This window comes from Dermacentor albipictus, unplaced genomic scaffold (assembly GCF_038994185.2).
Source record: "Dermacentor albipictus isolate Rhodes 1998 colony unplaced genomic scaffold, USDA_Dalb.pri_finalv2 scaffold_17, whole genome shotgun sequence".
Taxonomy (NCBI): Eukaryota; Metazoa; Arthropoda; class Arachnida; order Ixodida; family Ixodidae; genus Dermacentor; species Dermacentor albipictus.
In genome coordinates this window covers 250,339-394,517 of record NW_027225571.1, presented here as the reverse complement: position 1 = coordinate 394,517, position 144,179 = coordinate 250,339, and the positions used below count along the sequence as shown (strand labels likewise).

Genomic DNA, 144,179 nt, shown 5'->3' with positions numbered 1-144,179 from the left:
GGTGTGTCTCGTAGGTTTGTGGCAAATGTGCAATGATGACTGATCCACCAGGGAAGTTCGCCACGAGGCCCAACTACGGCAGAAACAAGCGATGAGCTTATAATTTCCAAAAGCGTTCCATTGCTTTGGAGAACATTCATAATCGTTCGCATCGTCCGCTGCCAACCGTAACTGATGCCGAAGTAAACCTAGCCAGCTCACCGAGTGTGTGTTCTGGACAGCAACCGCGTTCGGCGTGACACTGCAATGTTGCAGCGTGCGGATTTGCTGGAGAGGGAGATGAATGCTGAAAAGTACTTCCAAGTTCTTACGTCAACCCCAGCGATAAAGCGAAAGTTGGATTTGCTCACTCGCGCCGACGGCGTTGCAGCCGCACTAGTCGATGCTATTGTCAGTAGGACTCCATGAATGCACTGATGTCGTTTGTCAAGTGCAAGGTGTGTGGTGGTAGCGTTGCAGTAGACAAAAGCGAACGGGAATATGGCCTCACCATAAATATCGTTATCACGTGCGTATGCTGCAGTGGTATCGCGTCGGCGTGGAGCTCGACCCACTTGAACGGCAACCTTGATGCGCGCGATGCAAGCCACCAGGAATCGGCAAACGGCGCTAAACGATGTTTTTCACACATTTGGGTGGCCGTGGTCAGAGCGAGTACATTCCTGGTGGCTTTTAGCCATTTTCACGGCAAAATAGTGGAAAATTATTTCTGCGCTTTTGATTAAAAGAATGTATTTCTTGTTTTCTCAAAACACTGATTTTTGACTTGCTGATTTGCAGCAGTGATACAGTCGCCGACCGTTTATTCGGACCTCACGGGGACTCCAGAAATGTCAGAATAAACAGATGTCCGAAAAAGCAGATTAAGAAAAAAAACGAAATCTTTTATTTCCACGCACTTATTCGGGCTCGGCAGTAGGCTTGAAGAAATCGTGAGTGCACGCTGTTCCGTTTACGCGCAATCAGATAAGCGTGAATCTCGGAGAGGGTCGTACTGTCACTATAGGCGGCTGAAAGCACAGTCACTGCTTGTGCACGCTCCGCATGCGACGGCAGCGTAGCACATGGTGCGTAATCATCCGGCGGAGCAGCAGAAACCTGACGAACGATCTCATCATCGTCGAGTTCTGCGCATGTCAGTACAGCAGTGTCAGTACTTGTGAAACTGTCAAATGAGACGGTGTCCGGAATCGCAATGCAACCACTGCGCAGGTCTCGGCAGAATATTTTCCGCGTCAGTAGGGAGCACATCGGAAGGCGACAAATCTTAGGCCTCCCAGCACCCGCTTGCCGGCATTCCCCAGCGCAGTCTGCGCGGGCACTGTCGGCGCCATTAGACACTTGACGTGATGTTTCCGTACGCCGCGTTGGATCACCGAAACCTCGGCACAGCACACAACGCAAACACCACCGTGCCGACACCAGTCGCACAAACGAAAAACGTGCTGCTCGCAGCATCGTGTGCGAAAAAAAGAAATCGGCTGCTGGATTGTCTTGACATGGCTTACTAAGCTGAAACCGGAACTGCTGTACGACCACTCTATTGAACCAGGCAGAAACGATGATGAGCGGGGATTTCCAGTAGCGCCAATTCGTGGGGCAGCAAGGAGGCTCCGTTCAAAACAAAAACGGAGTTCAGCAAATCGAACTATGCACCGGTCAGAGTCGGTGCATGATGCCCTCGATCGAGTTGGCTCAAGGAGTGTCCGAAAAATCAGACGAGTGGTTGCAAGGTGTCCGAACTTTCGGCAGTTGTTATACATTATGGTCTATGGGGAGAATGGCAGTGCCACGAAGCTGACCGTATAATCGGACATGTCCGAATTTTTGCAGTCCGGAAAATCGGTCGGCGACTGTATCTCTGCCTTCAAGACATGTAGAGCCATAATGTTTGTTTTGGCTTACTTGTAGCTGAGTGTGCAAATTACACAATGGTAGGATCAGATGTTGGAACTTATGCTTTAAAATTTTTCAGTTCTGCTTTAGATCAGACAGTAGGGAACTCGCATTTGGAACAGTGAATATTGTGTTCCCTATATTTGTTCCCTACTATGAATTTTTGTAGTGCGGGTATTCTTCTCTTGTTTCTGCAAATGATGAACAATGAATTTCATTTATCTTGAGAAGTAAATGGCCTATTCGAAAACGAGTTACATATTTGAAATCATCACAAGAATCTTAGTGAGGTTGGAAAGTTTAATAATATTGGTGAAGAAAAGAAAAAGGACTGTCGTCGCATTGCTAGTGTGGAGAGAAAGCGAATGTCCTCGGCAGCTGCAAAGCAGCGGCAGCGAGGAAATCCCCATCCAGATTATTCCCCTAGAGCCTTCTGAGCCATTGGCTATGACAATTTCATGCATCCAGGAGAGTAAAATGCTTTTTTTTTTCACATAATGGCAAGTTTTTTGTTTTCACTTTTCTCAACACGTTTTTTTTTGGTAATCAGCAATTTTCTGGGAAGCATAGTTACTTGCCTAATCATCCAATTTGAATAATTTTTACTTTATCTGGCTCTCGGGGAGTGCAGTAAGTCTATAACATATTTCTGCACCTTGACATATTGAAATTTTGAGGAAAGTAAAAATATATATTGCATGTCAAGTTACAAATTCGAACTTCTGCAACTTTGGATAGAACAGAGGTAGAAACACAAGACAATGCTTGCTGCACTCCTTCAGTGTTCAGGAATATTTTCACGTAACTTTTACATTTCTTACTGCAAAACATTTTCTTCCAATCATCCCGAAACATGGGAACAGGAAAAATTGTATAAAATATTTTTTACTTACAAATTTCTTTCCTCTAGCAGCAATATCAATAATGGTATTGCTCGAGGCTCAGGTCCCCCCTTAAATAGTGCGGGATTTCGATTGCCATGGATGGCACCGAGGATGAAATGCCTTGTTCTGTTGATGGCGCTAAGGAGTTGTCTGATAGCGACGTAGAACGATATCTGTTGGCCCACGCGACTCGTACCGGCGCAGTGAAAATCTTTGCGGCAAGGTACGCCGCTTTCATTTGTTTTTATTCATCCCAACTTTAGTGTATTGGGAATAAATCTGTTTTTTCCAAACGAGAGAAAATTCGATTCCTATATGGAAGCAGAAGGTGCGCGGTATTGTACTCTTTTTTGTCATGGAAAACGGGTGCCTGTTACAATCGAGGTTTTCAATTTTCTTATGTTGGTCACGAAAAATCTGTGTGCGTCTGAATCGAGTAAATACGGTATTCCTTCCACAGGGGCCTTGAAACGTAAATAAAATGATCTTTTTTGGTTACATCCGCTTTTTCAGCAAGATATACATTTTTTTCAACAATGTATAGAACAATCTTTGATGTTGCTAACAATAAAACACTACTAAGCCATTACAGTGAAAGCTTCTTTTATTGATCCATTGTAGTGGCTCAATGACTAAGGCAATCTGCTATTGAGCATGAGGTTGCCCTGGCATGGTGGCCACATTTTAATGGGGGTCCATGAGTTATGGAAGTATTTTATTTCTTTATCAACTTTCACAAACTACACAGGCTTCAGTTTCTACTGCTACATTTAAACATCCAATTATATTAAAACTAGTTTCCTAGATGAATAATTGCCCTGTATTCGTTGCTCAATCAGTAACTATTTCTGAGAGAGTTGTGATATCATGAATTGATACTATAATTAATAAGGAGGCCAGTGCTGCTTTTACAGCACAATGAAGGAGCAGCAAAAATGTCGAAATTACACATTTTGACTCTGAGAATTAAATCTGCTTTTGGCACTGCTAACCCAAGTCCAGATATGCCACTGCAGCAAATTATCAACATGGTCGAAAACAATCATTTCAAAAAACTATAAAAAATTTTGATGAGATGTAAAAAATAATTTGCATATTAGAGCTATAGTCTTATTGACTGTCTGAATCCATGTGCTGCTTTTTGAAGGCACGTTGCCTATTCTCGGTGGACACACTGCCGATCCCACAAAATAAACTAGTGGTGGGTTTCACACACCTGCCATGTACGCGTGAAGCCGGGATGCCCGATGCTTGTTAGTCACTTAGCACTGATTCCCAGTCTTGCACTGACATCTCCTCGTAAGCTGCACACACAAGCTGAATGGCAACATCATTCCTCTGTTCACCTTGGTCCTATTTACTTTGTCCTTCTATATCTTTCAGTTTGCAACCACTAGCAATGCTCTCACTGCCTTTAAACGTGCAGTGGTTAACATTGTTGTGTTGCATGGAAGGTACGTGGTGCCTGTGCATTCTATAAGAAAGTTTCGTTCTCGTTCCATTGCCAGAGCATACATATTCTGTGGTCTTGTCTCTCTGTTTTAGCTGATGTGGCTGCAAAACGTGTGCTGTGCGGGGCACAAAGCTGCTGTCCATTGTGCTTAGTGTGGAAGTAGTGGCTGCGCCAAGGTAAAATGGCGTACACCCAACTGTGCAGCAGAGTAACACTGCTCGGCCAATCGTGTGGTACCCTGTCATCATGTGTGCTTAACAAAGTCTATAAGATTGTGTGTTGGTGCGGCTCGGATGGTCTTTCGAGAAAGTCGGTGAGCATGAACAGCCAGTGGCAAAGAAAGGCGATAGTGGCCAAGAAGGCTGCAATGGGAGACTTCAGCACCAGCTGCGCAGCGAGGAGACTATATTTGCAGTTCAGCAAATATTAAGTGAACCAGCCTGACAAAATGCTATTTCAATTCAAATACCCAAGAAGTTCAAAATTTCCAATACAGGGCATTAGTTGCTGTGGAATCCAAAAATAACATTTCTGACATTTTAAAAACCAGGACTTTGCTTAATGGGGCGAAATCTAAGAAACACTTGTGTACTTAGGTTTAAGTGCATGTTCGGTCCAGTTGCTCAGAATAGTAATGTTGCTTATAACTCGCTGTGTAATTTCAGGACTTTAAACCCCGAAATTTAACACACTGATAGTGGTGTCTCATCCCACAGATTGTGGCCAATGCTGGATGCACAAGAGGGCACCAAGGCCAGTGGGGTGGCATTTATTGAGTGTGATGTGCAGCTCAATAATGACGGCAGAATCGTGGTTAGCGGGAAGGATGAGTGTGGCCATTCTTGTTAATGCTTGCGGTATTTCAGGTTTCGGCCACAAACTCAAATTAAGTATACAATTTTTACACAAATTTCTGTCAACTGTCTTAATTTACATTAACACTGACAGCCAAAATCCAGCAGTGGTTCTATATGCAATTCTTTGCGTAGCTGCACAGCCACTGACAGTTCAGTGTTGCTTCCAGATCTTTTCATTTTTGTAATTGGTTATGGTGTGTGCATTTTGTACGGACGGATGTGGTGTTTTGGATGTTACACGCATAGGAGCCTAAATGGGATAACTTGTGCACAATGCAGAGCAGGGTGATTTTGCGCCGGCGGGCATGAGGTCTGGTGTGGTTATCAGTGGGCCCGGCAAATTTCTGGGATGGCTACACGGCTTAACGCCTTTATGACAAAGTGCTTGAGGTCTCCAAAATGGTTCCTTATACAGCTCAGTTGTAGAGGTCATGCACCGCTCACAAGAGAACCAGGGTGCAATTATTTCTTTGTTATGCAGGCCATTTCGTTGTAGAGGTGTCTGTTGCAGTGGTTCTCGACTGTGATCAGTCTGTGTGATGTGCTGAAGCTTTGCCTTGTGTTGCTGTGTGCTAGTGCATGTGTAGCGAGTAGCTTCCACAATTCTGTCGTATGTGGCAGTGTGAGGGGGATGTTGACTGACTAGAGAGAAGCATAGTGCCATTGTAGGGGGCTGCAGTGCGGTGCAAATACGGTGGTGGCACCTTCCTCTAATTGTGTGCCTCTGCCTCTGTGTGTGTTGTTCGTTTCTGTCCGCCACAGAACCGCAGCGGATTCGCTCCGCACAGACAATTTGGATTTCCGCCACCTTTCGTGAGTCGAGCCTTTCGCCGTGGGCATTCTATTTTTCTCTCTCAACGGAGGCCTGTTCTTGGGGGAAGGGAGAGCGCTTGGTGAAGGGTGCACTTTTGTTAAGTACTGAAAGTTGCCTCTGTTTTTGAAACCTCAAAGGCTGTGGCAGCTTCATGAAGACTTTAGGAGGCACCATTGTAAAAAGAAAGTGAAGCACCGACTTGTAGTGCGTAACCCTGGCCACTAGTGTTGGCTGCTGGGCAACTTCAAGCGAGACCCTGCCGTATTTGCACTGCTGCTGTGCAGCAAGTTTTTCTAAACCTGCTACTGGTCCCCAAAGTAAAAACATTTTTAAATAAACATTGGTGTACTTGTTATAGTACCCTTTAATATTGGTTTTTCTTTGTTTAGTTTAACAAGAATTCTTGTAGCACCTCTAGACAGTACACTTCCCCTCATACTGTAGCGGTCGAATGGATTATGGTATGTTAGCTGTTATGCATGCTGTTTAAGGATGCATGACTTTTGCATTGGACTGTACCTTCATTTGGCTTTGTTTGAATGCATGTGTTTGCATGGTGGTCTTATGTTTGCCTGTGGACAGTTCATAATTGTGGTAGAAGAGGGGCAGTGGGGGAGGGCTTTTGAGTGGCTGGTGTTGTGTGCTTTGCTTTGGCATGCGTTGTGTGTACCTTGGCTGTCAGGTGCATGAATTGTCCACTTGTTTTTACCAACTTTTTTGTTCTCTTTGCATGCACTTGTCACATGGACCCGATGCTGGCATATGATGCACAGTGCTTAAGTTTCTAACAAGTGTCAGTAGTACAAATTTGCTTGCAGTGTGTTGGATCATTATACTGGTCATTTGAAGGCAGTGCCAGTGTTTATTTACCTGGACATGGTGCACTTGACTAACACCTCATTCTGGCAGGTTGTCTATTGCTGTGTGAAAGTGGGAGGCCTTGGTAACATATGTGGTTCTTTGCTATGCTAATTCTCTGTGAATGTTTATAGTCAACTTCCATTACTTTTACCCATATGGTATGTTGAGAATTGGTTTCAGATGGTATTGAATTCAGTGAATATATAATTTCAATTTTTGGAATATCTTCAGTAGTTTTTCTGACTCTTGCAATAGAGTGCCTTCTTCGTGTTGTCTTTGTTAGTTATGCAAGACACTTTTTTTTCTTATTATTAATAGGTTGGTTGATTTGGAAAGTTATTGATGTAGGCATCATAGTGAAAACGGAAATAGGTGCCCTTTGTATGACCATTATTGTTAATTAACCAGCTTGCAATATTACCTGGTGTAAATTAACTGGTGCTCATAAAAATTTTGAATAAGTCTTTCTTAGAATATTGTGGCCACGTTTTCTGCTGTAGTCTGTATCACAACTACAATATTCAATGAATGGAAGTTGACTACCTAGCAGTGCAGCATAACTTGTAACGCCTTGCATGTACAATATGTTCACATGCTAAAGCCTCAGCATTTGTTCTCAATATTCTGTGCACTGTCATTGTCATTTCAGAACACTGATCTCATCGATGCATATATGTATGTGCATATATGGTGTCAGTGTTTGTTGGCTTCATATGATATGGTCCATAGTTTTTCATAAGCGCATAGATATGGTTGATTAGGTTTGACAGTGTTGTATTGGCTTCCAAGATGCTGTGGACCATGTATAATGGTCTTAAACTTTAGTAGTGCCATTCAAAACGGGCCCTGTGTGAACAGCTGTTTTGCTGTGCGGAACGTAATTCAGTATTCACAGTTCTGCTCTTGTATCAAGATGTTGCACTTGTACAAGTTACAGAATTCATACAGTGACTTTGCATTTTCCTAGTGCTACATAAGCACTGAGTGGCAAACTGGGTCATAGTTATAATTTGATACTTGGTAGGGTGTGGGAAGGATTTCTTTTGATTGCATGGTGGAAATTGTACACCATTTCGATTGTGGGAATTGATTTGGTCTTTACAAGGCTGAGTTCAATTTCGTTAGTACGTTCATGCACCATGAATCCAAATGTATCTGTTGGAATGTAGGAAAGTTATTGTATAATTTGGAAGGTGCTGTTTTAATTCCTTGGTTCCGCAGCTTATGTGTGCTTTCTGCTCGGCAAGTGGTCGTGTTTTCCACACTCGTTGGGTGTCCAGTGTGTGTGCACAACGGGTTAACTTAATTGGTAAATTAAATGGTAAAGCAATTAATGGTTAAATAATGCTAGAGTGTGACATGAATTTTGTGTTCTCCCCATGTGGCAAGGCATAGAATTTGTGCTGTAGTCTACAGCATCATGGGATTAGACGCTTCACTGGTGCACCCAAATACAGAGAACCCCTCTAATGCGTTTTTCCTGGGACCGTGAGAAGAAAAATATACGTAATACCTGGGAAACATGCTGGTAAAATGTGAACATGCTGTGAAACACAATATACTAAAACGGCTCGGCCTCTGAAGGGTTCATACTTGCCTAAAAGGCGTGGTTTGAAATATTGGAATTTAGCAGAGAAAAGGGACCCATTTCACAAGTGGCCGGAAAAGGTGACATACTTGTGGATAATCTCTTTCCGGGCAACAGACGGACACCGTATGTTGCCCGGCTACGCATTCGGTGCCATCAAAGTGAAAACATCCTTGAATGGAATGGTTTGAGAACGTGGCCAAAGTTTGTGTTTTGCTGTGTGCACGTTTGCTTGCTTGTGACCTGGTCAGTCTGAATCTCAACCATAGTCGTGCTATTGCAACAGACATGAAAATAGCCGATGCATGCACTGAATCTTCATTCCCTGGCATTGTAATAAAAGTTGAGCTGTGATAGCCGAATCATCGTAGGTCACTTGGGAACACTCGTCTGGTGCTTTCTTAATCTGTGCCCTCATAAGTGCAAACATAGCCAACTCCAACTTACCTGAAGAAGTTGCTCTGGAACCTGTAGTTAACACGGGCAAACATTTCAATTTCGAGGAGGTGTCTCTGATTGGCATGCTAAAAGCTGTTTGTAATTTTTAGAAATTTTGGCCAAGACAGGCATGTTCAAAGATGCACGTGGTAGTTGGGAGTGCACAACTAGTGTTTAATACAGCTGTGCAACGGTACTCTTCGATATTTTCTTGAATACGTCAGTCGCAGCATATATGCTGGAACAATATCGAAGTGGTTTCTAATAAATGGGTATTACAAATCGTAAACTAGGGCTTGCTCTGCCACTTGTTAGGGCTTTTTGTTACATTGACAATCATTCGCCATGGTTTCCGCAAAATTTGCCTGTTCCTAATTTGGAATTTTGTGCTTCAAAATGGTGGTTTTTTTCCATAACCTGCTGTCAAAGTTGCTCCAAATCCTGTTTAAGCTGTTACCCCATGCCTCTGGTCTACTATTTACAGCATTGATTCTGCCAGCATGTACAGAAATATTTTTCATGCTTGTGGACTGAACCCACTGTTATAGACCTGTCAAATGGATTCCATTTAGCACCCTGAGTTCTCAACATGCCATTGCACTAATCTTTTATCCGATGCTTTGTATCAGCTTGAGAAGTATTGTGCTTGACCCGTAGGCTCCTATAGCATTTTCTCGGGCATTAAAGCATCTGTTTTACATAACTCAATTGGTCACATGTAAAGTGAGATGGATCTACTGTCTGGAGAAGTATGCTTCATCTGTTCTTGCAAGAACAGTGGTAATTTATGCAGGCCCATTTCTTTCATTGACTGGTGGGCTTTTTCGTTTGTAACCTTGGTAGTGCGGGCTGCATACCTGCACTAGTCCATTTAGCAGTTCTTCCCACAAACTAATTAACTAATAATTATTCCAAATTTAACAGTTCTGCAGCCTGAACTAATGTTTACAAGTGCTACTGTGCTGTGCTACTGTATGCAGTGCCAGACTGTGACTGTGTATATGTGCGCGCTTTCTCTCCTTTCTACCCAAGCATAGGGTAGCAAACGGGATCTTCCCCTTCCGTCTCTCTTGCCGCAAGATGAAACTGTGTGTCTGGTCCTGCAGCATGGTCTTGATTTTCTGCAGTGTTGAGCGACTTCTCTGTGCAAGACCTACACCTGTGCACAAGTGTAATCTTTATTTTATTTTTTTGTTCACCTGCAGGCAAGAGACCAGCAAAACATGGGCCGTGGAAGGGGTCGAGGTAGAGGGGGCTTTGATGGTGGGTTTGGGCCACCAGGAGGCCCTGGCATGGGTCGTGGCGGTCGGGGCCGTGGCCCTGGTGGAGACGACGTTCACGAGGTTCAGTACACTGTGCCTGCCAACAAGTGTGGCTTGGTCATTGGTAAAGGTGAGTAGATGACTAGTGCTCGCTTTGCTTACTATAGGCCTATCATCTTGGCTTGGGGGAGGCTACCCTGGAGACCGAACTTTTTTATTTTTTAGGATATCCCGATGAGACTTTCAGGTTATGTTCACACCACCAAACAATGAGGAACTGCTAAGTTTCATGAAGATGTTTACTAGTTCCAGAGTTATTGAGGTCTAACTAGGTGTTCCTGAGGAAGAGCCTGGAGAAATGCCAGGACATGGTAGGAAGCTGAAATTCACTGTGATCATCCCTTGATAGGTATCCCAGGGGGCTACAGAGCCCTTTACTTTAATTTCCTCTCCAAAAAACTTTAATACAACTTTGAATTTGATGTAGCCAGTAGTGACCACATTTATCAAAAATATTTGCTTATTATAAATTACTGCACCACCTTTCAAAAAAAAAGAAAGCCTGTTACCCCTTGCAAAGTCATTCATGAACAGAATTAAAAAAAAACGGCATACAAAACTAAAGAGTGGTTCTTGAGATATCGTCTTCCCCAGCACCACTGCTAGTGAAAAAATCCATTCCGGGAAAACGGGCCTTAAATTTGAACACGTGTTTTTTTATTAGAAAGCTCCTGCGGAGCTTCGAATTTGCCCTTGTGGCTCCAGGCACACTCAATGTGTCAGATTTTCGATTGGCGACAGCCTACAGCACAGTTACACCGCTGAAAAGTGTCTACGCTGTCGGCATTCGCTGCAGAAGATAAGAAGTTCGATGTCGTACAAGACGCCCATATCGTGCTCCCGCGCACCGAACATCTGCGCTGTCTTGGGCTTTGCCAGCATCGCGTGCAGCAAAGAACTAGCGAAAAAAAAAAGAAGCTAAGAAAATAATTTAAGATACCGCAAGGCAAAACTAAATATATACTTGAAGTCGGCACAAATATCTTCAAAGTTTATTTTAGATGAAAAAGCTGGCAAACATTCTTTCAATAGCAGAGTGCCTCCTTAACTGATCTGTAAGGCAGGTTCGGTTCTACATACAACTCGCGCTATTTAGTGTCGTGCATTTGCAGCTTGCACAGTGTCGTACCCCAGGCCATTTGTTTTTGTTGGCCTTGAGGGCAAGGAATCCTGTGCTACAGCAAAAGTGCAGAGCAATGAGAAGGGTGGCTCCTTCTGTAGGAGTTACCATGGTTGATGCTTTGTACAGTATATGTAAAGTGAGTAGCGAGTTGTATTTAAGTGTATAGAAAAGTATGCTGATGGTTTTGGTGCCAGTAGATTGTACTGAGTAATTCTAAAACAGCGGCATGCGGGGTGTACACTGCTTCAAGGTGAAGCCTAGCGCATATTGACTTGTGTATTGTCCTCAATAATGCATAATGTAAGGCTAATGCCAGAGTCTTAGGCTTGAAGCTGAAGAGTGCAGTTCGATTTTCTGTCCTTCTACTGGTTGGAACAGCATAAGCTTGCCTGTGGGTATAAAGCAGCAAAGTGAATGTGTGCGAAAGAGGGCTGTGTGCTGTCAAGGTGAAATATTCAGAATTGCTACTTCAACCATCATGAATTTCAAGTGGAGATTGTTTCAATTAAGTAACAAAGCAGGCAAACCTTCTGTTTTTGTCCTGCTGCTGTTGCAAAAGACGAGAATTCATTTTACTGCTGAAATTAGTTTTTGGAGGTGCCTGGTGATTTGGGTATTTGTGGCCTTGTCCCTATTTGAAAAATTACTGAATGAGTTTACATTGCTGGCGCTGCTGTCATTGCATTTGTGTACTGTCCTTGCCTGTTAAATGGCCAATGTGCCAACTTGGCTCCGGAGTGGGCATATTGGTTGGTGTCGAAATGCTTGAATAATAGTGGGGTGCAAAAGAATGAAAAGTGTGGGCAGTCCAGTTTGGGAAGTGAGATTTGATGCTATAGAAGCGCAAGTTTGACATACAACTAGCATATGAACTGCACCACAAGGGCTATCACTAGTTGACCTGAATGACTGCACTAGTCCCTCAAAAGAGCAATTTTGGGTTAAAGCAGGAGCGTGCAGTGCTGGGTAACAAAATGCGGGGTGCCATGCATCTGACAGCTACACATCATAATGAGGCATCACGTGAACAATGTGTGTTTTTCCATTGTCCAGGTGGAGAGGCCATCCGTCAGATCAACCAGCAGTCTGGTGCCCATGTGGAACTGTCAAGGGCACCCCCACCAAACCCTGTGGAAAAAGTCTTCATCATTCGGGGAAATCCTCAGCAGATAGAGCACGCTCAACAGCTTATCAATGAGCGGATAGGAGGGGTAAGTGGAGTTTTTTTGCTGTTAGCAGGAAATAGGTTGAGTGCAGTAGCTCTGCAACTTGTGCGCTTTTATTTTAGCTCTGGTTATGAGAATCTGAGTGTAGAATCTTACGTAAAAAAAAGCAGTAGTGGAAATGGCTACAGTATTTACATGATTGTAAGTCGAACTATCTTTAAAATTTTGAAAATCTGAAGTAGGGGGTCGACTTACAATCGAAACCAAAACATGGCACCGCCAAGAAAGTGAGACCAACGGGAGCTACAACGTACAGTTGAACCTCGCCATAACGAAATTGGTGGGGAATGCGAAAACGTTCTCTTTTGCGAGTATTTCGCTGTTGCGAACGCATTGAATGCATTGCAGAACGACACTTTACTGTCCGAACCCCATTAGCCTACTTTGCAAGCTTTGCTCGAGGATATAGAACCGCATTGCCGACAGTACAAAGTGTGCTGCATGCGTCGACCAGCAGTGGCAGTACTGCTGTAGCGCCGTATTCTCAGTCAACTGCTTTCGGAGAAGCGATAGCTTGCGAGATTTTGCGTAACTCGGCACTGGATGCAGAACGCCCGTAGGCGCCGATGCGTCCGGGTGAACGATCGCGACAACGGTTCTTTCACGCAAATCTACGTCCGGCACCGAATCAGCACAATGCCTCTCGGGTGGCACCAAAAAACAGCCTCCTTGAAGCAAGGGATGCGTATTCCCGGATGATCGCTCAATCATGGCCCGATGCGTGACGCTCCATATGCTGCGACCGCCATCTCAAGTGCCATCAACAATTCCATGTAGGTGGGACGTGGATTTTTTTGTTTTTGCTGCATTTTTCTCACCGAGGCTCATTATGCAGTGCACTGCTGCGATTAGGGATTGTTCGAAATGCGCGTTGATTTTGCGTTCAGCTTCGCCTTACACAATTGGCCTAGGACTCGCCGAGTCGTCAGCCATGGTGAATGCAAACTGAACGCGCGTTTCAGACAACGATCTCGCCTGGCAGGCGTGCGTGTAAACACCGTCGTCACATGTCGGCAGCAAAGTGTGTGTCGCTGACGGTGCCGCTTCAAACGTGTGATCAACGAACAAGATGGCGGCCATGACGTGTTTCCAGCAAACCGATCACTTCCGGCGAACAAAATGGTGGCGTCCACACAAGTCTAATGTAGTGGTGCTTCACGCAATTTTAGTGCCAAACAATCGCATTTGACCACATTTTGGAGCCTGCTAGCCTTACGCAATATGCAGAGTTACGTTCCGGCAAATTTCATTGATGCGGGATTGCAGTACAGCGACATTTCGTAGCTGAGAGGTACGAAATGCATTGAATCTTGTTGGCATTGACGGGGATACCAAAATGTTTCATCGCGAGAATTTCGTTGTTGCAGTATTTCGTTATTGCGGATTCCGACTGTAGTTACAATTTTATGTTTGCTCTATGCCCCTACCCGTAGCTTTTCGCCATTCCTTGCGTTTGTTTGCTTTTCAGAAGGGTTTTTTCAACATTTTTGAGTTTTACAGTGTAGACAACACTCATGTGGGGGAGGGGGTGTCAGTAGTTTATTTAAGCGCCGCTGTTCCATTCGCGGTGACACCCTCAGAACGGTGGCACTGCGGGGAGCACCAGTCGAGTTGGTTCTTTATTCTATGTCGGTAGTTCATGGAAGCGCAGGCACCGCGCTTGTGTTTCTCTTTCCCTGTCGCTCGTAGTTTGACCAAAGGTATTGGTTTGACGCGTTCGACTTGACTGCCGGCTACGTGCTACTTCCATGCTTCCTCAGTTGTCATGAGGGCTCCAGGCTCACAAATCATTCAGCATCGTTCACTGTAGCGTTCATGAGGGCTGCCATCCTTTCTTTGTACCGGAGAAACAAATTGCTGCTCAGCGGGCTGCAAGCTAGATATTTTAACGGGTGGTGCGAGAGTGGCGACTGCAGCGAAGCGAAATTTTCACCTGTGACAGCAAGTGAAGAATTTCCCACGGGCCGAAGCCTGGACGCTTTGCAGAGCTGTAGCCAAGCTTGCGGCGCACGTCACTGAAGTGCGTGATGAATCTCTGCCAGTGAGGTGCGACATGGACTGCGAACTTGCCCCAACCAGACCTGTCAAAGGAGCCTCCCTGACGGCTGCGGGTGGTTGGGTGCATTCGGCGTGGGCTGCTGTTCAAGTTTTTGTGGTGCAGTCGTTTTGCGTGCATTGTGTTCCAAATGTGGAATTTCACTGGATGACGATGCGCTATGGGACCGTAGCAGCAATGACGGTGGTAGCACTAGTGAGGATGAGTAGTCCAGTGACCATGTCAGCCACTAATAAATTTTTGTTATCGAATGCGCCCTCGGGTATGCTTTTTTTTCTGTCGCACACGATATGGGGAGGGGGGGTCGACTTTCTTTTCATTCGAGTCCACGTAACAAACGTGTAAATACGGTACACCAAGAGTAGTACTTTGTGTCAAAGAAAACATAATAACCAAGACATGTTTTCATTGATGCTGCATCGCTGGTAAAATTGAAACGAAAACTTAAAGCCTGTTATTGTCATTCAGGAAGTCAATTCTCGGCGCTTCGTTCGCATTGAAGCGAGAGGCCGCAGAAAGGTAGATTTCCTCGCTCCTGCTACCGCACTTCCTCGCTCCAGCGTTCTGATAGTTTCCGTGGTCATTCGTGTTCATGTTTGCATGTGAACGTGTGGCACCATGCTTGTTAATTTAGCTAGTAAGCGAATGTTTAATACTAGTTCATATGGCCGATAAAACTACTATCTTTTCGTATTGCTGTCTACTAATTTGCCATCTGAATCGATGCTTGACTTTGCGGGCGAAACTGCATATTTTTTTTAATTTATCGCAGCTTTAGTGCATTGGGAGTACCTTTGCTTTTTACAAATGAGAGAAAGTTGTATTTCTGTATGAAAAAGTGTGCGGTACTGTGAAGGACTTTTCTTTTTTTAGGTCGTGGCTAACGGGTGCGCGTTACAATCGACGGCGCCTTAGAATCGAATAAATACAGTAAATGGCCAGAATGTTGTTGCTATAGTTGGTGATGCAAATGCTATATTTCTCACTGCACTTGTAATATGGGGAAAAACAACAAAGTGTAAACTTGATTGCAATATTTCAATGTTTAAGAATTCAATGTTCCATGAGAATTTTGCGCTTTGATCACCGCGTCACCCCTTAAATACATTTTGTCCGCATACATTGATATTGCCCTCTTACCCTACTTTTGATCTTTAGACCATTGCTGTACATTTTGGACATAGTATTGTTTGATTTTCTTTTCTGTGTTCTTCCCTTAAGGGAGTTTCTGTGCATAAGTTCTGCGCCTACCAGTTTGGGCAGAATTGGGGATGTGATACACTTCCTTGATTCAATCCTGGTCATGGCAAAAATAAAAACCCTGTGTTAATCCCTGCTCCAGACCATCTGGGGACAGATTCATGTCAGGGTGACATTGGTGCACGTTCCTCATGCTTGGCTTTTGTAGAAGTGTGTATGCAGGGGGGGGGGGCAGTTTCGTTGCATTAGTTGGCACAGAAGCCTACAGTGTGCCTGCCTACCTGCTAACTTTACGAATTCACCACAAAATGTGCTTGACATGACATGAGTATATTGCGTGGTGTCATGTTCAGTGCAGCCATGCGTAGTGATCAGTCGTTTGGTGAGCCTTTCTGCATAAGCCGTGATTGTTGATGACTGACTTTCGTAGTCTGCACAAGCGAACTTCCGGCACATTTTGCCGACGATCTCGTAGTGTTCCTTGACCTAGTTAAACCACTCGGCACTGAAATTGTCACAAATGTCTAAAACGCAGGTGTAATTCAGCACCTTCTGCTGTATCGTACTACCCCTGATAGGAATCTTCTTTCCCCTTGTGTCACAATACCATGCATGAACTGCCTTGTCAAGGTCTTCACGGATGGGCTGGGTCGTTTTCTTACGTGCGCGGACATGCTTGCCACTAGTACGTTTGAGAGGCCCGCTTCAGAGTTGGGTATCATTGACAATCTTCGGCAATGCTTCCTTTTCGTCTTCCTGCTGCTGCCACGGCAATAATTTGAGCCTTCTGCTCCAGTGAAAGAAACTTTTCTTGTTTTGTGGCAGTAGTAGACAAGAAAACACGCAAAAGAAATAAAGATGACAGGTTAGAGCTTGCATGGCGAATCACGAGCGCACCAGTTTTCTAGTGAGGATTGAGCCAGCAGCCATAATGTGTGGATTCGGCTAGGCTTTGGCTTCAGTGAACGTTGTTCATCTCAAGCTCGGAGGCTGTCACAAAATGCTGTGCTGCGTTATCAACAGCTAGCAATGGCACCCCTATGGTTTTGCAACATTCGGCAGGTTATTTGCGATTTTGATGCGTTTGCGACAGTTTGAGTCATTCGGGACCAGAAAATGTTTTCTATAATTGCCAGTACTATCTGAGACGGTTAGAATTAGTTTGCGTGATTTCTTATCTGGTAGATCACATGACTTTTGCCCCGGGAAATTTTTTTTTAACCGGAAGAATGAGTTATTCATTGCGGAGAGAATTGATACATTAGAGCCTATGGAATGTGGTCGGGGAATCACAAACACTTGTTGACTTATTGTGAGAATTGTGAGAATCACTTGTGAGAATTATTGGCAATCTTTTGTTTCAAGCACTGCTTCGTTAAACTGCTGAGTGCTACCAATTACAAGACACTGTATGGCTCTACTAATGTGGAACACTCGTTTTGAATCGGTGTGTGCATGAAAAGGAATGTCAGTTTCCATGGACCATGCACGCAGAAAAAGCTAAATTCACGGCTCCCTTGTAGATTCCTTATTAAGCACAAGACAATTTTCTCTTCGTAGAATCAGAATGGCTTGCTGCTTGATTATTGAAAATTTTAGTTGCAGCTTAAACAGCTTTACCCCTTCATTGGTAATGCATGACTGAGTATAGCCATAAATTGCGAATTTGAAGTAAAAACTCCTGAACTGTTCATCAGAACACAAAAAAGACTTAGGTAAGTGCATTGTAGCGTGGAAAGCCATTAAATATTCTCTGTTGAAAAGGAAGCAAGATGTTCATTCATAAACTTTTGTTTTGTCTTTCTATTTGAGCCTGTATAAATTTCCAATTACTTTGCACACAATAGCTCTTCATAGAAACCTTTTATAACATTTCTTTTAATGAGGGCGCAGGTTCTGGACAAAAAACATCTTTAAAAATCAACATTTTGGAAGAGGTACTTTCAGAATATCCGACTATTCTACCACTTTGCCACATTTTGCACATTCTAAATCAATAATTTAGCCGTAATATAAATTATGGCAACAGTGTCATCTAAATATGAACCAAAGTTTCTGTAAAAAAAGCTTTTTCCACGGCGTGACAGCCCCCGCAGTTGTTTGGTCGCGCCGATTTGTGTATTTCATTTTACCTCCACCGCCGTCATTTGCCCGCCACCGCTGGCTCCGTCCGCATATTGGCAGTGAAGAAATTCCGCCTCAAAAAGACCCAGTGCGTGCTGTAATTGGTTGAGAAAGGCACGTGACCATCAGCTAGCCACGCCATTGGCTAGGCTTGGCATCGTCTGCATCACTCCGCGCATGCCGTGCGTGCCAACGAGGTTTCCCACGCTGACAGCAATGCCGACCTCGACTTCGAAGCTCGTTATGAAGTACAAATTTAGGAAAAAAAGAAAGAGGAAGTCGGCGTACAACTTTGAGAAACAAGGCTCTGCCACGCCGCTTCCAGATGGCATCAATCAGGCGCGTTACCGAATGCTCTTTTCGGATACTCCAAATTCGCACTGTGCCGCCAGGTTGCCGCGAGCTTCCACGTACTCAATCGCCTTTTTCTTGCAGGTGACAGCGAATTGCCGTCGGCTTCCACTCATTTTGAAACAAAATGTGAAAAAGCAGCCTTTAACCAATATAACTTTGTGACAATGGAAACGCAAAATGGCGGTGCCACAATGTCACCACGCTACAGTGTACTAGAATAGGGGCAGTGTGTTCAGGAAGCGCTCACCGCTGAGGCGCTTCATGTAGATAGCACGAGATGGCGCTTTAGGAACATGGGCTGTACGGAACGGACGGCGCAGCGCCAGCGCATGTTGATATTTTGATAATAATTTTCTGTCGCAATCGAATAAAGACGTGCAAATGCTCGGCAGATGTTCAGATGCATCCCCGAAACACACTTCATATAATAGATGAATTATATGTGCACTCCTATCGCATCTCAACACCCATTAGACGGATTTATTAACCTGACAGCAAATGTTTTTCAGACACAGAAGTAGTGGCGTAAAAGCCGTTAAATTTGTTTTGAGCCACGCTGCCACGTAACCAGAAATTATTCGGACGGAAAACTTGGCTGGAAATAACGCCGTAGTAAAGGACATCGAATTCATTATAACCAACCTGGATTCCAGATGCACACATTTTCTTTTGCGTTTAGCATTCATAAAAAAGCGGCCGTGGCATCCGCGACCCAACGTCAAGCGCTTAGTTCCTCAGCCGCTGTTGTAGAAGAGAAGGCAAAACAATATGTATGTACATAGCCCAAAGCCAAGGAGCTTACCTGCTTGGCATTTACCTTTTTTCGTGATAAACATTTGTCCCTCGTTCTTTCAGTCTGTTTGGCGAACCCCCCGCAACTACATATACTTAGTTTATTCAGTTTATTCATTCGTGAATTTTTTTATTTACATGATGAAGTGCTCCCGAACGTCAGACTCATGTGCGAGTATGAGACAGAATGACATCCTACATTTTTATGAAAGAAATAAAAGAGGTAGGAAAGACGGCAAGTAATAGGGATCTCTGCAAAACTACACAGAGTATGTCAAAACACAGGAAAACAGTGGGAGTACATTCCATCCCAAACAATGGAGACCTACAGCGGAATTAATATGCGCAAACGAATTCCTTAATTCATTTCTTAATTATATTCACAAAATTAGCTTTTTGAATGCACCAGAAAAAGTTGTGCATTCAGATAAAAGTAACAGCTAGGCAAGGGTCAGCATATATACGTTTCACAATTGGAGCCAACATTAAAGTGCAATTTCTTTTTTCGTCGTGCTTCTCTTCACTGATTAAGCCCTTTAACATAAAAGTGCAGCCTTGTTAAGACATAAAAACGCACAACTGCTGATGTGAAATTATCAGCATGTATTTTGCAGCCTATGGCATAGCCAATTAAATTTGAAGCTTTCAATAGAATAATATGACATCAACTATGCTGTCGCTCGAAAGCTCCTCTTTGCTGAAGAAGGTTGTGAAGATATTCCCTTAAATTTCTTTAGTACTTCAAAAAGCAACTTGGAGGGATACAGCAATCCTCCCCTGCAACGAATTTGTGAATTTTGAGACTCTGCTACTGACACTAGAGTTCTGCAAAAGAAGAGAGCGGCAGTCCTCACAATTGTTGCGAGTAAAAATGTTTGCGCGACATACCCTGCCATATATGATGGATGAGGCGGTCATCGCTCCTTTTCTCCACATAAGCCCGGTGCTCTGCCCGAGTACTGTTTAGCCCTGCTCTACCAGCGTTAGATTTCCAGCTTCAACTAACTCATCAAGTGACGCAACGTCCCCTACCTTGTCATAATTATCAGGTGAGTGAAGTAGTGATACCAATCTTTACTGACCTATGTGTTCCCTGTTTGCATTGCCTTCGCCAAGTTATAAAAAGGCGGGCAATTCAAAACAATCAAAAATTGAGACGGCGCTGGGTGATCGTTGGATCCTCACGACTACCGCACAAGAAGTTCTGCAACTTATATTGGCTTAGTCTAGATGTCAATAGGTATTTAAAACCCTCTCCTTCCAAGTATTCTAACAGAGCCAAAGTGCTGCACAATGTCACACGAAGCCCATCTGCCGTCGACTGGCTCAAGAAGCCGACAAGTCCTTTTACATTGGAAGGCATATTTAGCGCCAGCGATCAAGAAGAGAAGAGAGACGTCACGGCAATGCGCTAACTTCAACTTGATTTTCAGGAAACACCTATCTATTTAACGCATGCACAGTTAAACAGGCGGGTGTTTCCTGAAAATGAAGTTGTTGAAGTTAGCACATTGTGGTGTCGTCTCCCTTCTGTCCTTATTCGCTGGCGCTAAATATACTTTCGAAGTCAGTTTACAAACACGCCCAACAAATGGTAATCATTTTGCATGTGACTCCCAACGAGACAGAAACTCGAGGAATTCCTTCAGAGTCCTTCAGAGCAGGCACGCTGCAACCGGGCGCAACACACGGTGAACGCGACTGCATGCGTCCGTACAGCCGGTGCGACTGCAGCGCCGCCGCATACCTCCGGGACCTGTCTACGCTCCCGGCTTCAAAGCAGCGCGTGGCGCGCTCCGCCATCTGAACACACTGCCCCTATTCTAGTACACTGTAACCACGCCGCGCTGCTGCTGATGTCGATGGCGGCTGTTTACTTCATCCGCCCATTGTTGCAAGACTTCCCTAGCTTTTCCGCCAATGTCCGGTATGTAAGACGAGGGTCGACTTTTCACAATGGTTTTGTGAAAAAAAGTTCGACATATATTCCGGATTTTACGGTAGGCTCTCCAAAAACTACAGCACGGCCATTCGATCCTGGGGGACTGCACAGTAGCAAAGTTGGGGGTGCATTGATTCCGTGAAGACACAAAAAAATTCAAATGTTTTGCAACTAATCTGGGGGTAGTGCGTTTATTACGCGAGTAAATACGGTGACTGAAAAATCGAAGTGTGCGAAGTCGAATAACGAAAGTCTACTCTATTCTTATTTGCATTCCTAGCATCCGATTGGTGCTTGTTGAAAACACTAATTTGCAATACAATTGGATTCTTCCCACTCTATCAATTGGAATTTATATAGGTCATTGCTGTTGGGCATTTTTCTTATTGGGAAATATGATGGCAAGATTCTGTGCTTGACTTTGTGGAATTTTGTGCAATCCTTTTCAATGTGATCCCAGTGTGCATAAATTTGCGTAATGTTTCCCTCTGCAGCCTCCTCCAGGAGCGGCCAATGGGCAGGGTCCCCCTAATTACCCGACACAGTACCCACAGCCTTAGTAAGTACTCTGCACACATACTTTGGTTGGAAGTGTTGGAAGACTGCATGTACTTAGATTGTGTTCCCATTGTTATTTCTCTTTCAGCCAACAGCCTCCGCCTCCCAACCAGCCATACGCACCACAGGGCTGGGGAAATGCTTATCAGCACTGGCGGAACCAGAGTGCGCCACCAAATGACCCATGTGAGTACTTGCCACCTCTTAAGAAGCACATTTAGGCCTGTCTCAGGGTTGCATGCCACGGGCATTCTTTTGCTTTGAGTTCATTGCAACACACATGCCTGGTACCTGTGCCTCGCTCGATACTGTTGTTTAGGAATTTTATGTTGCTTGATAAATGTCTCTTCATGCCTTGCAAAAGTAGTGAAATTTTGTTAAATGGAAGCTGCCTTTCGCTTGTGTGGAAAGGTGGTGCTCATCATGGCACTGTTTCTCGGCTCAGAAAACACAACACAAAAATATGACTAGATACAGCTACAGTACTTTGCAATTGATATGTTGCCAGGGAAACACGTCTTTCCGCACTAACATTATTAGTACATTGCCAAACTGCGGTCGTATGATATGCGTTCCATGCAAAGGGGTGAGGCACATGCTACGGAGAACAGTAGCCACCTGCCGCAGCAGCTTATCCGCAGTGCGTGCCCGCCCATTTCTCGTCAGAACATCTGCAGTTTCCGCTGGCACAGGTTCTATTGTACATTCGGTTAAATTGGTCATTTTTTTAAGTCTCGTGAAATCCGAATGAAAGGAGATGGTCCTAGAATAGTGTTGCAAGATTTCTCATCTTTCAGTTGATATCCTTGGTCATTTACTCTTACTTTCCTAAAAAATGGAGGCTGAATTCAAACAAGAAATTGGTGAAAAATAAATCTGAATCGGTTGCGGTGGCTATTGAAACTACAAATTTATGTGCATGTCGGCTATCTTTGAATGCCCGCCTCTTGGAACCTCAGCGCTGTCGATCATTGCAGCTTGGAGAGGTTGAGAACGCCTTATTCTTGTAGATGAGGCGCCTTCAACTTTCGTATTTCTGCTGAATAGAGAAGTAGGAAAATTTAAATTGTTATGCTGATATCAGAACTGAAAATTACCGTATTTACTCGCATATTGATCGCACTCGCGTAATGATTGCACCCCTCAATTTTGTCATCAAAAATCAATTAAAAAAAATTTCCCGTGTAATGATCGCACCCTGAACTTGCCGCAGCGATATGTCGTGTGCAAAGTGTGACTAATGATGATCGCACTTATCATCTGTCGAAATCTACACCGACTCTTAGACATACCAAACGGTCTGCATGCACCGAACAGATTCTTAAGCAGATGCCCCATTTCATTCGTTTCACCACTTTCTGTACTACCATAAAAAAAGCTGCAACCGAAATTGCCTTGGCTTTATTATTTGTAGGCTTTGTAGTGGTTGTGGTCAACAACAAAAAAAGCCACCTTCCGATTCCTCTCGTCTGCATTCGTGGACACGCAACAAATTGGAAGCCACGTTTACACTGATATGTTAGAAGTGTACCCTATTCATACGCCGTCGTTTGTAACACAGCTAAGATATTCACTCACCCTTAGCAGAAACATGCCGTATTAGGATAGTAGTGAAGACACATGCTGCAGTTTCCGCAGCGTGGCCGCCATGTGTTTATCACTGGCAACTAAGTGCGCCCATCTGTTTCTGTGCCCTCAAAGTGGACATGGCTTTGTTATTGCCGCAAACTTGCCAATATTAACTATATCATTCATTACCGGCACGGATGAAACTGTTTCAATGCACGTAATGTACTCTCGAAGAAAAAAGATCGTGTTCGTCGCATTTGGCTTGCTCCGCCGGCTGCCATTTTTGTTTGTGTGTCTTGCACTACATATAGCGGCAGCTGCCTATTTGTTGACCTGTTGTCATCCCGCAGCAAACACGGGATGAAAATTGTTTGTTCTTTTAGCACCCCTGAATTTGCGTCAATTTTTTTACAAGAACGTGTGGTCATTTGTGGGTAAATACGGTAGTTATGTGCTATTATAGTTTTCGAGTTACAATTGACAGCCTCTAATGTTCATCCTCAAATTAATTACACCTAAGTTCGCCAAGATTTTCACATCCGCATGCTCACAAAGGCCCATTCTCTGCCATTAAGCTATTGGTTTATTTTTTAAATGCCAAAATGAGCATAAAATATTTTTTTAGCTTTCCTATGCATATTGTCTTACTAACGACTTTTGCAAAAACCCAGAAATTTTTGAGCTGTTATAAATAGACAGCTTTATTGCACTCATCAGTGCTTCAAGATCGAAGTGCAAAAGACAGAATCATTTTGTCTTCATTCGCTGCGAAATGGCACTGGGATGACTGAAAGCAACTGCAAAAAAAAAAATGAAAGCTGAGAAACCGGAGCTCAGTTTCATTTGTTTCCTTCTTTCCTACTGATGTTTACTACTTTCAAATGTATTCATCTCAATTTGCATTTAGAGGCAGTTTTGACAAGTAGCATGGAAACTTTCATGCACTTAAAGTTGTGAGATCTTAACGTAATTTTAGTTTGTGTCGAGACAATGTAGAGTGCAAGTATCTAAAATATTGATACCCATTACAAATGCTGATATTGGAACATAAACTATGCATCTGGTACCGTTGATTTTTTGCTGAAAATGTGGCGTAATTTGCACATTTTCGATAGCTTTTTCTTCATACATTTCTACACACAAGACTTTACAGCAAAATGAGTTTGGGCATGATGCTCTGTGAAAAGTTCTAAGCTAATATGTGTCCATAAAAAACCCTATATTTTGTTCCAGCAGATGTTGCAATTTGGGAACTATTACAGATACAATCAAACTAATTAGCTTTGAAATCAACATCACAATTTCTACTAGTGACCAAAATTTCAAAGTATCCTAGGTGAGGAATAGCTGTTTTCGATGAGCATCTTCTCCACTTAACAAGGTGGTTCTCTATTTCTCTACATAGCCACTCATGAATGTTTTTAGTATCTTTTATGGGCTACGGTATGTGCACATTCATGCCTACCAGTTTGGGCAGAATGGGGGATGTCACTAATTCCTCACATTCAATCCTGGTTCAGGCTACAGAAAAAACCCTGTTTTAATCCCTGCTCCAGCCAATCTGGTGACAGATTCATGGCAGGGTGACAGTAGTTTTTTGCCTTAGTGCATGTGGTTGTGCTGGTGTCATTATGGTGTCAAGGATTTTTGACACAAAATTTAGTGAAATATATGAACTCAGTTTGGATTCGTTACCTAAAAATTGGTATGAGGTTGTGATCTAAAAATTGGTATAAGCTTGTGGTGTGAAAAAAACGAATAGCAGGGTGTTCTGGAAGAGTCCACTTAGTGGGCTGTCCATTTCGGCTACTGCTGAGTAGATGCAGCTGTATGAGAGAGGAGACTACGACAGGCCCTAGCCAATCAGCAGCGGCCGAAATGGACAGTCCACTAAGCGGACTCTTAGAGTCACCCCCCTATTTAAAATTGAATACAATAGAACTTCGATATGTTCCCATTAAGTGTTTAGCCGAGCATCATAAACAACTTCGCGTGTTGAATTCAGATATTTCTTATGCAAAATTTATGTACAGGCACAGCCCATAGGTGCATTGCAAAACCAGTAGACCTCTTCAGTGCTACATAGCTTCCAATACTTAAGCCGCAGATTTTCTCAATTTGCGCGGTTTTGAACAAGAAACTGCGGTTCAGGCACTGCAGCGGGGGAAAAAAGCCGGCATATCCTTCAATAAGTAGGCTCGAGCCACCGATCCTCCAAAGCATGCATGAAAGAAACGATCTTACGTGGCAGCCAAGCAAATGGCGTCCTGTCCATCGCGTCACTTGCGAGAGGGGGCACTCCAAGTTCTCTCCGCTAATTGTGATAAGCATCTTCACCGATCTGCTCTGCAATATGTGGTCCTTAGTGCCATTGGTAGCATACTGCACGCTTTTTGTTGGTGATAATCCAAGTGCGCCGCCGTTCCCTGTTGCAGGCAACACCATGTAGGCATCACATTTCGCTTCGGCTATTTGCGCGATGCTTTGCATTACGTAGGTGCCAACAATAGTTCAGGGTGTCTACAAACCGGGCAAACGGGGAATTCTCAGCGTTCTTGAATAGTCTAGGAATATTCTGGAAAAACTGGGAATTTGTGCTTCTATCGGAAAATTTTGTGCAAGCCAAACCAGGCACTGCAATTTGTTAGACTACTCGTAAAGATTGTTCCCATGAGGAACTTGATGTCGCTAACCTCCAACATTCACAATGGTCCGAAAATAAGTGCACCCATTTTTCATTTCAGCCAAAGCAGCCGCTGATGCCAATGAAGCGGCCTGGGCTGCATATTATGCACAATACTATGGGCAGCAGGGTGGCCAGCCTCCGCAGACACCCCAGCCTCCGCAAGGAGGCACTGCTCCAGCAATGCCGAATCAAGCAGCCCCCCAACAGCAGCCGCAGCAGCAGCCTCCACAAGCAGGGGCACCTGCAGGTTGGTCCTTTTTTTGTGTGTGCATGCACATACATACCTGCCAACTTTCCCAATTTATTTGGGATACTCCCAAATTATGGCTGATTCTCCAGATTCTGTGGAGCGGGCAAAAATTTCTTGAAAAACTGCCCCAAACCTACCAACACATCCATACACCTGTTGCCAGATTAAGGGGGGACATGGCTTTGAAAAGCCATGCTTAGGCAATGGTGTTTCATTATAGCAAGATGACAAAAGCTGTTACATTTCCTTGGAATGCCTGTTTTGGGCCTGCATTGTTGTAATAGTCTTGCTTTCAGTGCTTGCTGACTTGTGGCTGGTGCCTTCTGTTTGGTGAACAGGTGCACAACCTGACTACAGCCAAGCCTGGATAGAGTACTACCGGTCCTTGGGGATGTTCCGAGAAGCAGAGATGATTGAGCAGCAAACTCGGGGTAATCAAACCCAGCAGGTGAGGATGACAGCTCTAGTGGTGATGCCGTTTGCTGCTGTTGCCTTGGCTGCATTGAGAGCTCCCATATCGTCTGCTGCCCCTAGTTTGTGCACATGCATTATTCGGATGTGTTGCACCTTTATTCAGCCATACTTATACTCTAGTTTGGTGAGAGTGCACTTATAATGCATGGGCTTTGGTGTAATCTTGCTATGCATGCTGTCACGTGGTAGTGTCGTTCACGGATGCTGCTGCTTTTCTTTTCATTCTTGTGGCCTCCTCTGCCCTGAATTTAAGACTCTGCATATATGTCCTTTGTTTTCCCCCTCTCTAGAAGTCTACTGAACCGTTGAATAAGGCAAGTATTTCTTTCTGCTGCATGCAATTTTGTGTGATGTAGGAAACGAGGGTAACATTCCGTTAAAAGTAGTTTATTGCCAAACCAATAACGAGTCCAGCAGTTGCAAAGCACTGCTGCAAATCAAGCTTGACAACATATGGTTTGCTCAAACAAACATTGAACTTAAAGGGCCCCTGCAGCAGTGCACCTGCCCTCTATTGACACCGTAATGTCTGAAAGTGACTTGTATTCCTGTAGTTTAAGCAGGGAGCATATATTTGTGCGTGATCACCCGCTCTCTCCTGCAAAGCGGCTGCAGTTTCGACCCTCGTTTTGTGTGCACTAGCGGTACCCCATTTACAGGCAGGAGTACGATTAGGTGCCACCATACCACTCAAATTGCTGTGCACCCTGTGCTGTCTTCACGCCATAACTGCATAGTGTACTAAAAACATAATCTCCTCTCTGTCTCATCTGAAGTTGGTGGCTTTCCATGAAGTGCTTCCTCTTGTGTGCATGTGTATGTAGCATGTTTACAAAGGGCTCCCGTGTTCTCTGCACAGTTGCTGCCTCTGCATGCGCTGAACAGCATATGCTTCTCTCTTGCACTGCTAAACATGTATCATGGGCACCCCTTGTTCTGATGCTTTGCTGCTAGTGTGCAGGAGGGCTTCGCTACAGCAATCTATGCTTCGCCGACTGCTTGCACGTGTTATTGCGGTGAGCTGTCTCCAATGCCCATGCTGCCTGAAGCGTATGCAGCCATCGCCTGTATTTTTTTGGCCTCAGCTTGCCTTGTCTTACTTGTGCGTTTTTGTTTACGATGTGGAACATTTTTGACCTGGCTTTGTATTGCTTCACTATATTAAGTGAAAGATATTTTGAGTACCTCTTTAGTACAACAGTATAAACAGTTTACAATTCGTAAATTGCAATATGTGCCATACTGAGTTAATTATTCATTCTGCATCTCAAATTATAGTGCATCTTCATTGCTTTAAGGGGGGAGGCTATCCTGGAGACCTAATATTTTTATTTTTTAGGATATCCTGATGAAACTTTCTGGGTACGTTCACACCACCGACCTATGAGTAACTGCAAAGTTTCATGAAGATGTTTACTAGTTCCAGAGTTAATGAGGTCTAACTAGGTGGTCCTGAGGAAGAGCCTGCAGAAACGCCAGGACATCGTAGGAAGCTGAAATTCACTTTAATTTCCCCTCCAAAAAACTTTAAGACATCTTTGAATTTGATGTAGCTAGTAGTGACCACATTTATAAAATATTTGCTTATTATAAATAAACTGCATCAGCATTAAAAAATAGCCTGTTACCCCTTGGCAAAGTCATTCATGAACAGAATAAAAAAAATGGCATACAAAACTGAAGAGCGGTTCTGAGATATTGCTTTCCCCAGCACCACTACTAGCGAAAAAATCCATTCCGAGAAAACGGGCCTTAAAGTTGAACACATGTTTTTTATTGGAAATCTCGTGCGGAGCTTCTAATTAGCACTTGCGGCTCCAGACACACTCAATGTGTCGGATTTTCGACTGGCGACAGCTGACAGCACAGCTCCGCCTCCGTAAAGAGTACTCAGTCGGCACTCGCTGCGGAAGATCAGAAGTTCGATGCTGAACAAGACGTCCATATCACGCTCCCGTGCACCGAACATCTGCACTGTCTTGGGCTTTGCTGGCATCGCGTGCAGCAAAGAACTAGCTAAAAAATAAAGAGAAGCTGAGAAAATAATCCAAAAGATAGCGCGAGGTGATGAGCAGTTCGCACGCAAGCGTCTGTTGAGGCGGTCGGAGCAAGGGCCAAGGACGCGAGCGCAGCGGGCCAGTCTAGAGGGTGTTGGGTGGGCGTGGCATCAAAGGAGCAGCCGCCGCCGCAGGCGCGCTTTAGCCCGCGGGGTTTGAATGCGCTGCTCCGGCCAATCGGCGCTCCGCATCGCAGGGAACCTCCACTAGCGCTGTCAGGATTGGGGACTCAATCCCATCGTTCGTGATCCGTTAAGATTGGAGTGGGGCATGAATTAGAAGGTAGCTGGCCCATGCCGTCGTCCAACTTATCCACGCTGAGGACGTTGATGAAGGGAAGGACTGCTTCACATCGAGAACGAGGAATATGGGTTTATTAACAATATTTATATCAGTCTAACATGACTGTTTGAGAAAGTACATCAGTCTAACATGACTGCTTGAAAGAGAGTGTCGGTCTAACATGACTGCTCAAGAGAAGTGTCTCGAGAATCCGCACAACACCAGTTTTTAAACACTCGGTCCTCCCGCGATACAAGGCGGCGCGAACGTTCGTTTGGTGATCGCAAACTCACCGCCTCTCTGCAGGACGGTCTACACGCACAAAAGCACACACGTTCGAAGGTCTGGAACCGATGTCAGAGGGGCCCCGTAGAACTCGGAGCAGTTCCGGGTAGCGCGTTGTGGAGTTTGGGAACAATAGTTGGCCCGCCGAACTCATTTCGTCACAGTCGATTTAGTCACGCTGTGGCTAGAAGTTGGCAGCAAAGCTCCCGGTATGTTGCCGTCATAGTCGTAAGCGGGTGGCAATCTTGCACTGCAGCTAGCCATTCTTAACAGCGCCTCAACGGCGCCGACGATGCCATTTTGCAAAGCGGCAGAACAGAAACAAAGAATTCGCGGTCAAAACGAGATCAAGATGGTGCGAGCAGGCTGCATGGGCTGGGAATGGCGCGCGAAGTTTGATGCCTTCAAAGTCATTTCAGTATTTGCGCGTGTTTTCTGGGCCGCGGTGGCCTCTAAAGTAGTACTTTATTAGGTCAGAGCAGCTACCAAAATGATTGCATTTATGACAACACGTTCAAGTTGCACGAACACATTTTCAAAATCCTGTCAAGAAGGAAACAAAAATTATTGCTCCCCTTAAAGGCCCCTCAAAGCCCCATAACAAATTTTGGTTATACTCTGGAAGTTGCTACGTGTCCTCTAGGGAGCGTTGTGCCCCTAAAATTTTTCAAATTGGCCCATTAATTCCTCTCGGCTTGCAGCGCGACGGCTGTGAGGACAAACAGCATCAGGTTTGAAATTTAAATGCTCTGTGCTCCTCTGCTCAATATGGCCAGACCTGGTGAGGGACCCATTAAATGCCAGACCCATGGTGTGTGCATCGGTTCTGATAGATGTTGCAAGGCCCTTGCAATGTAACAGCATTGCTGTATACTTTACCCTATGCATATGTTATGCGAGGGAGTATGTTGAGTGATGTTTTGTCTGCCTGCAGGGATAGACCGGTGCATTCCCTCCGGGTAGCAGTGGTCCTGGGGCCCAGGAGCAGCCAGGCCAAGGTGCTGGTGCAGCACCACGCCAGCCAGGGGCGGCAGGTGTCCCTCCACCGGCGCAGGGCTACCCCTACTCTGGGCAGCAGGGGCCCCCTGCAGGGGCTCCCCCTGCTGGTCAGCCCTCATACGGGGCTCCCCCTGGTGGAGCTGCAGCTGCCACAGCACAATACCCGGGTTACAGCTATCCAGGCTATGGGGGTGCTCCCCAGTAGTGGCCTTTCTGCCGGATGATTGGTGAGCTCCCCTTGTGTTCGTGTATACGTGCGCTCACGCATGTTCTGTAGTTATACTGCCATTAGCACTCAGTCTTGGCAGCTCTGTCAGATTTCTATCAGTGTTGTGCTGTTTTTTTTTATTTTCCTTTGCCTATAGAAACTTTGTTCTGTAGAATGCAAGTGCTGAACAAGGTCTTGAGACTGAAACACTTGGACATGAGAAACTGGAAACTACACTGGAGAGAACTGTGCAGGCTTACTCGGCATACTCTCAATGTAAAATGGGCACTTTGGCTTTCTCGCGTCTGCTCATGCATACCTGTGGGCACATGGCTAATCGTAGCAAATGGTTTGCAAAGTATTTTGCTGGCGAGTGTGCTCGTCGCGATATCTGTTGTGCAGCATGCTGATGCAATCTGGGCATGCACACAGCTATGCGCAACTGTCGTGTGTAGACTGGAAGTGGAAAGATCGTATACTTTTGTCTTCTTGTAATTGGCGATGTGTATTTTGCATTCATTTAAAGGGACAGACAACCGCTCGGAACACCAATCGAGATATACCTGCTGATTGAAAGAGGACCTATCGTAGAGGTTAAAATAAGCCATGTTTTTCTCATTAAACGTAGATTTATATTTTTTATTCTTCTAAAAGTTGCAAAAGATGACCTTTTTCGCTCTATGGGGCAATAACATGATCTATAAGAGCCCTATCACAGAGCTTCTACACTCAAACCTCGTTATGTTGAACACGGATTTATCTCATTATTGCGTATATACAATAGAGTCTTGTTACAACGAACTTTGCGGGACCGCTGAATTTGATTAGTTAATTTGAATTTTCGGAGTACTGAAAAATCAATATTTCCATCTCGGTAATGTAACGCAACAACGAAAATTGCATATCTTTGCAGCAAATGCGTGTCTTCGAACGTAAATAATAAACGAGAACGCTGTGCACAGTTTAACTACAATTTATTGTTTGAATAAGTCTCTAATCTTCTGGCGAGTAGACAGCAAGCGCTGCAGGACGAATGCCTCCACATCCTAGACCTTCCTCTGAATGTCATCGGGGACATCAATGATCGCGTCTTTTCTAGAAAAACTATCGGAGCTGGAAACAGTCTGTTGAAAACGGTGTGTTACTGGTACAGTGAAGCCTCGTTAAACCACAGTTGGTCGGAGCTCGGAAAAAGTATGTTCTAAACGGTAGTACTGCTTAACCGAAATAGCATGAGATTTCCCACTTACCTGTCAAAAATAGAACTTGGAGAGAGTGTGGTACAAGGGGAGAAAACATGCAGTATTTATTTACTTCGCGCAACAAACATGTTATTGTCGGTTGATGTCGCCAGGGCCTAGCAGCAGCAACAGTGGCCTCAAACTTGCTGAAGCTGTTAGCCAGCTTTTCAGCCAGCGCTCTTTTCTCGGCATTCCTCATTGGCGCTGCATGTTCTCCATGCACAGACGCGGTAGCGCTGCAGAAGTCTCGGGGCACGTTTTCATTGTGGGGTGCTGTTCCGTCGCAACGATTGCATTCATGAGGCTGAAGTAGTGGACAGCTTCTGCCACTGCTGGGCCTGAATCACCCGTGCTGTCGCTTTCTGTGCCGTCCATCTGACTTGCTAGGCGACACTTCGGCAACAACAGAGGCAACGATGATGAAAAGTCGAACCTCGTAGTTAACATCTCTTCGCGGTCGCAGCAGCACTGCCGATAAACTTTGCATTCCAAACGCCACGCACCGTAGTCACCAGTAGACCCATGTTGCATGCTAGCGCCGACTTCTTCGCGTCACGTTTGGTAGCACGAATGATGTCTAATTTTTGTTCTATGCTGAGCTCCCGGCGTATTTTTTATTGCGAGTTTCGGCATGATGCGAGTTCTCGCTTGCACGACGCCAGAACGCTCTCTGGCATGGCACCAAAATGATGTTGATGTATCATGCAAATGCACAAGGCGCTTGGAGGCCGTTGTGCTGAGTTCTGAGGCTTGTTGTTCTGCCCGAGGGAGACGACGCACCACCATGTTTGCGCAACGTAAAGTAGAAACGCTACGTATTAACTGATACGTACGCAATAAGTTGGTACGGTTTATGCGGATACAACAAGCATTATGTTCAATGGCCACTGAGTCGGGGATTTACTACTTTTAAAACGAAACTACTGTTTAAGCAGGTATGGTTTAACGAGGTTTTATTGTAGTTGCTAAGCCACATGCGTTTTCTTGAGGGAGCCAGCTGTGACTCTATGCAATTTCATGACCTTTTCTCGGTCTTTGATCATCGTTGCCATTGTTGACAGAGGGTGTATTTACAGCACCGCGATTGTTTCATTGGTTGATTCGTACAAATTTCTGATGCATTTTTTTACGTGATTTTATAAATTGAATTCTGTCTATATTGAACTGTTACGCGTTTACTGCGCTGTTTGATGTATCGAGGTTATGTTGTATTAGTCTACGCAGTTTCTGGTCTTTGTATTAATATTGAAATGCAGCACACTTTTTTTCTGTTGTGCGTTTTTTTTCCTAATTTATAATGTACAGATAGGCCTTTGTTTGTAGCGAGTAGAAAAGTGGCAGTGCTAACTAGTTGGCTTGTCTATCGACAAAATAATGGCTATCGGCAAAATACAAGAACGGTCTGTACAACAACGTGAACTTATTGCACGAGCTTTTTATTTTTAAATGTAGTTGAAAAGGCCATAATTTAGGTGGTTAGCCGTAGTTATACTCCTGTGAAAGCAGAACAATGGATGGCTTTCACAATTTACGAGGTTGGCTATCGACATTGCTCTCACTTCGCAGCGTTGCTCGAAGGGGGTCTCTTACTTAGAGGCTGCTCAGATAAAAAACTTCTGCTTGCAAAACATCCACACGCCTTTAGGAGTAACTGCTGCAGGTGTAAACACTACTGAGGCGTTGCGGCTTAAAAAACTAGGACATTAAAAATCGGTTGTCAGTCCCTTTAACCAAAAATTAGTGATAGCATACTGAAAATGTTCTCATGATCATGAAATCCCACATTACCTTTTAGGCCCACTTGCTACGTAGCATTGGTGACATTGTAGGGGAAAGAGAAATTTTCAACGTTTTTGACACGGGATTGACACTTTTCTGCTGCATGCAGAGCAAAAATATTTGGCTCATGTGTATATGGATCTTCGCGTACAGATCAGCAACGCTTTCGTATTGTGGTTAAGTGTTTTAAGGCTCCTTTCCCATACTCAAACAGGCACTTCTTGCCAGAATTCGTGCATTTCCTAGCTCACAACTACAAAAGCGAAGAGTGCTCTCTTAACGCACAAGGGACAGAGTTGTGATGACTGAGTGTGGGCTATTGTGTCGCTGCACGCAACAGATATCTTCGCAGCATTAGCCTTGACAATTGCAAGGGATTGTGAACAATGTTTCTGCTTGCTTAAGTGTCTCGCTACGCTGGAGCATTTGAAGGGGGAGCTCTGTGCTCTTGCAACTGCTCTATGTATGGTTCTTTGTACCATTCGTTACCTACAGTACCTCATTTTTTTAGGCATGACCTGTACATGCGCAAGGTCACTTATGTGGCAGGTTCACAAAACGTAGTTTAACTTTGAGTGCATTCAGATGAAAAAAATGTTGAGCCGTCACTTGCACCCTTAAAAGCACGTACCAGGGACATACAAAAAAAATGTACTTGTTTTCAGTGTTGTGGAAACAAAAGTAAAGCTATTAAACGTGACAATGTATGCTGCTGCAGTGCACTTGCTTTCGTGATTGAATTGGTCATTAAAAATATCGTCTTGCTTTGTGAAATTTGAATTGACGAAGTTGTACTGTGCTTAGGGGCACATTGAATTCATATAAATTACAGTATAATCTCTAAATGGGTCTGTGATTATGAATTGGCTGGCTTTGCATTTTTGTTATGCAAAAAATAACAAAGTGAATTGTTGTAGGTGTGAACTGTAGCACAAAAGCAGGGTTAAGTCATTTTTTTCAAAAAGCTGCAATTGGCATATTAATACTATCCTTGCAACCCCTGTTTTTATGCAAACATCCATGTTTAAAACGCAGATGCCACGGTGGTGTGTTGTTGCTTTGGTGCTGCACTGATAAGCCTTAGGTTGCAGGATCAAATTCTGGCGGATAGGGCCGCATTCGATCAGGGTGGAACGGAAAAAAAAAGGCAAGTGTGCCGTGCATCAAGTGGATGGTTATCTGCAGTTGCACGCTACAGCGTGCCTCATAATGATATTGTGGTTTTGGCTTGTTAAAACTCCAAAATGTAATTATTTATTCAAAAAGCAGGGACAAAAAGTTAAGTGAGTAAACACTTCAGATATTTAATGCATCGCATGTGCGGTCGGGGGCGCCTCTATGGCACTGTCACTCCCCCCATAGATGTCCAGAAGAACCAGAATTTCCATCCGTAAAAAAAATTTCACACCGTTTGATAATCACGACCACCAGCACAACCTTGTGCTAATTCAGCCACTAACTCGAGAACTGGGCAGTGTTTTTGCGTTTACCAAAACTGGCACACTCTAGTCGATCCAGAAATTGCCGACTACCCAATCCACCGGACGAATTAGCTGCTACATTTATTTATTGATGCCTTGCTATTTTAAAGATTGGCATACAGTGCTGCGCCCTGCACATCTTCTACAGTAAATGGAACATATTTCTCGGTTGCTCGAGGTTTCATCAAATGAAATTCTACTGTAATTAAACAAAGACCAAAAAGTAGTTTTTTTCTAATACAATTTTTTCTCTTGTACGCTACAGCGCCAGCAGATGCATGCACAGTTTTGAGAACATAGCATTTCCCTTTAAGTGAAATGCAATCACTTTGAGCTGCCTGGGCATTGATGTGTATTTATGTATAAATCCAGCGTTAAGAGAATCTGGGCTTTGGCTTGAAGTTGCGAGCTCTGCATGCTAGATAGCAGTTTACACTTTTGGGGGCAGGTTGGCGGGGAGGGTATGTTTATGTAAAAGACTGAAGTACGAAGGGGTGGTGTACTCAAGGTGAGTTCAGGTGAGTCATTGCCCTACTTTCTGTTGCTCCATAACTGTCGTGTAAAGGTCCATTCACTCAGGTTACCTTGTGTGTTGTGTTGTCTTTTTTTTCTCCCCCCTTGTATCTCTTGCAGATTTTGAGCTGTCTGCCCTAGAAGTGTGCTACTACTACCCTCTTGCCTACTTGCCCTTGGTCCTCTTGATGATGATGATCTTGATGGTCGGGATGATGCTTTGGGAATGTTCACGCTCCGGGGCGGTGTGGCACAATGCATAGCAGGCCCCTGAGAGAGAAAAATAACATAAGGGAAATCATTGCTATCAAGAAATTGGCATTGTGAAGCCCTCCTCTGCTGCTGGATTGCGTTATTGTGCTCTTCACCACACCCTTAGTGCACAGCTCCAATGGCCTCGCTTGTTTTTAGTTCTCGCCGTCGTGGAAAAAAAAACCAAAAGGAATCGTAAGGTTTTGGTGTAAGAGAGCAGGCAGGCACGTAGCGGGCAACACAGCGGCAGACACATTCCGACATGTTGCTCTTGAAGGGCAAATGATTGTGGCTTCCTTCGACGGTGTCTAGGTGCGGACAAAGTATGATTGTGTAACACTGCATGTGCGCATTAAATTCAACACATCTGGCATGTCATTTTTTTTAATGCTCACACAATTCTCCAAAACCTTCAGTAACACTGCTTCTTCAGGCAACACAATAGCTAAGCCATCTTTTTTCTTTGTTCATTACCTGTTCACACACTTTTATTGTACAGTTCATAGACTCTCTGCGCCATCTCATATAATTTTGCCACACAACTAGAATGGCCATTGGGGTTTTCTGTTTCTCCCCTTCCGTATGCTCCTGTTCCCATTTTGTACTCTGTGGAATAAACTTGTATGTGAGAAGTGTTTTTTTTCTCTGTGCAGCAGTGTGTGTGCATGTGTGTGATGTTGGGGCATGGGCACAGAAGTGGAAATAAGGCAATCACCTGACTGCTGAAATGACTCTCTGTAGTACCTTGAGCACTGAATAGGCAGGATGTGTGAGCTGTGCAGCTTGATTTCTGCCAGACATTATGAAATACGAGGCACTTGTAGTTGAAGTAGATGAGGAGTGATAAGGCATCCTGTAGTTAGTGGCGGTATTCAAGTAGATACCCTAGTAGCACAGTATGTTACTGCAACGTTGCAACAACATTGCCAATGTTGTATTATGTTGCGCTAACATTCTTCAACATTAGATAATGTTGCTGCAATGTTACCAAGCAACATGCTGATAACGTTGCTCTAAAGTGGTCTTTTTCACATTGCAGCAATATTGTCAAATGATGAATAAATGTTGAACCACCTACGATGACATTGCTATAACATTCATGCTATAGGCTATAATTGTCTGCCCTCTCGGGCTATTTCTGAAGCCCAAATAGAAAAGCCGGTACCAGCTAGATCACTTCTCCTCACCATTACTACATTAATTTTTTTTATTTTTTGCTTCGAGCGCAAGCTTGCATGTGGTGTGCATACAGCTGGCGAGCAGTGCAAGTGTACTTAACTATGTCACACTGATGTAAAAATATATACCTGTATCGAAAATATTTCTAAACAGCTGAAATATCTGTTTTTTTATTAAGCAGGCGGTCTAAATAAAAACTGCCGAAAAAATTGAGTTCTGGTTTCACTGACGCTCCGCAGTCTAATGGCCATGGAGATCATCACAAATCCAAATCGCGGTACAGCCGAGAGCCCATTTCCTTCTTCCATGCCTTCTTCCATGCGACAGCCAGCCCTGCGACGCGCGCTCATCTAAAAACGTGCCACTCAGCGGCAGTCGTGTCAAAGTCCGCGTTTTTTGTTGTTCTAGCATAGTTTTTTTTTGCAGTCGCCGTGCCTGTGCTTTTTTTCTTGTAGCTTCTCTGCAATTCAACTGAAATGGCGCAGGCTTGCTCCGAGGATGACCTCAGTGGTAAGTGATTTCTACTCATTGTTGTGCTGTAACACGTGTTGGTTGGCACAAAGCCATGCCCTTCGTGATGGTTTTAAGTGCTACATTCGTTGCATCATGAAGAGAGTGAAGCGTTCACTAAGTGAAGTGTCCATTCGGCAACGACGCCGAAGAATAGCAGAGGCTGTTCACGGCGAACTAGAAAATTGTTTGGCCGTTGTTGATAATGGTCGTGACAGCAGATTGTGCGCATCAGGAGCAGAGCAGGATCAATACGCCTTTTTGTCGCATAATGTCGTTTTATCCTCTTTATCAGTGCCAGGCGAGGACGCAGATGAAAGCCGCAGTTCCAACTTGTCAGATTTTGGCACCTCTAGCGGCATCTCTGACATAGGAAGTGCAACGTCAGACTTGTCGCGGATTTCTGACGATGACGAGTTGGTGGAGTGTGAAGATAGGATGACACCTGAGTCTGGTGCCGCTACTCAGTGTCTAGAGTACGACTTGCGTGTATGGGCTATTAATAGTAAATTGCCTGCTTCACACCTGAATTCCCTGCTTAAAGTGCTCAAGCCATACCATCCAGAGTTACCCTCGGATGCTAGAACATTGCTAAAGACGCAGAGGCATACTGATCTGGCAGTGATGACCGGTGGTCGTTACCACTATTTTGGAATTTCTCGTTCTTTGGAAGAACATGTTGCACATGTTCCTGCAGATTGTCGGACATTGTCACTCATTGTGAACGTAGACGGCCTTCCGCTCTCCCGCAGCTCGAGAAAGCAATTCTGGCCGATTCTCGTGCTTGTAAAGGAAAGTTCACACTCCTCTCCATTTGTTGCTGCTCTCTATGAGGGTGACAGCAAGCCTGGAGATGTGACCTTGTACTTAAGTGATTTTGTCTCCGAAATAAGGAAGCTGCTTGAGGAGAGCCTTATGTACAATGGCAAGGTCTATGCTGTGAAAATCCATGCATTTGTGTGTGATGCCCCAGCAAGGGCTTACATCAAATGCATTAAGGGCCATACAGCCTATTTTGGATGTGAAAGGTGCACTCAAAAGGGTGCATACTCTGCACTTGACAGGAAAATCATTTTTGATTCCCATGACAGTCCCTTGCGCACTGATGAAGATTTCAGGAGCTTTGCCCAAGAACATCACCACCATAGCGAGTCTCCGCTGCAGTGTTTTGGTGTTGGGATGGTCACACAGTTCCCACTAGACTATATGCACCTGGTTTGTTTGGGAGTAATGAAGAAACTACTCATTTGTTATTGGGCTTCTAAAAAGCCATCAGCTTCAAAAATGTCATCACAGTCAAAGCTTCATGTATCCACGATGCTTGCTAGTTTTAACTTGTATGTTCCAAGTGACATGAAGCGCAGGCCACGATCACTGCAATTTTTGGAGCAGTGGAAAGCGGTTGAGTTTAGGAACTTTCTACTGTACTATGGACCACTTGTCCTCCAAGGAAATTTGGAAAGAAAGTTTTACGACCATTTTATGAAGCTTAGTGCTGCTATTGCTATCCTTGCATGCCCAGATTACGCAGTGCACAACGTGGACTTGGCGGAGCACCTTCTTCAAGAGTTTGTAGCTGAGGCTGGCTCCCTATATGGAAAGGGGATCTATGTCTATAACGTGCACTCATTGTTGCATCTAGCTGACGATGCCAGAAGATTTGGCCCTCTTGATGACTTTTCAGCCTTCGTTTTTGAAAACTTCCTTTATAAACTTAAGACCCTAGTAAGGACGAAGGCTCGAGCTCTTCAGCAGGTTATCAAGCGCCTCAGTGAGAAACGCTTTCTTAGTAATGTTTCCACAGGTTCTCTCAATTCATACCCAAGACTGTCAGGAGAGCACTCTAATGGACCTGTGCCACCAGGGTTTCAAGGCAGACAGTACTCTTTGCTAGAGTTTGAAGGAACTGTGCTAAAGCTTGGCAGGCTGGATAATTGTGTCCAGCTTAAAGAAGGTCACATTGTATTAGTAACTAATATGTTGCAATCGGTGTCGGGGGCCAGCATCTGTGGGCACTATTTCACAACTTTGGCTGACTTGTATTCGCAACCATTGCCGTCTTCAGAGCTCCTGGTTTTTGCTGCTAAAGACCTTTCACAAGATCTTTCTGTGTGGCCTGTTGATGAAATTAGAAATAAATGCATGTGCTTGCCAAGCGGAGGAGATAATTATGCAGTATTTCCTCTATTGCACACATGCCATGGTTTGGTCCACTGAAATGAATGGACTAAATGAGACAAGTATAGCCTGTGCTGGTATACTTGCTAATTTAAACTGTTCATTTCATTGGACCTGCTCTTCTCAAGGTCATGAGATTGAATCCTTGCCACAGTGGCTACATTTTGATGGAGTGAAAATGTGTGTGATGTCAGTGCATGTTATAAAGAACACTGAGTGGTCAAAAATTAATTGGCAGCCTTCCGCTTTTGTGTTCTAAAAAATGCATGTGCAGCTTCGAAATGTGAAACCTCTCATTCCACCATATCATTACCTGCAGTACAAGTGTAGCAGTTGCATTGCTGAATAATAGGAAAGGCAATATTTTCGGGGATCACTGGTTGATTTCGTAAAATATAAAACTTGCCTATCAGGGTAGATAAGGCACATGAATTGATTCACAATGACGTGAGTTTAAAGGCGGGCGAGAGGCATATAGTGGAGGGCTGCTGATAAATTTTAACCACCAGTGGTTCTTTAATCTGCACTGACATCACTCGCCACATACATGTTTTTCACATTTCACCTTCATCAAACTGCACCCACCGTGGCTAGGATTCCATCGCATTAATTCAGTTTTCTTTGTTTTATAATTTCAGGGGGGAAGACATACAGCATCGTTCTTTTTGAAGATGAAGATGAAGTTTCCGTCGTGCCCACTTCGTGGATTTCAGAAAACACAGTTAGGTGGCCACCATTTAAGAGCACCGCAAAGATAACTACTGCCATCAAAGAGCAACAACCACCATCAAGCGACTGGACTAGCTACAGATGTCGAGTGTTGTGGACATGTGGTAAGCTTCTTGCCCAAGTTTCTAAAAACATGTTCAAGTTGGTAGCTTAAGTTCGTGTACTATCAGTAAGATCGGTATATTTTTGGCAGTATTGTTAGCTAAACTTTGAGCTTGAAAGTTATCTTCGTTGAACCTTATAATTAAGGTATCTACAATTTGTTTACTCTTAGTACCAGAACTGGTTGCTTTTGTATTGAAACTAGTGAAGGTGGCAAATTTTGAGTAGATGAATATACTAAACATATTAATTTGGACATGTCATTTTTATATTATGCTGTTATTTCTTTCACCACTCAGTGTTCAACAGTTCTATAAATTTTTTTGTTTGTCTTTTTAAAACTAGTGCTTTGCATTTCATTTCTTTTTGGGCAATAAATATTACATTCATTCTTTTTAGGCAGCTATGAAAGTGCTAGACAAAAAGAGCAGCAAGCAGAATTCACATCAGATTTGGCCTCAGATGTTGAAACAATTCAGCAAAGGCGGAAGAGGCGGCCACCAGCGCGCCTGGAGTCTTCAGATGAAGAGAGCATCGACTTTCCTGTTCCTCTACGAGGACAGTGCTTTAATTCTTCGCAACAAACTGCGAAGTTTGTTTCACGACCACCACCGCCAAAAATTGTGAAATTGTCACGGTTCAAGCCCCAGTCACTTGCTTCACAGGATCCCCAGATACAAAAGGCCCCACCTAGCCGGGAAGTGGCTTTAGATGATGGCGATTCTTTTGCTGAAAAAAGGAAGCTTGACCAAAATGGTAGGGGCTGCTGTCAGCCTTTGGAATCATTTATTATGCTTGCGACATGAGTTGCAGGTCGCAAGAATTTGTCCAACTTTATGTACAGTCTGGTCAGGTGCTTTTTAATTCTGTAAAGGTTATAGAAGGGCTATAGTTGATTATTTCATAAGTGGAGCGTATAGATAGACGACAGCAAACCTTTATTTCTGGCCGCCATACAGGGAAGGTGCAGGTTGCATGATCATGCGAATGTTTCTACATTAGGCACTTTATAGACAGTGTTGCTCTAACATTGCCTTACTGAATGTGTTTAATTTTGGTGATGCATCTGTTGGTGTCATATGCAGGTGCCTGCCGCATTTGTGAGCTTTACCGTAGTAGGATACAATTTTAAAAAGAAGTTGGTAACACTGGGCCATGGTTCACATTCTCTATATTACTCTGCTGGCCAATCAGTACAGTAAATGAGAGCAGCTTTTAGTGTTTTAATTTATCAAGCAAGCATGAGCATCAAAATTCTTGGTCTTATCATTTCGTCTGGTGATTAGCTTCTTGTTTAGGTCACAAAAGCTTTAACAGTTGACTACATTTTTTTGCAGTGGAATTCGGTGTGGGGGTCCCAAATGTGGGCGGAGCTTCACTGCACTTAGGTTGCATCCAACCATGGTGTTACAATTTAGCATGGAAAAGTTGGTCTGTTCAGTTGTAGCAGCCACATGATCACATATTGGTCATTGCCATAAGTTAATCTTATTTAATTTTATTCATTTACTTAAATATTCTACAGCTCCATGTGGAGCTATAGCAAAAGTGGGAGTGGAATGTAAATAGTAAGTCTTCAAAGTGCAATAGGTCTTTAATTTATTTCAGTGCGTTTACAAGCAAATATGTTCACTGTTATTGTAGATCCCCTAAATTTAGTCAATACTTTTTGGGAAAACGCACTTATGTTAACAGTAGAATATTTGCATATGTTTAATTCACCATTTTTAAGTCTGACTGTTGAATAATTTGTTTTATATCTGCATTTCTTATACCTTTCATTGCAGCACGAGTACTCTGGCTGTGTTAAGGATCCTGTGAAGTTACGTGTGCATGTTTCTGCATGGTGTTCTTGTATTGGAAATGCAAAGTGTTATTCATGCAACTTAAGTTAGGCCCTTTGCAGATTATTGGTTAAAGAAAGAAATGGCAGGAATCCTTTATTTAACTGTTACTACTATTTCTTAGGTGGATTGCTTTGCTTGTAGAAAGAATGAAGACATACTTAGGTTACTGCTTACATAAGATTAAAACCATTACAGTGAAATGTTTTAGCTTGGTCAAGTTACTTTTCTCTTCTTTGTTTTAGCCATGCTTGGAAAGTTGCTCAAGGAGGTGAAGGGAATAAGAGCTCAGGTAGATGGCCTGGAAAAATCCATCCAAAGGATAGAGCAAGCCATCACAGAAAATAAACAACCGTGTGCACAACCTGTCAGCAGTGCCATTCTTGAACTGCTTCCCCTGGCAACTCATCAGAGGCTGGAAGAATTGCAGTGGCAGCTTCATGATGAAAAAAACAGGACAGACCTCGTAAGTTAAATTTTTGCTCTGCAAGTACACATGCATGAAATTTTATGTGGATGTCTTTTTTTTTCTAGATGGCCCATTTATCGCGAATCGGTGGCACATCAGTGCAAGATTCTGTACGCAAAATTATGCGGAGATGCATGTGTGACACGTTGGCCCAGGACTTTTCTCTGACTGGGAGAAAAGGAAAAAGGCCATTTATTGGGCTATACCTGCTCCAAGTCCTCACAGGTGCTATATTTATATATCTCTCATGTGTAGCATGCATACGCACATTCGCATTTCAGCATGCCATGATTTTTAGCTGTCAGTTAACAATGCATAGGCTTGAAGCACTGAATGCATTTCCTGTGTAAGGAACATAAGCAGTATATTTTTTTATACTGATAGCATGGGCTTTTCCTGGCATGCCATCACCCTGCTGGTTTTCTGCTTTGCCTATTATAGCGAAGGGTGATGAGGCCGTTGTTCAGCACAAGCCATGAGGCTTTCTCTTATCTTACTTTAACCCTCTTCTCCAAGCCAACCAATGTAGCCTTGTCTTTGATGATTCATTCTCTTTTTTTTTTTCATTTGTTTTTCAGAAACGCTGAAAAGCAATTTCGCACAGGCCACGGAGTCACAAATACATCTTTCGATTGCCGAATGGCTCCGTTATGCACCATCAAGACAGAAGAAACGGTAAGAGACAGTTCAGTACTTTAATGATTGGCAGTTATAGATCAGCAATTTAGAGGCGCCAACACTAAATATTTCCTAATAAATATGTGCATTTTATTGCATGCATTACTGGAGTTTAAATAACCTCTGGTTTTAAGTTGGGGGCAGACAAAATAGGAAGTGTTTTGTTAATTTGGAAGATATCTTAGTGCAAGTATATATGTTATTTTACTTTTCCTCATCCTTGATCCATATTTTTGAGCAGTGTCAGCAACCTGCACTTAATGTTGCACTTTTTGTTGTTAGAGGTTTTGCTATTGGAAGTGTGTCCACCAAGATGCTTATGATAGAAAATTTTTGGTTCTTTACATATTTATTTATTTTTTTGCAGGGATGCAGCTTCGCCTTTGATGTCATGAATCAGACCATCATCATGAGCAGCTGGAGGCCACCAGGGGACAAGGGGACAAGAAGTTTCTAGATGTGCTGAATTTTTGAGGCAAATGTTGACAGTACTTTAAATTTGTAGTTTTCCAGTGCAACGGCACATGGCCAAACAAGGGATGAAGGAGACTTGGAAGAAAACAGTGCAGCAACAGGGACAAGACAGAAGACTGTACAGGTGCTGACTAGCAACTGAAGGTTTATTGAAAAGGAAAACATAAAATATACTCCCTTTACAACCTAGAGCACGCATGGTCTACACCAACAACTCTGATAAGCTGTCAGCTTCAGTTTTGGTGGTCAGCTACAACAGTTCGCAGTGATGAACGAGGACGGATGGGGTCCGCAACACATGCAACACATGCTATTCTTGTTGTGTAAATAGTTTACTGAAGTGTTTGATATTTGTAACATGCAAGTTCAGAGGTGTGTGTGTTTTCATGCTATGATAATGCGCCTAGTAACTGTTCAAAACATTAGCTATGGTTTTTGTTCCTGAGTAGCCAAAATAGGCTGCATGTGTGCTGTTTTGTAGATTGTTGCAAGTTTCTTTGTAAAGTAATTAAATAATATAATCATATTTATAAAGTAATTAAATAATATAAATCATATTAGTGAAATGTAAGCTCACATGGCACATTTTTCAAGCTGTGCTAATGTGTTCATGTAATATTAAGTGTATTATATGTCTGCTTCCTTTTTCTAAGTTATATTTGTGAAACTAGCTGTATGCCAAGCTAAAGTGCAGTTATACAGCAGTCTGAAGCTTGATGCTAGTGTAGTTGATTCAGTTCTTGACAAATAAAATAGCGTTATCAGAAACAAATGATGGCTACTTGTGATGTGCACCCATATATATAAATCATTCTAATTGTCAGAATAACCACGTGCAGTGGTATCTTCAGGTTACGGCAGCTTGTAGCATCTAGATGATCAAGAGCACTAGTAGAGAGCTGATGAATATTACATAAAGAACTTGTTTAGAGTAAGCGGTCTGAAAAGTATGGAAAAACAATGTGTTGTGCTGTGCAGCCTTGTAAGTATTTGTATTCTATAGCACAGCACCGCATCACTGTGTAGCAAGGAGTAATGGTCAGTTGCTCATTCTTGCGACCTTAAACTGCCGTAACCGTTGTGGTATGAGGATACCATTGCAGACTGTTTAGCCTTTCACGAGATTATTTTATTGACCAGCAACCATTGATAGCTGAAATATTTCAGTGATTTAGAATGCGGTCTCAAAGTTTCTGAAATGTTATGACAGCATTGCGGCAATATTGCAGTGACATTGTCAACGTTGCATGTGTGCAAATAAAAAGGTGTAGCAATGTTGCATTTATATTGTCTCCAGAAGTTGCTTTAACATTGACTGAAAGTTGATGTAACATTGGAGCAATATTGTCTCAACGTTGTCTTATGTATGTTGCGTTAACGTTGCAAAAAGAGGACGCTAGCCACGTTAAGGCAATGTTAGAAGCTAACGTTGTGGCCACACTGAGGCAACAAAGCGTGCTACTAGGGTATGGGTGTGGGTTCGTCTTTCCTGCTAACGTCTAGGGTAATGCTGCGTTGAAAACAGTTGGGGAGATATTGGTGAATGAACTCCATTGGATGCGCATTCTTCATGGCAAGCACTTTGCTCTTCTCATTCTGATGCGGCTTGCATTCACGTTTTCCCGTCTTTATGTTCTAGGGGGTGCCATTCACTCTTCTCCTTCGCAAGGAACCCGCGCAAAATAGCACAATCAGGTGATACGTCCCCCTCCTGGGCCACTGCTCTGCCGTCTGTGACCATATTTTTTTTTCACTTGCATACCATTGCTGCTAACGTGATTGATGCTCTTTGATGCAACTGACTACCTTTTTGAAGTGCTCTTTATATTTTTATCATTCAATGCAGCAAATTCTTAAATAGTGCACTTATAATCATGACCTTCATGAACATGAAATTGCGTTGAGAGCTCTGACATGAATTCTTGGCCCTGTTATGAATGACGTGCAGTGCTTTATTTGTTTTTGCCCATTACAATGCAGTGCTAGTTAGGGTACTGTGCTTAAGAGACAGTTGCAATTTTTGCGTGGGTTCAGTGGAATTCTTTGCCCCTTTTTCTTCGTGCTTTGCTACGTTGACGTCCTCTCTCTTAAAGGCGACCTTTTTTACAATTTGTCTGCAGCTTCCACCATCTTTCAAAAACTGATGTTATTGGTATATATGTTCTTGCAAAGGGTATTTGTTTTGTGGATGGCAGTCCCAAAGTTAGCATGTGTGTGCGAAACATTGAAGGAATAATTAGGACCCAACTACTTTGGAGTATGAGATAGCATAGTGAATGCAATGATTTTAAAGGCTGCAGTACTTCAAGTGCATGTTATGACCCTGGTCAATACCTTTATGCTATGCACTTCTAGTGACTTCTTGAACTAGGCTGGATGTTTACGCAGTTATCATATTTAAACAAACAATTCCATTGTACGAAGTACTGTGCACACCAACGCTGAGCAGTTTCTCTTATTTTGATCGATAATTGCGTGCACAGTGAAGTTGATAGCTGTTTTGAGTCATTTATACTCCGTTTCATAAGTTGTAGGCAACGCTATGGAAGCTATGCGAGTGGTGTCTTTGCCTTGCGCACTTTACCAGACAGTTTCCTGATCGGCAACATTTTGTACACAAGGTCTACTTCATATATCAGAGCTACAATTTGTGGGCGCAAGTTTACATAAAAATTTGTGCTTCCAGTATAGATGACACTGTGTTGTGGACGTCTGTGGGTGATGCAGTGGCTGCTGGCTGCAAAAATGAGACACCAATGGATTAACGTCCGATACCTTTCATTTATTAATTGCTGTATGTTTTGACATTAAAGTCTCGTACTTTGCATCTACCGATCGCAAGAGGTCTTGCTAGCCTTCATAGCGGTGCCTGATATCTAAGTGAAACGGAGTATTTGTCACTTGCTCTCAAGTTGAATAATTACTCCATTTCAGAAAGTTGTTCTTCAGGTTACGTATTTCAATATTGCAGATCAGTGAACACCTTTTTTGTAAGTTTTTGTGTAATTTATGGCAGTTTGTGGCAATAATTGACCGAAGTGACCACCCTCAACCTGTTGTAGCCATGTTAGTTGCAGGTATAGTTGTGCATTGTTGCCATGGCATGAACTTCAGGTCTCGCTATATGGATGCTGCAATTGAAATTGCAAAGACAATGACTTAAGCCAGATCAAGCCATGATGCTTGTGCTCATCAAAACATGGTAACAGGATCACTGTGATGTAATTCATGCATATTGATGCTAACACAAAATTAAGGCAAACGAAGCATTCATTCCAAGCATACAAGTGACTTATCTCCATTGAAATGATAACCAGTCGGCAAGGAGCTGAGTACCTGGGACTTGACAAAAATAGTGCACCAAACTTCTGTTTGCGTGCTTGCACTGTTTTGTCTTCCTATATGCCTTGCTTAGTATGCGATACACATAGCCTGTTTCGTTGCTCGCCTCATAAACATTTGTGCTGCATCTTGATTAGATCAATCGCTAATGCCAAGCTTGAAAGACTGTTGCTGTCACAACTTTTCTCTGCGAAGGTAGCAACAGAGTGAGCGTATCTGCGTTCATGAGTTGTCTGTGCCCGCATTAATGTTCATGAAAATATGCCCAGGTGTGGGACACCAAACAGCCAAATTAAGCAGTGCAAGTGAAAATTTGCTTGTTAGGGTGCCTCGGAGCTTCATTGGAATGCACGGTTGGCTACAAAATGGTACAGGAATGCATTTTTCTCACTTTTGAATGCGTTGCTCTTGCACAGATCGATAAAATGCCAAACATATTGGTTTTAGTAAATTTATATGTGCAAAATATAGCCAACGTATTGCTTTATGTAAATATATCCAATGACAAATGGACAGGTTAAATAGAGGTTGGACAGTAAACTACTAGCCACTGTCGTACGGGTTTTCAAGATTCTTAAGCCACCAAGACTGCCAGGATTGTATCGGCCGTGCAGCTCCGTTACCCTAACTAAGCGCTTCGATAAGTTACATTGATTGGAGAATTTGTGGGAAAAGATAGGTAGTACACGCTAACAGCTTATGCAGTATGTAATGTATGACGAAAGCTGAAAGGCTTGTGTAGTGCAAGATTTGGTTGCTTTTGGCTCGCAGGGTGGGTATGTAAGGGTCCAGAGTAGTGTTAGCTGCTTTTAGCGAGCTTTGGCTTTTCTCCATTCTAGGATATGCACTTGTAATATGCACCCCGACAAAGTGAAGTGCTTCACAGTTCTCACCAATGGGAGAGTGAACCAAATTGCGCAAAGTGCTGGTCATGTTTGCCATTTTTAGGAGCCATCCTTAGGAGGCAAGATCTTGGGAGTTGGGTAATGGGTATTTTTTTGCAATCGTCGACACAAAAGAATGGCATTCACCAATTCTAGAACTTCAGTGCCTTTACAGCGTTTTCGCACCAGGTATGTCATATTTATTTGTGTGGAGAGGAATTGGCTAATTCATACGTTCTTACCACCTGATCGGAATGTGTGTGATGTTATTTAATGGAGTTTTTGCTAGAGTTAAATTATTCACTACGAAGGATCTATTCAAGCTTCTGAGTGCTTGGCCTTTGCATATTGAGCAACAATTATATTAACGCGATAGCGTTAAGGAGCTCGTGTCGCAGAAAAGCCGGTGTCGTCGGCGTCGGGTGTCGGCGTCGGCGGCGTTGACCGTGAGCGATAAATCACGGCAGGCGCTTCATAAATAAAAAGCAACTTCCAAGATTGGCCCGGTGGGAATCGAACCCAGGTCTCCGGAGTGTGAGACGGAGACGCTACCACTCAGCCACGAGTTCGATGCTTCCAAGCGGTGCAAACGCGCCTCTAGTGAATGCGGTGTTGCCTTCGAAACGAGCCGTGGAAAGTTATACTGCGGTGTATATCGGTAATTATGAACATGTAACGTACAGAAGTCACAATTACACGAGTTGCGAAGTGCGTTTCCGCTGCATTTCTTCTGCGCTTTCCGCACACGCAGAGCCATCTTGCGGCAAACACAGAAGACCCCCTCCTCTCAATGTACGGCGCTGCCCCGACAGGAGGAGCGCCGCGCGCGCATTGGGACCGCTGCCAGGCGCGTCGCGGGACTCCCTCTCCCCTGACGACGCTTCGCCGTGCTTCCGGTTTAGATTACTATCTATCTCTCTGGCGGCGTAGATCGTTTCCCCTCCGAGACACCGAGTTCTTTGGTTCGTTTCGTTCGCTCAGGCGCACGTTTCGTCGCCGCGCCGAACGCTGCGTTGCTTGACGCTCACCGCGTGATAGGTGGGCGCTAAGTCCGATGCGGGGCGCATCGTAAGTGATTGCTGTGCCGTAGCGCATTGTCTTATACCCCTTGGCGGGTCGACGGGAACGCTGTCGCGTCCCACTCTTGAAAGCGAAGCTTAAGCGTCCTCCAATTTTTGTCAATGGCCGATTTGTCTGGTTTTCGCAAAGTTTTCCTGGGCAGGGCAGGGACTAAATATCCGTTTGTGTTGCGTTTGTATGATGACTGCCAGATTTTTTGTCACCTGAAATGATTCATTTGCTTGATCTGGTTTTTGGTTTGATACTTGCTGCAAGGGTTGAATCTCCGATTAAGATGTTCCTGGTTGGTCAGCTCCAGTTGCTCAGCAGACATGCTTAACTAGCTGCCTGTCGTTGAAATGCTTTTTACGTGGTTCCAGTGCCTTCGTTATCTTCATATTTGCGTTAGCATGTTTGCGTTTCCAGAACAGCAGCTGTGACATTAACAGCTATTAGTGTAGGGTTGATGCTTTCTTCCAAAAGGGCCCCTAAACTACCTCCGATATTTCTAAACATTTCAAGTAAACATGCTGCGCATCGAGTTCAGAATGTCGTTAGGATGAACGATGCCGAACAAAATCCCGTGCTCCTCGGGCCTTTACGGTGTCGCCAGCGCTCGTAACGTCACCAGGGTGCTGAGGGCGATGTCGCCAGGAGCAGACACTGTTTATTGGTTGAACCAAAAGCCTATGGCGTCAGTTAAGTCTGCTAGTAGGTGCACGAGCTCCCTGCTCTGTCGTGTTCCTCTCTTGTGTGCAGTTGCACATCGGTAACTACCGCCGACAGCACAAGTGCCAAATCTCTTTCGCTCCAATGCAGTCGTGGTCAATGCAGTAGCTGCGAGAACAGTCTGGCAGTGTTGCGATGACTTAAGCCATCCGTCTGCCATGCTTGACCGCAGAATCGCCGAATGGAAAAAATGAAATGACGTGACACTGGCTGCCTCTTGAGGATGCCCTGTGGTATGCCCGACATGCTACAGAGGGTACATTGCAGCACGCTTTGCAGAAGCATGGGCTGGCGCGGCAGCAGCAGAGGGTTGCCGAGGTCGGAGTGTCGGTAACCCGAAGTGGTCAGTTCAGAAGAGCGGGTTGTCAGTGATTTATGTCGCGTGTCATTTGGAGGAGCACTCGGGCGGAGATCAGCCGACAAACTGAGCGCAGCGGAGGAAGGAGCGAAACGAGCGTCAGTTGTATTTTGATCAAGCATGTAGCTCTGCTAGTACGACGCTGTTTAGAGAAATTCTCCAGACAAGTTCGTTATAGACTCGTGCACTGCTGCAACACCACAACTAAATTTCGACCTTCGGGTGGTTTAGGGGCCCTTTAAATGTCTTACTGGGTTTTGGGATTTATAGAAGTTTTTTGGGAAAACAGCGATCTCGTGCTTTTATGCTATTGCCGACTCGTGTCTTTAAATGTGCTTTATAGGTGGCAAGGAGCTTAACAGCCAAGAACAGAGTAAGGTGCACCTGTTACATGATCTCATTGTTTCATGTTTACTGATTGTGAGCTAATCTTTGGGGTTAGGCTGAGATTTATCTTGTGGTTTAGTTTGCTTCATTTGGTTTGTCAATGTTTCTGTGAACATTTTCGTGTAGCATAGTGTAATGATAGCCCTACTCCTACGCTGAGCAAGGATTTCTGCTTTTACTGTTTTCCAACTAGCTAATATGCATTCACTGTGGAAGGCTATTGCCAGCCTGGCACTGGTGAGGGTTTCTGTATTTGAACTTTTCATCTGCGCCTCTTGCTTTTCTGTTGGACTAACTTTTTCAAGCACATCAAATTGTGGAGCAGAGTTGTGGTCAACCCAGACATGGACACAATTAGATGCAAGTAGGAAATTTTTTGAAATCGCTGTCAGAACAAAACCATGTTTGCTAGACTTGAAGCTGCTACATTTTTGTGTGTTGCTTTGAGATTGAACAAAAGTGGCTTTCACTGCAATGGTTTTACAGCCTGTACAGTTTTGTGCTTCAAAAGTTAGTGCTGTAGTATGCTTCCTGATTTGTTCATTGTCTGCTCAGGTGTAACGTGGACACTTGAATTTATGTTGACGTTGCAGTTTCCAAATTTTCTTAATGCTGGTATTTCATGTTAATCGCGTCGCCTTGTTTCGGGACCATATTTTCTCAGCTAAATGGGTTACCTGTAAATATCTCAAGTATTTTATTGTTTCTATTTCTAAATTTAGTGTGGAGAATTTTTAATTGTGGTTTGGATTTAGTATTGCTCACTGCATCATTGGCTGGGAGTGATTGCCTCTCATTCTGCTTTTGGGGTATAATCATTGGGTCACAATTTGTGCCAGCATGTGATGCATTCATTGCAGCTGTGTTAACTGCCATGCTGATGCTCATCATGAAGGGACTCTGGGGGGAATCTATAGTAGTGCAACGTGGCGTGTTCAAGATGACGCCAGAATCGTTCGAAGACACGAAGAAATATTGAACACGGCTGAAGATGGCCAACGGTGGGATCACCTTGAAAGCCATGAAGTGGGTGATGGGTTACTATGCAGCGGATGTTTCTTCGAGTTCACCTCCCCACTGTGAGACAAACTTAAGTTATTTCGTAAGTTATTTCTTGCAAGCCAATGGATTCAATTTCAACTTGTATGTGCTTGAAAATTTATGTTGCAAGCCTGCAGCTTTTGTGATGATGCTTGCACGGGCCAAGACCTCCCCACGATTTATGTGGACCAGTGTAACATGAGACAGTCAGAAGTGAGGTTTGCAGCTTTGCGTAAATTATGATTTCTATTAGAACCCACCAATGAATTGAGCTAGTTTTTCAAGTTTATGATTGTCTGTAGAGTTCACTGCTAAAATTACAGGAGGCAACTCTAGCAGTGACGATTCAGCCGACATGGGAATGGCAGTACGTAGATTAGGCTAAGCTGTAGTTTATGTAGCAATTTTATTCCTTACGTGGTGGCTTAGCGGCTGTGGTGTTGCGCTGCGGGGCACGAGGTCGCGCACTCGGATCCTGGCCGCATTTAGGTGTTGGCGAAATGTAAAAACGCCCGTGTCCTGTGCACTGTGGGCACGTTAAAGATCCCCAGGTGGTCGAAATCCCCGGAGTCTGCCATTACGCCGTTCCTCATAATCAAATCGTGGTTTTGGAACGTATGAAACCCCCGAATTAAGTTTTGACGAAAAATGGAATAAGCCAATGCACATGTATATTCATTCAGAATTGATTATAACAGTATTTGTTTAACAATGTTAAATATTGCAGTCGTGCCGCATGAAGCAAGAACAAAGGTTAGGCGAATCCGTGTTACGACCATTCCCGTGCTGGCTGAACCGCCATGCTTGCAGTTCCCCATACACACTAGTGAGAGTCCCCCCCCCCCAAATGTTTTGTAGGAAAAACAAGTCTAAACGATGGCCACGCAGTGCAAACAGCTGCATGCTTGCTTTTATTCGTTACCTATATAGCTTGAAGATACGTCATTGCTAGTACGTTTTTATGGAGGGTTGACGTGCTCTGAGGAAAGGTTTAAGTGGGAATTGGCGGTCTCTCTTTTTTATTTATTCAGAACTGGGATGCGAGCTATTTTGTCGCCTTCTGTTAGTAAATGTCATTCGGTGTTGAGATGCTAGGCTTTACGTAGCCACAGACTAAAAGCTGTTGGACCAGCTTATGTGAAATGTTCGGACTTCTCCGACTCTTCTTAATGCTAGTCCAAACTTGCAAATGAGCCCAGTCGTGAAGTTGCGGATTTCTAATTGCTGGGAATGCGAGATGGGATAGATTTTGCACATTCCTTAAAGGGCACCTTGCCAGGTCCAGCCATTTTCAAGTTATTAGCGAGCGCAGCGCATACAATGCTCGCTAATGATCCTGTCTGCTAAGAGAGAAAGCTCAGCGGGTAAGCGTAGACGCCATTGCGCTTGAGCGGCTAGCGTTTCTACGGACGGCGTAGCTCGCTTGTCGATGTCCTCCCCTCCAGCGGAGCGCGCTCAGCGGACCAGCGTTTCGCGAAGCGAATGGCGACCATGCGCACGAACAGCAGCATCTCGTCTGCGGCGCTGGCTCGCCTGCAGGCGAAAAACCCTCGGATGTGTTTCAGCAACGAGGCCGATCAGCGACGATTTGAGATGGATGGTTGCGGTGGGAAACCTGAAGCAAGAGTTTAGCCGCGTGCTGCCGCTTCGTAATGTTAACTCCAACCTCTTTTTTTTTGTCAGGTGGCGCAACAAAGCGCTCGCCCGATCGAGTGATCGCTGAGTGAAAGCTCTTCCTTTCGTACGGCGCTCAGCTGCAGTCTTCGCTGCTCCGCTGGCCCGTAAACACGCTGTGCTATAGCTCTGTACTCAGTTCAGCGTAGAAGCCAGTGCGCATGTGCGGTACCGCATGCGCCGTGGCATCTACGCGCTGGCTCGCCGAGCTATAACTATCTTGCATGCTACGCGCCGCGGAAAGGGCGACTTTCAAACCAAACGACGTTTTTTTCTCGCGGGCGCTGCGCTCCCAGCCTTAGACCGCGTCAATATCGCAAGTGCGCCTACGTACATGACAGTGCTGTGACGTCACTCGTAGCGTAACGTGGCTTCGAGAATTGCTCGGCAAGATCATTGCTTAACCTGTAGCTTCATAGACGAATTAAGGTCAAGACAAACATGCGCATGCATTCGCAGATGTACTACCAGTTCGTCTGCTTGCTTTTTCCCAGACGTGCATTCGCGCGCACAAAACGACTCTTCCTGCCGTGTTCCACCGCCACGATCCTCTTTCATGATGCTCTCGCTTCATGCTTTCACATCCGTGACGTCATACGATCCTCCGGTGTGGCAGAAAGCAGGAAAGGAATTTCGTTTGCGGAGGCTGACAAGGGGAGAGTGTCTGCGGTGACGCGCGCGCGCCTCGTGAAATTGTGGGTTCGCGCCACTTCAAATATTTCAATATCTGTGAATAATGTACTTCGTAAAATTATTGCGGCTGAGCTCTAGAAGACACGTGACAGTTTCCGGCGTATAACGAAAATTCGTTGTGGCCTGGTGAGGGGCCCTTTAAGTGCGAGGTCGGGCGGAGTAAAAAGTTTGCCGTGAGCCGTGTGGTAGGCAGGGCCACGCCAGTGTTTCCATCACGTATGAGCCTTCTAGCCAGCCTATAAGCGCGGTACGTAAGTGGTTGAGACGGGTAAAGTATCTCTGTTGTGGGCAGCGTTTTGTACGTTCACATAGAGGATGCCAGCTCTAGCTTTGTTTCCATGTCTTCGTTGTGTAATGTCGGGCATGTCATTTTGAGGATGGTATTTCACATGCCAGTGCCTTTGGTGAAGTGTGAATGGGAGAATTGGGAGCTTGGCGGGTGGGAGGGGTGTTTTTGAGTAACAGGAGAGCGCCAAGGTACCCGATGCCATCGTTTCGCCCCATGTCATATTTATAGCATTCATGTCTACCGTAGGTAGTGTAGCAGAAAAGTGCAGGTCGGAATGGGCGACTTTTTTATCCCAGAAAGTACCAAATGGCAATTGATTACCGCGGCTGATCAAAAAAAGTACCTTCCCTGTAATTTTTTAAGTGCATTGATTGCGTAGTTATCTGCCAGGTAATTGAAAAAGGACCTTCCCTGTGTGTATACAGGTTATTTCTTAGCTTTTCTTTCCTTTTTTTTTGCAGCTGGACGTCTGCTTTGTTACTCGTGGCAGTGGCGTGGCGACGCCTAGCTACTAGCGCCACACGCGCACGGAGTTATTTCTTTAAGGAAGCTTATTTTGCTATAAAATTGCGCCCTAAGGTCCGTTTGTGTGTTTCCGTGTGACCAGTCGGGCATTGATGGCACACCTTATGCATCCGTGATTATTTTGTGAAAGGATTTAGGCACACGAGACTAATCGGAGCCAGAAGTGACTCGACAGGAGCGGGTTTGCTTTGGGTTTCGAGCACGTGGCAGTAAGTTGTCGAGCAGAAAGCTTTTATTTAAAGGGTGGAAGTTTCCTCGAGGTACTGTGCTTATGGGATGGGCTCTGGATGAGTGATGTTTTGATATACCGAATAAACGAGTTGATCTGATACTCTGGTCGTGTTTTTTGAACGTGGGTTGAGCTGAATGGGATTGGGGCCAGTTATTCGCTCTTCAATATTTTCTTGGGTGCTGTTACCTTTGAACCCGAGATTTCGCCTTCCCAGGAGCGCAATGCGCAACTGCAATGGTGAGTAGTAGTATGGGTGTCTGCATGTATACATATGGTGCGTATAGATGACGAATGGGCGTGTGTAAATAAAACGTGGTACAATGGCACTTCTATTTCCCGTACTGGGATTCGTACATGGGCGCGTTCTTTGGTGCGTTTCCATGCTGGCAGAGATTTAAGGGGCCCCCGAGCCTCTTTCAAAAGTATGTGAAGGCAAAATATGCCGTTTCCGCGATACGTTGCAGCGTGCCTCGAGAATTATTTCAATGCGTTGAACCCGTGTAACGGGTAAGCCAAACCGCTACTAATTGCACCGGTTCGGCTTGTCCGTGGCGCAATGATTTGAACATAGGGCTTATCACCTGGAAGTGTAGCCTGCCGTGGGACAGTTGTATCGCAACGAAAACAGTCCGCGGCGCGTTTCTTGAGACGTTGCGCTCGCTGATTTCCTGTTGAGAATGGTATGTCACGCGGTTAACGCGCGTGCCGTTCGTGACGTGCAAGTGCAGGGCTCGTGCGTCCAACAGATCGCTGTTTTGAGACAAAAGCCCCATGGTTCGCAAAGTATCAAAGCTAGCTATAGCCATAGGGAAGTTGGCCAGAGCCGTGTACTACCTATCATTCCCATGCTGGCTGCCCGGCTTGCACTTTCCATATGGCAGTCTGCGTAAGCATTGGCGTCGCAGTTCTAGTTCTCTGCTTTGCAGTGTTCTTCCCACTTGCAGCATCATCTCGAGGACTGCACCTCCTGGACTAGTTCACGGGGTGCTACGCAATGGCCCTCTTCGATTGTAACCTGAGTCGCAGTCCGAGATTAATATGCAACGCTCATTGGCTGAAAGCGCCATTAAGGACTGTTCGAGACTGAAAAGGATGATGCGCCATGATGCCAGCAGTTAGAGACTTCCAAAACTTGCGCACACCTTTCATGGCCTTTCATGTCCAACAATTGATGGCGGGTCAGCGCTCCTGTAAATTGAGTAGGTCTTGTTGCGACAGTTAAAAATGTGTAGTCAAAATGAACTCTGTAAAGACGGTCAATCCACCATCAGTTATGCACTCAATATATGTCGGCGATTTGCAAATAGCTTGCCGCGCCTCGAACCTACCCACCTGCGGACGACAACTACAAATACTAAATAATCTTACACAATGGGCTGATAAAAATGGTTTCCGGTTCTCAACACACAAAACAGTTCTCTATTCGCAGAAGCGAGGGTTACACTGCACTCCAGGTCTCGCTTTACATGGTACAACGCTGCCAGTCAAAGAACACTATAAATTTCTAGGCGTAACGCTTGACACTAAACTGAATTTCCTGTCCCACATTATCGCAACTAAAATTAAAGCAAATAAAGCGCTAAATATCGTCAAGGTTTTATCACGTAAGCACTGGGAATCTGACCGAACATGTCTACTACGTAAGCACCGGTCCCTTGTACGTAGCATTCTCGACTACGGTAGTGTAGTTTATGGTGCAGCTAGGCAGTCCTACATTAAGTGACTCGATCCAGTTCACAATCTTGGCCTACGACTGGCGAGCGGTGCCTACAGGACATCGCCTGTACAAAGTTTATACGTTGACGCTAATGAGCCTTCATTACAGCACCGCAGAGCACAACTTACTCTGCTATGTACGAAGAATTCGGTCATCACCACATTATATATGCTACAACATCGTAACATAGTGCCAATGACGAATACACTACACAAATAAACCAAACATGATTCGGCCACTCATCTTAAGACACGAACAATATTGTCAGACCTATGATGTTCCTCCCGAAGCCCCGCAGGTTGCCAAAAGGCCACCAAGATTGCCCCCGTGGTGCCATTTTACACAGCTGTGTGACTGGACGTTAACACACATAAAGATAAGATACATTCCACAAGAGCATATAATACAAGAGTTCCGAGCTATCCAAGAAAAATATAAAAATTACACAGAATTTTACACTGATGGCTCTAAAACACAAGAATACGTAGGTGTCGGGATCGTAACGAAAAATTGGGAAAATAGCATTCGCATAAATAATTTTTCTTCAGTCTTTACCACCGAAGTTTATGCGATATGGATGGCAGTTAAGAAAATTACTTCCGACAAGCAGAAGAATGCTATTATTTATACCAACTCGTTAAGTGCCCTAAGAGCCCTTAAACTCTGCGTCTGAACCCCTGCTTGGCGATATCTTAAGCATAATGTTTAACAAGAAATACGAACGAAACATACGATTCTGCTGGGTCCCAAGCCATGTTGGGATAGCAAGGAATGAAACTGCAGATAGAAGCGCATTCATGGCAGCGCACAAAAGCATCACACACATAACACTTCCATACAAAGACAGCATCAGAGCGGTTCGTAAGGCCCTAGCATCAAAATGGCAACAAGAATGGAACTCGTGCGTAAATAAGTTACATATAACTAAACCCCTGCTTCGCGAGTGGAAATCGTGCACTCACCAAGAACGGTTCTATGAGGTAATGTTATGTCGACTTCGAATTGGACACACGCATCTAATACAGAATTTTTTACTTCGAAGCGAAAGTCCACCAACATGCGAGAAATGTCACGAAACGCTCACAGTAACCCACATCATTATATCATGCCCACACACTGAAACACAGAGACGGAAAGATTTCAAAAATGTGTATCACTTACATATACCTCTGCACCCTGCTTTAATATTGGGCGGTGACCCACTAGTGCCATTCACTAACCTGTTCCAGTTTTTAGGTGAAACCAATTATCTACATCGACTTTAAGGTAACACAGCTATAACTACCTTAACATTAGATCTTATACTGTCCTGTGACTGGCGCAGCATGGCCTTAGTCGCTTTTGCGCCATTAAACCCGAATTAACTGACTAAAAATGTGGGCGTACGCTTGGAGGCGCGTCTCCAAGGGACGGGCCACTGGCGATAGAGTAGACTAAATTGCAATCTCCACGGTTTGTAGCGATGGAATCGCACACGCTGTCTGACTTCTTTCCTCGTGTGTAGTCGAGAGAGAAGGTACAGGCGCCGAAAAAAGTGGTATACTCCACGGAGCGGGAGCCGGAGCAACGGCAACGTGCATCGCAACGCCATCTACGGGCAGCACATCCATAGGCAGCATCTGGAATCGAGACAGCCAATGGGTGCCCTTCATTATCTGCAGGCATGTCGATCCCAGATGCCGCCTGTACATGGCGTCGCCATGCAGTGTGCCGCTGCGTGGAGTACACTTGTCGGCGCCTGTATGAGAAGCACTGCAAAAGTTAGCGCAGCCTTTCCACATGGTGCGTTTACTTGGTCCTGTTTGAATAGCGTCATGTGTGAAGGCAATGTCACGTTACAGGACCTAGCTAGGAACATTTTGCTGATGCAGTGGTTCATGAACTTTCGCTCTTGACTACGCAAGTCGGCGGTTACGTACCGCGCACTTTCTGCGTGAAGTTTCAGTTCATGTATTGGTACTTTCGCGATGTATTCTATAGACCGTTTTAAGAGCGGCGCCTTGTTGCGATCACAGCTCCGTCTGTCGTCCGGAGCCATGCTGGTATGTGGGCCCAGGGGTGAACCTGCATTGCTACCATTGGTTGTTTTGAAGCAGAGGCTGTTTCGACGCTAGCGCCAACGTCCCTTTCAGTTACGGCCCAACAGCAGGGCGATGATGCTTCAGCAAAATTGTGACGCGCACGCTTGTTAAAGTTGTCATGAAAACAGTAACAGCAGCCACGTGGCGCCTCCTCTCCCTAGCGTTTTTTTTGTTTTCATTGTGCTGGCCCGCTCCGCCTTCCCCATGCCCTACGCGCCTTTTGCTTTTTGCCTGTGCACGGCACGTTTTTATTTTTTTTTTTGTCTCGTGTGCGCTACTCCAGGCATTGTGAACAGTTCAGCACTGCGCCGTGGGTTCTTTATGTATTAAGCACGCACGCAGTCTTGTCCATGCTTTGAGTATGCCAACATGTGCCAAAACGCATATAAATTCCTCTTCCAACAGAACAGATCTTAGTTAAATAAAAAAAAGGAAAACGTGGAGGCCTTTTCATGTACACAAGATTTTTATATAATGCCCTAAAGACTGCAGTGTAGAAGCGCGCCTGATATGAGCACTCGGAGCTTCTGATATGCTCGCAGAGATATTGCACAAAACTGGACGATGTGTATGGCACAGTCATAACTAAAGGAAGGGACGATTCACTGGTAATGGCAAAAACAATAACACGGAAAACACCTAAAAGATCGAACAAAATGCTGAGGTTGTTTGACAGCCCTACAAAAAAAAAGAGCTCGCTTATAAACCTCCACAAAAGTACATGAAATGCGTGACGTGCTCATTACTGCTGAACACATGTAAGACATGGCAGAATACAAGTAACGTACTAAAACCGACAGTACAGATCACATTATTTTGCACTTCGCCACAACTGAGTGATGGTGGCATGGGAGAACAGAAGGTAGTTTTTGCAGCAGCGCATACAAAACATTCGCAGAAAGGCCTATTCCTCAAAGGCGAGGTGAGCCAACACTTTTCTTTCATCCCGGATGCAATGCTTAGCAGCACAATTACGTCACTTAGGCAATAAGTCATGCCTACTGGGCACTCCAAGATCTATCTTAAATCCTACATCAATATCGTAATGTAAAATCCTATATCAAATCCTGTATGCAAAAATCTGCATATAGGACAGTTGGAGTGCTCGCGCTTTCCAGAAAAGCGTATCATGGCGGTTCGGCTACGGTTCAGGCTGTTCGCGAGGTTACCCCATCGGGGAAACCGCGCGCATAAGTACGGTACTTTTTCAGCTCTTAGGATGTTCGTAGAACGGTGACACAGAAAAAGCACTGAGGGCGGAATGGAAAGCTGGGCGAGTTCAAGTTGCAGAATTAGATTTGGCACAGAAAAACAAGTAGACCAGGTGACAATGAGGAGGAATATCTTTCGTCAGCTTTCTCTACCGGCAAGAGGGACGTGTAGCACAAGGCGCAACGACATGCGGAGACTCGTGGAGCACATGCAGAGGGCCGTGTTCCGAGTACATGCGTCTGATGTCCTAGGCTCTGTGCGGTCTTCGGGTACCGGGAAGAACCTTGCAAGGTTTGTTTTTGAGGTATTCGTGCACCACTTCACGATGTACGAGGGGTGCGAGTCGTTAAACGGGTGAAACATCGCAGATAACAAGCACACAGCTATGTACGACCGCGAAACTGACGGAACTGCCCGTACAGCAGCGCGCGCTTCCCGATAATAGCCGATAACGAAACGTGAAACTTCAGGCAGCGGGCTAAGCTGGCGCCGGTCTGGCGGGCGGACGCGACGGCAGTCGAAAGCGAGGGAGTTCCGTGGTAAGGTAAGGAGAGGAGGGGCGAAAGGGCACAACCTCCTGGATCGGCGCGCGCCGATCAAAGAGGCCGTGCAAAGGAAGCGGAGTTGCTTTCCCGCCCTCCCGATAGATGGCGGAAACTACCTCTGCCACGGAGATGTTGGTTGGGATTTTGTGGCGAATGGAGGTGCTTTTCGGGGCTCCGTGGATAAAGTTTTTGTGCATGCTTTGAGCTTGCTTCTGTTTTTTATTTGCTGATTTTTTGCCTTTAAAGGGCCCCTGAAACGGTTAGGACAAATGTTGTAGATGCGTAGGGTACAACATAAGTAGAACATTCGCACCACAATTTAAGTGAAGCGTTACGTATTAACGGAGGTACAAGCGGTTACAAGTTTCCTTCCTCCCTAGCCATGCTTTGCCTCCTCAACCCGTTCCCCGAGCGATCGGGGCTAAGCTCCGCCTTCACTGGTTCTGCGTCATGATGCGACGTCACATCGTCCACTTCCGGGTGTTTTGGAGCCCGCCCGCGAGAAACCTCCGCTAGCCGCTTGGCCGTCGACCCCAAGCGAGAGCTATCGAAGTAGCGTGCATTGCGAGCATTATGTCGTAGCGCCGAACGTGTCTGGTATTCCGGTAATCGCACACTACCTGAATATTTCGACGAAGCGGTGGAGACAAACTCAAGCTGATGAAGGAACTTTAGCGTACACGTACGTGAGCTGCCTGATCGGTCTCCACGGTCCAGCCACCCGTTGGCGCAGAGCTTAACCAGCCAAAGAGCTAATATTGCACTAACCAAGTGTAAAACATCTTAATCATTTACAAAAACAATGTGTTAATGATTACACTCCTGCGAAAAATTTACAACAGCAGCAAAGAAGAATACATTTTGTTACTGCTACTGTGTGGGGTTGAGCTCTATGCCACCCGGTGGCTGCACCGTGTAGACCATCATTTGCGCCTCTGTTCATCTGAAACGACACTCAAGGGGACACGGCCAGGCCCTGTCCCCTTGCGCTTGCGTTTACCCTAATACCGGACTCGCGAATCTCACTTGCGTTAGTAATCTTCCGGTGTAAAGTGACGGCCGCAATCGCACAAATCGTGGCGCCGATCGGATAGTGGCAGTCCGATGCGCTGCAGCCAGTCCGCTCGTTTACTGGCTTGCATAGGGACACGATGTGTCTGCTTGACATATTGCCAGTCACTACGTTTTCCGTCCACAACGCCACAAAGTCGAATCATAGCGCTCGCGAAAAGACAAACCGACGCTGACGGCGGAGCTCTCGTCAAAGACGGAGCACGTTGTAACACAAGCAGACGACACTTGCTGTGTGCCGGAAGTGCTTAAGTGTACTGAAAAATTGTTTTTTGTGCATTCTCATTGTGTTACTTTCTTTTTATAAAAACAAATTAACTAACATTCCAACTATTACGAGCATCATTTATTTACCCTAAAGTTGGAAAAATTATCCATCACGCGCCCTGGTCAGCCAAGCGGATAGCTCGCCCCACTGACGTCATATGGGTGATTTCGGTCATATGGGTAGGGGCGGCTTAACATTCCGCCGAGCAGTGTGCTGCGGTCGGCAGCGATGTGCATTTTTAAAACCTTATAATACACGCTTTACGCGGAGCACTTACATGTGTCAATTAATGATCAGAAGGACCTACTCTAACGACTCAGTACGTTTGTAGAAAATCGTCAAAATCGTTTCAGGGTCCGTTTAAATAGTAATTGGGTGGTTTTCTTTTTCCTTTTTTTGTTTCGTATTTCAGGTGCGCGCGTGTGCTCCGTGTACATTTGTTTTGCAGGATGGTTAGAGCGTCCGTTCGTGCCATGTGCTGCAACACGTGCAGCCGGGTGGGACGTTGAGTGTTTGTAGTCTTTAAATGGTAGCTTGGAAGTGGCAAGACAAATAGCTATTAGTGGTTTTACTGTGCGTGTTTTGGTCGAAAAGTGAGAGCGTGGCCGCGTGGTTGAGCGCGTGCGAGAGCGTCATGCCTTCGGTCTCCGGGGCATTGATTGTTTTTGAAACAGTGGTGTGAGTTGCTTTCCGGCATTTTGAGGATTTGGATCCTGTGCGCATCGGTTTTTGCTAAAAGGCACGTGCTCTGCATTGATATAGTATTATAGTATTTGCATCAGTAGTAGAATTATCACAGAAGTATGGTATTTGCAAAAAGCCGTGCAATACATGGCGAGAAAGCCGGTTAAGCAGGCAGCACGCGGGGGGTCTCTCTAGGCAGATGAGATGAATGAGAATGGAGAGGGCATCGAATCAACCGGCACACAATGTGATGTCGATACTAGGCTGCAGAAAATGGAGGCTTTCCAGGAAGAGCTTCTCAAACAGGTGCGAGAGCTCAAAAATGAGCTAAAAGGGGAGCGTGATGCAAGGAAGGTAGTTGAAAAGAGACTTGAAGCAGCCGAGGAATGGCTGAACAGGGTCGCCATTGTGACTGAGAATGTGCGTGACAATGGAACGCAGACCCCCGACGCGACAGGCGAGGGAGGGTCAGCGAAATACGTGAAACGCATGCAGGGTGATGAAGGGTTATCTGGGAAGAGCGGCACCCACCTTGAGGCCGCCACACCGAAAAAGCAGGAGCCCAGGGGACAATGCCCCTTGTCGAGTCCGAATCACGCGGCAAAGGAGGAAGCGAAGCAGGGAGAAGTAGGAGAGAGTGACAGACAGACAGACAGACAGACAGACAGACAGACAGACAGACAGACAGACAGACAGACAGACAGACAGACAGACAGACAGACAGACAGACAGACAGACAGACAGACAGACAAAGAACTTAATAATGGTCCTGAGGAAACGGCGTTAGGGTACCTCCCCTTTCAGGGAGTCCCCGTAGCCGTCGTGGGCCGAACCCATGTCGGGGTCGAGTGAAAGGGCGACTCAAACCTGGCTGTGTGCTCAAACGCAATTGTGGAGAGGGGGAAAGGCGACAGAAGAGTGGCGGTAGGAACATTTCCAGGGCGGACACTGGGTTCTGTGGTGGAGCGAGCAAAACAAAAGCTCGCGGAAAATGCCCACGTGCGCAACCTTGTCATAATAGTAGGTGGGCTAAATGACGTCCTAAACAGGAAAGGGCCAGGACTAGCCCAGCGCTTGGCGAAGGGGGTGGACGACTTGCGCGAGCTATCCCCTCAGGTGCAGATCGTGCTGTGCACGGTGCCGGAGGTGCCTGTGCGTGACAGTCACGTACACAGAGCCGTAGTGGCTGCTAATGAGGCAATATGGAAAATGAGCCGAGAGAAAGGCATCGAGGTTGTCGAAGTAAACAGGGAAGTGAGAAGTTGTGGTTATAAACGAGACGGAATCCACTTCAATTACAGGCTAGCACGAGAAGTGGGCTGGTGACTTCGTGGTCGCGCTGTTGCTTTTTTAGGGGGCCCGCGGGCGCTCAGGAGGTCAGAGCAGATAGTAATGAAGAAGGTCCCCTAGGGGAACATCAGAAGAGCATCGCCGTCGATAACAGAAAAAGGAGGAAAGCAAGAAACGAGCTCACCATGCAATAGGCTACTAAAACATGCAGCTACAGAAGAAAGGAAAAGTGGGCAGAGATTGAGGAGCAGTTACACAGAGAACAAATAGGGGTGTATGCGGTTACAGAAACACACCTTAGGGACTCAGAAGAGCCGCCAGTTATTGAGAATTATGTTTGGGAAGGGTGCAACAGAACTAAGTCGGGAAGAAAGGGAGGGGTAGCCGGAATGCTCATCCATCAGGGAACCAAATGGAAAAGAGCAAATTCACAATGTCAAGAGCATCTTTGGTTATCAGGTACAATGAGTGGGAAAGAAACTTGGCCGCGCCTTAAGTATTTGTGGACCGGAAAATGCACAGAGAAGAATAGAGAGTTAGTGCTGAAATTGTGCTATTAGGTGACATGAATGCCCACATACAGGATTTAGATGGCTATACCGACAATAGCGCGAAGTAAATGCTAGACCTTTGTGAGCAAGATAACATCGTGATCGTGAATACAGGGCCTAAGTGTGAAGGACAGGTCACGTGGGAAGTGGGAAACCGGCAATCGACCATTGATTGCTGTCTGGTGACAGAAGGAATTCATGATAAGTTGAGAGAAATGGTCATCGATGAGGAAGGGTTTAGCAGCATAGAGAGTGACTATAAACGCATCATTTTGAATATGGGATATGTATTTGGGGAAGAGAGCAAGGAGAGCAAAATGGCCAGTCCAAATTTGAAAGCTGAACAAATAGCAAATATAGTCACTGGAGTTTAGGAAGGACTTGGCAAATGGCCAAGTAAAGAGTGGGAATATGTTGAGCTTCTTAGTGTAATAACAACAGAAATACAGAAAGAGAAACAACATGGTCGTTGGAAAGGAAAAAAAGAAACAGAAAAGCTGGTGGAACAAGGAGATACGAGAAGCAATCGCCGAACGACAGAAAGTATCTTGAGAGCACAGGCAGGCAAAGATGGCGCAGTTGCCACAGGATGAAGTAACCAATAAATGGGAAATATACCGGTAGAAAAAGTCTATGGTTCAAATACTGGTGCAAGCATAATTAAAAGGTGAAAGTGAACGTTGGTTGTCAGAAATACGTGATAAAAAGAAGGCCACATCTAGAATATTTTGGAATCACATAAAATTATTAGGCATGAAGTGAACAACAATACAACAACATATCCTAGACGAAGATGAAAACAGACTGGACGGAGAAGCGGCAATAAACTGCATCCAAAAAGTAACAGCCGAATCTTTCCAAGGCAAGGACGAGCTTATATTTGAAGAAAAAAAGAGCATGAAAGAGACCGAAGTGGAAATGGAGCTGGTGCTGACAAATTTAAACTGGAAGAAAGCGGAAGAGAAAATTCCTAAGCGCACAGCCACAGGGCTAGACGAGGTTCCCGTTAGGCTGATAAATGAACTAGGACCAAAAAGTAAGGAAGCTCTGGTGAAAGCAGTGGAAAAAACTTTAAAAGGTAGACGAATACCAGACAGTTGGCGACAAAGTAGAATGAATTTAATTTATAAAGGTAAGGGGGTGAAAGACAGAATTCACTCGTATAGACCGTAGACCATTACATCGGTAATATACAGGCTGGCAATGCAGGCAATCAAATTAAAGCTTCAAGCATGGGCAGAGAATAATGGCATTTTGGGAGAGCTTCAGAATAGCTTCAGAATAGGTAGGCGTTTGGATGATAACTTGTTTGTTCTTAGTGTATTGAATTATCAAAAATAGAAAGTAGACCGTTGTATGTGGCCTTTTTAGACATTACAGGAGCCTACGACAACGTAGACCGCAACATTTTGTGGGATATTCTGGAAGGGGAAGGCTTAGGTAACGATTGACTACAGCTTTTGAGAGAAATTTACCTAGAAAATACCGTTTGCGTTGAATGAGAAGCGATGAGGAGCGAGGATAAAGTTCATATCAACAAAGGAGTGAGGCAGGGGTGCCCTTTATCCCTGTTTATGATGTTTATGTGTTTATGATGTACATGGTGAGGATGGAGAGGGCGCTAGAAGGAAGTAATATCGACTTTAATCTCTCATACAAACAGGCGGGTACAGTAATAGAGCAGCAACTCCCAGGTTTATTTTATGGGGACGACATTGTGTTGCTAGCTAACAAGCAAAGTGATTTGCAACGTCTGGCTAATATCTGTGGACAGGAAGGCAACATTTTAGGTTTGAAATTTAGTGTTAGAAAATCAGGTGTTATGGTATTCAATGAAAACAGTGAACAGACAATGGAGAGACACGGCCAAGAAATACCTCGGGTAACAGAATATAAATACCTTGCTATATGGATAAATGAAGGCAATGGATATATGGAAACACAGGAAAAAACCAGAACAGTAAAGGGGAAGAGAAATGCAGCCATAATGAAGCACTGAGTGCTATGGGGATACAATGGGTACGATGTCCTCCGAGGTATGTGAAAAGGTGTAATGGTTCCAGGGCTTACTTTTGGAAATGCTTTTGTTTGGTTTAAATCAGGGGAACAATCAGGACTCGACGGAAACCAAAGGTCAGTGGGTCGCCTCGCATTGGGCTCTCACGGGAAGACTACAAATGAAGCTGTGGAGGCTGATATGGGTTGGCCTAGTTTTGAAGTGAGGGAAGCTCGCAGTAAAATTGATTATGAAGAATGATTGAGGAATATGGAAGAAAGTAAATGGGCTGGGAGAGTGTTGAGGTATCTGTACAGGAAAAACATTGATTCACAGTGGAGGAAAAGAACTACGGAGCTTACCAGCAAGTATGCGGCCTGTAGGGTGGGCAACACAGCAACAAAGAAGTTCAAGCGGAAAGTCAAGAGAGGCTGAATTAATCTCATGGATGGCGGCAATGGAAAAGAAACCTGCCATGAGTAACTACTCAAGAGGAAAAAACGAAATCAGGAACGAAACCATTTATGATAACTCAAAGGGAAGCTCATTACTTTTCGAAGCGGAGGTTAATGCGTGCCTATACGGCAACACGCTGAACGGCGTATCAATAAAAGCGTCTCACTTTGGAGAACTTAATTTAGCTTGGCCTATTAAGGCCAAGCGAAATTAAGACAAATCTATTGCGATCAATAGGCAAAAGACAAATCTATTGCAATCAATAGGAAAAATTTCTTTTTGAGCAAGCGCACCCAAATTTTGCTAATGCAATCAGCATGCAAACCTATGCAGTAAGCTAGAATTTCGTGCTCTTCTTTGCCCCTGCTTCTGCCAAGAATAGTAATGCTGAACAGTGGGTATCAACCAGATTCACGGCAATGGCGATGCAGGTTTTGTCCGTCATCAGAACCCAGGGAGGCGAGGTGTTCACGCGGGCGCTTGGCCGGATCGCGCACGGACCGACTTCTTCCGCGTGGACAAGTTGGTTGCTTTGGCCGCAGCCAATCAGAACCCGACACGGCGGAAGCGTTGGTTAACGAATGTGAACGAATGCCTTTCTTTGGGATTTTCGCTTATGTTCTTGAAAAGCGTCAAAACGGTAAGTTTTGCCAGTTGGTTGGGATTCATACCGTATTTTCTCGATTCTAAGCACCTCCTTTTTTTCATGATCGCGATGCCCAAAGTGAGGGGGGGGGGTGCTTAGATTCGAAAAATCTGGAATGACCCCCCCTCTCCCTTTTCGCTGCGACATCACGAAGAGACGGGTGCGAGAAATAACATTTTATGTTGCAAACATCCAAAAGAAAAATTGGTGCAGACAGTGAGCCCACCGCTTGTATCGGATGCTTAGTCACTTACACTGCCACTCACGAGTCCGCGCGGCTCTGCAGTCCGGCTGTGCGGCAAGATCGCGCCGCGGACGCCGTTCCACCTCGGGACTCCGACGGCTTCGGCTCGATGACAGAGCGAGCAAGCGCGCTTGGCGGTCTTGGCTACGCGCTCTTCCTAACAAATAGGGGGGTGCTTAGATTCGCATGCAAACTTTTTTTTCCAAATTCTTTCGCGAAAGTAGAGGGGGCACTTAGAATCGGGGGGTGCTTAGAATCGCGAAAATACGGTAGTAAGGTTTGTTACAGCGCAACAAAAGACAAGGACAAAAGAAGGTATAAAACGACGACACGGCGCCGTGTCGTCGCTTTACCTTCTTTTGTCCTTGTCTTGTGTTGCGCTGTAACAAATCTTGGAAAGCGAGTTGACAAGTCGCGAGTAAAATGCCAACAATCTCGTCTTCTTCGTCTGAGCTCATCATTTTGCAGAAGTAGATAGCGGACGGGAGCGCCGCCATCCCACGACGAAAAAAATATCGAAAGTGCGCGTACAAACCCAAAGTGCCGCGAGATGGCGGCACGTCCCTGAAATTGCTAAAGAAATTGCGAGATGCCCCACCTTCCCGGCGGCACGGGCAGCCAGACAACCCGGCTGGTCTGAACAGGCGCGGGCGCTCGCCGCCTCGCCGCTTTGAATATCCGCTTGTCCGCTTAGACGCTCCGCTTTCGGTGTGAATGAGCAGACGTACGCGTTCCAATGCGCCCGGACGCGCCGCACCACGCCTGGGCGCGTACGGCGTCAGGCGCGGAGGCTGTTTCGCGTATCGGCGCGCGGTGGCGTGGAGACCTACAACCGCTAGGATTTTTGTGCCCGCGCCGGAAGCTGCCGCTCGCGTCAGTAGCATGACGCACTTCACATGACCACGGCGAGCCAACGTCACTTCCGAACGACTCTTCGCGCGACGTTCAGGCAAGCCTGGGCAAGCTGCTTCAGTACCTCCTTGTTGGCTGTGCGCGTTGAGATCGTCCTTCATGGCAGGTACGGAAATTTTCAGCCGTGATGGCTGCATTAATAATGAAACTTCAATAGCCGAAGTGCAATGTCGCGAACCATTGTGGATGGTATCTCGTAAGCAACATAAGGACCGCAACCTCAAAGCGGCACTGTGGAATGAAGTGACGGCCTCCGTCCTGCCAGATATCAACATCCAAGGTAAGCACGAGATTTTGCAGCTTCCACGTGAATAATCGTTTATTAAGCAGTCTTACATTTCTCTGTGCAGTGGGACTGGAGTTGGTGCAAAAGAGATGGAAATCGCTCCGTGATAAGTTTCGCCGCATCTTCAACGGCCGCATAAAGACACAAAAGAGCGGCGCCGTCGCCGACGATGTCGAGTCGGTCGACACAGCATGGCCCTTTTTTGAGCTGTTGCTGTTTTTAAAAGACACCATGGTGACGAGACCGTAAGATTGACATTATTATTGTTGCGAACATTTTGCTGGCCAAAGGAAACCCACCTTGATTACGTCTATGTCAGTGAGATGAGGTGCTTGTTTCTTCCGAATGGGCAATTAACCTCATCGTAGAGCGAGATAGTAAGCCTTTTACCGGCTAATAATTTTGAGATATACTTGGCTAAGCCTACTGCTATGAACGATGACAATGGGCATTTAAATGTAACAAATTTCAGTGTGCAATAAGTGGTTTTTGAGGTGGAGGCACGTACAAAGGAAGGGGGGCCATCCTGTGCTTGGGTATGCACCAGTGGTGCAGCCAGGAATTACGAGGAGAACAGGGTCCGGCAATTAATCAGGGTAGGGGAGTGGTGGGGAGGGGCTTGTGCTCGGTGTTGCTACATCCGTATTTTTTGGCTATGCTGATACCCACGCCTGCTCACCGAAGTAAACAAAATGAGGGGGAAAGTTGGCAATTGAACGTTTATGCAAGCAAGCTGTAATATACAGGTGGCCTTCATTGTAAATACCACATGCCTAGGCTGTGAATTATATAGTTTTCGGAGTTATCACAGTGCAATTCCACTTGTGAACAACTAATGGCAAGGGTTTTCACATCTCCATGTTATAGCATGTGGTGCCGCTTCGATCGTAGTCATTACCCTAAATCATGAATATGATGTGCATGGCTATGTTTCATGTATGCTTGCCAAATTGCTGACTTATATATATAAGTTACTTGTAGTATGGCATTTTTACTGCGATTAGACACTTTACAAGGAATATATATTTTCTTTTACAGATACACTGACATGCACGAAAATATTTTGATGCACCTTATATTTTTCTTTCGCATTTCTCTCTTTTGCACAATGCATGGTAATACGGGTCACATTAGTGAATGACAACTTTAAGATTATGAAAGTGCTAGTATTGTTCATAACAGTTTTACAGTGTGTGAGGCTATAACAATAATGAAGAGCAAGAAAAACACTGAAATGGTTTCGCTTTGTTTTATTGCAATGATACAAAACGTCACAACATAGAAAACATGCACTTTTTCTGATGTGCAGCACTTCAGGCAATTATGTAGTGCCTGCAAGCCCGAGAGAGGAGAGCCAGCAGCTGGACACAAGTGAGCCACTCGGTGCGAACCAGCAGCACAGTAGTGCAGAAAAACTTTTAATGGGCATTGCCCAGTTTGAAGACCAGGACTTGGATGAACAATCAGATTTTTCTGATCTGTCAGGCTTGGTGTCAGCGTCCCAGGTCTCGTCAGCCTCGACGTCATCTATGACATCAGCTTCGACGTCTACGGCACCAGCCTTGATGTCAGCAGCACAAGGAGCGGCTGCCCCAAGTCAGCAGGGAGCCGCTAGCCAAAGACTGCAAAAAAAAAAGAAGAGAAGGCCAAGTGAAGACGCCCTTGTGACTGAAATGGGTGAACTGTCCAAGACCCTCCAGGCTTGCCCTTTAGAGGACGAGTACTATCATATGGCCCTCAACATAGGAAAATTCTTGAGGAAATTGGGCCAGAGGAACGGCAACTCGACTTTCAGATTGAGTTGCCGCAACTAATAAAGAAACATTCAGAGTGATGAAGGGTCTGTTGCACTTTTCTTAACATAAAAAATGCTTTACTGGTCTTCACCAAGAATTCTAGCATGTACGAGCATCACAGAAATGTCTTGAAAAGACAAGGCTCGTTTTCTAGCACCCCAGGAGATGGCACTATTTTGATATTCTCTCAGCGTTGTGCTCATACTGTCTGCGGTAACAACGCAGTTTCGTCGCGTGGATTCCCTTTAACGTTCGATTGCCGCCTACTGCTTCGCCTTGAATGGCGCCAATTAACAATGCTGTTAAGTGCAGCAGAAAGGCAGTGAAGTTCATGGGCAAATGTCGTAAGGCATGTTTCACTTTCACGTTATGAGTGATTCCTATGAAAGAAGGATTAACCAATGTGTCTACAACGCTACAATTACATTTAAGCATTGACAGCCATGCTAAGAGCAAGTAGTATTTTATCAGAAGTTTTCAATGTATTTGCTGGCATGCGCACATATCGTTCCCCCTTAACAGATAGCAGGCTAGCGGACTTGCTTCAGGCTACATTCGCTGATTTTCCTCAGTTAAATCTTCCCCTCACTGTTAAGCGGATATGTTGTACAGACACAGCCCAAAGTGTGGGATATCTATATAAGCATTCTTAAAAGTGAAGTACCGTGGGAGGCAATTGTTTTGAAGGACAATAAGCAATGTTTCTGTATGTATATACTGGTTTTCCTGCATATAAGTAACAAAACAAATAATTCACCATGATTGATCACAGGTTCTAATATAAGTATACCTTGTCCAGCCATTTAGAGTCAATGCAAAATGAAAGGCCACTGAAAGCAGGAGCTTTGATGTCAGGTGCGAGCGCTTATTGAATTTAAGCATATCTCTCTCAAAACGAATTGCCTATGCTATGCCTAGGCTCCAGGTTAATTTTGAGCACCTGGGGTTCCTTAATGGCCACCCAGTGAATAGTGCACCGGTTTTGCATTTTGCAGCCGAGAGGCAATCTCACGCACTTTAGGCTTAGCAGAGCAACGCAAAAGCCACTCCACCACCATGACGGGTAGTTCCTTTAACTATAGAAACAGAATAAGTTATTTCCATTTCATGATTGGCAGTGAGCTTCTAGAATGTTTGCAAGAATACCTGAAGAAGCTGATCATGAAAAGTTACAGAAGAATAAAAATGCGTTAAGGCCCATATGGCAGGCATTACCAAATCATGACTGCCAGGTTACTGCTACCAATGAAACAAAAGTGTGAAAACATTGAATACTAGTGGTACTAATACAAGGGATACAAACTTGGAGGCTCATAAACCAGCGTGAGTTGATGTGAAGGACCGTACAAAGAGCGATGGAACGAAAAGTTAGGTCTAATGTTAAGAGGAAGGCAGGCGGTGGGGTCGCTATACGAGTTGACATTAAAGGAAGAATTGGAGCTGGGCGGGCTATGCAATGTGTAGAACATACAGCCAGCAGTCTATGAAAGTTACAGAGTGCGTGCCAAGGGGAACACAGTCAAGGATGACAGAAAATTAGGGGTGTGATGATGTTAGGAAATGTGAATACAAAGCCTGAAATCAGCTAGCACAAGACAGGAGTAATTGAGGATGCCGAGAGAGGGGTTCGTCCTGTAGTGGACATAACAAATGGCTGATGATGATGATGATTCTCATTTAGCAATGATGCACTGTGGCAGCGATTTTCAGCACAAAGGCAAGAGGACGTGAGGAGACTGTAGTAGGAAAACGATTGGACATCAGTTATACATTCTTAGCAGTGTACTGGAGATATGCATACACCTGCTCATGTTTATCACCATACCATTTGCTTAGAGGATAAAATATGCTTTTCAGAATTACTTCAACATCACCATGTCCAAGTGGATCCATACAAATGTTTAATTTCTGTTCTATTCTTTGTAATAGATTCCCGTGTTATTTCTGTCACTCTAAAGATATGTACAACCTTTGTGGCAAATATTATCCCCAGACAATCAGCCTATCCTGCTTGCATATTCCCATCAAGATTGCAACGTTACATTGATAATGCACATGCTGTTCATGACCTGGAAGTACTAGGTGCCCAGCTTTAAAGGAGGTGTACGCAACACACAGAAGCATTGTTGTTACGTGACAAGACAAGTGAAGGGTCACTAGCTTTTTTTTAAAGCTTAACACAACAGAGCCTGCAGGTGGGATGTAAATGTAACGAATAGATTTCTTTACTGTGAACCCATAAACTGTGACATGAGGCTTTAGCCTTGTAACTTTCATAGCTCACCATCACTGAATTGTTAGATGTGTCTGCTCCCGTAGCCGCTTGACAACTGCTTCTTTGGACACCCCAGGGAGATTCCATTGCCAAGGAACCTCCCCAGCACTGCTACAAAATTATGCTGCGAAAAGATTCCTGGCAGCTGCCGCATTACCAAGGTAGTTCCTGCAATGTGTTGCCTTTATCGGGAAGAAGTGGGGTTCCGAGTTGTTTCCTGATGCTTGTTGGACACCTTGTCGCCACTGTCCTGCGACGAGGTTACCAAAGCTGTCCTCTGTATCGGTGAACTTGTGTGACTGTGGGTTGTGGACAGTGAGAAAATTGTGCAGAATACAAGCAGCCTTGATAACGAAGTCCACATTCTTCGGTTTCAAGTGGATGGTACGTAGCAGAATTCTCCATCTGGCCGCCGTTATCCCAAATGCGTTCTCTGCACAGCGCCTGGGGTAAAATTGAAACACCTTGAATGCCAATTTTAAAGAATACAAATACAGTTGAATCCCGCCACAACGAATACCGCTACAACGAATAATTCTTAATTCCCCGTCAGTATTTCATAGAAATTATTGCCCTAAGTTTCTCTGCACAATGAGTCATTTTTGGGGAGCGTTTCCAGTTCAACGAAATTTTAACGGTCAAAATCGAAACCGAAACAATTGTTATTGGCAAAAGAGAACTGATTCACTTGAAGAAATCCCGTGATTGTAGTTTCACCATTGTGGTATCAGTTATCAGTTCAGCACACGCCTATGAAGTAGGACTGTCAATGCTATAGAAGCAGAGGTGCTCTTGAATAAAGCACATTCGTTCCTGCCCTGGCTTCCTGCGTCGTGGTCTTTCCTTGGCCACAACAGAACAATTGGTGACAAAGATGGGATAATGCTACGATTCTGAACCAAGCACCGGCGCAGCTGTTGCGGCGCAACGGACGGCTGGGCCACCATCAGAAGGCAAACATTTAAAAATGGCAATCCCTGTAGCTTCGTAACGTTTCGGAAGCATGCCAGAGTTAACCCAAGAAGCGAGGATATCAAGTCGTATTTCGAGAGGTTTGAAAATTTGTGGCACTTAACGAGGTTCAGGAGACAAAGAAGTTGAGGTTGTTCTTGAGCGTAATAGGCAGCACAGTGCACAGAGAGCTGAAGAAAATTTTAGTTCCTGACAGCCCTACTGACAAGACCTTCTCGGAAATAGTGTACTAGAACAACACTTCAGCCCCGATTATTCAGTAATAGTCGAGCATTGCAAGTTCAACAAGCACACGCAGCAGGAAGGAGAATGCTTCGAAGACTTCATGACGGAGCTTACACGTCTGGCGCGTAATTTAGAGTTCAAGGCGTTTCTGAATGATGCCTTGAGGGATCGACTAGTGGCAGGATTACGCGACCAAGACACTCGAAGGATATTGTTCGCAACAGAAGACTTAACCTTTGAAAAGGCATGAAAGATTGCGCTCGAAAAATAACTTGCTGCAAGTCAAACAAATGAGCTGCATTGCCAGGCTGAACGCTCGACTGACATAAATGTGGTAAACGAGGGAAAGGGGAAACGAAAGCCAGGCCGTTGGGGTGTAAAAAAAGAAGGCGGCACAAGCAGACAGTTTGTTAAAGCTGCGGGAAAGGGCACAATTCAGACAGGTGCTGGTACCGAAACGCGAAGTGCCGTTCATGTGCAAAGACTGGGCACCTGCAAACGATCCGCCGAGAGCTAAAAAGTCGTCCAGCGAACTATGTTGAAGCGACGGATGAACAAGCGGATGATTCCGAGACATTTCACGTGTTACTATGCGCATGAGATGGAAAACGGGGCTACAAAGTTTCCGTGCAGATTGAAGGGAAGCCAGTTTCTATGCTTTTGGATACGGGTGCAGCTGTCACGTTGATGCCTGAAAGTGTTTTCAGACAATGGTTTCCGCGGACTAAATGCAAGCAAAGGTCAGTTTTGAAAACATATACAGGTGAGCCTGTAAAGCTGCAAGGGAAGGCGACCGTAACCGTTGAGCATAATGGCTGCATAACTGAGCTTCCATTGCATATAGCAGAGGACCAGGGTAAGGCTATGCCTACACTTCTAGGGCAGGATTGGCTAGAAAAGTTGCAACTTGACTGGAAAACCGTCAGTGGTGTCACAGAAAATGCTGGTGTCAATATTCTGCGCGAAATATTTCTGGAAGTTTTCCGCACAACACCGGGCGGGAGTAGTTTCGAATTTCTAAGCCATAATATCCACAGAACCAAACTGTACGCCTGTGTTTTGCAAAGCCAGGTCTATGCCTTTGGCTACTAAAGAAATAGTCAGCGAAGAACTTCGGAAGCTAGAAAGTCAAGGCGTCTTAAGAAAAGGTACCACCAGCAAGTGAGTGACTCCCATTGTACGGGTTTCGAAGCGTGGTGGCGGAATCAGAATTTGCAGTGACTACAAAGTAACAATCAATCAAGTGCTAAAGACCGATTGTTACCCGCTCCCGCTTCCTGAGGTTTATACTCGATGCTAGCCGGTGGTAAGGTATGTTGTGTGCTGGATTTGTCCTCTGCGTACCAGCAAGTGCCTCTTAGTGAAGATTCTAAGCCACTGCTCACGATAAATATACATCAAGGCTTGTACAAAATTCAAAGGCCTCCATTTGGAATTGCGAGCACACCAGCTATATTTCAGGACATGATGGATCGAGTTCTACAAGGAATTCCTAATGTCGGGTGCTATATAGACGACATCATCATCAACAGTAACAGCGCAGAAGATCTCTACACAACTACCACAAGCGTTCTCAAGAGACTTGGCGAGCACAACATAACGCTGAAAGAGGAAAAATGCAAGTTTTTTCGTGATTCAGTAGTCTACCAAGGCCACAAGGTTTTGAAAAAGGGCATCGATCCCACCGCTGAAAAGGTAAAAGCAGTACGAGATGCCCCAGTGCCCAGCAACATCAAAGTGAGGGCTTACTTGGGTCTTCTAAACTTCTATGGCAAGTTTTTGCGGCATTTGGCAACTGTGGTAGCCCCTCTTTATCAGCTTCTTCAAAAAGATCACAAGTTTAAATGGATGCAACAGTGCAAGAAGGCCTTCGAAACAACTAAGTAAATGATTCTCAACAGTGAAGTATTAGCCTTCTAAGACGTCACAAAGCCACTCGGACTTACTTGCGATTCTTCCGCTTACGGCTTGGGAGCAACTGCTTGGAAGGTGAGCAACGTGGCTGGCATCTTAAGCAACTTCGTGCCGGCAGACATCGACAACGCCGATGAGACCGGGTTATTCTACGAGATGTTGCCGGCCAGGACGCTCGACATCAAGGGGCAACGCTGTCACGGCAGCGAACACAGCAAAAAAATGTGTGACAGGGCTGCTTTGCACAAACATGGATAGCTCTGACAAGCGTCCGCCATTAGTCCTCGGAAAAAGTGCCCATCCGCGCTGTTTCAATGGATCCCATAGCCTACCTGTGCAGTACAAGGCGAACAAGTCATGGATGACCCGAGCTATTTTCACAGAGTGCATGGTGGCATTCGACCGCGACATGAAGCGGCAGGACCGTAATGTTTGCTTGCTTCCGGACAATTGTGGATGATAAAATTATGCCTACTAGCACAAGTTTCAGTTATCTTTCTACTGTCTCTCAAATCCTGCAAAATTATAATGAATACAGTGGAATGCAAGAAAACCTTCCATAATTTTTAGAGTTTATTACTGTAATAACTGCAAGGGTGGTCTCCACAAACTAAGATAATCGGTCTTGTATGTTGCTTACTTTGCCTGCTACATGTAATAGTGACATGAGGGATTGAATGCCACATACCTTGCTCGGCTTAGCCTATAGTTGAAGACCCGTCTTTCATCATCAAGCTGCCTGGCTGGATAAGGACGAAGAAAATCGTCTCTCAGCTGAAAAGCCTCGTCGCCTATGAAGGCATATGGTGCATTTGTTGCAGAGCCAGGAAGCCAATTCAATGATGGTATATCCAAGGCTCCTTGAGTGAGGGCACGTCCAAACTCTGAGTTTTTGAATGTGCTACCATCACCGAGGCGACCCTCTGCTCCCACATCGATGAGGGTGTACTTGCAGTCACTGTCGACCACAGCCATTAGGACCACAGAGAATGTGCCCTGCAATTATTAGCACAAAGCACGCAATCAATACAAGTGCAATAATTGTGACAGCTGCACCAGTCTGAATAAGCACAATATCGGTATATCTCATTGAAGTGCAAAAGCAGCTGCCCATATTGTGAAGCCTAGAATCCCGGTAGAACAGTTTGTGTAAAATTTCATCGTAATGCATGACTGAGGAAGTAAAAACATCTCACCTCAAGTGCATTCATTCTCCTGTCTTTGTGATTGTTGTCTGCATGCCAGTAAACGGTTATGGCATGTGCAAGGTAATGGAAAGTTTATTGAGCGACTTGAAAGTAATCACAGTTGATAAATGGTCTCTGGCACAAGCACTAATACAAGCACTTGAAATTGTTAAACGTCCTTAGTCACCTGATGCCAAGAATCAATTCTAGAGAAGTAACTTGTTAAGCTCTCACAGCTAACATCTTTTCGCACTTTTTAAAATCTTTTTTGCACCTGTCAAATAATTCTGAGGCATCGAGCAGTCATGCTGCTCCTCGTGATCCATACTGTATATATGAGATTATATCTTGTGATTTATTTGTGTTTATAGCCATTGGCATATAGCAAGCTTTTGTAGATTTTTAATAACGCACTAGAATATGCTCACCTTTCTTGATTGATTGTGCAGATGTTCACTGTTATATGCGTACGATTCGTTTTTTTGTTCTTGCTGTTCGTGCTTGCTACCACCCTGTATGCTTTGTAATGTTTGTTCTCTTCGCCCCCCCCCCCGCTATAATGCCATGAGGTGCTATGGGTACGACGTAAACATAATAAAATTTGGGGAATAAAATAGAAAATAAGGCCAAAAACATAATAAAATTTGGGGAATAAAATAGAAAATAAGGCCAAAAGCTTAACAGGATTCTGCTGAACCATTACTTTTTAATAAATGAAATTTATGAGTAATTTGTTCTGCTTTGGCACTGAGTATTTGAAAGTGCCTCTCCACCCGTGCAAATACCAATATTACCAGGTGATCTGAGTAATGTGCTCGTCTGGTTAAATGCAAGTAAACAAAGGTAATGCTACCTTGTAGCTGAAGTAGACGCTGCCAGAGTTAGGAGGGCTAACAATGGCAACATGTTTGCCGTCCACAGCACCTAGGCAGTTCGGGAACTGCCATCGCATCGAAAAGCTCTGGGCTATCTTCTCCCGCTCAGCTCTGCTGGGTACCTAAAAGAGTTGCACATAATCATCAGTGCTACACTACACCACACAGCAGCTGATTTGATGTCTGCAAATATGGGATGCTGTTTTGAAATATGATCTCAAAAGTTCGAATGATACATGGGAATGATTTGAGGGGAATACGGCAAAGTTGCTTACAAGTCATATTCAGAATAAACAGTTTCGAGAAATTTTTTGTGCAGGGGCTAAGGCAAAAAAATTAATGTGAGCACTTTTCTAAGTTACCATTCATGAAAAAGCATGGTGGTGACAGGCGTACTCACTTTTACAAGCCACTCAGTGGATGCAAGGGCAGTGAATTCGCAATTCGCAGTTTCTTTATCAACAAAGCAAAAATAACAAATTGTGCCAGTGAGCACCATGAAGAGAGGAAAGGCAATGAAGATAAATACCGACATAATAAAGATATATGGTTTCGCACTGGATAGTCGCCAATTAAAAGTTCTACGGGGCAGACAATGAGGCTGCAGGAGCCAATGTCGTCTAGAAAAAGGTTGACGGTCATACTTGCAGCCCTCTAACAACATCTGCATCATTTCTAAACAGAACAGTCAACCGCAAAAGTTTACGGGGCAAGGGTTTCACGACAAAGGGGAGTTTCTGCTCTGGTAAAGCGCAATGCTTCCAATTCAATGGATCACAGTGTAGAAAGCAAAATTTACTACGGATCGAAGCTTTTAATTAGAGGCTATGTGCACGGGCTTCGCGGAAATGTAGTCATGTGTAGCGACGCACATTGCGGTGCATAGCTGAGTTGTGTATGGGGTGATCATTCTAAGTGTTCCAGAATTTTTAAAAATCGTCTGTGAAAGATAGAAGAATTCTTGTCCTTGAGCTGGATTATTGGAAGAGGCAGACGTTACTAGCATTGTGAAACATAGTTCCAGCGCACATTTGAACAAGGACGAGGCGAGAAAGACAACACGAACGCCGGTCTTCAACTGAGTTTTATTCATTGGAAACAGGGCTTTATGTACACAGGGGGAGGGGGTGGGGGACTGCTACTGCGCAGGACCACTCGAAAATATTTCCTTGGTCTAGGCAAAGGTCATCACAGGTGTCAAAACAAAAATAAAAAGAGAAACTTTTCCCTCTTTTTTTCTCTCTTCTATTTACGTCACTCAGTACAATCTTGTTCATATCCCGCCCTGCCTAGCTGATTCGACACATCCGTTTGCCCTGAGATAATCAATTTCTTTTGTCCCGAGTGCAACAGAAGGAGCACTGACACAGTTCTCGTTTGCACTGGAGATACAACACGCTTCAAATATTTCCCGGTGTTTCTGATCGCTATATCTGCGCAACACGCGTGTTCGTTCGAAAAAAGCCTCGCATGCTGGCTTGTGCGAGCAACGGCGTATGTGGTCGGCTAAATGACCAGCGCCACTTAGTGATGTAGCATTCCTGCGATGCTCTAGCAAGCGTTCATTCAGACAGCGCCCGGTTTGGCCGATATAGCATTTCCCACAGGCGAGGGGAATACTGTACACAACGCCGACGTCACATTCAACGAGGGCTTTGGTGTGCTTAATTTTGCAGGCTGGTTTCTTCTGGGATTGGTTCACAAAAATGCGGGCATTTGTGAACCGGAAAGTGCCAGCAAAGATTACTGAATAATGCTACGTTGTTTACACTTAGTACTCGTCCAAATTTCCTCTAAAAAACCAGATTACACAACTGTATGGCGCTGAGCCTATCACGGACCCATTTTTCATCATTCCGACCGACATTGCAGCAACGACTTCGGTGTCAAGCATGTGCATGTGTATTCGGCAGCTAATTGCCAGGCTTGTTTGCTTAACAGGGAAAAAGAACAAAGTTACTTACTGCTGTGTAGTACAGTCCTTCTTGCTTGCGTGCTGCAAACACGGGCCGAACCCACCATCGTCTCGGTTGCCGCTGGTACCGACGTCGCCTTCTCTTCAGCATTAGCAGCAACGTCATCATTTTCATGACAAGCAACGCTTTCTTTTTTCTGGACAAAGGTCTCATGATTGAACACTTAGCACAAAGGTCGAAAGCTTGCAGCGCAGTTCGAGGTCTGACACACCGTACAACCGTACAACCACAACACGCGAGGCGCGTAGCACACGAGTGATGCTATGCCGATGCTGCTGCAGGTTTCGCCGGGCTCCCAATACTGATATTAAGTCGCAGTTGAGCTGAATGACCCACAAGGAGTCGTAAAATATGTTTCTGAAACATATAAACAAATTGTAAGCTAAAATATTGCGTTTTCTTGCAATATGTAACACATTGCTTAACGTGGCCGTTAAGCGAAGGCTAGACTACCTTGAACATGGCAAGCTAGCAACACTGCGCCGCCGCAACGAGACGCGCGGCTACGCGCGGCAACTCGTGCATCGTTTACGTGCGCGCCCTCTTCCTCTGTCGGGCGCGACGCGACGTCGTCAGCGTGGCGTGTGCGGACGCATTGGAACACGTACGTCTGGTTGAGCCTTTAGAGATACGGCGCGCGAGCGCGCGCCGCCACGCAGTGTACGCACTTGCTGGCGGAGTGAAGCCGGCCCCCTCTGCCTCGCCCCCTGCCTCCCAACCTTCCTCCGTTTCACGTGCGAGATTGAGCCAGGCCCCGTACACTCTCAAGTTCAACAAATGGCCACAGAGGGCGAAAAATCAATCGAGGCGCGTTTCAGCGTAAGCGCGCAAGTGGAGCTACTGTAATTTGGTCGAATACTTTAATTTGTGCTTTCTCTGCTAGGGGCGCTAAACATGCTGAATTTTTTACTTTACACAAACCATTGACATAAACAATCGAGGCGTCTAAGGACGTTTTGTTACTTCAGGCAAGTAGGCAGTTGATTTTTTAAAATTTGATTGTTGAAGCTGCTGTTTAGTCATAGCGTCAAGGTTTTTGTACTTGATTAACCACCGACAGCCGACAGCCTATTGGTATCGATGTGTTTCCTGGCCGTTGGCGTTCGAATACTGCGGCGGTAAAACCGGTAAAACATTTTCGAAAGCATGCTGATTTCGTCTGCGAGTCATTACATAGACTTGCTGTAGAGAGGTCTACTCTTGGCAAAAAATAGTGCCTCATTTTGTTTAGGCGTTGATTATCGTAATGAATGCGGCGGAGGTTGAGGGAGTACGCTTGAAGGTACGTTTTTATGCCGTTGATCTCCATAACACCGTAAGTACGCAAACCGATGTCACAGAACACCCGATGCATCATTGTGTGTTCTCCGTCATCGCTTGTTTGCTGTACGCCTACTAATTCTTCATTTCTTCAAGTGTTGTATCCTCCTTTTGTCCTTGTTCTCTTGTGCTTCAGTTACAGTATGTCGTTCCGTCAGCTGTAACGCGCATTCGCAAAACCAATACGTTTGATAAGACGCAGTGGTTATCATAATTTCACTACACGTGTATAAGCTGGCACATATGGTTCAGATACAGATACCTGTATGCGGACTTGCACGACGTTGATGCGGACATTAGGATAATTATGACACCCGTAAGGAAGAGGCAGATGACGGCCCTAAGCTGTTGCGTTCTTTCGGCCAAACTACCCGACCTGGTAGTGCTGTAAAGATGCTGTATAAAAGTGACACGCGGTGACAGGGAAATTATTATACTTAGCAGCCGACCGTACGTTTTGTAGCTTAGGTCTTCTTTCTTGTGCGTTTGTGCTACCCTTATTAATGAGCCATTTCTTGATTACGTTCTTGACTATGTAACCGCGTTTGTGTGGATGCGTAGACGTGTGCTTTCTGTTTGTACTTGTAAAATGCAAATAAAATATTTTCAGCCTTACTCAATCTTTGGTGTCATGTGCGTTTATTCCAGTCGAGGCCATCGTGCCACCTGGAAAGCGCATTCTGTCAGTAGCCCTACACGAAATGCAACAGCTGGCGCGCGGCGGCACAACTCGGGTAACGGCGGCGTAATGAACAAAAAACCGCTCGGGATGCCCTTAAAAGTCAGTTCAGAGTGTGCCTTAACTCGACATGACTCAGCGCTACATGTATTCTGCTGCGCCTCGATCATGCTCCCGCCAGTTTGGTTGCTGTGTGGCAAACGTAGCGCCTACATAAATATATAGGCGCTACGTTTGCCACACAGCAACTAAACTGGCGGGAGCACGATCGAGGCGCACCAGCTAGAAACCCAGTAAAGCCACAGAACACCTGGTAAACTGCGCAAAACCCCGTTTCCGTTTCCTGTTGTACAGCGCCACCCGTGGTCACATACTTTAGTTCACGACGCCACCGCTACGCTTATTTCCGTAGCACTGTGGAAGGTACAGTTTGCCTTCTCTAAATTTGTATAGGTGTTCTGTGATTGAGCCGCGACCGTCAGTTCCCTTTGCGCCCGCTCGCTAAATACGCAGTTGGTGCCGGAGAGCCCAACGCCGCCCACCCTCCCTCCCTTTCATCTCTCGACGGCGTTTCGCGCGACGGAAGACGGCGCCCTCCGCCTTTCTCCCTTGCGCGCGCCTGGTTGATCCACGATCGTCGGCTCCCCCTCACTTGCTTTCACTCGCACATACAGAATACGGCGCGCGGCGACGGTGTTATCGCCGTTAGACTTTATACGGAACATCACGGCGACGGCAGAAATGCGCCTGGAGGCTCGATGTGAATGTTATCGCAACAAAAGACCGTGTAGATTTCGAAGAGCGACAAGAAAGAAATCTGGATGCAAAGTCGGTATGATAACGCAAAGTGGAGTGCCTCGCTGTTTGAGGCCTAAGCTGGCTGCCTGAGGACAAAGGCATACCGGAAAAAATATGCGCCACATGATGAGGCATGTGTGTGGGCTGCAGCCCGGAAACGATTCGGCACATCGTAATGGAACGCCAAGGTATTCACCCAGTGAGACCCGTAGGGAGTGTCCACCTACCAGAAGCGTTGAGATTCGTAGGAGGTGGACTGAATAACTGGTTAGCAGTCAAGATAATTGAGAGACGATTAGCGTATCGGTGAAAAAAAAGGTAGGAAAAAGATTGATAGAACCGAATTCATTGCAACCGTAGGTAATAGTACAATATTGTGAGAGAGGTTTTCAGCATGTAAGTTAAGATCGATATCAAGTAGACATTAGCCTAGATAGCGTTAAATGTATGGTAGGACGTGATTAAGTCAAGCAGGCTAGGTGACTATTTCTCCCTGCCCTGTTTCAAAGGGGATACCCTTAAACATCATCACAGAATGTTGCGCTAACCTTCCTGGGGTTGATTTAATTAACCGAGCCAATATTGTTTCTGCTATTTTGAGACCGAACCGGTTCAACCGCAGGTTCAGCCCACGTTCCTTGGTAAAGTAATACGAGGGCAGACGACGCTTGTTTAAATTCGGCAACGCGTGCGGCGTGTTGCGTAGGCAATGGTCCTGCGGTTCTTCGCTGTCACCCTACTGGCTCACTATGCTGTGCGCATGATCAGCTGAACTGTACAGTGGGCACACAGTTAGCGCGCACTGTCTAGGTGGAGCGTCAACGTTGTCGAGGACACTGCTTCAGCTCAGCACCTGTTTTAGCTACAGTAGTTATAGTGCACTGGTTGCACTGCTCGATACACGTGTTGTAGCTAGGATATCGTTGTGGGAAGGCCCAAGGTGTGCTAGTCCGGGGTCTCCATTCACACATCTGAAAGTGTCGCACTATGTCTACCGAGTTCAGTACCGAGTTCAGTACCCGAATCATACTGTAACGACTGACGACCAGGCATCTCGCTAACACATGCAGTCGCTAGACAGCTGCCGAGCGCTGGCGTCGGCCACAGGACCTACTTGACCTTTGTTCAACTCTTGCCGACATTCTCGCCTTATTTCGCACCATTGCGTTTCAGCTGAGCTGCTTCAACAGCCAATTTATTTGTGCCAAAATTTGGCCACCCTGTCAACGTTATGGTTTCTTATTTTTAAGTCATCTTTTATATTTAGACTAATGCTGTCCTGAAATTTCCAGCGGTTTCACCTTTCCCAAAATGCCCGCATTTTTGTTGGCCTCTGTTCATATTTCGGAGGATCTTTATTAGACGTGGAAACCATTGCGTGGCCCCCTGACCAAGCTGCTCAAAAAGTCATTTTATATCCCTGAGGTCTTGTGCAAGCTTCCGCCTTCTTGCCGTTCATCAACCTCCCGATTTCCCTGTCACCTGTATCCCATTTTGACGACTCCAATCCCATGAATGTTGGCGACGATATAATGTCAATGGGATTAAAGCCATTTAAGTCAATTCTACTGTGGATATGACAGCCGCTTTTGCTCCCTGTGGATGGAAATATTGTGTTAATGAGCGCCATTCTGAAGCATCTAAATTGATAGTCACAAAATTATGCGGATCCCATGTATGTGCGAATCGATGTAAGCAGAGCTTTCTGTGTTTGTTTTCATTGTTAAACATAATCTCTACAGAGTAGTCAGGCACCCTCTAATGAAATGCTGTCAATGTTTCCCTGATTACGCCCGCCATTGTGATGCAAATAAACGTAACTGCAACTCATTTTCTCAGAAATAAACGCTGAATGAAACGCTGACGTCATCCTGAACAAGATCAACAAGCGCCCTAGTGCTCGATCTTATGATGCCCTTATTCGTAAGCTTATATTCATGATTTAGTTATATGGGCGGGGGTGGGGGGGGGGGGGAGAGCGATGTGCTCTTATACCGTCGAAACATCCCTCGGACGTCTCTGATGTGCTCGTTTTTATTCTAAAGTACCCAATGAAAACTGTCATCGCTGCAACTTCATGATGTCCTGGTGGCAGGCCACCATGGCATGTCGCGCAAGTATGACCACGCTGATTCATTTGGGTTGGCATATACTATTTGGTGCGTCATACTTCGCCACATTCATTTTTCAAGCTATAGAGCTCGAAAAGGGGCGGCCAACTCACTACGCCCCTTTCGTCTGTTTACTTCCGCAAAGTGTGTGTCTATCGCTGTGGTTACCAAATACGCCCAGCGGTATGCTACCACTCAAGCCTTTCTGTCTCCTGAGCAACTGAAGTCGCAGGCTTCCTTCAACACGGCGTCGACGTTCAATATGGCTCAATTACTTTTCGCGAACTTCGCTCACCACCGGAATAGACGGGTCATCTCCTCCGTGAAGATCGCGATCATCTCAATGGGCAGCTGCGCTCTGGTTTCTAGTAGAGCTTGGGCTCGCTCTTTCCGTTCGATGCTTGTAAATGTTTGCAGGAAGCCGCTTCGGAACAGGTCCCACGTCGTTAAGGTGGCTTCTCGATTCTGGACGCACGTCCTGAAAGCGTCTTCCAATGCGAAATAGACATGTCGCAGCTTTCCGTCCCTGTCACAGCTGTTAAACGCAGCGACGCTCTCATACGTCTTCAGCCAGCTTTCCGGATCCTCAAATGTGGAACCGCGGAACGTCGGAGGCTCTCGGATCTGCTGCAGAACTATCGGGGACGCTGCTGCTGCCATTGGGGCTGTCTTGGCCACGATCTTCTTGGTCGTCTCTGGTAGAAGGCAGTGTTCCGGGGGTATTTGCTTTAGCCGGCGGCTTGCTCGATGTTCCAGGACGACGTTGGAGTTGTCTGTGCGGTGCGGACTTGGATCACGGCTTGTAGGGGGCGTCCGGCACATAAACGCAAAGCACCTCCACCAGATGTTATGTGGTGGCGACGTATAAAGAACACTAGCAATTCTGTGGAAGACGAAACTAGCTTTTATTGGGTGAACCTGTGCCCACAAAAAGAGGCTACACCTAAAGAACGGCGACAACGGCGACCACATTCGGCGATCGTCAAAATCTGCTCAGCGGGTCAAGCGCGTCGGCTTTTACACATCAGTCGTCGAATGTTCCAGACTAATCGCTGCGACGCGCGTTTCTTCCACAAAGTTCACCATTCGTCGCACGCGATGAAAGCAAATAACACAAGGCTCGGTAAAAAACAGACAGCGGATAGAACCATCGATAATTTTCGAGAAACTTCCGATACATTCAGGCACGTCCTGCGCTGTGCGATAACATGTGGTACGCGGTGAAACGCGGTCGCCCGATAGAGATATACAAGCATACGTGTCAATGTGAAACTGGCAGCGATAAGTTAACTTCTCATTCAGTCCATTACTGTACCCTGTATACCATAGTCAAAGTTTCCACAGAACTATAACACGATTTACTGTCTAACGCCTTACGCAGGTCGAGAAATAGGCCAAGTGTGTATAAACGTTTGTCCATATTTTGCAGTATTTTAAGATTTATATTTAGGAGTGCATCCTCACATGATTTTTATTGAAATCCATACTGTGCCGTACTAATAATCTAGTCATTCGATGCGATCGATGCACAAGACTAAGCGGCTACTGCAGCAACAAGCGTTTAGGACGAGTTTAAACGTTTTCACCATAAGCAGAAAAAGGTGCTGCCAAGCTGAGAGCACACATGTGCCCCATTCAAAACAGAAAGTTCAACAAACAAGAGCAACGGCACTGATAAACGTAACAGGAACTGCACAAGACAGCACTACCAACCATAAACGCGCTGCAAGGCATAAGGAAACGAGCTGATCCAGCGTTGCACCCAATTAAGTATCGCTCGTAATCGCAAGCTCGAACACCATCCTGTTCTAACATCGCAGCTAACTAGAACAACATTCTAGCTCACAACATGGTAAGAAACCGTAAAATTGTCTTTTCGCTAAGTTGAAAAGCTGAAGTAGCTCCAGGTCCAGCAGCGCGCGCAAAACTATGAACCGGAACACGCCATACTTGTTTAAATAACGTCACAATCACGTGTTCACAACTGTGACATCACTTCCTTGCGTGGCAGCAGCGTTTTAGTATGGCATTTGGCTTCTACCACCGCGCGATTCACCAGTTACCGCCTCACCAGTTACCGCCTACAATAAATACAGCTGTGTGGCTGCAGAAACATATCTAAAATTTCCGCGTCCAAGTATTTGGTTAGTAAAAACCGGTGCGACTGACATTATCAATTAGTGAGTTCTGATAGTAACAACGAGCTTCTTATTACTTTACTTTTGCAGTATACGAAAAATAACTGTTATGTCCCATGCGTTGTTTTCTCCAGGGCTCCGCTGGTGGTGAGATAGCGCTAAACTGATAGGCGCGCGTGTGGTTGCGTAACTAGTGGCAGCGCGTTTTCTAATATCGAAGTTTTTCTTGCACATGTTGATGCCGTGACAATCTGTGTGTAGTGATCGAAGCAGAGCGTGGACACTCCGCCAGCGTTCTATGACACTCGCATCAGTTTACATTTGCCAACGTTTAGTTCCATTAGCCAATGTTTGTACCAGTTTGCTACACTAATTAGATCGGACTGCAGGTGGTTAGCATCCTCTGTATTAGTTATTTCACGAAAGATAACACAATCATCAGCAAATAAGGGAGTGTTAGATGACAGTGACGAAGGGAAGTCTGTAATATAAATCGGAAACAATAGAGGCCCGAGTACTGAACCTTGAGGTACACCGGAAGTTAGGCTTCGAAGTATGGGGAGTTGTGGCCATTTACAGTTACAAATTGAGAGCTATTGATAGAAAGCATTGAATCCATTTCAGGATGTTATTGTCAAGGTTGAGCTGACTTAGTTTATAACCTAGACGTTTATCGCAGATCTTGTCAAATGCTTTAGCGAAGTCTCAAAACATGCAATCTGCAAATAACCAATGATCGAGAATACGATGAAATTTGTGCGTAAAGGTTGCAAGCTGAGTTTCACATAAAAATGTTTTTCTAAATATATGCTGGGCTGGTGTGAAGAATGCATGGCATTACAGGAAGCCAACAAGATGTGTGAAGATTATATGTTCCAGTAATTTACAGCGAGTGCTTGAGAGTGAGATGGGGCGATAATTAGCTGTTAAAGTCTTGTTACCTGATTTATGCACTGGAACCACCTTCCCGATTTTCGGTTGGCTAGGTTGAGTAGGTGTATCCAATGATTGCTGAAAAAGTTTTGTTAGTATAACTGAACTAACGACGTTGCTACTTTTCAGATATTTTGGGTTAATAGAGTCGTAACCAGGAGATGAGTGTTTGTTCAGGGAATCTTAATTTCTCAATGCCAGCTGTAGCCGTGATCACTAGAAGCATAACTACGTAGTCGTACTGGCGAGAAGCAGGTAGGCGGTAATTGTAGGGGACAAAAAATGTTTGCACAAATGCGTCATCAAGGGTGGCAGCGCACAGTTCTTAGGTATAAGGATGCTTAATGGGTCTTACAGGGTTAGGCGCTTATCATGCAAGGCGTTGATTACCCACAAAAACTTTTTAACGTTAGTATTTAACAAAGATGGAAGTACGTTAGAGAGGAAGTTTGATTTAGGGCATTCTTTAGTACTGTTACGTACGTGTCGAATGCGGACTCATGAGCAGACCAGCGTGTGGCAGTTGGCGAGTGTTTTGCGGAGAGATATAGGCGTTTTTTGCGGTTACTTAGCAGTTCGGCAGCAGTGAATCTTGAGCACACAACTAAATATCTTCTTTGCAGCTGATGGCTTTCGTCGCTGTATTTGCAGCACGTGAAACAGCGGCGTGACGCCTACAAGATTGCGGAGCCCTGGCCGTGTATCGCTTATCGGACACCTACGTGGTTCCCTTCGCGCCTTTTCTACCGCAAGAGGGCAGCCGGACAGCACGGCTGGCTTAAATAGCGGCGGATCGACGGCCAGGCTTGCAGTTCGGCAGCAGTGCTTCTTGAGCACGTAACTAAATATCTATCTGCTTTGAAGCTGATCGCTTTCGTCGCTGGATTTGACGCATGTTGAACAGTGGTGTGACGCCTACAAGATTGCGGAGCTAGATCGCCCTGGCCGTGTATCGCTTATCGGACACCTACATGGTTCCCTTGGCGCCTTCTCTACCAGAACAGGGCAGCAGGACAGCACGGATGGCTTAAAAAGCGGCGGATCGACGACCAGGCTTGCAGTTCGGCAGCAGTGCATCTTGAGCACACAACTAAATATGTCTGCTTTAAAGGTGAGCGCTATACATTTTCGATTTCCTCCCACTCAATTTTATGCACTGGTGCCGGACTGCATGAAACTGCACCTGGAACATTCTAGACTTTACAAGCGTGAAATAGTGTCATAGTCCAGAAGCCTCATGTCAAAATAAGCTGTGGACGAATTGCGTGTTGAAATAATTAACTCGGAGAGATAAAAGAAAGTCTGAGACGAGAAATTAAGGACTTCGGAGCATTGAAAGAAGTCATCCAGGCCATTGTAACAGAAAACAAGGTACATAAGGTGCAAAATGCTAAGCTTACGCGAATACTAGAGGAGCTTGAAAGGTACCAGCGTTCCAACAACTTAGGCATCAAGTGTGTTCCTGTTGATCCTGAGCCAATAACTATTAAAAAGAAGATTGGCAAAGTTGTTGCGGAGGAAGTGTAAGATTCTGATATTGATGCATGCCATAAAGTACCGACAGCGAAACATAACCAACAAAAGGTAATTGTTCGATTCATGCGCCGCATCAAAAGAAACGGTTTTCTCGCTAAATCACGAAAGGAAGAAAATTAATACCAGGATGCTTGGCTTTGTTGAGACTAGTCCTATATTGATTCATGAGCATTTGAAAAGACAAGGTAAGCAATTACTAAGTGTTGCGAAACAAAGGACGAATGAGGTTGGTTGGAAATATGTCTGGACCACTGGAGGGATAGTAATGGCAAGGCGTAATGCACCATCTCCTATTATGCGTATTTTCAGCACTGAAAATATCGGCAAGATAACCTAATAATTCGCTTTATTTCGTGAGAGCTGTCATTGGGTTTAAGTCCAGATATGGCTTTATTCGATATACCTTTATATCATGATTAAGTTTCATTTGCAAAGATATCTGCGAGTTTACAAATAGATATTTCAATCTTTCATTTAAACGTCCAAAGCATAAAGAATAAGCAAGATAAAATAGAAGAATTGCTCCACCTTACCAACACTAATCCCGATGTTATTTTTTACTGCGACATGGTTATCGAATAAGGACTACGCCATACGGCTGGGAAACTACAGGCATCACATACTGAACCGCACCGTATGTACGAAATGATCTACACTCGGAGAACGTTACACATTTGTCCCTAATTACTTGCAACGTTGAACGCCTCCCTATTCGTCTTCAAGGAGGAACGTTTTCAGTGGTCTACAGACCATGTTGTGGCAACAAAAAGATTTCCTTTGTGGATAGGCTGCTAGGTTATCTCAGCGGCACCGGCAACATATTTACCACACTAGGTGATTCGAACATAGATGTGATGGCTGAAAATACAATAACACGAGAATATAATCAACTGCTGTACTTTTACGCGTGCTCGAATATTATAACCTTGCCAATACGAGTAACAGCACACAGCCAAACCCTATTAGATGTACATCAGTGATACAGACCTGTTTCCTCTGTGACTGCTGGTGTCATCTCCTCTGATATAAGCGATCATCTACCCATCTTTTGTTTTCTGCCTTGTTCGTAGAAATACAAGCAAAATGCGCCTGTATATTCCTACCGCCTCATCGCTACAGCTACGCTAGCCTATTTTTCGCTCTTATTTGTGAAAGAAACTAGGAATCTGACCTGACAGTGACCCAAACAAGGCATAGAATTCTTTTTTTTTTGTTAACTGATCGCTTGCTACGACATAGCCTTCCCACAACGTAGTGCTACAAAACGATCCAAAAAATTGGAAAGCATAGATGTAGTGCTTTCTTATAAAAATAAAAATGAAATGTCGCATACATTTCTTAATACCTGAGACAAGAATCAATTACCCAAATTCAAGAAGTACCGTAACCAAGTAAATTCAGAATTACAAAAAAGGCAAAAGAAAAATGAGAACGTGTCTTCGCGCATATATACGAATTCAAGAAGAGTTTGGCTGGACATTAAGAAGATATCTGGAGGAAAGACTAGCCCTCAAGCCCTACGAATATCTTCGGTTAACGGTACTCTTGTAGGTGAAGGAGCCTTCTCTATCCTAAACACTCGCTTTGTTCAATGATGCAGCAACATTTCTGCAGCAGATCCAGACGGGATAGGGCGTACTGTTGTAAAACGAACTGTGCAAAATTCTTTAATGTTATTTCCTGCGACACCAAGCGAAGTAGAAAGCGTGGTAAATAACTAACTCAAACAATGCTGCAGCTTTCGACGGTGTCATGGCATCTCCCATAAAATTTATGTCTGACATCTCTAATGTGTTAGCTCATGTTATTAATACCATGTTGGAGTCCGGAATGTTTCATAGCAAACTTATAATAGCCAGTTTGCCCGGTTCCTAAAGGTGGCGCTGACCATAGTGTAAACAACTTCCGACCTATATCAATACTACCTTTTTTTTCAAAACCTTTTGAAACTGTTCTAAACGCTCGACTAGAGGGTTTCGTAAGGAATTATACTATTATTAGTCCGGCACAGTATGGATTTGAAATGGTCATGTGAGGATGCACTCCTAAATATAATCAAATACTGCAAAATATGGACAAACGTTTCTACACAGTAGGCCTATTTCTGGACCTGCGTTTGCCAGTCATCATGTTATAGTTCTTTGCAAGCTTGACTATGGTATACATGGTACAGCATTGGACCGAATGAGAAGTTCACTTATCGCTGCCAGTTTGTTTCATATTGACACGTGTACTTGTATATCTCTATCGGGCGACCGCGTTTCATCGCGTAACAAATGTTATCGCACAGCGCAGGACGCGCCTGCATGTATCGGAAGTTTCTCGAAAATTATCGGTGGTTCTATCCGCTGTCTGTTTTTTACCGAACTTTGTGCTATCCGATGTCATCGCATGCCGCGAATGGTAAACGACTTTGTGGAAGGCACGCGGGTCTCAGCGATTAGTCTGGAACATTCGACAACTGCCAGGGGTGCGATCTTGTACGCGTTCCAAACTCGAACGGAGGCGATCCGTTCTTTCCGTCGCGAAATTGGCGGTCCGTTCCGTTGCGCTCGTCCGATAGCAGACAACACGGAATGATTGACAGCAGATATCACTTCACAATTGACGTCATGGCGTTCGACACCGTTCAAACTGACCAAGCGTGTGCGGCTCGGTGGAACGGACCGCCTCCGTTCTATTTTGGAACGCGTACAAGATCGCACCCCTGATGTATAAAAGCCGACGCGCTTGACCCGCTGAAGCAGATTTTGACGATCGCCGAATGTGGTCGCCGTTGTCGCCGTTCTTTAAGTGTAGCCTGTGTTTGTGGGCGCAATTTCGCCCAAGTTTCGCCTTCCACAGTATCGCTACTGTGTTCCTTATACGTCACTACCACATGACATCTGGTGGAGGTGCTTTGCGGTCATGTACCGGACGCCCCCTACAAGCCGTGATCCAAGCCAGGACCGCAAGGACAACACCAACGTCGTCTTGGAACATCGAGCAAGCCGCCGGCTAAAGCAACTGCTCCCAGAACCCGGACTTCTACCAGAGACGACCAAGAAGATCGTGGTCAAGACAGCCCCAATGGCAGCCGCAGCTCCCCCAATAGTTCTGCAGCAGCCCAGAGAGCCACCGACGTTCCGCGGTTCCACATTTGAGGATCCGGAAAGCTGGCTGAAGACGTATGAGAGGGTCGCTGCGTTTAACAGCTGGGACAGGGACGGAAAGCTGCGACATGTCTATTTCGCATTGGAAGACGCTGTCAGGACGTGCGTCCAGAGTCGAGAAGCCACCTTAACGACGTGGGACCTGTTCCCAAGCGGCTTCCTGCTAACATTTACGAGCATCGTACGGAAAGAGCGAGCCCAAGCTCTACTAGAAACCAGAGCGCAGCTGCCCAATGAGAAGATCGCAATCTTCACGGAGATGGCCCGTCTATTTCGTCAGGTCAACCCGGAGATGTCTGAAGAAAGTCCGCCTACTGATGCGTGGTGTTAAAGATGAACTTTTCGCCGGTATAGTAAGCCCACCCACGAGTTTCTTCGCGAGGCCACGAGCATTGCGAAGACGCTGGAAATGCGGAACCGGCAATCCGACCGCCGCACCACCTCAACAAATTACGCCGGAGTTCAATCACTGGCCACCGACGACCTGCGCGAGACTATCGGGGCAGTCGTACGAGAGGAGCTTCACAAGCTGTTGTCTTCATCGCAGCCTCAAGTGGCCTGAGTTGCCGAAAGCGTCAAAGAAGTCCTCAGTTCGCTTGGAGTTACCGAGGTGCAAGCACAAAAACCGCAGCCACAACCAGAAGCGATGACCTACGCCGCCGTCGCCCGCCATCAAGGTCCCCCCCCCCCCCTCCACGACCGCGCTAGGGCCTTGTAAAGCAGCAATTGCGTCGTCCGCCGCCAGCACGCCCACCCGAGGAAGACAGACGTCTGGCGCACTCCTCACCAACGCCCGCTCTGCTACCACTGAGGAGAAGCGGGTCACGTCTACCGAAGATGCCCATACCGGGAGATGGGACTGCGAGGATTCACCGTTAACGCGCCGCGACCACAGCTTGATGAACTACGTCGCGCTATCGCCGACTACCTCGCCACTACTCAGTGGAGCTCTCGACGACCGTCCCGTTAGCCATCACTAGGCCGCTACCTGTCACCGCAACGCCGCCCATACGCTGGCCCAGCCCGGGGCCGGTCTGCAAGCCCATGTCCGGAAAACTAAAAGCAGCAACCGGTGAAGGCGCGGTTACTGTTCGTTGAACTGACGATAATCCTCCATCGCCGACGAAGGCGCCGATGAGACTATCTCGACGACATAACGACACGCCGCCGTCCCGACGAAGTCTGGACGCAGACAATACGCCGACGAAAGATGACCTGACGACGCCACGTACCAGCCACAGGTCGACGCGACGCAGCCGTGATCCGACGCCAAGACCTAACTGTAACGCAACACAAAGAACCACCGACCTCGACGTGCTTCTCGACGGCCACGCAGTTACCGCCTTAGTGGACACAGGGGCCGATTACTCCCTCATGAGTGGACACATCGCCGCCCAGTTGAAGAAAGTTAAGGCTGCATGGGAAGGCCCTCAAATTCGAACCACTGGAGGAGACCTCATTACCACGACTAGAATCTGCACGGCAAGAATTACCGCTCATAACCGGACTTACCCTGTCACCTTCGTTATCCTGCAACAGTGTTCACGCGACGTCATTATCGGCATGGACTTCCTAAACCAACACGGCGCAGTCATCGACCTGAAGGCGAAGCCGATAACCCTGTCAGAAGATCAAGCGATACCGCGGGAGAGCTCCCGTAGCCACCATGCCTTGGGCGTGATCGAAAGTCGGCATTCCGCCGCGCTCCAGCTTTGTCATTTTCGTCGGCACCAAAACACCTGCCGACGTAGAAGGCCTCATCGAGGGTGACCAACGCGTACTGCTAGACAGTGAAATTTGCGTCGCAAAAGGTATCGCTCGATTGCACGCAGCAAAAACGAAAGTGTTGCTGACAAACTTCAGCCAGGAGTTCAAGCACATCAACAAGGGCACGACGATCGCATACATTGCTGGTTTCCAGAAATTCCTCAATGTGTTTGTCCTCTCAGATTCTGCCCCATCTACCCTGACGACCATATTTCCCGAACCAGACTTCGACGTAAATCCAGGTCTCACCATGAGTACGCAGCAACACCACCGAAGTCTTTTCCGACGATACAAACACTGCTTGTTGACGTCATCGAGGATTCGACAAACACCAGTTGCAAAGCATTGCATTATAACAGAGTGCGCTCGACCACTCTGCCAGAGCCCTTACCGATTTTCGACGCGAGAACGTGCAGCTATTAGGCAACACGTTGACGAAATGCTGCGCGACGACATCATCCAGCCGTCGAAAAGCGCGTGGGCATCTCCTGTAGTCTTGGTGAAGAAAAAGGACGGAACCCTGCGTTTCTGCGTCGATTATCGTCGTCTGAACAAGATCACGAAAAAGGACGTATACCCCCTCCCGCGGATAGACGACGCTTTGGATCGGCTCTGCAACGGTGAATATTTCTTGTCGATGGATCTCAAGTCTGGCTACTGGGAAATAGAAGTTGACGAGAGATCGCGAAAAGACCGCCCGTCACGCCAGATGGCCTCTAAGAGTTCAAGGACATGCCGTTCGGACTATTCTCAGCGCCTGCAACGTTCCAGCGCGCCATGGACACGGTTTTAGCAGGGTTGAAGTGGCAGACCTGTCTTGTGTATTTCGATGACGTCTTCACCGAAAATTTCGACGATCACCTTATGCGGCTTGCCACAGTATTGGAGATCATTATGGCTCACTAGGAAGCCGTAAAAGTGCCGCTTCGCCTGCGATGAGCTTCCGTTCGTGGGACGCGTCATCAGCAAATCTGGAGTTCGCCCCGACCCGCAAAAGTCGGCTGCCATCACAAAGTTTCCGTAGCCCATCGATAAGAAGGCAGTGCGTTGATTCCTTTAATGTGCGCCTACCGCAGGCGCTTTATCAAGGACTTTTCACGCATCGTTGAGCCGCTGACACATTTAACAAAATGTGACGTCGAGTTCCAATGCGAAACGCCGCTGGCCGACGCATTTCAAGAACTCAAACGACGCATGCACTCGTTGCCTGTACTTGCGCACTTCGACGAGGACGCTGAATCCGATATCCACACTGACACCAGTAGCCCAGGCCTCGGTGCCGTCCTAGTCGAGAGGAAAGACTGCCTTGAACGGGTGATGGCTTACGCTAGCCGGTCGCTGTCAAAAGCGGAAGGCAATTCTACGACCGAAAAGGAATGCCTCGCCATCTTTTGCGCTACTGCAATATTTCGCCCTTACCTATATGGCAGGCCATACAAAGTCATCAGCGACCATCATGCGTTGTGTTGGCTAGAGAGTTTATTGGATCCTTCAGGACGACTGGCCCGCTGGAGCCTCGGACTACAAGAATACGAAATCACTGTAACCTACAGCTCCGGGCAAAAACACCGATGCCGATTGCCTGTCACGCGCCCCCATTGACCCGCCGCCGCAGTCACGGGGATGTCGACGCCTTCCTTGGAATAATAAGCGCGGAGGACTTCGCTGAACAGGAACGAGCCGACCTGTAGCTAAAAGGCCTCGTAGAGTATTTTGAAGGGCATACCGACGTTGTCCATAGGGTATCTAAGCGAGGATTATCGTAGTTCTCGCTTCAGAATAACCTACTAGTAAAGAACTTCTCACCAGCCCGCGCAACCTACGTTCTTGTTGTTCCCCTAGCGCTGGTTCCAAAAGTACTGCACGCCCTGCATGACGATCTGACCGCTGGACCCCTCGGATTATCTCGGACATTATCGAGGATACAGGAAAGGTATTACTGGCCACGCCTGATCACCGACGTTTCCCGTTACGTCAAGACATGCCGAGACTATCAGCGACGCAAGACACCAGCGACAAGGCCAGCGGGATTACTTAAGCTGATCGACCCTCCTGTCCGTCCATTTCAGCAGATTAGGATGGATTTGTTGGGACCCTTTCTGACGTCAACAACCGGAAATAACTTGATAGTCGTGGCGACCGACTACCTCACCCGCTTCGCTGAAACGAAAGATCTGCGGTAAGGTAGCGTAGCCGAAGTGGCGACATTCTTCGAGAACATCTTGCTGTGACATGGCGCCCCAGAAGTCATCATCACCGACAGAGGAGCGGCCTTTACAACGGAGCTGACCGAAACCATCCTGCTGTACAGTCAGACAAGGCACAGGAGGACAACTGCCTACCACCCCCAAAAGAATGGTCTTAGGGAGCACCTGAATAAGACCCTTGTCGACATGCTATCAATGTACGTCGGCGTCGAGCACAAGACACGGGATGCGGTGCTGCTGTACGTAAGGTTTGCTTACAACACGGCAGGGCAAGAAAGAACATAGATCGCGCCGGTCACCCTGATTTATGGCAGAAACCCGACGAAGCCTCTCGGCGCCATGCTGCCGCATGTCACCGACGAAGAGAATCTTGACGTCGCTACCTATCTCCAGCGCACCGAGGAAGCCGGACAGCTCGCCCGCCTACGGTTAAAGAACCAGTAGCGTACCGACAGCCGGCAGTACAACTTCCGACGACGCTACGTCGAGTATCAGCCCGGCGACCGTATTTGGGTTCGGACTCCGATTCGCCGACGAGGACTTTGCGAGTAACTATCGCGACGCAATTTCGGACCCTACAAGGTCATCCGACGTATTGACTAACTGCGCTATGAGGTCGTGCCAGACGGCATTTCGCATTCACAGCGGCGCCTCGCACGATGTGAAGTGGTGCACGTGCCTTTTACGCACGCTGACGAACTCTCTTACTTATTTTGCTGCTTCTTTGCTCCTGGTGTGTTTATTACTTTCGTTTGTTCGCAACATCGGGTCGATGCTTTTTAAGAGGGCATATTGACACGTGTACTTGCATCTCTATCGGCCAACCAGGTTTCACCGCCTAACAAATATCGCACATTACGGGACCCGCCTACATGTATCGGAAGTTTCTCGAAAGTTATCGATTCTTCTATCCGATGCCTGTTTTTACCGAACGTTGTGTTGTCCGATTTCATCGCGTGCCGCGAAAGCTGTAGAACTTTGTGGAAGGCACGCGGGTCCCAGCGATTTATCTGGAACATTCGACGACTGACGTATAAAAGCCGACGCGCTTGACCCGCTGAGCAGATTTTGACGATCGCCGATTGTGTTCCCCGTTGTCGCCGTTCTTTAAGTGTAGCCTGTTTTGTGGGCACAGGTTCGCCCAATAAAAGCTAGTCTCGCCTTCCACAGTATTGCTACTGTGTTCTTCATACGTGATTACCATGTGACAATGTCATCAGGCGACTTCCTCCCTTCTCAAAATACACACTGGCGTGCCACAGGTATCCATACTTGGTCCTGTATTATTTAATGTTTATATAAATGGACCTTCCTAACATTTCTTCCTCGCCTAATATCGTCATGTACGCGGATGATACTATTCCTTTCTTTGCAAATTCTTCTCAGCAATGATTAGAAAAAGAAATGAAGGATGACTTAAAATTATTATTTCAACGTACCTTACACTCTAAAAATTTTAACACCCTTAAGGGTGTACATGACTTGTCCCATGGGTGACACCCTTTTTGGGTGTATTGCTACACCCCAAGCAACGGGATGCAAATTAACACCCCACAAAAGAAGGGGTGTTAATATGACGTCACCTCGCCTGTGGGTGTAAAACAAACAAACACCCTTTCTATATGGGGTGTAACACAGACACACCCCTTTCAATATGGGTGTAGCATGGACAACACCCTTCCAAAAGGGTGTTATCCTTGCAAGTATTTTAGCGTTCACTACAGCCATGTAGTTAATGGGCAGACTAGCTGTTGTGAACGCTGCCTAGCCTTAGCTATGGTACTACCTTGTTCAGTATGAGCCAGAATCTGTGAGGCGTCCTCATATTGCGCTTCTGGTCCGTCATGTGGTAGCATAACGTGCGACCCTTTCAGGCAAACAATTTAAGGTTTCGCCATTGCAGCAAGGCACACAGGCCATGCTTTTCGTAATCTTCCTCTGCAGTGATAGTATACTGCCGGCAGGATGCAGAGCGCAATAACAATGCGCGCTGCACTAAGGACACAGGATCTCCCGCACCTTGGTGCACCAGTACTTATAACCCCGTGGGAACAGCACACAGCCAAAAGCATGGTTACATGCATTTCAGAAATAATTAAAAACCTCCACTTTTCTTGGTCAAAAATTTTCGCAACACCAGCTCGACCAGGAGGGAAAGAGAACACAGCTCGTTGTTGTAGCTCATATTGAATGCAATAGAGCGCAAGCAATGCATGGATTGGCGACGGTAACAAGTGCAGTACTAGAGAAGCATACGTTTGCCTGTCAAGAAGTTTTTTGCCGTTTTAAGCACACATGTTATACCTCTATTCATCGAAGTTGTCATTTATCTCCACGGGATGCTTCTACTAGTACTTTCACACATATGACTTAAAGGTAGCACTGAAAGCCAAAGAACAAAGTGCTTCCACGCCGAATAATGTTTCAGCATTTACGAACAAAACAGCATGTGTAGCTGTGCATGCTGCTCAACACATAAGCATGCACTATTTCCTGAAATATATGTATGCTCCATTTACTGCCAGTGACCTGCTTATACCCAATAATTTAGTTTATTTTTCACCATGTGCTTGCATAGAATATTCCACAGGCATTGTAAGTTAAGCTACCAGAATAACAATCAGCTAGTCTAAGGTTATGTAATTGAACAAAATCATTGTATAATTTGTGACGAAATGGCAGAAGTATTTATTTCATTAAAGAGAAATGGTTACATAATAATGTTTGCACATTTTAAGTGTAAGAAGGAAAATAAGGAGTAAAACCATACCAATACAAAGACATAAGCACCGAATAATGGCACAGGCTTGCTCAATTAAATTTTAAGCAGAACAGTTTTTTTAATTAACCTGATTACGAACTATTACATGTTTTCATTCGAAAAGCACTGCATCTTATTATAAAGCACAAAAATAACCGGTCACATAAGTAAGAACAAGTCTGAGTCTGTCTTTAACACAAGGATAGAAAGTTGGGCGAGTTGGTACAGTAACATGATCTTGGATTGTAGCGCGAAGTGACACGGACACAGACTAGAAGCAGAGAGGATGAGCGCTAACTCTCAACTAAATGTTTATTGAAACGAAGAACATATATATAGGTGACTGCAAAAAACCGCAGCACATCTAAATGAATATTCAATACATAGTAGTAACATGACGACGACAAACAAAAGCCATCAGCCATCAACTGCGTGGCAAATCTGAGTGCAAGCTATTCTCTTATCAAGTATACCTGTAGGCATTGCGACCAATGTGCTCCCAAGATGTATGAGGCATTAGTCATTGCAGAGTTGTAAGGACATGACAATCCTAGGTTGATTATGTTCTTGAGGCTTTTTCCTTACTTTCCATCTTTTGAAACGTGTATACTTTACTCATGAAAACAAAAATGCTACAACTGGCGTGTGATAATCTTTGCGTCTTATTTTCTAGCAGCTCACTGAAACGAGCCATGATGACAAATTCAAATGCCGTTACCTTATTAGACATTCAAATTTCTTAAACACAAACAAAACCAGATAGGCATTAGAGTGAGCATCACTTAAATACATTACACTGGTTTAAAGTTATTGCACCACTTTGTGCCAGGTAAAAATGTTAGAAACATCAAAAATGTTTAGATTCTACGGCCAACCATGAAAACTAAATAAAAAAATCATTAAGCTTTCTTAAACGGGTACAGGAGCTTTACAACTGGCCGTCTTGGTGATGGACACGCAGATAGATGAGCAGCCATTCCACTGAGACGAGAATGTTGAGGGCTTCGCATGGAAGTCTGCGAGACACTGCAGAGTAGTTCTTGGTCCAGATGAAGGAGGTTGCTTGCATACACATCTGGGCCGCCATACTGAATGCATGGTGTTACCGGAACCTTTTCCCCCTGCATTGTGGTAAAAAAGCATGGTTACGTTTATACGATATTTAATATGCAAAAAAAAACGAAGTGAGGCATGCAGACAGGACACTAGAGTAGAGAAGTGAACATGAACACGAAAAACATGAAAAATTTCGTTAAATTGTTTTATTAGATAAAATTTTTATACTATGTGTCATTCATTATGAGGGTTCATAACTGCAACATATTTAATATATAAGCAGGTAGAATTATCAGCTTGGTCAGTTTGCAGAAGCGCGTTTGAGGCAAGAAATCGAGTTTCACAAACACAACCTAAACATTCTTGATTGAAAAAGGAACACCTCAGATGACATGCACTCCTGTGAGTGGGAATTGCACAGTTCAAGAAAAACAAATTAAAACTCACAGACCGCAAGCGAAATAATTGATAGGTTTTAGTAGCACAAGGGCATCTTTGGCCAATGAGCGCCAAGTCTATACTGCAAAAGATAAACTTAGTGCATCTTTACAAAGCAAATATATAAAGATGACTAATGCCTCTCTGCACTGCAGTTGCTTTGCTCTAGCGTGAAGTCATTTTAATGCATGCACACGTACATACACACGCTACACCCAAGTGTAACAGCTGCAGAATTAAAATTAGGCAGCAACAAAGTCGCAACCTTTAACCATTGATACCAAGCTGTACTAGTGACTGGAGGTAGTACCAATATCGCCAATGACGAGTCGCACTCTTTCTGCCCGATGATATGCTGCTCTTATTGTCAAAGATGAGTTACAGTCGGCATTGAGGGAAAGCTGCCCTCAAGGGCAGCTCTTATTTTTGTGTTATTTCTAACCAGAGACCAATGAAGTAATATATTTTTAGAATGAGAATGACACCGAAAAATTGAGCACGTAAAAAATTTGATACATTCTTCCGGAATTAACTTGGGGGTTAACGGCTAGAGGCAATCCAGAAACTAGAACAAGTTTTGACGTGTTTGCTACCAGTCAATGCTAGAAAATATGTTGGCATTCTGTAGTTTTGTCCAACAATGCAAAAGGGATTCTTAATAACTGAGGAAATAAATGGAAAAGTATCATGAAGTATATTTCGTGAATGTAATGCAGAATCACTCAACTTCTGTTGCTATATAATCTCCACTTGATTAACCTGCACTTTCTGAAATAGTTCAGGAGATGCTGCATTTCACTACTCATTCCACCAGTTCAACGTGGCAGCAACTGCATGTTGTGATTTGTTTTACTTAGTGCAGGCTTTGTACAGGGCGAGTTCACAGCATTCCCTGCACTTGGCCAAAAGGTAGTGCATGTTTACGCAGCAGGTGTGGTGCCGCTTCTACACGAGTGAGGTGGAGAAATAAGAGTTTCATACAATAATTACTAGAGGGAACTCTGACGTTAGTGTCCACAGGAGATCAAACAAGAACGGCTGTACCAGCATGGAAATTATGGGAAGTACATGGATTTGCCTAAAATTCGTCTGTTTGGCTTCAAACGGCTTTGTGACTTTGTAAACTAGTCATTTTCAACAATAAACTCTGTAATAAATAAATAAACATTAAAATCGTCCGACGACAGGATTCAAACACAGGAACTCTAGACCAGAAGTCGGATATTGAAACCATTAAGCCACGGAGGCATGTAACGACAAGCGAGTGCAACGCCATGATAAATTTATCGCGGGCATACCAGTGCCTAGAGACGCTTGGCGCCTTTCGATTTGGCCACGTGGACAAGCTCAATCGTTGCAATTAATAGCAATTGTGCGTGTTGGCGCCGTCTTTTGCACTTCGAAGAGTACAGACTGCGCTGAAATTTACGACAATAAGATTTATATAGCGTATAATATACGAAGCCAAAAGAACGTCTGAATTCACAAGCACGGATATCGGACAAATTCATGTGCTTCCCATCATTCCCATCGTGGTACGACTCCAGCACCAGAGTTCCCTCTAGTAATTACTGTAAGAAACTATGGCAGAAACAGGAGTAATAAACTAAGTTTTGCTGTCCTATAAATCTTACTGCTCATTAATTCCAAGTTTTAGTGCAGTCACATGTCTAGTAGGCAATTGTGGTATTTTTCATAAACATTGCAAAGCCAACTGTGATGAATCTTCACTATGGTAAATTGTTTATGATCGAGTAGCACAGACTACCGAAGAAGTCTCTGGAAAGCAAGTTAAGTAATTTTCTTATTAGCAGCCTTTACACAGCATTCGAGCATATGACACATGCACCTCAGATATGCAGGTAATATTTCCTTCAGTCAGCAAGAAGCGATGCTTCATGTTCCACGAGGCTACTTCTATCAAAGCAGTATTGGAGCTCTCTAAAAACAATGCCAATGCAGATGATCCAAATATTTTTCAGGGGCAACAGTTATGCCTGAAATCATGCTAGATTAGTTTTTTTAAACACATGCTCAGACCATGTTAGAAGTGCTTCATAAAATCCTCCTATTTATTAGACTAGTCATATATCTGTACACAAACGCTACTAATTAGCTCCCATGCTATATCATCACCTTACCAAAAATTTCACTTAGTAATACACATGCTGTGATAAGATTTGAGACCACATTGAGATACTGAACAAGGTGAATTCATTATTTTTAAAATGAAGCTCCTGTTCTTCCAAACGAGAAGAAAGGATACTGAGGGTCAAAATTTTTCTGAATCACAGCTGGAAGATGCCAGGGAAGGCACGTGGAAACTTATTTGTAATTTTCTATTTAAATGTAGAAATGATAAAGGGAAATGAAAATGGTAAAAAAACAACCAGGCATGGGGGGAGAACGAACCTACAGCCTTCGCATTAGGCATGCGATGCATTAACCACTGTGCCACCGAGGCAGCATTCAACCGTCCACAATGGCCCCTCAGATTGTCGACGCTCGAACACGGCCGTAGTACCACAGTGGTTAGTATATCACATGCGTAATGTGAAGGTTATGGGTCCGTTCCCCACCCACAGGTAGATATCTTTTAATTCACTTACCTAGAATTTATCATTTCTATACTTCATATAAAAAAAACTTAAAACATGTTCCTGTATGCTTTCCTTGGCCTCATTATCTGCTGGCTTCTTCCAGTTCTTTTACTTCCAACACTTATAAATATTCTAATCTGGTAGGTAAACAGTTTTGCATGATGCTGGAATGCATTATAAAACATTATTGCAGGGCCGTGTTATGTAGAATGCCTTACATTGCCCAGGCAAGGTGTATTAATGTCAATCTGAAAAAAAAACCTACCCTAAGCTGAAATGCTGAGTACTGCTGTGTGCAAGAGGGTTTAACGAAAACAACTTGTTCAGAAATAAAGCCACCAAACAACGAGGAAATGTGAAAACTAGATGAAAATTTGTGCAGTTGCATGTTAAAAATTTAGCACAGCAACATATGAAGATATAATGAAGGCAGCGCGAAGATGGTTTATTTTGGACACACGAGGCAATATACTTGAAAGATGCATATGAGCTTACACGTGGAGAAATATTGTTTATGTATCAGCAGAACTACGAACAGGCCTAGAGCACACTGATACAAGGTGTCGAGCATGTAAATCTTATCATGCCCTTAAGTCAAAGAAACATGGCTGTTTCTGATGATTCGCTAGACATGGCTGGCTCACACAACTTAGCCACTTCTATATATGCCTTGTAATTACCAGGTTGTCTGTATGACATGTGCAAGCTTTAAATATGTACAAGTGCCACGTAGCTGGACAGCACCAAGGTAATGTCGTTTGCCATGGTTTTGAGGAAGTGAAACCAATTCTTGCATTTTTTCTAATTAGGGAATTAGTTATTAACAATTATTTAACTGCTCAAATATTTTATTCAAAGCAAAAGTGTCAGTGCGAAAATTGTAGAGCATCCTGAAAAATTCCCAATGCAGCTTTCTACTGCTCAGTAGGTGCAACAATTTTTTTTGTTTTCAAGCTTGAAAGAAGCCAGTGAACACATGCAAGAAGTGCCGTGCAACTAACCGCTCCTGCACCTGAACACCATTTGGCTCCTCCTTTCGTGCTTGAAAAAAACTTTTAGAAAAGAATATTTTAGAAATTGATTAATTATTACTGACTATGTTTTAGGCAAAATGCATGAAATAGTGTAACTGCCACTTCCATTTTCGGCGACATGAATTGACTCCATCCAAATCCAGCTATACATGGTGCGTGTTTTGAGCTGGTTCTGTAATTTAGGCTAGTTTTGACTAATTGAAGCTTCGCACCCTAATAATGGAGTCAGCCTAAAAAGAAATTGTTACATAAACGGTCACTGTCAGTACTCCATACTCCTCTAACTTAGTGCAAAGTGCTTGTGAGCCAAGAAGTTGGTAGTTCTAAGCGGTATTTCTCATTTTGACCTGGTGTTATAGCCCACTTACTATGATGCCATGCTGCTCAGTCATGCTGGTCCCAGCTTCAATCTAGGCCATGGCAGCTGCCCTCCAATGAGGGTAAAATGCAATAACGCTTATGCACTTAGATTCAGGTGTATATTAAAGAAGCCAGGTTCCCAAAACTTTAGGTTTTGTAATGTAAAAGCCCATAATTTAATTTTAAAAGTTAAAGGTGCTTTATTAGGAGCAGGGGCATCATTTTGAGCTTTTACTGCACTGCCATGGCACCAAGAAGCTCCAAGTAAATAAAAACAATTTCTTAGACAATGTACATATCTTGCAAACATTTACAAACACTTCTCTGCATGCACTTCTGTTGCTGTTATATTTAGATCCGTATGCCAAGGCGGGTTATGATGTTAGAACATGTTTCAAACTTTTTTTTTACCGCTTTAAAGTTGGTTATTTTACATCTCACTGTGTGTCAAACGCACATTTCAGTGCATCAATTTCTTCAGAAAGCGCACTCCTCTTTATTTATTTGTGCATGTAAAAAGGGTTCAGAAGAACTGCTTTCTGAAGGTCTGTATAACAAGCAAAAAACAATTCTATATAGGCTGCACAAAGAGAAAGGATTGGTTTGTAAATATGTTATTTAATTCTTAAAAAAAGAGGCAGCTGTCAGTATTCTGTTCCAAAGTAAAAATTGCCCCTACCTGGCTCTGCTTCATTTTCCGATGTTGATGGTCCATTCGGGGGCACTCAACTGATAGACTGCACTTTGGCGATGTCGGGTGTGCTGTCACCAGGCCCAAGGTCGATCGACATCCTCACCAAAAGTCGAGTCCAAACGCTATAAAAGAAATATCTCATCATTTTGCTATCAGTTTTGTCATCTTGCGTGTTTCACACACGGCCGTCGGTGAAATATTTCGTCACTTTGATACTGAAAGAAATTCAAGCATTTTCTGGCAGCCAAGCTGATGATGATGATGCGTGGTGTTTTATGGCGCAAGGGCCAGGTTTGACCAAAGAGCGCTATGACAAGTGGTAATGTTGACGATGTATTATGGAAGATGTGACTTGGCTGTGAACTGGCCTAAAAATTGTCGCTGTAAAGTGCGTAAAATCTACGTGCTATAAAATTATGGTGATGACAAATGACGAATACTATGAACATTAAAATCCATCGTGGAAGAAAGATGCAAAATAGAAAATATATAGGATGGTAAAATTACTTGGAGCACTGCTGCCTCGCCAGAGCCCTTGAAACACAAGGGCCTAGAGGCATGTGCTATACGAAAGAGCTATCACAGCGGCATCCTCTGAAGAGAGGGCGGCAGCCAAGCTGAATACACAGTAAATGGAGAACATTAAAGAGCAAACGCAGTTGTCACATTAGATTGATCAAGTACAGCAGAAATGGAAAATAAATCAGTGATACTGTGTCTGTTGGCGTTGAATGCAAGAAACGTAAAAACAGGAACTTGCAGCCACGCCACTTTGAATTTCCCGCGTTTGCTACACCTCACAAGTTTGGCATCGTTCGGTACTCGGGGATAGTAACCGCTTAAAATCAAGACGAACGAGCGTCGGCATAAATTAACAGGGTAATTAACCGGGCAATATAGGCGCATAAAACAACTCACGTAGCGAAGCTACTGTCAATTACCCGATGACGCATCTGCGGGCGGTGCGGTTCGGGCGAATAATTCGAAAAGGAATGAGAGTTTCACTTGTTTCACGCCTAGTAAGCTAAGACAGAATTTGAGTTTCTTACCAAACTATACTGGATATTTACGCTCCGATTAAAACGCTGAAAATTTTGTTACGTCACATTGCATACGTATGAGTGAGGAATGAATGAATGAATAAAGCCTTTATTTTAAGGAAGGGGACGGCTCTAGGCCGCTGATGGGGATTAGGAGGGAAGGGAATGTGGGTACCCAGACTGTTGGCTGAAGCACTTCATCTCAGTCTGGGATCTTCCGCTTTATGCAGGCTCAGGTGCATGTTTAGTTCCGCCGCTCTCACGTGGGCTGATCGACCCCTTCTACACTACTCGAAACAGGCCACTTTGTCTGCCATATGTCGCAATGGCTTTCTGTGTTTCAGGGTTAGTTTGTATGGCAATTCCTAATGTTCTAATGTCTCCGTGTAGTAGATGCTGAATGTTGGATCTCCCTTGTGAAAAAGCTGCACAGCTCCAAATGAGGTGTTGCAAGTCTGCTCTGCATGACTCCTGGCAATGTGTACATCGGGTGCAAGTCTTCGCAATCGTAGCTTGTCTGGGTTGGTGCCATTTCTCAAGTATGTGTGGTGTGTACGCAGCGTTTGCCATAACCTTATTCAAGAAAACCTCTTCCGTGCGGGTAAGCCCTCCCTTGTCGTCAAACACATGTACTGGTGTAGCTTCTAATAATCTCCGTTTACTGTCTGCTTTTATTTTAGTACGAATGTAATGCATCAGTGCTCTGCTAGGAGAGCCTGCCGCCAATATGTTTAGGTATGGGTTTTGGTCCGCGGGGTTTGGCGAGGAAATGGAGTGTGGGGAGCTGTACGTGTAATCAAGCCCACCCGCTTGCGCGGCAGCAGCGTGAGCGGCTGCGTTTCCCCCATCCGTGCCGGTGTACCCCGGTGTCCATAGGATTTCAACATTTGTCCCATTGTCCTGTATTCTCTTTAGCTTTTTTCTGGTGTCGATGAGTGAGGAAATTGCTTTTATTGTGTTCTGCCCAGAAGGCATGTAGCAGCAACCACTCTCATGCAACAAAAGCATGAAAGTGGTACTCATATGACACCGAAAACAAACATATACAGCGCCAACGTTACGCCCCTTGGAGTTGGAACTAAGCACGATCAAGCCAGTTAGTTTTCTAGCTTTCATAACGCCATGAACACGACCAAACATCCAGCGAAAATACTCTCTGCTCTCGAAAATTAATACCGCTTCCATTTATATACCTATCGCTGCCGCAAGCAAAAGTCAGTGGGCTAGCTGTCCACAAGCCGCAGATTAGACTGACAGCAACATATCACGGTAACGGTAAAACAATTTCCACGCTGACTCAGCAGCCGCGGTGTGCTCTAAGTGCCAAAGTTCTCGTTTGCCGCTCGAAATTCACACCATCATGACGGGCACTGCATCTTTCACATGAAATATTGCACGCTTTGCTCCGGAGCTCAATAGGAGGGCGAAAAGCATTTGCACGTACCTGAAATCCGCATGCCGGAAACCTGTCGACGCTTCCGAGAACGGGGCGCACAGCCATACACCAGTACGGCGGCTTGACTTGGACGTGAGGCACTTCTATCAAACATTTCACATGCGACATGTTTCACACCGATTGCGCGAGCACCAGAAAATGACGCAGGCCGCATTGCGACGCCGAGCAGACGTGCAGCCACCGATGAGCTGTGTGCGCGGATTGCAGAGAACAAAACCATACAAAACGTTAGGCGCGAGAAGATGGTGGCTGTCGTTGCGGACACGAAGCGGACGAAGCAATGAGGCGCGAGTGAATGTTGCCAACTGTTGCTTCCGCGTTATGCCGGCGGTGGTGGCTTTAGTGGCGTGTGTTGCGGTTAATTTTTTTTATTTCTTTTCCCCAATCAGTATAGCTAAGATCAGTTCTTTGTTTGAATTTTTAGCTGTGTCGTTTGGCATTATCTTTGTCTTTTTATGCTATTAAGCGGCCAATTATGGCCTCTCAGGTTCGCGCGCGCCAGCTTCGCGCGCAAATCTCAGAGTCCACTCGTTAGACAAGACAACTCGTTAGCAAATGCCGTTATTGTCGTTGTTAACGTTTCATCATCTTTTCTTCAACTGAAATAGAAAGGTAGTGTCCCTTTTCCCGGGGTTGGGAGGGGGGCGATCAAGACTGCATCGCTCAGCGGGGGGCGGGGGAGTAGATTGGTGATGGTTCTTATCGCGAAATTCGCGAACCCTGCGATATTTTTTTTATAACGGAAGCATTTCTATACTTCCCCAACAAGAAAAACCATCCGCCCGTCAGTCCGTACCGCACGATATCTTTCAAAATAGAACCCGCAGCAGCGAGTGAATTCACCTTCGTGCTAGCTCTCGCTTCAACGCGACCGAAGCGGCGAGAACACTGCGCTCACGAAGCTTTCAGCTTTTGCCGCACTATGCGCTTTTCGCAGATCACTTTCAAGATAGGTGTACGCGCGTCTGTTTTCAAAGCGAAGTAAACGGTGAGAACACAGCGCGTGAAGTTTTCAGCAGTGGGGACACTCTGTCCACAATGCAGTTCGCTTTCAAGATACGGTTCGCGCGGCCGTGCCACAAGCAGCCGCCGCCGGAGAACGGTTGATAATGGTTCGTCGCGGACGAGGAGGGCTAAAGAGCGATAACGGCTCAAAACGAACGGAACGTCACAAGCGCGCCTGGCCCGCCACCTGCAGTACTTCGCTTGCGCCGCCGACCAGAGCAGCTCGTGTCGCCGCAGCGCTGTCGCTTATACTTGTCGGATCAAGTCTCATAACATTGATGACGACATGGAATGCGTGTCGATGAGGAAGAGTCACAATGCTTACGCACACTTAGACAAATCCGAGAGGAGTTCCTGTGTGATTTTTTTTTACCGGAAATGTACAGTCAGCGGTAGGACCAAGAGTTGACAATGCCTGTAAGAGGGGTGCCAAGCTTTTTTTTTTTTGTGTGAGAGTCTTGCCCAGCTCCCAAAGATCTGCTCAAGCTAAGACTTGCTGATGGCTGTATGTGTTTTTTTTATTGTTGCATGCCCTCGAACCGCCACAAATCCTGCAGTGTAATGGCATTAGAGCAGTATTCACGTCCAAAGGGAAATGCAGCCGGTAATTGGGCTGCCTAAGGTTTGCTGCCCGGCGGCAGCTGCCCTCCCGTCCCCCGTTTCCGTTGACAAGTTAGGGAGGGGGGGGGGGTCTAGAGCAATCTTACACCCCCCTGCCCACAGTGGCGTAACCAGAAAATTTTTTCGTGTGAGGGGGGGGGGGGTCCTAATTGACCGTGGAGGGCAAAGGAGCGGGGCCATTGCCATAGCAGCGAAAATTTTACTGTTAGTGAGCGTTACAAGTGCCCGGTGTGCCCCACTTGGCTACGCCGCTACTAGCCTCCCCCCCTCCGCAATAGACGCAAATCGAGCTATCAGAACGTGCATGACAAGCATGCATGACATAATATGAAATGTCGAAAAAAATGAAATGGATGTCGTCACATCATCATCATCAGCTTATCTTGACGTCCATCGCAGGACGAAAGCTTCTCCAGTGATCTCCAATACCCCTGTCTTGTGCTAACTGGTTCCACGTGTCTTCAAGTTTCCCGATTCCATCACGTCCACATTATTCTCTGCCGTCCTCGGCTGTGCTTCCCTTCCCTTAGCACCCATTTTGCAACTCCAATAGACCAGCAGTTCTCTCCCTTACGCATTGCAATGTCTGCCCAGCACGACTTCTTCCTCATAATGTCAACCAGTATATCAGCTATTCCCGTTCGCTCTCTAATCCACATCGCTGTCTTCCAGTCTATTATCATCATGCTTAATAATTTTCATTCCATCGCTCGTTGCGCGGTCCTCAACGTCTTCCCAAGCTTCTTTGGTAACTTCCAAGTTTCGGCCCCATACGTTAGTAACGGTAGAAAGCAATGGTTAGCAGTAAGCTCCCTGGTCATGATTTAGTAAAGCCTGCCGTAAGCTCTCCAGCTAATGTTTTATTTTTGTTAAATTCCTTGATCAGAGGCCCCTGCAAGTAATTACCCTCAATAAACGTATTTCTGCGCAGGTTCTAGAGGCTGACTGCCGGCCATGACATTCGTTCTCTCGCCAGGCTGCGGAACATTACTTTTCTCTTCTGCATACTAACTCTCAATCAGACTTACACTTTCTTCGACAAGTTCCTCAAACGTTTATTGCAAATAGGCTGCAGCGTTGCTGAGTATGCCAATGTCATATACAAACCGTAAGTTGGTGAGCTATTTACCGTTAGCCTTCACTCCTAACCATTCCCAGTCTAACTGGTTGCACACCTTTAAGTATTCAGTGATAGCATTGTAAATATTTTGCCATTGATCATATGAAGCCTTTTGCAGATATCTGGCTATGCAGAGTCTGCGCGTTAGTGTCATCCGTTCGATATCAACATTCGTGGGAAACTTCATTTTTGACCACTGTTCGGAGCCAGTGCGCTGCTGCCTAGGTGCCCCGATCTAATCATTCCAGCTACCTGATTCAAGCGCAGGTAGCGCGCGTTTCATGTATAGCCAATATCAACGCCTTAACTGGCAATGTTCATTTATCATATACTGTAAGCTTGTTCACTTACGCCCTTATAATTAGGGTGTAAATAAGAAAGACTGGGGTGTTCCAAGGGTGTTTTCTTGTTGAACGCCCTTTTCCGTTAAAAAAGGGTGTTTACAAGGGTGAAAAGATGAATACACCCGCATTACACCCATAAGGGTGTGAAAAGTTTTAGAGTGTACAGGCCCCAAGGGGAGCATTGAGTAAGGGGGGCGTCATTGAACAAATGACAAGAGAAAACAGATATATGAGCGCTAAAAAATGTGAGTAATATGTGTAAAAAATGTTGTGAATGGCTGTGCATCTACAAACTAGTAGATGCTAGCATCGAAAAGGCTAGCATCGTTAGCAGCTGGCCTTTTCCCTTCACTTATGAATCTGCAGCAATTCTCAGTCACTACTCTTCTCGTCGGCTTTTGGCGAAAATCCGCTCGATGCTGCCTCATTCTTTCGCTCTGTACTACCTACAGAATTCTCAGACAGCCGTTGTCTCTGTGCCATTAACTGATCACAATACTGTATCTCTTTGATCAGTGCTGCCTTCTCTTACTTTTCTCACGCTTACGTTCCTGATACTCGCGTTCGCGTTCATTCTCACTTTCGTCACGCTAACACCTAAGAGTAAGTTCTTGAAGCTCACGCTCCCGTGGTTCTTGTATTACCTCCCACGCAAGCTCAATGCTTTCATCATCATTGCCACTGTCGTTAATCGCCTTTATGATAGCTGGCGTTTTCATCCGTTCGTCCGCCTCAACTCCCAAATCGTCGCAAACCAAGAAGTCTAACCTCGTCAACCTTCTAAGATCCATGGCAGCTGCCCCGACAGGTGGTTAGAACTGTTTTCCTTAATTTGTGCAAACACACAATGCAACAAACTCCCGATTCCCAGAACTATTAAAATGAACACACATTTGAGTCTGGCGAATCAAAAGGAAAAAAAAGCCACGCGCTCACTTACGGTTGCAGCACCCTGCCACCCGGTTCATTTGTCCGCTGTCCCGGTTCCTCCTGACTCCCTGGGTTGAAGGCTCGCTCTTCGCTACTCCCAGTTTCTTCGGACCTCTTTCGACGAAGGCTCTTTCTTCGCTCTACCCGGTTCCTTAGGATCTCTCTCGACGAAGGTTAATCCGTAGCGCTGCCACCAGCTGTTGCATTCGGAGGCGATCTCACCGCTGCCAACCAGTTGTAGGGGTTGACGACGGACTTCGGGATGAAAACAAACTTGGGAGGGTTTCTTTTACATTATATACAGAGAGGTGAGAGTCAAGTAACAGTCGTACAGTCATTACGGGCCGGCAGCACCTCGGACGCTGCGGCCCGCGGCAAGAAGTTCGAAAGAGGTGAATCAAGGAATGCTCTGGTCTCTCTGGAATGCTTCTTTTAAACCCTTTGAGGACTGGAAGTCACGTCATGTTCGGCCAATGAGAGAGTCCGCTCAGATGACGCCCTTTTCGGCCAATGGTTTGCGCCCGTGCCGCGGTGTCACACCAGGCGGCTCCCTGCGGTCTTGCCTTGCTGACTTGGAATGCGCTCTTCAAAGGCGGAGAAGGGGATGCTTGGGCTCCATTGTCCGAGGGCCCACCTACTCCCAGCGGTACGGCTCCGCTGAGGTGGCAAATGCCTTCTTCAAAGGCGACCGGTGCGACGCTGCCAGGCCTTCCCGGTACATCACAGCCGTCCGACTGTCACGGCGCATTACCGCCGTCAGGCCGTCCCGGCACAATACCGCCGTCTTGGTTTGGGACCCACTTTACTTCCAACAGTGCCGGGCTATCCCCTCGCTTTCTGGAAGAGTCAAGCAGTGAATAGCTACCGGCGGCGTACGAAATTGTTTGCACGTGAACTTGTGGCCTTCAACTTGTTTGCTCGAGCGCTCCTCTGGAATGTGCTTTCCGGGTTTCTGCGCTTCTGAATTAGTTGTGCTGCGATTCGATGTGGTCTGGGGAACCCGAAGTAGGCGCAGGAAATAGCCCCATATCTAACACCCCTGGCTAACCGAGACATGCACAGCGCTGTCGCGGAGAGCAGTTGACGTAGCATCTGCCAGTCGCATAGTTCGGCAGCTCGGAGCGGTCTCTCGTTCGCTTGGAGTTTCTCAATGTGAAGGCCCGTCCACGTTACCGGCACGGAAACTCGCCGCACACCGTTTGCCGCGGGCCCCCGTGCGGCGGCGGTTTAGCTCGCAAACGGCGAGATTTCCTTGCCATAGGGAGCACGGGCCCGGGACCCATTTGTGCGGCAGCCGTAAGGCGAAGCGGCCAGTCAGCGACCGAGGAGTGGTCACTCTGGCACCGACGGCAGCCTCACCATCTCCGATCGTTGGGCACCGCCGATATCGCCGCTAGGCCTTTTCCGGTTCGCTTTAAAAGCTAAAGATTACGTCGCTTCGGAATGCATCACCGACTCTCCACAAGCCGCAATATTTTCTTACCGTTGTTGTCACTCTTCGCAATAATTACAATAATCGCGACATGCGCTTCGAATCGCCAGTTCACCTCTGCTGGCAGAGCACGCGTATCCGAGAGCAGACGACGCAACATAGTTTTACGTCACTATTTTTGTGACCCACGTGACCAAGCCGTGTTGCGTTTCCTCTCCTATGACGTCATAGCATCACCCGGAGCCCAAAAACCAAAATCGAAACCACTCGGTATAATAATGCTATGAATTATTTATCGGGTCTATATGAATCCCGCGGTGTGTATCGTGCTTCTGAAGTACGCAACGCTTGAATTGAACGCATGAACGAATATTTTCATGTCTCCACCCCTTTAAGGGTGGCAGCGCACTGTAAGGATGCTAATGGGTCATACAGGGTTAGGTACTCATCATGCAAGGGGTTGATGACACCTCAAAGCTATTTAAGGTTGGTATTTAACATAGATGGAAGTACGTTAGTTAGAAAGTTTGATTTAGGGTAATGCTTAGTACTTTTACGTCCGTGTCGAATGCGGACCGATAAGCAGACCGGCAAGTCGCAGTTGGCGAGTGTTTTGTGCGGAGATAACGGCGTTTTTTTGCGGTTAAATTGGTGCTTAAGATGGGTGTTGTACCAAGGAGCACCATAATTGGAGGTAATTATGCGGGATGGAATGTACTTTTCAGTTCCTGAACTTTAGTGGCGAATACTTCCCAATTGTGCTAAAGCGAACAGTTTCGAAAATTCGGTAGGAAAGTGTCGGGAAATGCAGTTAATTTGTTATTTGTGGCGGTTAAGTTAGCCTTTTTGTAATTATGTATAGTTTTTCTGATTTTATTTGATTTGCGGGTTGAAGCGTGAATTGAATATGCAAGTAGGCAGTGGTTGCTTATACCAGGTAGGTGTGTAATATTAGATTTTATCAGGGCGTGATGTCAAAAGCAGGTCAAGGGTGCTTGCAGCATTAGACGCTACACGTGTAGGTTGTGTTGCTAGTTTTGACAATGAAAAAACTGCGCACAAGTCTAAACACCTTAACTTGTGCCGAAAAGGGAGCGAGTGAAGGCTGATTGTTCCAGGTTATGTTAGAAAGATTAAAATCACTGAGAAGTGGGACGGGAGATAAATGAAATTGCTTGCGAACAAGCTTTACACTGTCGTGTAGGTCATGGAAAAAATTAGGTTGTGCAGAGGGTGAGCGACAGCACACGCCTATGATAATTTTTTTTTGTGATCAAGAGTTACGGAAACGCAGACAGCCTCTAGATCGTCGCTCGTATAGACGAGAGAAGACGGAATGTCATTTGAAATTGTCCAAAGGACGCCACCTCCTCCGTGCGCAGTATCATCGCCGCGAGAAACGTGAAATTCACAGCACCGTGAAACACTTCGTCAGTAACATGCGCAGGCAACCATGTTTCAGTAGGCGCAATTATTCTTGCAGAACACGTGACCACTAATCGCACAGCCGAGCGCTCTTCGTCAAAGCGGATGGCGGGCGCATGTACTTTTAACTGGTGGCCTGCTCAGAGCGAAAGGCGATACGCGAGCTTATAGAAAGTGGAGGCGGCGTTCTTTTGCAGCCGGATAAGAATCCTGACGTCGTCCGGTTGGTGCCTACTTGCATTAAAACGAGGCAAGGCACCGATGACGCTTTCTCTGCCACTTGCGTATGTGCTTGCGTTTCCAGCGACACGCTCTTTCCTGTGAAATAACTAACAATTCCGAGAGCGTCAGCTGCGGAGACAGACGACGACGGAGACTGCAAGTGGCATAAACTGCGTACCGTTCGCTCAAGAGAGGCGTTCACGTTTGGCAAAGAAATTTCGATGGCGAAGTACACAGCGGACAAGCGTAGGGTCTGTGTCCGTGGCAAGGCGGTATACAAGAAAATGGCTGTGGCCTGTGCGGCGCCTGACGCTCAACCGTGGCAGTCCCTGAAGCAGCATTACCTGAACAAAATACTCCCATGAAAACACCTGTACGAGTCACTTGACGCGAGAAAACTCGTGAAGAGACACGCCCACGAGGTACAAGCGCGTGACGCCTCGCCAAGCACCACTTGAGGGTGAGATAGTTATCGTTGAAGACAGCAGCAGCGATGACGAACAGTTGCCCAAGCCGCGGGGAGCTACTGACGGTGGAGTGAAAAATAACTGGGATACCAAAAGTGATGTTGCTGCGGAAACAGAAAGTCAAGGTACGTCATCTTATTGGCAAGACCGCGACACACCTGCCTTGAGAAAACGTTCCAGTGGAAGGCACAAAATGAAACGCACGAAGCTTTTACTGTCTGCTGCGTTTTTTTTTTCGGGCACCTGCAAGAAAAGCTCAAGTTAAAGCTCTCCTAGGAACAAAAGTAATATCCCGGCACGTCGGAGAAACAGTCAGGACGACGGCATTGCAGACTGTAGCCAAAAGGCTGATGAAGGTGTTCCTACAATCTCTGCGGTGCCCACACCTCGAAAAGTGTATGGGAACACCTTTCCTGGCAAGACTTCTAGTATCCAAACACAATCTCAGCCTGGTAAGCAAAATGATGGTGTGGGAACAGCAGATTCGCAAACCACTGTAGTAGCGGAGACCATTTCTAGAAAAAAAAAATGTGCTGAGATCATGTCCAAGGAAGTGCGACAATGCAAAGCAGCAGGAGACGGCTGCTGATGAGAGCATTCATAGCAGCATACAGGGGTCTCTTTGGGGGGGGCTGTGCGTCTTGGGCAGTGTCGGCAGGCAACAAACCACCCAGCCGTTACCACAAAGGAAAGATGGCACCACAACATCCCAGAAACATACTACTGGCCATCTTAGCCCACCACTTCTTTATCAGGGTCACGACTACACTTTCTCGGGAGTTATTGAAGGGCAGATATCCAATGCCAGCAAGCTTACGTTCTTTCGGTTGCCCATGAGAAAGCAAGGAGGTACCGAATTCCATGCAAACCTTGTCACTTGCTTGAACACACAATAAACATTTGAATCGATTCACGTTGACACTGCAACAAAGGACAACTCCTCGCGTAGAATCTTCTACTCGAGGAGTTTGTCCTTTGTTGCAGTGTCAACGTGAATCGATTCAAATGTTTATTGTGTGTTCAAGCAAGTGACAAGGTTTGCATGGAATTCGGTACCTCCTTGCTTTCTCATGGGCAACCGAAAGAACGTAAGCTTGCTGGCATTGGATATCTGCCCTTCAATAACTCCCGAGAAAGTGTAGTCGTGACCCTGATAAAGAAGTGGTGGGCTAAGATGGCCAGTAGTATGTTTCTGGGATGTTGTGGTGCCATCTTTCCTTTGTGGTAACGGCTGGGTGGTTTGTTGCCTGCCGACACTGCCCAAGACGCACAGCCCCCCCCCCCAAAGAGACCCCTGTATGCTACTATGAATGCTCTCATCAGCAGGCGTCTCCTGCTGCTTTGCATTGTCGCACTTCCTTGGACATGATCTCAGCACATTTTTTTTTTCTAGAAATGGTCTCCGCTACTACAGTGGTTTGCGAATCTGCTGTTCCCACACCATCATTTTGCTTACCAGGCTGAGATTGTGTTTGGATACTAGAAGTCTTGCCAGGAAAGGTGTTCCCATACACTTTTCGAGGTGTGGGCACCGCAGAGATTGTAGGAACACCTTCATCAGCCTTTTGGCTACAGTCTGCAATGCCGTCGTCCTGACTGTTTCTCCGACGTGCCGGGATATTACTTTTGTTCCTAGGAGAGCTTTAACTTGAGCTTTTCTTGCAAGTGCCCGAAAAAAAAAACGCAGCAGACAGTAAAAGCTTCGTGCGTTTCATTTTGTGCCTTCCACTGGAACGTTTTCTCAAGGCAGGTGTGTCGCGGTCTTGCCAATAAGATGACGTACCTTGACTTTCTGTTTCCGCAGCAACATCACTTTTGGTATCCCAGTTATTTTTCACTCCACCGTCAGTAGCTCCCCGCGGCTTGGGCAACTGTTCGTCATCGCTGCTGCTGTCTTTAACGATAACTATCTCACCCTCAAATGGTGCTTGGCGAGGCGTCACGCGCTTGTACCTCGTGGGCGTGTCTCTTCACGAGTTTTCTCGCGTCAAGTGACTCGTACAGGTGTTTTCATGGGAGTATTTTGTTCAGGTAATGCTGCTTCAGGCACTGCCACGGTTGAGCGTCAGACGCCGCACAGGCCGCAGCCATTTTCTTGTATACCGCCTTGCCACGGACACAGACCCTACGCTTGTCCGCTGTGTACTTCGCCATCGAAATTTCTTTGCCAAACGTGAACTCCTCTCTTGAGCGAACGGTACGCAGTTTATGCCACTTGCAGTCTCCGTCGTCGTCTGTCTCCGCAGCTGACGCTCTCGGAATTGTTAGTTATTTCACAGGAAAGAGCTTGTCGCTGGAAACGCAAGCACATACGCAAGTGGCAGAGAAAGCGTCATCGGTGCCTTGCCTCGTTTTAATGAAAGTAGGCACCAACCGGACGACGTCAGGATTCTTATCCGGCTGCAAAAGAACGCCGCCTCCACTTTCTATAAGCTCGCGTATCGCTTTTCGCTCCGAGCAGGCCACCAGTGAAAAGTACATGCGCCCGCCATCTGCTTTGACGAAGAGCGCTCGGCTGTGCGATTAGTGGTCACGTGTTCTGCAAAAATAATTGCGCCTACTGAAACATGGTTGCCTGCGCATGTTACTGACGAAGTGTTTCACGGTGCTGTGAATTTCACGTTTCTCGCGGCGATGATACTGCGCACGGAGGAGGTGGCGTCCTTTGGACAATTTCAAATGACATTCCGTCTTCTCTCGTCTATACGAGCGACGATCTAGAGGCTGTCTGCGTTTCCGTAACTCTTGATCACAAAAAAAAAATTATCATAGGCGTGTGCTGTCGCTCACCCTCTGCACAACCTAATTTTTTCCATGACCTACACGACAGTGTAAAGCTTGTTCGCAAGCAATTTCATTTATCTCCCGTCCCACTTCTCAGTGATTTTAATCTTCCTAACAAAACCTGGAACAATCAGCCTTCACTCTCTCCCTTTTCGGCACAAGTTAAGTTGTTTAGACTTGTGCGCAGTTTTTTCATTGTCAAAACTAGCAACACAACCTACACGTGTAGCGTCTAATGCTGCAAGCACCCTTGACCTGCTTTTGACATCACGCCCTGATGCAATCTCTAAGATTACACACCTACCTGGTATAAGCAACCATTGCCTACTTGCATATTCAATTCACGCTTCAACCCGCAAATGAAATAAAATCAGAAAAACTATACATATTTACAAAAAAGGCTAACTTGGCCGCCACAAATAACAAATTAACTGCATTTCCCGACACTTTCCTACCGAATTTTCGAAACTGTTCGCTTTAGCACAATTGGGAAGTATTCGCCACTAAAGTTCAGGAACTGAAAAGTACATTCCATCCCGCATAATTACCTCCAATTATGGTGCTCCTTGGTACAACACCCACCTTAAGCACCAATTTAACCGCAAAAAAACGCCGTTATCTCCGCACAAAACACTCGCCAACTGCGACTTGCCGGTCTGCTTATCGGTCCGCATTCGACACGGACGAAAAAGTACTAAGGATTACCCTAAATCAAACTTTCTATCCAACGTACTTCCATCTATGTTAAATACCAACCTTAAATAGCTTTGAGGTGTCATCAACCCCTTGCATGATGAGTACCTAACCCTGTATGACCCATTAGCATCCTTACAGTGCGCTGCCACCCTTAAAGGGGTGGAGACATGAAAATATGCGTTCAATTCAAGCGTTGCGTACTTCAGAAGCACGATACACACCGCGGGATTCATATAGACCCGATAAATAATTCATAGCATTATTATACCGAGTGGTTTCGATTTTGGTTTCTGGGCTCCGGGTGATGCTATGACGTCATAGGAGAGGAAACGCAACACGGCTTGGTCACGTGGGTCACAAATAGTGACGTAAAACTATGTTGCGTCGTGTGCTCTCGGATACGCGTGCTCTGCCAGCAGAGCTGAACTGGCGATTCGAAGCGCATGTCGCGATTATTGTAATTATTGCGAAGAGCGACAACAACGGGCACAAAATATTGCGACTTGTGGTGAGTCGGCGCTTCATTCCGAAGCGACGTAAGCTTTAGCTTTTAAAGCGAACCGGAAAAGGCCTAGCGGCGATATCGGCGGCGCCCAACGATCGGAGACGGTGAGGCTGCCGTCGGTGCCAGAGTGACCACTCCTCGGTCGCTGATTGGCCGCTTCGCCTTACGGCTGCCGCACAAATGGGTCCCGGGCCCGTGCTCCCTATGGCAAAGAAATCTCGCCGTTTGCGAGCTAAACCGCCGTCGCACGGGGGCCCGCGGCAAACGGTGTGCGGCGAGTTTCCGTGCCGGTAACGTGGACGGGCCTTCACATTGAGAAACGCCAAGCGAACGAGAGACCGCTCCGAGCTGCTGAACTATGCGACTGGCAGATGCTACGTCACCTGCTCTCCGCGAGAGCGCCGTGCATGTCTCGGTTAGCGAGAGGTTAGGGTTAGCTCGGTGACAGTCTTGTAGAAGCCTGTGGCACAGAGAAAGGATTTTAAGAATGACAGGAAGCTGAGCTAATTGGTTAGGATTCATAATGCAAATTAAGGGGCGATTGCGTTGAGACACGGACACCAGAGGAGAGAAGCGGACAACGCGAACGCCGCATAGCCTGGTCCCTTTCGGAGTCGGCCGGCTAGTGTTATACACTGAACATGTAAAGGCCCGTCCACATTACTAGCACGGCGGCTCGCCGTTCGCGGGCCGCCGTGCGGCGTTCGTGTTGTCCACTTCTCTCCTCCTGTGTCCGTGTCTGCACGCTTTACCCCTTCTTTGTATTAAGATAGAATTTCTATATGCGTGTAGCTCGGTCTTAGTGGAGGCTATGCTCGGTCGCTCGGCTCAGCAGGCTCCGTAATCGGCATTTCATCGCTACTTATCATACGTCACGTTTTTGTGATAGTGTGCTATGACGTCAATATTTTCGTTCCTCCGCTGTGACGTCATAACTGCCGCGCTAACGATGAGTCTCGACCACGACAAGGAGCTTTTCATGACTTTTTGGGGCTGACTTAAAATTATTTTGAAATGTTTGCAGCGTCCAATACCTAGTTGTGGGTGTCCTTGCATACGGAAGCAGCCTACAACATACATTATATAGCTTCAAAATTTGGTGTCGCAACCCCTTTAATGACGCATTTGTGCAGAATTTTTGCGCCCCTGCAATGACTGCCTACTTCCTTCTCGCGAGTAGGATTATGTAGTTATTCCTCCACTGCTCGTGGTTACAGCTGGCATTGCATAACTAATTGATTCCCTGAACCAACACTCATCTCCTGGTTGCGACTGTACTAACTCAAAATGTCTGAATAACAACGCCGTTAGTTCAGTTACGCGAACAAAACTTTTTCAGTAATCTCCTACTCAACCTAGCTACACCTACTCAACCTAGCTAATGTAAAATTGGGAAGGTGATTCCACTGCATAAATCGGGTAACAAGAATTTAACAGCTAATTATCGCCCCATCTCACTTTCAAGCTCTTGCTGTAAATTGCTGAAGACTAATTTTCAAACATCCTGTTAACTTCCTGGAATCCAATGCATTTTTCACAGCAGCTCAGCATGTATTTAGAAAAACATTTTCACGTGAAGCTCAGTTCGCAACTTTTACGCACAAATTGCATCGTATTCTCGATCGTTCGTCATTCGCAGATTTCATTTTTTTAGACTTTGTTAAATCATTTGATAAGGTATGTCGTAAACTTCTACTTCATAAACAAAGTCAGTTGAACCTTGACGCTAACATCCTGAAGTGAACTGAATGCTTCTGATTTAATCGCTCTCAATTTTTAACTGCAAACAGCCATAACTCCACACTTCGAAGCGGATGTTCCGTTGTACCTCAAGGTTCAGTACTCAGGCCTATTTTGGTATCGATTTATATTGCTACGGAATAGTATTTCCAATGACGAAGAGGCGAGCAGTAAGAAGACGACGATTGGAGGCTAGCGCGGGCTGTTGCTTCTTGGCCAAGGGCTGCGTGTTACGTTGTAAATATACTTGTATATAGCTTTTCATCTGCGTCTTCTTACGTAACAATAATAACGGCTTCCCTTTGTCACCATCTATTTGCTGATGATTGTGTTAGCATCCTCTGCACTAGTTATTGCACGAAAGATAACTACCTTCAGTCTATCATAATTAGTATAGCAAACTGGTGCAAACATTGGCTAATGACACTAAAAGCTTGCAAACGTAACAGGATTCGGGTATCCCGAATAACTGACAGCGTGCATACATATTACCTAAATGTTCCCCTTGGAAGTACTTCACACTTATAAATTCCTAGGTGTTCATATCTCTGCTAATTCATCTGGGAATGTTCACACCAACTACGTAATTCGCTATGCTAACCGGATGCTTGGCTACCTCCGCCGTAACTTTTCAACTGCCCCTTCATCCCTAAAAATCCTTCTTTACTTCTGCAAGCCTTTATTGTGTAAAGTTTCTGTGTTTGTGTAACGTTTATTGCGTAACCGAAGCATCTTTTGTTGTTTACTGTAGGGTTGTGACTTATCTAGGTAAAACTGTATGATCAGAAGCCTTTGTACTTAAACGTTCTAACTGCTTATATTTGTTTCTTTTCTTATTTGCTGCAACCCACTCCCCTCTTTAATGTCTTTGGCTCTGTGGGTAATGATAAATAAATAAAATGCATGGAGCTCTTCAAGAATTTCTCTAAACCCATCAGGTTTATTAAGCTCTATACTAATCCATCTGTGTTATCTTTATGACCTAAAATACGCATTACAAGATTGTAACATCTGTTTTTGGTGTAGAGATAATGAGTTGTGAACTTTGGGCCTTCAATTTCATCAAACTTCTTAAAAATTTTGGAAAAACTTTAATACGGGAATCTAGCTTTGTCCTTTTAACTCAACAAATATCATTCAAAAGAGCTGGGTAGTTCAGTGAATGAATTTCTTCACTTAACAGGCTGTTCAATAAGACAAATAGAATGTTTTCTTACTTAGAATGTTATTTAGAATGAATAGAACGTTATTTCTTCCTTGAGTTATTGTCATCCTAATATCAGATTGCCTCCTTGATTACCTTGCCTAGACTATTTAATCGCTTTGACAGTTTCTTTACGCGCTGTTATACCTTTCTGTTGGAATTGTACTAGCCTCATCATGCACTTAACTGAACTTTAAGTATTTGTCAGATTTGACAATTTCTGGCACACTGGGAAGTCTGGAAAAATATTAGTTCGACTGGGGGTATCATTGAGATTAGTCTCTGGTGCTCCTAGCATTTCATCAATAAAAGATTCAAAATAAGTGCTTTAGTCAAATCAGCAAGATCACTTTTAAATTACAGCAGCAGCGAAGACACAGAAGCTTCTCTCGGGTTGTCATTTTTCTGGCCAGACGTATAGCTTGTTTCAACAATGTCTCAAACAACGGTAGACACTCGTGAGCACATGTTATTTGGATAATTGGGGTCGACTGAGTTCACGTGCAACTTATCCCCCCCCCCCCCCCCGTGGCTTGGTTTCATCCAATAGTGCTTCAACAACGAATGTCCAAACTATTACGACTATTCCTTCCCATCATGTAGGGTTTTCGCTTACACAAGAGCCCGCAGTCAATTACAGACCGACATTTGGCCGAAGTTTGACTAGCAGTCTAATGTCTTGCATTTTGAAGACCTGCGAAGGATCTGTTATTTCTTACTGTGCAATATTGTGGAACATTCCGCATTGTTATACAGCACTTTACTGGAAGTGAACAATGCATGTGGAAGCTCCAGTACCACTTGAACGCACCCTAGATCACAGTGCTTGCCCAGAAAAGCATATTGAACAAAATAATACACACAAAAAGATAATCGGGGAAGCTTCTGCATGCTCTCTGACGTGATAAACATTGCTTTGCGGGACTAAATAATGCAGTAAAATATGAACAGGTGCCTGTAAAGTCGGTAGAAACGAATACTCCCTTTACAATAGGAGCTGACTAGTTTTAACTTGCGAAGCTACTGCTTTCCCACTTAGCATGGGCATCAATATGGCTATAATTAACGCCAACATATCTTCATAATGTTTTGTGATATGAGTTACAAACATTAGAAACAAGGATCCAGTTGCATATATTATAACGTTCTGTTTTTACGATCAGTAATTAAACTAAATATAGCAAATTATTATTCATTCATTTTCTTTGAGGTGCTTCTTTGAAATTTCACATAAGTCTCAAATTGACGGTGAAATTATTACTGCTATACGTCCATTCAATGCACCAGTGACCAGTCTATAATATGTATAGCTGTGTACGTTGTGACTACTACATGCTGAAGTATGTTAAAGCATAAAATCATGAAAATTGAGAGCCCATTTTTTTGTAGTACCGAAAGAGTTCAAGGGACACTACCCTTGTACCTTTGCGAGGCTATTGTGAGCAATAGCCTCGCAAATCGCCAGGGGCATCAAAATTGAGACTGATGGTACTACCGCTTTAGCACTACTGTGCCTGCTAACCTATGAACCTTAAAATGTGTGCCAATCTCAGACAGGACGCATAAAGAAGGGGGTGAATAGCACAAACTTTTTTGTAAAGCTTACCTTGAGGCCATGCCGTTTCACAGATACATACGCACTATAATAACACTGATTTACCTTTAAATGCAGCACACAAGTAGCAGAAAACTAGGAACAGCAAAAACTGACCAGCAACACATACTGTAAAATAGGCTGGAAGCACCCACCCCGCTTTCCTTGATATTGCGCTAATCTAGATATGGGTGCTTGTCCAGACGAAGCAGTAAAAGCTGAGATGGCAGTCAACCAAAAACTTCCAAGGCAGGGCTACGGTGACTACGGAATCAAAGAAAGCATGTTTATTTTCAGATGGTAAATGATGGGGTGCACTAGTGCTTACTCATCTTCACTGAACTCCGCGGCTCTTTGAGCCGGTGTTAGTGACCCGTATGCTGCTTTACCCCGCAATGCTGTTAGTACGAGTCGCTGGACTGTCCATTCTAACCATAATCTGGTCCCTGTTACAGATGCTGTAGGCCGTGTAATCGAAGCGTGTCCTCAAAGTTGCAATTCTTGGGCGAAAGGCATCAACAGCTTCTTTGCAGGCAGCAAGCACCTTCTGACTATTCGTGAAAACGCACATTGTCACTCGGAACAGCTTCTTCCACTTGCTTATATACATGTTGAGGCCTTGAAGTCTTGCCTGATACTGGCGCTTTGGAGAGCGTGGGCACTTAAAACATAATTTTAAGCATTCTGAAGTTTTGGAAATGTTAATACCCGGGGCTTGTGCGAAACTGGCCGCTTCTACGGTATTTTACGGTAGCCTTTAGATCAGAGCGACTTTCTCAGTGACTTTGTTGCTGTCCATTTTGCCTGCTTCAGGAACAAGTCTGTATAACCTAGCACACTTGAAGCAAGTCGCGACCTTTCGTCATCTGAAGACATTTAAGAGGTTTTTTTGTGAATATAACTCGTATTTCATAAAAGTTCACCCAACATTATTAAAATCGTAGAATATGCCCAAATTCATAAACCATGCACATCGAAAATCTTTGCTCATAATCCCCCGATGTACTGGAAGTTGTGTACACATTTTATATAATTCTACAACCTACTGGGTGTACTTAACTTCTAATTAGCATTAATTTAGGTTTAATTCTTGTGCAATAATAATATAACAAGGCCATTAGAGCATCAATGTTTTGGTATGGTTTATACCAATGAAACTGATAACTCTGGCCAGAAACTGTATTTTCATGGTGTTTTGGACCCTTGAAAAAGGTGGTGATGCCCATTCCTGGCATGCAATAGCACTGCACACAGCACCACATTTCTCTCAAGGTAACTGCACCTACCTCTACAAATATTGCCTTCACCAGATCATTTCTAATGGGCTTTGTGCAGGCTTGTGTTGCTATGCTCTGAACTAAATGAATCACAGGAACATTGCCTGTTTTCAGGAGCACTGCATGCTGAACAAACCCTCATCTAATGTCACAAGCTATGCGGCGAACTTCAACCTTTTACAACGTTTCCTAAAGAAAAAAAGATGCTGTGCATTAGGAAATGCTAAAGAGAAAGTGAGGCTATGTGCAAACAAAGACAAATAATCAACTGATACTGGTCAAGATGCTGAATGTGCCGTTGGACTTGTGCTTTGCCTTGGTTATAATCTGTATTCGGCCTCAGTTCCTTCGGTATGTTCGAACTTGCTCAATAATGCACAATACTGAAGGGAGCTAGAGCAGCTGTACACGACACCAGAATTGTGCCACTGTCTTCGTTTCAACGTCCGTTAGCACGCTTTGGCCGAAGCTGCTCACAATATTACGACCCATTTACTGGCCACCGGGCCCGGTTCACCTTTTGGTGTAACATATACGATACTCGCAGCTAGTTTTCAAAGCACTCTCTTCACGGTTGTCCACGTGCGTGAAATGAGACCGCTATTTAAGATTATTTTGCAGTAATACACGCGGTAGTCGTCTCTTCATATTTTCTACAATGTTGCCGTTCCACCTTTATAGTGTAGCCGCAGTGTAGACTAACAGATATGGTACGCCAGAATGGCTACCCACATACGTAACGGCCTCGCGCACAACTTCTCACACTTACTTGCATTCATTTGTAAATGTATGCGTGTAACTCGCAGCCATATTACCTTAATGATACTCCCCTGGAGGTCGTAACCTCGTATAAATACCTAGGCGTCCACATAACCTCATCACTTTCCTGGTCGTTGCACATCGATAACGTAATTAACAATACTAATCGCATGCTAGGTTATCTTCGCCGAAATTTTCTTCTGCTCCTACATCATTAAAATTCTATACAAAACACTTATTAGGAGTAAAATGGAGTACGCTTCATCCATCTGGGACCCGCACCTCGAAACCCTTACTCAATCACTCGAACTAATCCAAAACAATGCCGTACGTTTCATTCATAGCAACTACAGCCGTGCATCAAGCGTAACTGCCATGAAAAACTCTTTGCTGCTTGCTCCTCTCTCAGCCCGGCGTAAGTGCTTTCGCCTTGCTTTATTTCATAAACTATATTTCCACAATTCGTACCTACGCGATAATCTAATATCACCTCCCACCTACATTTCCTCTCGCATCGACCATAGCCACAAGGTTGGAATCATTCAGTGCCGCACCAGAACCTGTAACGAATCATTCATTCCTAGGACCTCTCAGGAATGGAACCACCTTCCAGGCGCAGTTGTCGCAATCAAGGACAACTCAAAGTTTCGTTCGGCATTATCAGACATAATTACTGCCGGATGCAGTTAACTAACCACTTTTGTTGTTTATTGCTGCTTTGTTTATTTATTTGTGTATTTTTTTTACCCACTCCCCTCTGTAATACTTCGGTCTTGAGGGTACAATAAAATAAATAAAATAAAGAGCTGTGCGACTGTCGAGGTAATCATTCAGGAATGTTGGCAGTTCGCGGAAGGTGGCAGTTGTCATATAAGATTATTTTCTCGCATTATCATTGCGCGAGAATCGGAACCAGCCGTCGAAGGATGACACTGTGGAGTGCATTGTACCAAGCACAGACTGACGACCAGGCATCTCAATTACATGTGCATTTGCCCGACAGTTCATGGCGCTCCCGTTCGCTTGAACACTTGCCGACAATTCTCACCTTATTTCGCACCATGAGGTATCCGCTCAACTAGTCCTACAGGCAATTTCTTCGTCTTGAAATTTGGCCACCCTGTCAACGTTAAATATAAACAAAATTTAAGTTCTTTTATATATTGAAGCGAGTGCTTTCCTGAAATTTATAGTGGTTTCACCTTTGCCAAAATGCCCGCAATATATTTCGTAAGCATTCGATATCGCCGACTACCTCGCCGCCCCTCAGTGGAGCCCTCGACGACCGTTCGCCGTCACCAGGCCGCTACCTGTCGCCGCAGCGCCGACCATACACCGACCCAGCCCGGGCCCGCTCTGCGAGCCCATATCCGGAAAACTAAAAGCAGCAACCAATGGAGGTGCGGTTGCTGTTCGTCGAACTGACGAAGATCCTCCGCCGCCGACGAAGACGACGAAGAGACCATCTCGACGACATAACGACACGCCGCCCTCCCGACGAAGTCAGGAAGCCAAGACTACGCCGACGAAAGACCTCACGACGCCACATACCAGCCACAGGTCAACGCTACGCAGCCGTGATCCGACGACAAGTCCTAATTGTAACGCAAGACAAAGAACCTCGACGTGCTTCTCGACGGCCACGCAGTTACCGCCTTAGTGGACACAGGGGCTGATTACTCCCTCATGAGTGGCCACATCGCCGCCCAGTTGAAGAAAGTTAAGACTGCATGGGAAGGCCATCAAATTCGACCCACTGGAGGACACCTCATTACGCCGACTGGAATCTGCACGGCAAGAATTACCGTTCATTATCGGCATGGACTTCCTAAACCAACATGGCGCAGTCATCGACCTGAAGTCGAAAACGATAACCCTGTCAGAAGATCAAGCGATACCGCCGGAGAGCTCTCGTAGCCACCATGCCTTGAGCGTGCTCGAAAGTCAGCATCCCACCCCGCTCCAGTATTGTGATTTCCGTCGGCACCAAAACTCCTGCCGACGTAGAAGGCGTCATCGGGGGTGACCAACGCGTACTGCTAGACCGTTAAATTTGTGTCGCAAAAGGGATCGCTCGATTGCACGCAAGAAAAACGAGTGTTGCTGACAAACTTCAGCCAGGAGTTCAAGCACATCAACAAGGGCACGACGATCGCGTACATTGAGGAACTTCTGGAAACCAGCAATGCGTTTGTCCTCTCGGATTCTGCCGCACCTACCCCGAGAACCATATTTCCCGAACCAGACTTCGACGTAAATCCAGGTCTCGCCGTGAGTAAGCAGCAGCAGCTCAGAAGTCTTCTCCGACGATACAAAGGCAGCTTGTTGACGTCATCGAGGATTCGACAAACACCAGTTGCAAAGCATCGCATTATAGGAGAGTGCGCTCGACCACTCCGCCAGAGCCCTTACCGAGTTTCGACGCGACAACGCGCAGCTGTTAGGTATCAAGTCGACGAAATGCTGCGCGACCAGATCACCCAGCCGTCGAAAAGTCCGTCGGAATCTCCTGCAGTCCTAGTGAAGAAAAGACGGAACCCTACAATTCTCCGTCGATTATCGTCTTCTGAACAAGATCACGAAGAAGGACGTATACCCCCTTCCACGCACACACGACGCATTGGATCGGCTCTGCAATGCTAAGTATTTCTCGTCGATGGATCTCAAGTCTGGCTACTGGCAAACAGAAGTCGACGAGATAAATCGCGAAAAGACCGCCCATCACGCCAGACGGCCTCTACGAGTTCAAGGTGATGCCATTCGGAGTGTTCTCGGCGACTGCAGCATTCCAGCGCGTCCTGGACACTGTTTTAGCAGGGGTTGAAGTGGCCGACCTGTCTTGTTAGTTTTGATGACGTCGTCAATTTCACCGAAAATTTCGGCGATCACCTTAGGCGGCTTGCTACAGTACTAGAGGTCATCAGGGCTCACTCTTAAGCCAGAAAAGTGCCGCTTCACCTGCGATGAGCTTCTGTTCCTGTGCCACGTCATCAGCAAATTTGGAGTCTACCCCGACGCGCAGAAGACAGCTGCCATCGCCAAGTTCCCGCAGCCCACTGACAAGAAGGCAGTGCGTAGATTCCTTGGCATGTGCGCCTACTACAGGCGCTTTGTCAAGGACTTTTCCCGCATCCCTGAGCCGCTAACACATCTAATCAAATGTGATGTCAAGTTCAACTGGGAAATGCCACAGGCCGACGCATTTCTAGAACTCAAACGACGCATGTAGTCGCCGCCGCTACTTGCACACTTAGACGAAGACGCCGATACCGAAATCCACACTGACGCCAGTTGCCTCGGCTTCGGTGCCGTCCTAGTCCAGGGGAAAGACGGACTTGAACGGGTTATATCTTATGCTAGCCGGTCGCTGTCAAAAGCGGAGGGCAATTATTCTACGACTGAAAAGGAATGCCTCACCATCATTTGGGCTACAGCAAAATTCCGTCCTTACCGATATGGCAGGCCATTCAAAGTCGTCAGCGACCATCACGCGTTGTGTTGGATAGCTAGCTTAAAAGACCCTTCAGGACGGTTGGCGCGGTGGAGCCTCATATGGCAAGAATATGACGTCATGGTATCTACAAGTCCGGACGAAAACTCTTACGCCGACTGCGTATCACGCGCCCCAATCGATCCTCCACCGCAAAACGACGAGGACGACGACGCCTTCCTCGGAATAATAAGCGCGGAAGACTTCACTAAACAGCAGCGAGCAGACCCGGAGCTAAAAGGCCTCTTCGAGTATTGGGAAGGGAACACCGACGTTGTCTCTAGGGCATTTAAGCGCGGATTGTCTTTGATCACTCTTCAAAACAACCTACTCGTGAAGAACTTCTCACCAGTCCGCGCCAGTCACCTTGTCCCGTCGCCGCTGCGTCCAGAAGTACTGCACGCCCTACATGCCGATCCGACCCCTGCGCACCTCGCATTAGAGAGTTTTAGCCCAGCGGGTTTACGGCCAGCGGAGCGGAGCGGAGCGGGCGAGCGGAGACGCGACTGCGCATGCGCACCACGCTGAGGCGGCCAGCGGTTTTACGGAGCAGCGTTTACGCCCGCTGGAAAGCACTCCCCAGCGGAGCGCGCGAGCGTGCGTAAGGGCGCGCGGGCGTGTATGGGAAATGCAAGACGGCAGCCGCGAACATGAACGCCGGCAGTTCTGCATCGAAGACGGCGACTGCCGCGCTGACCCCTACATTAGTACTCAGTACATTATTAACAAATAATGCACTGAGAACATGTAATATATCTTTATTCAACATTTCTTGCATAATAAAAGCAAGCGTAATTCAATTTCATTTCTCAGTAACTCCTATTCGAACCACTAGGTGGGGCAGCAGAGCGCCCCGCTCTTTACCCCGCTCGAGCGGGTGATCCGCTGGGCTAAAATTCTTTTTTCGCGAGCCGCTCCGCTGGCGCAACGGTGGAGACCGCTCCGCTCCGCTGGCCGTAAACCCGCAGGGCTAAAACTCTCTATTCTCTCGGACGCCATAGAGGATACAAGAAAGGTATTACTGGCCGCGCCTAACCACCGATGTCGCTCGTTATGTCGAGACATTTCGAGACTGTCGGCGACGCAAGACACCACAGACAAGGCCAGCAGGATTACTATAGCCGATCGAAACTCCTCGCTGACCATTCCAGCAGATCTGGATTAACTTGCTGAGACCCTTTCCGACGTCAACAACCGGAAATAAGTGGATCATCGTGGCGCCGGACTACCTCACCCGCTTCGCTGAAACTAAAGCACTGCCGAAAGGTAGCGCAGCCGAAGTGGCTAAATTCTTTGTCGAAAACATCCTGCTGCGACATGGTGCCCCTGAAGTCCTCATCACCGACAGAGGAACAGCCTTTACAGCAGAGCTCACCCAAGCCATTCTGCAATGCAGCCAGACAAGCCACAGGAGAACAACTGCCTACCACCCGCATACGAATGGTCTCACGGAGCGCCTGAACAAGACCCTTGCCGACATGCTAGCAATGTACGTCGACGTCGAGCACTAGACCTGGGATGCCGTCCTGCCGTACGTAACCTTCGCTTACAACACGGCGTTGCAAGAAACAGCGCACATCACGCCGTTCAAGCTGGTTTACAGCAGGAATCCTAAGACTACTCGACGCTATGCTGCCGCACGTCTGCGACGAAGAGAATCTTGACGTCGCCACCTATCTCCGGCGCGCCGAAGAAGCCCAACAACTCGCCCGCCTGCGGATCAAGAACCTGCAGAGGACCGACAGCCGACACTACAACCTTCGACGACGCTACGTCGAGTACCAGCCCTGCGACCGTGTTTGGTTTTGACCCCTATACGCCGACGAGGACTGAGCGAGAAGCTTTTACACCGCTATTTCGGACCACACAAAATAATCCGACGCTTTGGCGCAGTGGACTATGAGGTCGTGCCAGACGGCATTGCGCTATCGCAGCGGCGCCGCTCACGACCTGAAGTAGTTCGTGTTGTGCGACTTAAGCCGTTCCACTAGCGCTAATGAACTTTGGGGGCGTCGCATAGCTGAACTTTGGACTTTTTTGGACTGTGTCACCTGAGACTTTGTTTTTTTGATGTTTTGTTCCTTTCTTTAACAATTGGGCTGCTGAGCACGAGGTCGCGGGATCGAATCCCGGCCACGGCGGCCGCATTTCGATGGGGGCGAAATGCGAAAACACCCGTGTGCTTAGATTTACGTGCACGTTAAAGAACCCCAGGTGGACAAAATTTCCGGAGTCCTCCACTACGGCGTGCCTCATAATCAGAAAGTGGTTTTGGCACGTAAAACCCCAAATATTATTATTTGTTTAACAAGTGTCCTTTTCTTTTGTTGTTGTTTCCCCTCCCGTTATGTGTACCATCGGGACGATGCCTTTTGACAGGGGGGAATTGACACGTGAACTCGTTTGTCTATTACGGGTGAGCGGTTTTTCGGTCTTTCGGTCTAGGAAATGTTATCGCTCAGCGCAGGATGTGTTTAGATGGATCGGAAGTTTCTAGAATGTTATCGATGCGTCTATCCTCTGTGTTGTCGCCGAACCTTGTGTAATCTGATTGCATGCATGCATGCGCGACGCGAATGGCGTAGAACTTTGTGGAAGGCACGCGGGTCCCAGCGATCTGTCTGGAACATTGGACGACTGTTGTATAAAGGCCGACGCGCTTGACCCGTTCAGCAATTTTCGACGATCGCCGACTGTATTCGCCGCTATCGTTGAGCTGTAAGTGTAGCCTGTTTTTGTGGGCACGGGTTCGCTCAATAAAAGTTAGCTTTCTTTCCCAGTATTTGCTACTGTGTTCTTCAAGGTCACCACCACGTGACATCTGGTGGAGGTGCTTTGCGTTCATGAACCGGACGCCCCCACAAAGACGCGACCTAAGCCCGCATGCGGAAGACAATACCAACGTCACCAAGAACCAGCGAGGTAGCCGCAGGCTGCAAGGACTGCCCCTGGAGCACGGACTTTTGCCTGAGACGACCAGGAAGATCGTCGCCCAGCCAGCCCCAGTGGCAGCCCCAGCGTCCGCCATCGTGCTGCAGCAGCCCAGGGAGCCTCCGACGTTCCGCGGTTCAACATTCGAGGACCCGGAAACCTGGCGTGAGACATACGAGAGGGTCGCTGCTTTTAACAGCTGGAACTGCGACGACAAACTTCGACATGTCTTTTTCGCATTGGAAGACGCCGCCAGAACATGGTTCGAGAACCGAGAATCCGCCTTAACGACATGGGATCTGTTGCGAAGCGGCTTCCTGCAGACATTCACAAGCGTCGTACGCCGAGAACGAGCCCAAGCACTACTAGAAACCCGAGTGCAGCTGCCTAATGAGACCACCGCGATCTTTACAGAAATGAGCCGCCTATTCCGCCACGCCTACCCGGGAATGTCCGAGGAGAAGAATGTCCGCCTACTGATGCGTGGTGTAAAGGAGAAACTTTTAGCTGGAATGGTACGAAGCCCACCGAAGACCGTCGACGAGTTTCTTCGCGAGGCCACTAGCATCAACACACTGGAAATGTGGAACCGGCAATTCAACCGCCGCACGAACTCGACAAATTACGCCGGAGTTCAGTCAATCGCCACCGACGACCTGCGCTAGACTATCCGAGCGGTCGTGCTGGAGGAGCTATAGCACTGTAAAAAAAATTCCGTCATTATACGGAGGATTTACGTCGTTATACGGACAATTGCAGGTAAAAATACGGAAAGTATGTCATATTTCAAAAATATGGCAAAAGCTCCCGTTAATTTACGGAAAGTGCTCTCCGTTTTAACGTTTACGGACATTTCACTGTAATCATATAGCGTCTATACACTGTTTTGCACGAAACAGACAGAATTCCGTATTTTAGTTATGCGAACCTCCGTATTTTTGTTAGAAAATTTAAGCTGTCTGAATGAGCGCTCTTTCTCAGTTTCAGCTAACAATATTTTATTTAACGCTCAAACTGTACGCATTATGAAGATGCATACAAAATGTGAGAGCTAGCCTTCTACTAAAAGCTGCAATAACATATTGTATACAGATATACACGCATCTTCTATTCCGGTCGCAGTTTGCCGCGCATACGGGCCTTGTAACGTTGATAATATGCGCAAGTATATAAGTGTTCTTGCAATGTTATCAAATTAAGCGCTTTGTAGTTAATAATACAGCATATATGTTAAAGTGAATGTACAGCCCTGGGCATACGTGCATATGTAAACAAACTTGTGGCACTCAGGTGCTGGTACACTGGGAATGACATCGGTGCTCTACGCCAAACATTGTGCGCACTATAAATCAGTAACGAAACGCAGGGAGTGGTATGATGACCGTAACTGCGTTTACATTTAGCAACAAATGGTCTCGAAGGGAACTGCGGCCTATAGATCCAAGTACAACGGTCGGATGAAATTTTCGAATGCGGGAAGCAATTAACACAAGAGTGAACGGGCTTTCCTGAACTGCAATGTAGTTGGTTTAACTCATTCCCATAATATACACAACATATCTAGTCTCTGTCAATAACTGCCCATTCATTGAGACAACTCCATTACGCATAACATTCACTCTTCATGTGTTAATTCTTGCTGTAAGATGTAATCGCAAACATTTGGCGCTTCATCTTGACACAAGACCGGTAAGCACGCTCGTTCTTGTACGGCAGAATGGAGAACGCGAACATGCACCCACATGTGTGCAAACTACTGGAAGGTGACTGCAGTTGAAAGACCTGGTACTGTGCTTGTACTGCGTGTACTGTCAAAAAGACTGAAAGAAAGAAAGAATGCCCAGTGCCGAGATGTAACGATTCAAGCTTTATTTTTGACCCAGAATGCAACATTAGTTCCATGTGCTTTATCCACGGGTAAATGTTATGACACAACTCATTATTTACCTGTTCATTACATGCAACAACCAGCCCAAATTATCACTATACTGGAGCTTATTGACGCATCAGTGACTTTATTGCAGCACAGGGGTTTGCTATCCTTAGTAGCGAATGGTTTGGTTGACCTCGCTGCCTTTCTGCTTCTTGCATTCTCTCTCCCTTTGTACAAAACGCACTAACTTATGGGAGAGAAAGCGCTGTCCGCTTTTAGAATTCAATTATTTGTCAAGCACTTATTATGCAATTCCAGTAACTAGAGCACAAATGAGAAAGCGAAACCGATTCTGTTCTGTTGTTCGCGCTCACAGTGTGCGGCACCAGGGGGCAGCGTGCGCTTCGCTTCCCTTCGGAGTGCTAGATGAAGCTGCACATGTGTAGTCAGGCGCCATTTATCGTGTCGTGTTGCAAAAGTTGTTAATTTTCCGTACAGATATCTTGATTTGTACTCAAGAGTGAAGCAATACCCCAAGGAAGAGAGATTGACGCATCGGGAGCGACGAACAGAAACGATGGATGGTTACGCTGCTTGGGTCTCGGCACGTTCGAATTGACAAAGTTCCGAATTTGTCGTTGTGCGGTGCACGGTTGTGCGCTCATCATTTGCAGTCATCGCACGGGGATATTTGAGCTGAATGTCTTTCACTTCGTGTACAGAACTCTGCACGCTGCGGCGTCGAAGACGTTGTCCTGTGTTTGGGTGCACGTACGCGCTTGGACACGCGATAGCCTTCTTGCTCTGAACGGGTGTTCAACAGTCTACGCGCGCTCGTAACTTGCTCATGAGGTATGCCCATTTGAATCTTATTTGGTTTGCATAACGTAGGTGGTAAAATGATGTGTGGTAAGCCGGTGTCGCGAACAGAAATATTGTTTCAAAAGACCACTATGCAACGTCTTAAAGGGAAGCTGAAAGGTTTTCCAGAAAAAATGAGTGAACATGTGTACATAATGGTTTTCGACCCTCCGAATTCGAATATCGTATCGAAATTGAGCGAAAGAAAGCGCAAATATATTTTATTTTGACGGAAAGTGCAGCAGCGGACACGCCCAGCTCGCGCGTCTCGTTTCCGCCTGTGATTGGTCGGGCGACCCGTGACGTCAACTTTAGCGACCGACCGCTACCGCTCCACATGAAGCGCGGTGCCAGGTAGTTTGGTGCCGTAATGGAAAATTAAGAGGTAATAGAAAATTTAGAGACTACGTTTTTCTGAAGAGTTCGGCGTTGCTCCCTACATGTACGAGCCGATTGCAAAGAGCCGGCCTCTCGAAGAAGCAAACGATGCTAGTGCGAGCAGTGCTTTCGACGAGAACGAAAGCGAACGAAAGTCTTGGGATCTCCTCGTGTTGGAAATGCTCTTTGGTGAGTGTTTTTTGCAAAGAGATCTAGTGATCTCACGGGGATATTTGAGCTGAATGTCTTTCACTTCGTGTACAGAATTCTGCACGCTGCGGCGTCGAAGAAGTTGTCCTGTGTTTGGGTGCACGTACGCGCTTGGACACGCGATAGCCTTCTTGCTCTCAACGGGTGTTCAACAGTCTACGTGCCGATCTTTCGCCGATATAGTGAGCTCGTTTCCGGTCAAACAACTGCAGTGTTGTGTTCCTGCATGCCTCCTCGTGGAACGTAAGCGGGGATGCGATCGTCGGCATTTGTGCGCTGTCCAAAGCTGTCGGCAACCTACAAAGACGGTTCAAACGCGGGAAAAGCTTCCCGGTTCATGCAGTACGTGTAGTGACCTTCATATGTGCGCCATCCGCACACTACTCGTAACCGAAGTCGTAAAGGCGGCGAATTCCGTCGGCTACGTGAGACGGTCGGTTTCTCGCTGTGCGCGAGTGACGGGGGGAGCGTAGCGTCCTGGCGTGCGCCGGCTTTCCAGCACATGCAAACTCTACATTTGCACTGCGTTATTGTAGCTGCGTGCAGGCTGTTTTACAACACACGTGCAAATAGAAAATTCGCGGCGCTTTGCGACGAAACCTGCGTCAAGGGCGGGAGATAAACACGCACCTTCCGTTCAGCGTGCTAACACGAAGGAGCTCGCAGTAAATCAAAATCCAGGTTTGGGCGAGTTCGTGTATTCATAAGGCCTTCCAACACCAGTTATCATCAGTCAGTCCGCACTCGTGCCGTCTTTGTTTTCGTTGCTCCGATCTTTTCGCGCTGCGTTTAGAAAGCCTGCTAGTGGAAATTCTGGTGCTAATCGTCGTCACGGAAGTGGTTCGAGCACAGCAGTGTTGTTCTTGAGGGCTTGAAATTCTTTCGCTTTACAGCAGCCTCCCACTTCCTTAAAAGCGTCTTGTCTTGTGGGAAGCAATGGAAGACAACATCGTCGCGGCCGCTGGTGTTCGTGCAACCGTAGGCTGCACAGAAATCGGCATGATCGGCCCACCACATCAGTTGATGCTGCGCACGTTGACCACCACTCTACATACACACAGACGCACCAACAAAGAAATGCAGGGTCGATCGAAGCAGATTACGACGGCACGCACGCAGAAACAAGCACGGTCAGGCACGGTCGCGCAGGCTGCGAAGGAGCAAAACACTAAAGTTGACGTCACAACACCGCCGTTTCCGGTCTCCGCTCACATCGTCAGCGTCAGCAGCAGCGCGCGGCATTCGACGGGGGGCGGAGCTACAGCGCAATTTCAACCGACGATTACGTCGCTCCTATTTGGAAAAAAAACCCCCAAATTTGACCTACATGGTTTATAAGGTTCCCGCATCCGTATATGAGCGTCTTATTGAATTCGACAGACTCTTCAGCTTCCCTTTAAGGCAAAAATGACGCATGAATGCGGGAAAAGGATCACTATATATTTTCGGGTCGATTCCAGTTGTAGCGCGATGGGCTCGATCGCAATTTCCGTGTGGCACTTCTAACCTCTTGCTTACTCGCGTTAAAAGCGTAGAATAAAACGGCGTTCAGTCGCGCACTTGTATTGACGCTTGTATTGGCTTGAGAGCATACTGTATCCGATACAAGAACTTGTTAGAATACGGAAATAAACGTTCGAGGCAATAGCAGTGGCTCACTACGTGTGATCGTTACTTTCTTGCTTGGGTGCACGTTTTAATTGTGACAAAAAAAAATTCTTCGCGCTGGCTGCTCTGCTGTGTTTCCTTGGTGCAACTTCTTGCGACGCAGCAAGATGTGTTGCTTCGAATGATGTCTGGGCAGTCAAGGCATTCGTGTGAGTAAGCAAGCAGTAAACGGTCTATCAGTGCGAAATAATTTGGACATACAAGAGAAGCGAATGGTATCATCATAGACTCTATTTTACGAATAATTCAGTTGTATTACTAAAGCGGAGAGTGGATATGCATGAAAGTCGTATTGTATTCATACTCAGCAGGAACAAGGTAACCTATTATTACTAATTATTCATTTTCTTTTACTGAAAAAGCAAGTTGCTTTTGTTCTGCTGGAGCTGAGAAGAGGTCTGCTGCCTGCAATGGGTTCATCTCTCTCAAGTTATCGCAGTGTTGTAGCTCTCAAGGTGAGCGGATTTTTTTTCTCTTAGCTATTTCCTACCTGAATCATGACCATCTACTTACCTGTGTAAGTGATCACTGTTAGTGACATTGGAGTGCTGGTGAACAAGCACTCCTTTACGATTGCAACGTATATGACAGAGTGCAGCTGTCGCAGTATTCGAAGGTGTTAATCTATAAGACAAATTAGGTTCTTTGAGGTATTATGTTAATATATTGATGCCATTGGATTGTGGTCTAGCAGGCAAAAATGCTAAACAAGGAGAAGTAATCTTAATTTGCACTTACTAAGATGTGCAAGCAATTCAGGCTGTTATACATGAAATGGGACATTTGTAGATGTCTTCTACAATGCTGTAATCCTGAATAGCCTCAGAGTTAAGTGATACCACTATAGTTTCTCTGTAAAGCATGCAGCACGGTTTATATTTGGAGGAGGCTGGCATCAACAGATGTCTACTCACTGTGAAGTTCAAATGAGGTGTTACTGTTAGGGTTACTATATATAATTTATGCTTTAGTTCCAATCTTGTATGAGGCATAGTTTAACCATTTGGTTAAACAATAGTGACGTAATATCTATGTATACAAGTACTACCCATTCATTTCTGCCATTTGCACAATGGCAGAAATGCATGGGTAATACTTGTACACCTATACATTACATCACTATTGTTTTAACCAAGTAGTGCCCCTGCATGCTAAAATTTACAGGGCTATTATTATGTCATGTGAACTTTTGTTGTAACATTAAGGCATCTTTTATAATATTAGATTACCACCATTGTGTACCACCATAGTGTGATGTTTGCACTAAATGTATTTGACTTTGTCGATAAAACCCTGCATAGTGGTGCGTCATGAAAATTTATCATGTTAAACATGTCATGCAGCTTACCAATTTGCATGAATGTAATGCAATATTTTTTTCGATTGTTGGTGGCCTCGGAATGCACTTCACGTTATATTCTTGTTTGTAACAAGACTATAATGCAACTTTCTCTCTTCATATTTGGTGGCACTTCAAACCGCGGCGAGCTAAACCACTGGGCAGCAATACTGGAATCGCTACTGCGTGTGGAGCTGTCTTCAAACACACACACACAAGGAATACATAATTACTTTGTTTAGCGCATAGCAACGGCCACAAGAAAGGAGACAGGACAAGGCGCTACTCTCAACTAACATCACTTTATTGCGTCACTCCTTTATAGACAGCAGACTCTAGATGATGTGCGGTGAGCAACATGTGCAGGAACCACTAACCTGCGATCACAAGAGCGCACTCATGTGACAGAATCTCCCAAAAACATATTGAGCACTGTACAAGGTTAAAGAAGGCAGACTGATGCACTGTGACCCCAATGACTGTATGAAGAAAGCTTCCGATAACTCTCGGGCGGTGGTATCACGGCTCTTTCAATGTCGTAGTATCCCGAAACCATGGCAAACATGAGCGATCCATACTTACCGGCACAAGTTGCCATTTGGCTCAAAATTGTAAAATATGGAAGTGCAAAGCCATGTTTCGTGATACTACGATTTTGAAAAAGTGCTGTGATACCACCGCCCGAGAGTTATCGGAAGCTTTCTTTATACAGTCGTTGGGGTCACAGTGCATTAGTGTGCCTTCTTTAACATTGTACAGTGCTCAATATGGTTTTTTGGATTCTGTCGCATGAGTGCGCTCTTGCAATCGGATGTTGGTGGTTCCTGCATACGGTGCTCACTGCGCATGTTCTTCCAGTTTCTACTGTCTATAAAGGACTGATGCAATAAAGTGATGTCAATTGAGAGTAGCACCTTGTGATGGGGGTTCGTCTTTGTTGTGTCCGTTGTTCTGCGCTAAACAGTATTTATGGATTCGCACCGACTAGCCCGCCAATGCATTGTGCTGAACACAAGGAAATGCGGCTTTGCCTTGCTTGACTGTTGCGGGCGCTTCTAAAGTACTGTCTGTCCGATAACCTTGGTGGCATGAAAGTGCCGTCCACTTCTATGCGTTGCTTTGTTTCATTGTGGCGTCACATCACATTATAATCATAATGTGTATGTTCTTTTTCTAAGAGACCCATATTCCTATCCTTGTGTTATATTTGTTGTCGCATTATTTATGTGCAAATCACCAGTGTTCCAAGTTCCATTTTATCGCAAAGTAAACTACTGGTACCTAAACAGCTCTGTATATCAGAAAAGCATAGCCGAACAGTACCAAGCAGCAGGCTTAGTGCAGTGTCAAGTAGTCAGATCTTATCGGTCATGCAGAGGCGCACAGCGTAGCTCTTTATTACTTGCTGAACAATTAAGCTGTGTGAAAACTGCATATTTATGTAGCCTCAACCACATGCTATTGGCCATTGCTCCTGCCCTCAGTAAATGTGCAAGATTATCACGGCATTTCTTTTTCTAACACCTTTTCCTTATTGCAGTGGGATAACTGCATGTGTAAGTAGGAAACGGATCACATAGGCAATCAAAAGCCAACAATGTGCAAACTTGGAACATTGATTGTACAGTTTGATGACTTAGAGTAAGTAGAACTACACCATAAACGCTTGACAATTAACTTTAACTTGATACAGGACTAGAGCATACAGTAAGCATACTGTATGCTCATACGGTATCACATACACTTAAATTTTAGTGTAGCTTTCCAGTGTATGCTTCTATTGTTGCATTGTGTAAGAGGGATGGTGACGTTTCGCATGTCTAGCAAGAATGTGTAGAAAAATAAAGCCATACAATCAATGCGCAGTGATGTGACTTTCTCTGCACATGTCGCAGGTTCAAAAAAGTAAGGTAGAAGTTCTTGCCAAGGTTCCGACCAGAAAGGAAAGCCACTCTAAAAGGGTCCACACCACTGATCTCTACTACAGGGGGTGGACAGCACATCGAGCGCCCTCAATTGAAGCCAACCTTGTCCCGGAAGTTGGTGCTCCACAACTTTGCAGCAGTACTTCATCTTCACGGGTGTGTGGCATTTCTTCCCCTAACATGCCTGCCTTATGTGCCATAAACTACCCAAGCAGGCCAGAGCAGTGTTTCGAGGTGTCCAGAATTTTTCCATTGCAGTGTCCAGTGTCGCTAACATAAGTGGCGTGCAATGAAAACACTGGTAAATGAGAAAAAACTTGATGTAAGAGAACACTATCGTATACGGGTTCAGATTGTCATAAAACGCTTACCAGACATGTATAGACACTTCCTAAAATGTGAAAAACCACAAAGAAAATTTTTTATGGCAGCAATATTATCTGATCACACGCGCTAGTTCGCCATATACGCCCTATTCCAGGACAAGCGACTGCATGACACCGCATTTCCACTCGCTTCACCTGCATCCGTGCGGCGTGCTGCATCCAGCAACACATATTAGAAATCAGTGGTGCACAGCGTTTTCTGTCCCCTTTCTCGACGCCAACTGAACACATGGTAAACTGTTTCCAAAGCATAAAAACAGAGGGAAAGGGCTCTGAACACATTGCATTTTAATGTGGCTGGTACTGGGTAACGCAAGTACGGTGACATAGTGGATTTGCACCAGGCAACCTAGGAGCCCAGAAAGACTGCTGGTGACTTGCAAACGGCCAACGTATTGTTAGCATGTTGAAGTTCTTTTTTTATTCTCATAGCTTGTTTAGCTAGTGGAGACAGCTTTCACAACTGGAGAAGCTTCGGAAACATGAAACACTTTACAAGACCAGCTTCAATATATCATGTGTCTGCATCACATAATTTCATGGCTGCATGAGTGAACCCTCTGGTTAACATGTAAGAGTGTTCATGATGTTTGCCATGCATTATCCACTTTATCTACAGGTTAACCCTATCTTCATACTAAAGCTGATGTTGAGTTTAGAGAAATGGCCGAGAGCCAGCTTTTGAGAATGCAGACTGAGCTCGACAGATTAAACGCCAGAACAAGTTGGGGATTTCAGATCGAGAATCTTCAAAGGCCAGTTTATTTAGTGGTGTCAATATTCTACTCTAAGTTATTGATTGTTACGTTAATAGACAGTTTTAGTTTAGCGTACGCAACTATAGCGTACGCTATACGCTATAAAATAGCGTACGCTAAGCAGCGCACGTTTTCTACAATTTTAGTTGGCCGACGATATCTTCAGATTTCTGAGGCCGTATTTCGTCGTTGCGGCTATTTCGCGCCAGTGGCGATAGGTGGCGCTGACATCTAGAACGTTTCTTTGGTTAGGCTTCGACTCGTTCGAAACGAGAAGAGATCTCGAAAACACCACGAAGTTATCCATAATACTCTGTCGTCGAAGCGGCCTGAGACTAAGCGAAAGCCGTTTACACAGTCATTTGCTACGAACGAAGTGCATTTTACAAAAGCAACGCCAAATTCAATTCGAAGCGGGCAGCCGGGATCGCCGCCATGTTTCCCGCAAACTCCGCAAACCCCGCAAAAACGCTAACGCTAACTCGTTTGCGTTGCGTACGCCCGCTATACCCGCTATTTCGTTTAGCGGTCAGCGCATGCGCAGTGACGACCCGCTATTTTTTAGCGTACGCAATGGAATAGCGTACGCTATACTAAAGCTGTCTAGTATTGTGCCCAAGCATTGCGGTAACAACTTCGCTTGAAGTACACAGCAAGGGTGTACTCGACGTAAGCTGGTGGCTTTTTTCTGCATTTTCAAGAACTGCTTTCTGGTTCAGTTGAGATTTTCAAATTTGGCATTGTTTATTAGGTGTTGTGTCCTGTTTTCTTTTCCGGCAACTTCTTGGTTAAACATCTGAATAGTGAACACAACTTGACCTTTTGCTCGATTTTCTAGATTACACGCCCCTGATGCAAAACAATTTTACTTCAAAACTGCTTGTACCTTACTGAAAGAATCACTTGAAGCAGCCATAGCCACCAATAACACGCAAGAGGTGATTATGAAAATTGTACTATTGTTTTTTGATGTACAGGGTGTCGTAACTATTGTGCACCAAAATTTAGAAATATGTAAATGCGATGTAACTAGACACAACGAAGGTAGTGTTTGCCATCGGTTGGAGATACTCGAATTATTTTTGCATTCTCCCTAATTACATAATTATAATTAGTTAATAAACATCTCAATTAATTAAATGAAAAGTGCAAATGAAAAGTTGTAGATCAATATGAATGCCTCCGAATACTTTTCTGTTGCTCATTGTGTGCTACATAAGTGTTTTTCTAAGGAATAAGCCTGCAAATACACGTAAAGTGTCGAGTTGCCAGTCGTGTGGCCATCTTGTGGTGCAAAGCCACAAATACAACTTAACTGTGTTCTTTTAAGAAAAAGACTTAGCTCAGAAAATTATCCTTCTTTATGCAGCCTGTGGAGACAAGGTTTCTTGGACATGGCCATGGCCCTCAAGGAAGATGCCGAGGCCACAGGCAGTTCTTCCAGTGACCGTGAAAAGGTCCCCTGGCGCGCATGTCTAATTTAGCACCCCCACCTTTCTCCTGCAGCTTTTCTGTCTTCTTAGCTAACCAGGTGGGTCAAAGATGACACAGGAAAAAAGAAACAGCTTCAAACATAGAACTTGCTCAAGCTCAATGCATTTTTAGTGTGAAGTTTTTCCCTTATCATTTATCAAAAAGCGGGTAATAACTATATGATATGGTCTTGATACGGACACCTCTTTTCCGCAGATAATTGGCAGTAAAAAAAGCAGCTCATGAAGGCTTGAATATTGGCCAGGATGATGTGGCATAGATATGATAATGATTATGAATGTTTCTGGTGAAGGTTGTGTAGTAGAGTGAATAATCAGTTTATATATAGATTAATCGACATTTCATTCCAATGCCAGAATTTCAAGTCATCCCAAATAGTTCTTCTGTTTAATAGCCTATGCATATCGAGTCACACTGCTTCTTAAAGCTTGCTTCTTGCTGACATCATTCTTATGCTGCATAATTCACCTGTTTCTCCCGTACAAGCAACTTTACATTCATCATAAGAAACCTTGTAGACGAGTTCCAGAAACTAGCTGATG

General features: G+C 45.5%; 2 protein-coding genes, 3 long non-coding RNA genes and 1 pseudogene across 8 annotated transcripts; 5 read left to right on the top strand and 1 right to left on the bottom strand.

Moving 5' to 3' along the window:
* The window catches only part of LOC139052002 (far upstream element-binding protein 1-like), a 53,470-nt pseudogene extending 17,271 nt beyond the window's left edge, over nucleotides 1–36,199 (top strand).
* Nucleotides 36,200–36,613: 414 nt separating this feature from the next.
* Nucleotides 36,614–44,102, top strand: LOC139052003 (uncharacterized). 2 transcript variants are annotated; one of them, XM_070529072.1, is made up of 7 exons: nucleotides 36,656–37,253; nucleotides 40,070–40,264; nucleotides 40,662–41,018; nucleotides 42,352–42,572; nucleotides 42,641–42,800; nucleotides 43,154–43,250; nucleotides 43,621–44,102. In XM_070529072.1, exons 1-7 carry the CDS (start codon nucleotides 37,220–37,222, stop codon nucleotides 43,646–43,648), a joined length of 1,092 nt encoding a protein of 363 aa, XP_070385173.1. In that variant the 5' UTR covers nucleotides 36,656–37,219; the 3' UTR covers nucleotides 43,649–44,102. The 2 variants fall into 2 exon arrangements, with proteins under 2 accessions (XP_070385174.1, XP_070385173.1); XM_070529073.1 differs by lacking the exon at nucleotides 40,662–41,018 and having other exon boundaries at nucleotides 36,614–37,253.
* Nucleotides 44,103–51,465: 7,363 nt separating this feature from the next.
* Nucleotides 51,466–55,039, top strand: LOC139051975 (uncharacterized). Its single transcript, XR_011509641.1, has 2 exons — nucleotides 51,466–51,588; nucleotides 54,645–55,039. It is a non-coding gene; the product is annotated as an uncharacterized lncRNA (long non-coding RNA).
* Nucleotides 55,040–68,333: 13,294 nt separating this feature from the next.
* On the top strand, nucleotides 68,334–70,326 carry LOC139051983 (uncharacterized). Its single transcript, XR_011509644.1, has 3 exons — nucleotides 68,334–68,893; nucleotides 68,964–69,144; nucleotides 70,209–70,326. It is a non-coding gene; the product is annotated as an uncharacterized lncRNA (long non-coding RNA).
* A 58-nt stretch (nucleotides 70,327–70,384) lies between these two features.
* On the bottom strand, nucleotides 70,385–80,402 carry LOC135901549 (uncharacterized). Of its 3 annotated transcripts, XM_070529048.1 has the most exons (5): nucleotides 80,108–80,393; nucleotides 78,122–78,265; nucleotides 76,770–77,077; nucleotides 72,980–73,414; nucleotides 70,385–70,521 (listed from the first exon to the last, which is right to left on the bottom strand). In XM_070529048.1, the coding sequence occupies exons 1-4, from the start codon at nucleotides 80,270–80,272 to the stop codon at nucleotides 73,090–73,092; spliced, it is 942 nt and encodes a 313-aa protein (XP_070385149.1). In that variant the 5' UTR covers nucleotides 80,273–80,393; the 3' UTR covers nucleotides 70,385–70,521; nucleotides 72,980–73,089. The 3 variants fall into 3 exon arrangements, with proteins under 3 accessions (XP_070385149.1, XP_070385151.1, XP_070385150.1); XM_070529050.1 differs by lacking the exon at nucleotides 72,980–73,414 and having other exon boundaries at nucleotides 80,108–80,402; XM_070529049.1 differs by lacking the exon at nucleotides 78,122–78,265 and having other exon boundaries at nucleotides 80,108–80,395.
* An 8,432-nt stretch (nucleotides 80,403–88,834) lies between these two features.
* LOC139051990 (uncharacterized) lies at nucleotides 88,835–143,659 on the top strand. The gene is made up of 3 exons (XR_011509646.1): nucleotides 88,835–89,209; nucleotides 140,970–141,155; nucleotides 143,513–143,659. It is a non-coding gene; the product is annotated as an uncharacterized lncRNA (long non-coding RNA).
* The last annotated feature ends 520 nt before the right edge of the window (nucleotides 143,660–144,179 follow it).

Bases quoted from the DNA above. Each gene is read 5' to 3' on its own strand.
- LOC135901549 (XM_070529048.1), bottom strand. From the start codon at position 80,272: ATGAGACCTTTGTCCAGAAAAAAGAAAGCGTTGCTTGTCATGAAAATG. The intron at 78,266-80,107 runs GTAAGTAACTTT...CAACTCTTTTAG, and splicing joins AAGGACTGTACTACACAGCA to GTACCCAGCAGAGCTGAGCG. The intron at 77,078-78,121 runs GTAGCATTACCT...TAATAATTGCAG, and splicing joins GCGTCTACTTCAGCTACAAG to GGCACATTCTCTGTGGTCCT.
- LOC139052003 (XM_070529072.1), top strand. From the start codon at position 37,220: ATGGCGCAGGCTTGCTCCGAGGATGACCTCAGTG. The intron at 41,019-42,351 runs GTAGGGGCTGCT...TCTTTGTTTTAG, and splicing joins AAGGAAGCTTGACCAAAATG to CCATGCTTGGAAAGTTGCTC. The intron at 42,573-42,640 runs GTAAGTTAAATT...TTTTTTTTCTAG, and splicing joins AAAAAAACAGGACAGACCTC to ATGGCCCATTTATCGCGAAT.